This window comes from Hirundo rustica, chromosome 4, assembly GCF_015227805.2.
Source record: "Hirundo rustica isolate bHirRus1 chromosome 4, bHirRus1.pri.v3, whole genome shotgun sequence".
Lineage (NCBI taxonomy): Eukaryota > Metazoa > Chordata > Aves > Passeriformes > Hirundinidae > Hirundo > Hirundo rustica.
The window spans coordinates 69,241,999-69,385,792 of NC_053453.1; the positions used below are offsets into that span (position 1 = coordinate 69,241,999).

Below are 143,794 nucleotides of genomic sequence, written 5' to 3' on the forward strand. Positions count from 1 at the left end.
ATTACAGGTTAGCCAGAAGTTCTTCCTTGTGAGGTTACCCAGAGAAGCTGTGGCTGCCCAAACCCTGGAAGTGTCCAAGGCCAGGTTGGATGGGGTCTGGAGCAACCTGGGCTAGTGAAAGGTGTCCCTGTCCATGGCAGGGGGATGGAACAGGTTCATCTTTAAGGTCTCTTCCAACCCAAACCGTTCTGTGATTTGTGGTTTTAATGAAGCAGCTGTTCCCTGCCGGTGTCATTCCTAGGCAGGGCTCAGTAGGATTGCCTGACTTGGGATCTGAGTGGATCTGTTGTTTTACTGCAGTGTTAGCAACACTCCAGCTTGTCTGCAACTCAGGAGAATGTTCCTGCCTGCTAACCCTTGTCAGTCACTGAAGAAGTCTCACAGCTGTAATTTGTTGAGCACTGGCCAGCTTTGAGCTGAGCTAATTCACAGTTTTGCTCCCAGCACTTTAGCCTGGGTTTTAACTTGCAGAATGCTCACGGCTTCCTTTCTAAACTGTGATCTTACAGGAAGGTGCTGCTCAGCTGGGTTTTGCACCCTGACAGCAGCTGTATTTTATCAGTAAATCCCGTACTGGGATCATTGTTCATCTTCCTTTAAGAAATAATTGAAATCTTGTTAATGCTAAAAAAAAAGGGGGTCTGGAAAGATTTGGTTGAAAGACATTTTTCACATGTGAAGTATTTTTTATTTGTAATTATTATTTGAGTACCTTTTAATTGCTCTGTTTATTTCACGATGATGTGAAATCTCATCATTTAGGGAGTGCTTGGAAAGCTTCTGAGCTCTGGGAGGAGTGAGTGATGAGAAACCTAAAGGTAAACAGGCCTGGTGCAAAAGTGATCCACAGCTTCTCTCTTCCCTTTCTAAACAAAATCGAAACATTGGCATCTACTGATCACAGGATAAAATAACTTCTTTTGAAATCATCTTCCATGCCAAGCTCTTTTCTGATGTAGTACAAAAGCAGTGATACCCATAATGAGAAGTGCTGCACCTGGCAGGAAGACCTGAGCCTGAGCTTAAAGGCAGGAGAAATTTAATTTTGATACAGAGTGACCTTTCCAAGAATAGTGCTGGCTGAGGTAAATTGAGATGCCTAAACTGCATTGGTTAGAATCAGTCTGAAAGATTCATGATTTTTAAAAAAGAAAAGAAAGGGGGAAAAAAAGGAAGGCTGTCCCTGCCCCCTGCCATGATGGGTTTGAAACTAGATGATCTCTAAGGTCCCTTCCAACCCAAACAATTCTGTGATACCACTCAATAAGGCACTGGAAGGATTTTGAAACTTTTCTTTCTTGTTAGGACACCTACTGTGCTCAGGACAACTTGTCATCTGTTATAGCTTATTTTAAAACTACTGGATGAAGTTAAGGAGTTTCTTAAGTAGAAGTGCAGTAGAAGGAATTGAAATGTAAATACTCAGCTGGATTGAATTTTGAGGTGTGTGCTGTCAGTGGTGGGCAGGAACAAAGCTGTGGTAAGATAGAAATGCTGAATGTTTAGCTATGAAATGCTGTAAGTGCAGCACTGGTGATCATTTCTGCATTCCAGTCCACCTCTTCTTAGGCTTTGGCTTAATGACAAACCTTTGTGGAATACACAAAGATTTATACATCAAATGCACCATTCTCCACTTTTTTTTTTCCTCCATACAGTATGTGTCCCTTCTACAGTTAAAAAAAAATATTTGGGATTAGACTAGACTAAATGGCCTTGCAAAAAAAAAAAAAAAAAAGTTATGTCATCAAAATGCAAGCAGGTAGCTAAAGTGAAACAGATTATCATCAATCTGCCTTGTTGTATACACGTGGGCAAGAGAAAAGAACCTCAGGGCAAATGCTTTGAGTTTAATTCTGAAATCCTCAAATTAAACTTAGCAACAAGAAGTTTCTGGAACCTAAAAAACTTCCAGTATTTTGCCCCAAATGAATAGCTTGACCTGAAGCATTTCTCACAGAGCTTAAATACGAGCTTCTGAGAATCAAATCCTAGTGGGCATGCCAAAATATAACTTCAGGGTTCAAACTCTACTCTGCTATTGGTAAATATGCTGATAAGTGCCTGTAATATGCATTTCTCCCTTCTGTGGGGCTGCCAGTTCTCTCACAGTGTAACCAGGGAATGCGTGGAGTGGCCTATCCCATTTTTTTTTTTTCCTTTTTTTGCCCCAGGTACTGCCACACAGGAGTGATCCCCAAGCTCAGAGGGAATGAAGCATCTCTGCTGCAGCACACATGGATCTCAATTCCCAGCTGCTCTCGGTGCCAGGACACAAGCCTGGACAGGCTGGAAGTGAAGGGGTTAACACTAATGCCTTTGTCAGTCAGGTCAATCCTTTAATAGTCACTTCAGGCTTCATAAATTCAAATTCTCCTTTGTGCTGGGCCAAGGGGAAAAGACATGGTGATGCATCTTTAAGTAGTGAGGATGAGATCACCTCCTTTTTATAGAAGCTGAGATCATCCAAAAGCTGCACAGCAGCAGGCTGAGCACGTTCCCCAAGCTGCATAAAAACAGCACTATCTGGGAATTTCTTTCCAAATAAAAAGGGAGCACATACCCAGCCAGCTCTTATCTTGAAATATGGTTCTTAGACACTGCTTTTATTTCTTGGCGAGAATTGGGGGATTTGACTGGTTTGATGTTATTACTGCTCCAGTCATTTAACTCCATCTTTATGGTTGTGAAAGTGAAAACCAGATCCTTCATTTTTCCACTGGATATGATGAGAAATCATTATAGCACTTTGAATCTCATCTAGACAGGAACAATCTGATGCAGTGATAGAGCAATTAATATTTCTAAAGATAAGGCAATAAATCCCACATTAAAAAAATCCTCCTGTCCTAGTACGGTGCAGTATCACGCAGGCACTTAAGAGAAGGAGTGAATGTTGTTCATGAAATAGACCTTGCCCCTCATGCAAGCACACACACAAGCTCCTGCACACACCCAGACAGACATTCAGGCTGAATCTTTTGTGGGGTGAACACGGCCAGGCAGAGGCCGGAACCAGGATTCCTGCAGGAGTGATGACAAGATCACAGGGCATGTTTGCAGCCACAATTTCCCCCCCCCCCCCCCGTAAAAACCCCAAGAACGTGCTCTAAATTTAGAGCCCAGCAGGTACATCCACAGCTGAGTGCAGCGCCGACATTTAACCCCAGGCTGTGCAAGCTGAGTGACATCGCTTTGTCCTGACTGCTCTGTACCTTGCATTGCTCGCAGAAGTCACACTACAGCCAGTTCTTCTCGTGTTTCCTGCTTTTAGGAAAGGCTTCGTGGTTTCATGCAAGGGCTGGATCTGTTTTGGAGCTTGCCTTTGGCTGGTTTCACACGCTGCAGCTGAGGAGAAGCTCACAGAGCGTGGAATCAGGTGACCACGTTCCTTCAGGGTTGGCCAGAGTTCAGCTGAGCGCTCTGTTCGCTGGAGCCTTGCGCTCCTCATGCCAGTTCAAAGGACAGGGTTCAAAGAGGATTTTTACTCTCGGTGTAAGCAGGACTGAAGAGGAATGAGGAGTGGGGTGTGTTGAAGGTCTGAACGCTTTTACTCGTGGAGTAGAGGGGTGAGAAGATGAAGCACTGCTGTGGTGTTCAGTGCCTCGGGTCTGGACCCCATCTCCTCCAGCCACAGGCTTCCCAAACCACAAAGATCCTCATGAGGTGACAACTGTGAGGAAGCATTTCATGGTCATTAACTAACCAGGCCTAACAACAAGAGAGCACAGCACAAGGATACGTGCTGGGACCTTGCTCAGACAGAAGGAATCTGTGCAGCTCCCTGGTCACAAGTCACGTCGGGCCCAAACTGCTCAGAGGCCCCATTCCCGCGTCCGTTCCGCCGTGCCCTGGGAATGAAGAACTGGTGGGACAAGCTGCCCCTGACCTGGCTGTCCTGGGCCCTCTGCAGCAAGGCTGGCTCCACACCAGCATGGAGCACACAGCTCCCCACGCAGCCTGTGGGGAAGCAGAATGACACAGACCGCTTCTCCAACTGGAAACTGCCAGGTCCTGCATCACCTTTTGGGGAAAATGTAAAGCAAGGAAGTGGCTGAGAGGAGTGAGCTCACCTGGGTTTTGAAACCCCTATGTGTGTGTGTGTGTGCAGATGTGGACGCCACAGGTGAGGTTATTTTGATTTATCAAAGTGTTTGCTGAGTGTTACTGTGGTACAGGCAGACCCCTGCAGCGCCGTGCTGCAGTGCAGTGGGTCCTGCTAGGAGCGGCGTAGATCAGAGAAGCACAAAATGGAAAAGGTGATTACGACAGAATGAGAACTTCATTCCAGAAATAAAGTGTTGCTCTATAGCTGTCCTTTCGGGTTTCACTTTCAGCAGTGAGCCTCTTAGAAATGCGGCTGTGAAATTTCACTCCACTTTCATTAGAGGCCAAACCCCAAGTACACTGCATGCCGTGAAAAGCTGATAGTGTATGACTATCTAATATATCTATACAAGGTAGTTATATTAAAGATTTATGATATTTGCTAACACATGGCCATATCCTTAGCACTTTAGGCTTGCACAGCTCCGTTGGTACATGGCCAATACATCCCAGCTGGGAATGCAGCCTTCAAAACCTTTACTCTTTTTGATTGTTGAAAGGCTGAGGCACAGAAAGTTGCACAAAAAAAATTTACATTTGTCTGGAATATCTGCATAATAGAGCAAGAACTGTATATTTTTCACATCTATTATATTTTTTGTCATATTTCTGGGCTTGTTTCAGCTGAGTTTTTCTCCTGGAAGATATTTACTAGTTTCTAAACCAGAGATATTCTTTCAAATTAGTTCTCTACACAATCCTGAATCAGCTATATAAATACTTGAATAATAAAAAGGGATGAGCGTGCATGTAAATGTCTGAATATTTAGAAGATTTTTATATCTTTTCACTAACTTTTCCTAAAAACCAGTCACTCAACAAGTGCATTATAACTTCAAAGACATCATTTCAAAGACATGGTGGCATCACATTTTTTGCTGTCCAGCTAAGATATTGACTTAAAACCAAAGTCAATAAGGAGGTGTCCCAGCTGAAAAAAGTGTAATACGTCTAAAATTAAAAGCTCTGGCTTTTTTGTTAAGGTTTATTTTGTTGCACACACAGAAATGAAAAAGCACCACACAAAACCAAAGCCCAGCATGACTGCTTTTCTGCCTTAATTGTGGTAGGCCAGGGGTAGCTGAACTGCTGCAGAGCCATGTGCTGCAATTCCTTCCCAGGCATGCTTGGAGTGCCTGTCAGCAGGCACTCTGCTGCTCTGGCTGCTTATCAGAACAGGAATATCAGAGCAGGAAGAAGCATTTCCTGTGCTGCCCACAGGCTGGGCTTAGAATGCCCTGCAGGGATGTGAGGTAAGTGCTGAGCCATCCCTGGAAGGCAGCCACATCTGGAATAGTGAGGAGAGTGGAAGAGCTGGCATTCCCATTTCAGCATCAATACCAAGAGAGAGTGTTAACTTCAACTTGCTTTAACTTTCACAGGATAGAAAAAGATAAAAATTCTCCTTTTAAAATCTACCTGCCCACACAGTAACTTTGGCCAAGTCCCAATCTCAGTTCTTGGTGATTTTGTAAATTCTGGATTTATGAGCAGCTAATACGACAAAATGTGCAGAGCCATTATTCTCTTCAGCGAAATAAATACTGTCCGAGTCTGAGCAGGTCTCAGTTGCGCAGGTTGAGCTACATTTTCCAGTGGCACATGCAGAGCAGGTTCAGATGAGCTTGATAAGGTAGAGTGTCCTGTAGTGCCATCAAATCTGAACCAACTTACTTCGAGGTACCTGTGGTATTTCTGCCTATTATACACTGCAGACACAGGGAATTCTTATGCTGTTACTTGTCTAGTGCAACGTAAATATTGCAGCCATTTTTGGTTTTGTTGTTGTTTTCTGTCAGCCTTTTCTAACAAAAAACATGGACAGAGATGAAAAATTTAATTTATTTCACTTGTTTGGAAGCAACAAACTAGTATACATTTGTCTCTCAACACATAGGAAATTACTGTCTCCCAAACAGCCAAAATTCAGAGTTGTGGGTTTATTTCTATTTGACTCAAATACTGCTGTCATAAGGAATGTATATTTCTTTTAAGGAATTTTGTTTATTCATAAAAATGCATCTAATGGTCTGAAAGGAGCAATAGTTGACTTTTTCTGTGATCAAGAAGGACATCAAATGTGCCTCTCCATGTATCCTCATGCTCTTATCAATACTTCCCCAAGCTTCCTGCTGACTTTGATGGCTATTTTTTATAGACTCTGCTATAAAGTATCTTAGCATTTTCTACAATCCACTCATCTTCAGCAGAGCTTTTGCTACACACAACTGTCTACCATGAGGAAGGAAACATTTTTCTCCCACTTTGCCTCTTATTATATCCATTTTATTTTATTCATTTGCTATAATCTTCACATAAGATTCTCCTAATGGAAGCTATTAGCAATTCTCTGATTCATTTCATAATTCTAATGAAATACTTGAGTATTTACAGCATAGAGACTAAAAAAAAAAAAAACATATCTGCTGTACCATCCCACTGAAGAACTGAAAATCAATCACTTCATATTTTTGCACACAGGTTATTTACTTTTGTGCAGAAATGGTCTTATGTCTATGAATCAATAGAAGTCTCAGGCAGCCAAAAATTTAACCAGATTTTCAATAATGCCGAAGACCATTAAGCAATGAACAACATTTTTCAGAGTTCAGCAACCACAGCTAACATGATAATTAGCATAGTTTTTTTCCAAAGATACAATTTGAAAAGAAATATTTTTGAACCCTGACCTATCGGTGGGCATTGAATTATTTAAAGCATCCTGGCCAAACCATGCCATGGGGTTCTGCAGTGGAGTGAGCTTCATGTACAAGCCACAATAAGTCAGAGACTTGATTTTTATCTAAGTTTAGGAAGCTGATTGTCCTACCTAGTTCTTACTTCTCCTTCTTCACTTCATATTTCCACAGGAATATGCTGAACAGGAACAGAAATTCCATTTTGTACATAGAGAAATTAAAGGGAGAATAAGCTCTAAACTGTCATAGCCCAGATTCAGAATTTTGGATGTCTCTCCCAGGTGTTGAATCATCTTGACCAATCAAGTTTGCTTTTCTCCTTAAGTAGCTTTGGGCAACTTTTTATCACCCTGCTTAGAATAAGAAAATAAAAGAAGGAACCAAAGTCAAAACTTCAGACCTTCAGAGCTTAAGACAAGCATTTCATGGTAAGTTTCATTTTCTTGATGCAAACATTTGAATTGAGAAGCACAGGAGGATTTCTGCTCACCTTCAGGAGGCACCTTGTGCTATTTGGAGATGTCCTCTGGTCCTTTTCACAGGGAAACCAAGAAACCAGTGTCCCTAAAAAGCTCTGAAGTGCGTTTGCACAGAAGGGTTGTGCATAAGAGGCTCTATCAGCATCACTGACAAAAGGACTTTGGATGGGAACTGTGAAGGACACTTAAGGGACTGTTTTACTTTTCTTTGGTTAGAGCCAGGTGAAATGTAGTCGCTGCCATTTTTTCCTGTATCAGGTAAAAACAGTGACTGCTCTCCAAAGGAGTTTCTGCCACTTTTTTCCCCCAGTTACTGTCATCCTGTTGACAGGTTCAAATCACTCGAATTCTCTTGATTCCATATTCGCAAAGTCAACAAGATCTATCTCTTGAACTGTCAGGATTTTACCCATGTTCAATCCTGCATTTAAAACACTGAAGTATGTAATTGAAGACGCTGCAAAAACTGTTAAAGATCCATCAATCTACTTCAGCCAAGTTGATTTGATGACCATTTCTATCTACAGAACTTCAGGTGCTCAGGAGCCACATGAAATTCTGTTATTTAATCTTGCCTTTAAAAGTAATTCTATGACTGGTTTGGTTTCTTAACTATAGTAGATAAAATTAATTCCATCATCACACTGCTTCTTGAACATAACCACACTGGAATTATCAGTGCTTTCCCTTCTCTCAAGTATTAAAGTGCCAAGGAGTGGGCCAACACAGGAAACCTGACCAGTCATGTGTCTTGATTGCTCCTGAATACCTAAGACACTTCAATGCCATCACAAGTGCTGTGCTCATTTCCTCCACTTGTGAAGTCTTCCTCATTACAGCCATGGACACTAATGAACGATAAACAGCTCACAGCACTTCTATCAGCTGCTTTGGAAACATTAATGCAATCCATTCTTGGCTCTAGAAATGGAGCGAAACATTTGGATGGGGCTGCCAAATATTGTTAGTGTCACTCGTCTTTTTGACCAGAACATAAAGACCTAATGTAAGGTAAATCTACTTTTTATATCCTTCAAACAGTGCAGCTCCATTTCACATTCTTATTGGCAATGGAAGGAGCCAAGTTCTGCTCTACTCTGCTGCTGGACTGAGAATCCAGATTATTTTCTGTCACTGGATTTGTCCTTTTAAATCAAGATATATTAGAAGAATGAAAAAGCTGCAGGTCTCAGTATTAGGGCCAGATTAATTTATTATTTTACTGATGATCTGGATGCCTGGATGAAGTGCATCCTTAATAAGTTTGTGGACAACACCAAGTTAGGTGGGAGTGTAGATCTGCTGGAGGGCAGGAAGGCTCTGCAGAGGGACCTGGACAGGCTGGATCCATGGGCTGAGGAAAACGGACTGAGGGCCAACAGAGCCAAGTGCTGGGTCCTGCCCTTGGGTCAAAACAACCCCAGGCAATGCCACAGTTTGGGGCCAGTCTCAGGTGTACTTGGTGCTCGCAAAGATATGGTAAAAACATTTCAAAGGTCAGCAGCCTGAGCTGTAAACAGTGCTCCTTTCCCTCGTGGATTACAGGACTCATCTAGGTTTGACAGAAAGGTTGGAGGATGGGAAAAAATGGGAAAAAAGAAACAAAATAAGGAATGAGGCTCACAACCAGCTACATAGAAAATAGATTTTTATGCTGATGAAATGTCAGGCGACATCCAAATAAAAGACCTACAGTTTAGGATGGTTTTGTTATAACAATTTCTTAATCTGACTGCTGCCATGTGTGATTTTTGAAAGGCTTCTGACCTCTAATTTCAAAAGCATTGTTCATAAGCAATAATAACTAGTGTGTTTAATCTCTTTGAGATGAGAACTCTCTTCTTTTGTCCATGGTAATTAGACCTAGCATAATTTAGAGCCCCTCGATATTGTGTGTGTGGGATACTGCAGCATTCAAAGCCAAATGCATGACATTTTATCTTTAGTTTAATTTGAAATATTAGCCTTATTTTTTTCATACTGCCCAACAAAAGAGTAAGGTCTTTACTGATGGAATTGTCCCCCTCTACCCTCTGCAAAGCCTTCCACATGTACTTCCCCTGAGCACGCAGTACAAGCGAGCCTTTGGAACAAAGCATGACATCAAACTGGCTCATCAAGAGAAACTGGCAGCTGTCCATGACACTGTGAATGAAAGCACTTGTCAGGGCTAACACACAGCCAAGCATCCATGGACAGACAAGGAAGCCCTCACTAATTACTTCCCAAGTCCCCCTATCTCCTTGATTGTGCCTGGCTCAGAGCTCCAGCGTGGGGAACCCCTGCTCTGCACAGACTTGGCGCTTGCACGTAGAAACTTTAGCTCTTCTTCACAGGAGGCTGCTTTTCTCCCTTAATGTTTCCACAAAGAACTGGTAAGATGCAGGAGATAATTCTGAGAATTTGGCATCTGAGGTGCATAAAGCTTCAGCAGTCCCTGTAAGCAGGCAGGACTAGGTGTGTGTGTTGGTGTGCACTTCAGCTCGGAGCAGGCAGGGCAGCACAGCACCCCTTGGCACTCCTGACGTGCAACACTGGCCAGAGAAAGGATTCTCCTGATAACCACACTTCGGGTGGACTGACAGGGACAGCTGTGAAGGAGGAAGAGATGTCTGCAATACAGCGTTTCTTTTGGCCCTAGCGACCAAATTCTTGTTTCAAGAGTGAAAAGTTTCTGCCTAAATTCATGGAATCAAGTAATCCTCAGTGTTCTATAAGCCATTAGAACTGTGAAATTCAAATTGATGTTCTTTAGCTTATTTATCTTAAATATGCTAAGAACAGCCTTTCTTCAGTGGAAAGACACATCCCATCTTCTGAAGCTCTATAGCTGCCTCTTTGTCATTGAGTTGCTTGAGGAAAGGAGATCTCATAGCCTTCTGCCTGAAATAAGCACACAATAAGCTCCCTAAATCCAACAGATGTCTCCACCTTTGAAGCTGATCTGGAGAGCACTTTTTATAACCTATAATCTATAATATAGATTATAGACCATAATCCACAGTCTAAACTATTTGGCTAAGGAGGAACAGCACTACATGGAGGATTGCTGTACCTGGGGACACCCAGAAACTGACTGGCTTAAGACTCCATCTCCTCCTGCTCTGCCTGCACCAGTGTGATCAACATCCCCCAGGACAGTGGGAATGTGCAGCTGGCCAGGGAACTACCTGCCACTATCAGGAAGAGCACTGGGCACCCTTCAAATGTCTTATTTTTTTCCTCCTGGTGAGACACAAATGCCTTACAGCACAGAGTAAAATTGTCTACAAGCAGTACAGAAACTTTTACTTCTAACTTGCTCAGTCCCTCTAAAGTACTATTTAGGGAATTCTTTAGGCTTTGCTAAAGGATGCCATAAACCCAGTTATGATTTACACATACATAAATTGTCTTTAACAGGAGACAGTGTCACATTACAGGAAAACCCAACACGCTTCCAACACTTCTGGATAAATCTGGGCTTTACCAGGATTTAAGTCTGACTTATCTATTTCTTATGTTTCATCTTGTCAGGATGAACTTGCTCAGTTTTAGTAAATATATGTTCATTGTCAGAGGCACAGTTGATTCAGATACAAGACATATTTTCCAGCCATTGCTTTACATAAAACACTGTATAATGCACAAGAAAAGTGCAATGTGTGCCTGTCAAGGTACATGGTCTGACACTGAGGAGGTAATTGTTTGCAATTCAGCTGGATAAGGAAAGGGATTATTTGAAGTGATCATAAATTGTTGTGAACTCATTAGATGGGCATCTGTTTAATACATACAGGTATAATAATTTCTATCATTTTTTGCAAGAATAGCAGATCACACAACTTGTAAAAGCATTTGTTGAAAGTGTAATAATCACTCTGGGCACTAATAAATGCTTTACAAAACACAAAATATTTGAGACCGTTTTCACAGTTTAAGCTACCCTAGCTAGTTGCATTTACTCAGTTCACCACTGGTGGAAAAAGAAGGTCTCATGGAGACAACTGACTGGGCTTAATGCCTCAGCTAGTGTGCAGAAAATTGCATGTCATCACAACTCAGATCCTCCAAACCAACACAGTGTAAAATTTAAAGAACCATCTTCAGAATAAAATTCCTGTTTCACAGGTTTTCTTTCTCCCCACCTCTGACCAAATGAGATTACTGTGTTTTGACTTGAGAGAAAAAGGCAACATTTCATATAGGTTCATTTAAACATAAAGAGTACTTTATGCCTTCAGCTTCTTTTGTTTGTTTTACAACTTGAACACAACTCTTACAAAACTGTAGATTGAGCTTCTTGCACAAGCAAATGAGCTGATGTCTTTGTGAGATACATTTACTGTCTTTATTCTACAAAGGTAGAAAAAATACTGAGTTAATTAAAAAAAACCCCTTCATATGAACTCCTGACCTTATTGACACCCACTGACTGCTTCCTTTTACATGATTGAGTCAGTAAGGCAAAATTCCACTCAAAGTCATCCTGAATTTTTTTTTTTTTTTTTTTTTGATGTGGGAAAACATTTTTCTAATCAGAAACTGGATTTCCCTAACTCATGTGTTTATTATATATATTGGTATGAGCACCAAAGTATTTTGCAAAGGTGAAAAAGTATTTTTACTATACGAGGGATCATGTCAGAGCAGAGTTCAGGCAGGTAATGTTTAGAGAAAAATCTCAGAGGTAAATTGTTGAAGATCAGAGAATCACAGACTGGTTTGATTTGGAAGGACCTTAAAGCTCATCTTGTCTCAATCCCCTTCCACTAGACCAGGTTGCTCAGAGCTCCAAAGATTACCTGAGTTGTCTTGAGTGTAGTTGACCTACTGAATGTTTGCTCAAGTAAATATGAATCTAAAAAAACTACTGCACCAAGTTCTTTATCTGGAGCTGCTGCTTGAGTCATTTATTAGAGCAACCCAGTTTATGAAAGCAGATCTTCTGGAAAGTACAATTTCTTTTGCTCTCTGCTCACAGATTCTTTTGTATCTTGTCAAAATATTAACTGATGTTCATTAACACTGAAATGCTAACTCGACTATACAATATAGTGTAATTAATATAGCATTAAAACCACTGAAGTAAAATCACACTATTACCAAAATTGTAAACTTTTCAAACACCCTTTTGGTGAGATATTTCTAGAATACCTAGATAATTCTATTTTTTAGTCATTTCTAAAAAGAATAAAAAGACTACCTCATTACTAGTTGCATTCATAGAATTGTTACTCATACTCAGATTTGGTTTTGCCCTTATACTTCTAGAAGTGTACGCACTAATTCAGGAGTTAAAAAAACTCCGTTCCAAATTACAACATGGTTATTTAGAAACTAATTCTGAAACACCAGTTTATTTTTAGAAAGTAAACACTTTTCTTTTCCCCAAAGAAGTAAGGACTTAATCACTGCATTCTTTATAAACTTTGCACGATTTGACCCCTTCCCTGAAGAAGTGGTTTTTTTATACCCTCTGTTATGACCTGTTGTGATTTTTAGTGGATTTTTTAGACCCTTTGTTACTGCCTTTCTCTTGGAGGCAGGCTGAAACCTGTTCTTTGTGGTTACAAACAGGTCTGGCACAAGCTTTGAGCACCACCTGAAGTGGATGGCAGACACACACGTTCCTCGGTGTGGCACAAGGTCAGCTCCCAGCCCCGTGGTGTCCACACCCAATTCTCCTCCAGCAGATTTGTCCTCTCACAGGACACAGGTGATACTCAGGCACACTTACACATTCTCAGTTCTGAAATCCTCTGTCCAAGAGGGGGTGGACGTTTCTTTAGCAGCTGCTGCCTATGAACTCAAAGCGTGCAGAGGCTCCAGAGCACAGGCACATAAAGGTGAGACACAGATAAGGAAACATGTCAAGGAATTTAGCAATGTGCTGGCATCGAGTAAGGTTCCTGTGGAAAGCAGTGCTGTGTCGCTCCTGGGACAGACTTGTCAGGAGATATTTGGCCTGTGCAAAATCCTGATCACCACTGCTCTCTGAGGCAGCTTCCAGCCGGTTCAGTTTTTTCAGCAGAACCCCATGCCCTGAATGAAAAGCCCTACCTAGCCTGGCAGGGGCTTCTCTCCTGCAAGGAACTTGCCTTTGTCAAGGCACTGCCCCATTTCCTCTTACCCAGGAGCTTAGCTATGTGAAAAAATAGTTCCTACATGGATTTCAGACTTGCTGAGCTGGTGAAGAGCTTGGGATGGGTTCATAAGTGATGAAGTTTTCTGTGTACAAGTGCAGCTCAAGAGGAAGAATGAGAGTTGGCTTCTGTGCAAGTGGCTTATAAATCTCAGAAGTCTTTTATCACAAAGGCTATGGTTCATATGTCACTCCTGTTGAGATAATTATCCTCTCAGGAACAACACAGGAACAACCTGGGACAAAAGGCTCAGAGGCAGGAGGCTCAGAGGTGTTGGCTGAAGAGGAGAGGGATCAGTCTGGGCTGAAAGATCTACATACAAGTTCAGACGTGTTTCTACTCCTACAGTGCAAGGCTCAGCACTCCTGGCTTCCACTCAGTATGACCCATGGCAGTTAACAGATGAAAGTAGGAGCAGGGGTAACAAAATTGGTACAAAGAAAGGGGGAAAAGGAAAAGAAAACGGAACATGTAGAACACCTCTAACGTCAAAATTGCATGGCATGAAGTATTCTGCTGTGCATTCAGAGACCTAACTCCAAAGAATTATTTTAGCCAAAAAAAGATCTTGTAACGTTCTGTACATAAAACTTTCAGTAACTTGTATGTTTAATATTGGGAGCAAAATCAGGCCTGCGCTGAGCACGAGGAAGTTCTAGGAGTAACTTTGGGTTATTTTTCAAGCTGGCCAATTTAATTCCATTTATAATGGGAGTCCCCAAACTGCCATGTTCTAAGTCAGAATGTTTTGATGCAGTTAGGGAGGCAGTTAAGTAAAGATTGCAGAATTCCTTTTTGCGTATAAACTGTCTGGATGGCCACTGACCCACAGGCAAGCCCTCAGCAGAACAGCAGGCTGCCAAAGATGGCAATATCCCAATTCAAAACTAAAATAGGATTCGAATCTTTAAATTGCATAATCTCTTCCTCAAAAAACCTCCATTTCATGCCCTGTGTCTTCAAGCTAGATATAACATTCATTTGCTGCATAAAGCTGTTATTACTTTCTTATTATCAGCAAAGGAACGCATGAGAAAAATGGGGGTACTTCACATGTTTGTAGTGGGTTGAATAGAACCCCCAAAGCTTCAGAATTACAAAGTCTGTTCCTGCAGTGGTTTATGCACATAGAGAGCCTGAAGTGCTCGAGTAATGCTGGTCTTTGACAGGTTGTAAGCAGCCACACAGGTTTGACAGGGTCAGGACTGTCAGGTATGTGTAATCTAGGACTCAGCCATCAGACAAACACTCAAACACATTCAGTAAGCTCATATTTGCCAACTCATTTTCACCATTAGATATTCACACCCCTTGTGGTCTTATCAGCACACACTGCAGGCTATCACTATTAGCTGCTACTAAAATAAATAAAAAGAAATATAGAAAGAAAAATATAGCCTCATATGAATAACTTGCATGACTTTCACATAGCAAAGGTGACTGTTATGGGCTGGTGCAAGAGGCACACCCCACAACATTCAGCCAGTTAGGTATTTTTAATAAGCCTAAGACCTTTGTATTTACCTTTCTGCTGTATAAAACACACATCCTAAGGCATTCTAGGATTCTTACTGATCCTAAGGGTACTGTATCAATAGTTCCTTTAAGAAAACAAACTTTATTCCTGTGTGTTCTGATCAGGTGCTGTGATCTACTAGGAGGCACATTTGGCTAGGGAAGCTTACAAGGAGGAAAACGGCTGCATTTTTTGTCCACGGGTGTCTTTTGATAGAAGCCAGAGGCAGTAGAAGGTAGGGTGGGGAGCTAAGGTGGGGCAGGAATACCTTTTCATTTTATAAAAGGCCTGCACAGGGCAGCAGCAGGTTTCCTTGGCTGTTTGTTTCAAAGCAGGGTCGCTGGAACTTTACAGATAGTGCTCGGGGAAGAACAGAGATGCTGAAATCCTGGAGCCTCTGGTGAAACTGCTGCAAGGTTGGCTGCTGGCTGGTGATACAAGGGTTCCTGTGTGCCCCCAACACGACAGCACTGTTGGGATCCAGAAGCAATCTGCAGGGGAAAGGCATCCAATCCTCAGTGATGTGAGGGAAGTGACACTGTCACTCCTCTGGCAGCAGAGAGAGTTGCTCCTTCTGACAATATCAGGAACAGCTTGGAGGGTAGAAGTACAAGACAGTCTTCTGCTGCTCTTCCCCATGGGCTGAATAACTCTCATGAATGCATTTACAGGGTTGACGTGACTGCAAACTTCATTCTCTCCAAAAAAAAGAACCGTCAGATTTAACAAGGGAAGAGGCACTTAAGTCCTGAGATTGTATGTCCCTGTTTCTATTGCTTCCTGAAAGAACTAGATATTTTACTAGCAAAATCCTACATCAACTTCAAATTCTCTCCTCTTCAATTCAGCAGAAGGGCCCTCCACAGAAAATACTCATCTATATTGGTGTCACGGGAAATGAGTGCATGACCGTCAATTGCATTCAGGGGGTGTCTGACTGTTAACTTACTGGTGTCAAAAGCTGACATGAAACTGAAATTGGCAGCATGGGGTAAATGTATGCCATTGTGGAGAAGGGACATGCAGTATTTGAAAACTTTTCTTTCTTATAATGCTGTAGCAAAAAAGCCCAACTCCCAAAATGTTGTCAACTCACGTTTGGAGCCCTCTGACTTTCTGTTTCTCCCCACCACCACTTGCAAGGCCTGCCAACTTTCAAATGGGGCTTCAGAGAGAAGAGTCTGCCTAAGCTTCTATTGTACTTTTAGGAACTTAGGAGAAGCTAAAGAAATATTATAAATAAAAAGTGTCAAGCGAATTGTTTGCAGGACAACTGAGCAGGTGGTGGTATTGCTCACCAACTGTGGCTTAGAAAATCGTTAATTTCTGAGGAAGTTTTTGGAATCTGCTGTAGACACCCACCAGCAGCAGCAGCAGGATGCAGGATCCAATCTCTGCAGCACAACCTGAGTTATTCCCTGAGATCACCAATTCCTGATTTTCACAACAAGAGATGCTAACGCTAAGGAAGAGGTGACAGATCATGGCAGAGACTTCAGCAGACACCTCAGGCTGGGTTTTGTCCCTGCAGGGGACTTGTGGGAACAGGAGAGCAAGAAGGAAACAGCAGCTTGTCTGTGGCATCAGTGGGGTGGGCAGCAGAGATCTGCCTGCAGTGACAGTAGACAGATCTGTGGGACACAGCGAGAAGGATAGTGAAGAAGGTGTCCACAAAGCCTGACCAGAAACAGTCATTAGATGCCAGGGATGCAGGATGGATTGTCAGGCATGCAGGATGGGTTTCCAGGCTGATGTCAGGGACGCAGGACGGGCTTCCCAGGATGCAGGGTGGATTGTCAGGGATGCAGGGTGGATTGTCAGGGATGCAGGATGGATTGTTGGGGATGCAGGATGGATTGTTGGGGATGCAGGATGGATTGTTGGGGATGCAGGATGGGTTTCCTGGGATGCTGGCTGATGTCAGGGATGCAGGATGGGTTTCCAGGCTGACGTCAGGGATGCAGGGTGGATTGTCAGGGATGCTAGATGAGTTTCCAAGCTGATGTCAGGGATGAAGGACAGGTTTCCCGGGATGCTGGCTGATGTCAGGGATGCGGGATGTGTTTCCAGGCTGATGTCAGGGATGCAGGGTGGATTGTCGGGGATGCAGGATGGGTTTTCCGGGATGCGAGATGGGTTTCCTGGGATGCTGGCTGATGTCAGGGATGAAGGATGGATTGCTGGGGATGTAGGATGGGTTTCCAGGCTGATGTCAGGGATGCAGGGTAGATTGTTGGGGAAGCAGGATGGGTTTCCCAGAATGCTGGCTGATGTCAGGGATGCAGGGTAGATTGTCGGGGAAGCAGGATGGGTTTCCCAGGATGCTGGCTGATGTCAGGGATGCAGGGTCGATTGTTGGGGATGCAGGATGGGTTTCCCAGGATGCTGGCTGATGTCAGGGACGCAGGGTAGATTGTCGGGGAAGCAGGATGGGTTTCCCGGGATGCAAGATGGGTTTCCCGGGATGCCGGCTGATGTCAGGGATGCGGGATGTGTTTCCAGGCTGATGTCAGGGATGCAGGGTGGATTGCCGGGGAAGCAGGACGGGTTTCCCGGGACGCCGGCTGATGTCAGGGATGCAGGACGGCTCTCCCGGGATGACGGCCGCCGGCGGCTCCGCCCCGTGGGCGTGTCCGGGCGTGTCCCTGCCCGGGCCGTCCCGCCCGGCGGCCGCAGCGGCAGGAAGCGGCGGAGCGCGGCCGGGCAGCGCCGGCGGGAGCGGTCGCGGTGTCCCGGCAGGGGCCGGGGCGGCGTGCGGAGGGGGCAGCGGGGCCGGGAGGGCTCCCGGTCATTGCCGCGTGGGGAGCGCCGGGTGCCGCCTCCGCGGCGGCCTGACATGAGCTCATCGGCGGCGGCGGCAGCATGGCCTGTGCCCGGAGGGACGGCGAGGCGGACGGCGAGCCCGACCGCTCCCTGCGGCACATGCTGCGGGCGATAGCGGAGGAGCGGAGCCGCGCCGGCCTCCGGCACGACATCAGCGGCCTCGGTGAGTCGGGCGGGGCGGGCGGCGGGGCCGGGAGCCCCGGGGGGAGCGGGGCCCGGCCCGGCTCGCCGGCAGCACCTGTTGTGTTCGGCGGGCGAGGGCCCCGCCGCCTCGCCCAGCCCCCGGGCGCCCCTCGGGCTCGGCCCCTGCTCCATTGTCTGAAACGCCCTTGCGGGAAAATGGTCGGGCGGCGCGGCGCGCATCCCACCGCGATGCGCTTTTGGAGCGCGGGCTGCCTGCCGCGTGTTTCGGGGTGGAAAGGAACCGGTTTGGGGGTGCCTCTTGCATCTTGTGCGGCTCTCAGACGCTCTCTAGAGATTCTGAGCCCGACGCCTCCCTTCTCTGTTTAAATGACTTCACGCCCGCGGTCTAGGCAGCGCAGGATGTCGTGGCTCTTTGCCGGTCAGTTAATCTTTGAAACCGTGGAGGATTTCTTAAGCTTTCCGTCTTGTTTGTTTTCATCTCGGTTGATGCAGATTTCACGTGGCACGTCTTTATTTAGCTTTTGGCAGAGCTTCTGCGCTGTAAAACAGAAGTTTCGGGGTTGAAATTCGGTCGACTTTAGGCAGCAGAATGGTATGGCAGCTCCTTAGCCAAAATTATTCACACCAGGAAATTCTTCTGGCCGGGCTAATGGATAGAAATGACTAATTTTTATATGCAGCGGTAAAGATCATGGATCTTCACATCCCAAATTTCTGCCTACCTTATTCAAAGCTTTTGTATAGCCAGGGCTGGACCTGTATTCTGAGGGGCTGAATATCCAGAAGTTTTTGCAGGGGCAGTGCTTCAAATGATGAAAAGTGACGTACAACGGTTGTTTTTTCCATTTTTCCGTTTCCTTTATTAATGACTCCTCCCTCCTCAGCTCGCTTATAAGGCCCCAAAAGTCTCATCTGTTTCTGAGTCTTTGTTCAAAGCTCAGAACAAGTTCTTATTCAGGTTTTACAGGCTGCGAGGTTTGGGTTGACATGGGGAATCTCTGCCTCTGTGCATCACTTTGTCTGCCAGTGCTTGCTGTGGTCTCCCTGGGAAGGAATGGGCTCTCTGTCCTTTCCTTTTGCCTTGCCACAGAGTGAGATCTTGTATGAACAAAGAGAAATGGTTCTTGGTTCTTTCTGCCTTTTTCTAATAGAATTGGCTCTTGGGGCTTGAATATTGAAATGATTCAATGTTGAATATTGAAATGTTACGGGGCCTAATAAAGTAAATTGTTGTGGCAAATAAATTGTAAACAAAACAGGGAAAAGCCCACAGATTCTAAATCCCTGTGAGATTGCATTCATTGGAAATCTTCTGTCAGGTCCTGTTTGGCCATCTCTCGTTTGAATGTGAGATAAAGACTGCCAGGAAGAGAAATACCGCCATCACTTTCTTTTGCTGAAACTGGGAAAGGGAAACACTGTGGAAGCTGGTAGGACCATGCAGATACTTCCTCTCTGCTTGTCTTTGAGCACACACCCACGAGAGCCCGTCCAGGGAAGCTCTGCTGAGTGGCTTTGGGACAGTCACACAAGGAGTAGCACAGTGTGCATCTTTTCCAGCAGGTGAAGGCTTGGAAGGTAAACCTCAGGAGAGCTGCTTTTGGAGTAGCACAGTGTACATCTTTTCCAGCAGGTGAAGGCGTGGAAGGTAAACCTCAGGAGAGCTGCTTTTGGAGTAGCACAGTGTACATCTTTTCCAGCAGGTGAAGGCGTGGAAGGTAAACCTCAGGAGAGCTGCCTGGCTGGTGGCACTGCGGGGCTGCTCGTGGCTGTGGAGGTTTGCCCACGTGTGTCTCTCCCTGTGTGGAGATGTGCATTTTGCAGCACTCCCTGATCCATGACGTTGTCATTCCCAGTTAATGAGAGAGAGCTCGTTGCCCTATGCTGTGATTTGTCACCAGGTTGGTGAATGGTTTTAAACACCTCCCTTAGGAAAAACGCTGAGCTTTTGGAGTGGTGCTCGGTAGATGAGCCCAAGGTTTAATTCTGTGGCTTAAGCCTGTGCATGTCTGCTCTGGACTGCTGAGTGCTGTTGCAGGGCATGCAACACAGCTGGAGTAGCCTGGGCTGTTCTGGAGTATGCTGGGCTCTGGCAGCACAGCAGCTCTGAAGGATTTTCCTCAAGTCCAGAAGTCATGAAAGGAGTCACAGTCCTGTCTGGGATCGGGTGGTTAACGCAGAGATTTTGTCTGCCTTTTGTGCCCTGGTGGCACATCACCTGTGGGGCTACAGGACCTGCACACCCACACTGCTTTTGTATTCCTGCTGGGGTTTTTTGTAGTGGCCATTTCCTTCTGAGCTGTATCAGCAGGTGAAACCTGTAGTTTTCCAGTTCCCTTCAAATCAAGCTGGCAAAGACTCCAACAGTGGCTTTTCCCTGGGTGCTGCTAGTCCCTCAACAGTAAAGAGGGGCTCACTGGGTCATAACTTGGCCATCCTCTCCCATTTTGTGTATTTCCTAGAAGCGAGCCCAAGGAGGAGGAGATTGCATTTTTTTTTGCTGACACTGAGGTTTGGTGAGAGGAATTGCTTTGTTTCAAGAATGTCACGTAAGCATTTGGACAGGCTTTATTCAGAGACGTAAATCCCCTTGCGTGGTGGGATTTTCTGTAATATCCTGTTTGTGTAACGTACGGAATGTAGCACTTCACAATAATGACTCATGTTGTTATTTACCAAGCTGTTAAGGATGATGTCTCTCCGAGGGTTCTTGGCTGGATGTTCGTGTCACCCAGTTGGACAGCGCTGCTCTGGTGTTTTGGACTAAGGTCCCTCTCAAATGTTTGGTTGCAGCATTTCTGTGGCAAGATATTTCTCCTCCAAGGGAATGACAGATGTGCTGTGTGTCTCCTCAGCCAGGCTGCGTGTAAGGCTCTGAAGTTACCTTTTGGCCAAAGCCCTGAACTGGGGAATGTTTTATCTTTGGTGGTTCCTGATACTACTGTGTAACATTTTCAGATACTTAATTTCCTTGTCCTCCTGTCTTTCAGTGGCACTTTGCCTGGCTTTTGGAGTGGTAGAGTGAGTTTGGGCAGAGTGTGACTTCATTTGTACTGGAATTTAGAATGAAGTAAGAAAAAATGAATAGGTAGATTCGAACAATCTCTTGAACTGTGGCTGGTCCGTAATGAAGATGTGTGGTGGGTGAAAGATGGAGAAGTCACAGAGACCCTGAAAAGAAGGTGACTGCCCTGTGGAGTGCAGCACCCGGGGCTTTGAGAAGCAGCTGAAAGCTGAGGTGTGTAACAGGAAGCTGTTCCAGGTGCCAGCAGAGATGGTCTCGCCTGCCATGAGGAGTTTCTCGTGCTTGCTCTCCCGGTTGTGTTCTGGGACTTGAGCGGCCCTTGGGGAGAGGAGGGTGCGCTTGGCGCGGGGAGCAGGAATGTTCATCCTCAGAGCCACAGGGCTGCCTGGGCTGGTTCGTGCAGCAGCGCACAAACCTCGGGGCTCATCATGGGAGAAGAGGCTGTTGCATGATTCGGGGACCACATTGCCTTGATGAACAAGACCTGGAAAGAATTCTCCTGAGAGCAGGGGAGGTGAGGTGGCGCACAGTCAGTGCTGGTCCCCGTGATGGAAACACAGCGTGGGGAAAGGGATGAAGAGCAGGGGAAGAACTTTTTTGGAAAACAAAAGAGGTTAAAACAAAAAATTAAAAGGAGAGTTAATTTGGATTTGAAAGTACTAGATTCGGGCCTTATCTTTTTCATAGTGTAGTGACTTTTCATTTCATTATAATATTCAAGAAGGATATATTTGCATTTGTAACTTTGAAGAAAGTGTATCCACAAGTAGGTGGGAGTGTCAGCAGAGAGCTTCCTGCAGCACAGAACTGGTTTGACAGGAGTCACTTTCCAGCACACACAAAACATTTTTCATTCGTGGTTCTTCTTGGAGTTAGTTCAAGGAGTTGGGGAGTCAAGGGTGAGAAACTACAAAAGCTGCAGAGCTTTTTCTCCTTTTGATCTGTCAATAACAAGAAGGTATGAAAATCACATCTGTCCTAACAAAAACTTGAGGGATGCATGCAACCAAATTCACCAGCTATGTGCAATGTGGCCTATAATGAGTTTAATTTGGAACAGTTTGATTTCAGTTTAAAAATATATGTTTATATACTTTTACCTTGTTTTTACACAATTTCCTTTGCCTTATTTATAAAGTGTTTTGCTGTTAACGAATATGAAATGTTCACTAAAAATATATATAGTCAAATACTGAAGAGAAAAATAAGATACTAATGTAAGAAACTTAAAATAAAAAAGTGTTTATAGAGTAGCTTCCCAAAAATACACCCCCTGCCCCCCACCCAAATTCCAACCAGGAGAGGAATCTGTATTTCTTTTCAGGAAAAAAATCTAGAAAGTGCAAATACAATGCAAGATCAGAACAGATTATTTAAATCAGAGTTAAAGCAGATACTTTGAAGTCCAAATGATTTAACCAGTTTACCCTCAGGTAAATACCCTGAGGTATCGAACCTCTTACTTGTAGTTGGATAAAAGTGAGCAAATAGCAAAGAAATTCTAGTGTGAAAGATGATTTTAAAACATTTTTTTTTTATTTGATGTTATTTTATTTTTGCCTGGCACTGAAAAATGTCTGGAAGAGGTTTCTGCAATCAAATACAGGTGGGCATTTGAGGTGTAGTTGAGCACTAGGATGGGGTGGTGTGGGAGAAACCACAGGTGGAGCGAACTCTTCGATCCAGCGCCTTTGTCCAGGGGATGGGAATGTGTTTCTGCTTGTCCAAGGCTTTTGTGTCCTTGGGCTATCTGGGGCTAAACTCTAGGGCTGCAGCTCTCCAGGGTTAATACCTTTTTCTGTGAGGGTTTTGGGTTGTTTTGTTTGTCTTTTAAAGGTGATTGATTGAAAACTCTGTTTTAGCTGTTCCACAGAACCTTGCTCATGCTGATGTCACTGCTGGCCTGTGTTCAGGGATTTGTCATGTGGCTGTTGAAGGTTAGCTTCTGTCTGGAGTGTGACAGATATTCCATGCCACATCGATAATATAACAGACTCTCTTTTATTACAGCTTTCACATCTTCTCTTAACAGCTGGGTTATTCGTTTGTTCTTTCATTTTAATAGAGATGAAACCTTATGGGATTTTTTTCACGTCCTGCTCGGGAGTGTACATGCTCAAATTATCAAAGTCAGACTGGAGAGGCTGAAGTAAAGAGACAAGATTTTTTTAAAAAAACTAGGAAAAAACCCAGCACCACCACCCCCCAAAAAATATCCCCACAAAATACCTTCCAGAACGTTGTTGCCCTACCAAAATGAGCAGTTGATTCCCTAAGGCATGGCATGCTGCTGTTCACTTTTGGATGCTAGCAGAAGTTGCTGGATCCCACCCCCCCTTTTTTTTTTTTTTTTTTTTTTTTTTAATTATTATTATTGGTGTCCTTCTGGGCAGAATTATGAATCCATAAGCCTGATAATGGGAAGAGTCTGGGTATTTGAGAACACCCTTCTCTTATTTATGAAATACTGTAGCTTTAGTAACCTTAGCTGCTTAGTTTTGTTGTTCTAGTAGTGTGCTCTAAATGTTTAGTTGGGTACCAAGTCATAAATCCATATGGAAGTCTTGAGTTCTGTTTTGGAATTTAAGATGGATGGGAGGTTTGTCTTAGGGATCAGGACACATCTTACATATAGGGTTCAGGATGGAGCTTTTAAAGATTTAAACATTCTGTCTGTTTGGATTCTTTCCAAGGAATGAAAACTGGAATTTCCTGGAGAATGAAGTGTGATGATCTCCCCTCTGTTAGTGTTCAAGGTGCTGATCAACAGAAAAAGCTCAGAGGATGCAGATTTTTCAATAGCTGAAATACACAGTGTCTTATGTCCAGCTGCATTTCTGGAAAACCAAAACCCCGCAGTTAAATAGTTGGTAATGATGGTTGCACCTGCTTATCCAGCTCAGTAGGATCAGGTAGCAGCTCACTGACGTTTTAAATATTACTGGGGAGTGAACAATAAGGTAGAAGGAGAAAATCTGCACAAAATCAATGCATGGTGTCAGGAGCCCACTGAATAGTGAAGCTGCTTTCTACAGAGTCTTCAAAAGGGTGTGAAACAAGCTGGTTTTGGCGTGTCTGCAGTCCCTGGGGTTAGACAGGGTGAGTTTCAGGGAATCAAGCTTGCACTCTTTTTTGAGGGTGTGTGATCATAAAGAGGGTTTTGATTACCCTTCCCAATGCAGGAAATAAGATGCAGCCAGGATTCAGGAACAGCAGACAGAGACTCATGCTGCTGCTGCCGCTGCGGTGGAGTTGTCACCTGGGCACACTGCAGCAGTAGTTCTGTTGGCTGGAGTTAATCAGTTGTACCAACAGCCCTAAGTAATTTTTTCCCCCTGAATTCTTACTGTTTAAGGCACAAATTATATGTGTGAAGATTTATAGGGTTTTCTGCAATGTCAAGGCTTTAAAATCGAAGTTTTTGTCATTTTGGTTCACCTGGTATCTAGTATAGACAGCGTGCTACTATTATGCAGAAATTGAGCCATGAAAACAGTAATATTCCTTATCTTCCTACTTTGGGGGTTCCCTAGACGTATTTCCTTAGGGACCACAAATTAAATCCTTTCAGGTGAACATTGTGTCTTGCAGGCAGGTAATGTGATGTGAAGAGCAGTTCATTTTGGAGCCATATCTGTCCTGCCACAGCAGTGAGGAAACAGCCACTGGTGCTGGTATTGAGGCTGCATTTGGTGTTTCGGAATATTTTCTTGCATAATTTTCTTTCTTATGTCAGAAAGCAGAGCAGATGGCAGGCAATCATCAGCCCTTCACTTTTGAAGAGTTCTGGGTTGTTTCCAGGTACAACAGCGTGCTGCATGTGCAGAAGTGCATTTGAGGTGACCTGATCTGTTGAACTTTGTTGTGCTTTCCTCTGGGAAATGACATCATGGGGCTCTTTGCCCCTCCTTTTCAGGCAAGATGTGCTCAGGGAGTCAGGCTGAGGCTGCCCCTGGCTTTGCTGTTTGTGTTGGAAATCTTTATGGCTCAATAGTGACCCAGCTCTTCAGAGGCTCCCATGCAGAGGCCCCATGGCAGGAATTGCCCTGTCACTACACCCAGAGTGATTTCAGGTGGCAGCAATATTGTGTTAGGTGTTGCTCCCATTTAATCGATCTGCTGGTGCTGCATCTTGTTAGGTCTTCTGTAGGGATGTGTGTGAGCACTTGGGTTGGGTTTCTTTTGAGCACATGGAGGTGGAAGGTAGATCATCTGATAGATTACTTCAGATTACCTGTGTCTGGAAGTTACATAGGTGGTTTTAGCTCCAAACTCTGTTTGCATGTCTAACTGCCAAGCTTGGATAAAAGGCAGAAGTGTGTTGGGAGTTCTTGGTCCTGCCTTGCAGGGCTTGGTGCGATCAGCAGGAACTTGAGAAATTTACTGTCTGAAACCTGAGGTTGAGGGCACTTCCTAAAATTGACAGAAAACAAAAGGAGAGGGAGAAATTGGAGTTACAGTGATTGTATCTAAAGTCTTGGTGTGTCTCTTCAAATGCAGGATCAGTGCTTTAATGACTGAATAGAAGAATATTAAGATTTATATTCTTCTAGACTGTAGTAGCAACATCAAAAGGCAGTAAACTGTAATCAGAATTTCGGGGGAGGATGTTTGTCAGCCCAGTGGTGGGCAGAGGCAGTAAAAGACATTGCCTTGTGCCGAGGAATTTTCTAAGGAAGACCTTTCTTTTTCAGCTCACATGTTCCTGCTTGAGACCTTGTAACTGTCATGAGATAGGAGAAATGATTTCTTGGCAGATAAAGGTTGTGACTTTCTCTGGTTGTTTAGAAACCCTTTTTTGTAACTCTTTTTAGCCTGGAGAGAATGCCTGTCGAGGGTGATGTGGTGGGTGGGAGACCCAGGGGGGGAAGGAGGGCAGAAGAAGCAGAGCTGAAGTGCCAAACAATACTCATGTTGGAGGCAAAAAGCTCCAAAGTCCCTTAACTCTTAGCCAGTATTCTGTTCCCTTGGCCAGGCTGCTGTAACACACCCTTGTCCAAGCCTCCCAGGTCTGCAGGGATTTGTAGCTGTGCAAGTCTCCCCTTTGGAGGAGAAAGTGGGGCGGTGATGCTGGTTACCAGTGGAAAGGGATGGCATGTTTTCAGCAGCTGAAATACTCGTGGAAGACTAAACCTCTGATTATGGAACAGAACAGCAACTTTGCAGTAGTTGCTCTCCCTTGAGGAGTAGGGTGCTGGCTTTAGGGCAGTTTTTTGGGTTCTGTCTGACTGAAGGTAGTATGACACACCTACATCTGTTCATAAAATTCTCTCCTCATCAATAATGACCATTTCCACAGAGAGCGAGTTTTTTTCTTGTTTCCAGTTGTTTGGTTGTGAATTAAATTAAAGTCTTGGGACTGTCAAGAAACTATCCTTTTCCTCACATGCATGGGGTGCCTGCAGCGTGAAAACCCGGGGTGCTGATGGGCTCCAGCCCTGCACTGCCTGCAGGACAGCCTGGGCGTGCTTCCTTGGCAATTTGATGGTTTCACAGGGAAGTGATCAGCTCTTAGAGGAAACATTTTTCTTCCATGCATGACTGAGGTTTGTTTAAAGACAGTGGCCTGCGTTTGCCATAAGAGGAGATTTCACTGGGATGTAGGTGAGTGGGCAGGCAGTTCACTTTTATTTCTAGCTAAACAGCTGTATTTGTTGTCTTAGAAACCTGCAGGAACAGTAATGTCACTGCTAAAGAGAGTGCTGCCTAATTAGCTGAAATATCTAGGTGCTGGCAAAGACACTCACTTTGTTGGACAACCCAAAGCGTGATTTTTTTTTTTTTTTTTTTTTTTTTTTTTTAATAAATACAACAATTTTTAAAGTGTTTGTCTTATGTGTGCATGTCAGGTTGGACACCCAGCTGAGAGATGGCAGTGTCAAACAAGTTTTTTCTTTTAAAATCTTGGCTGCAAGATAGGTGAAAGTGTTGGTTGTCAGCTTCTAAAAGTGAGTGGGTTTGTGGTGTAGAAGGTAAGTGAGAATTATGGCTTCCACTGTAAAGTTGCCAAGTGCTCACTCAGAAAGATGCTGTCGACGTTTCCAACCAGAAAAGAAACTGAACTTGGAAAATACCAGCCTGTGATAGTAAGTATGGGTAGGAAATAACTCTGCTTCTCTGCAAACTGCTGTTGTGATAACTACTCCTTCCTTCTGCCTTGACAGCAAGTTGCTAACTACAGCCTGGGCAAAGATAAGGTACTGGGGGAGGGACATAAATGAAATTATCAGTAATAACCACAGTGTTGGTGGTTTTGTAAAGCTGGAATACTTCTAAAATACAATTTGCTGGTTTTACCTGATCTACCACAGTGGTCTCTCAGATGGGGCTTTGACGGTGGTGTTTATTAAGTGAGAAAATAGGGACCTTGAATGTCATCAATTTACAGAAGCAGTGGTCTTTGACTGGAGGGATTGCTTTGGCAGAGAACAAAACCAGCATGTATTTTAGCAGTGAAAACACACATCTGTATTGTTGCAGACAAATTTCTGTGCTCCAGTAGTGCCAGCATGCTCTGTAAGTTGCCAAGTGACCTTGCCAGGTTGGATCTAGGTCTTGGAAAGTTTGGGACTGCTGCTGGATAATCCTGGAAGCAGCAGTAGGAAATGTGTAAAAAATTGTCCCTCTTTCACTGGATTTAAAGCACCTGCATCCAGTGGGGTTGCCTCTGTTGAAGGAGAATGTTTACACCTGGACTGAATCCCCAGTTCGGCCAGCTCTGAAACACAGCAGCTTTTCTGCAGTAGTTTCTTGTGAAAGGCATAATGAGGTGATTCCTCTGGTGCTTCCCTAATGAGTAAATGAAATCTGTGGAAGTGATGCTTTGGGGAGTTGCACATGGTTTGGGAGTTTGGGTGCCGTTTCCAGGGAACTGAACTACCACATGCCTTGAGAGGCTGAAGTACAGCAAAGCAGCTGACAACTGTTGGATGAAAGTGGATTTATTATTTCTGTGCACTGCAGTTCAGTAGCAGGTATCCCTATCCTTTCAATTGTGCTGACCCTTCCTGGGATTAGCTATTCAAAGTAAACTGCCAGGTGCCTGTAAAATGCTGTCTTTATTTGGTGTTTCATACTGACCTGTCGTATGCGATGATTTCTCTCTGAGTTTGTCTTCTAGGGTTACTCTTGTTGGAAAATATTTCTCATGTTATTATGGTTCCATTTGGATTCTGCTTTTTCAAAGTGGAAATGTGTAGATGGTGCACAGTAGTTTATGCTTTTAAATTATGTGGGCTTTGAGTCAGTGTTGAGTGTTAAGTGGAAATGATGGTTTCCTCAGCATGTAATGTAATAGTGAGTAAAGAACAGACCTGCAGGAAGGTGTGTGGACTTTAGGGATACATTTTAATTTATTTTTTCTAGAGGAGATTGTGTTTGTCTTCTCAGCAGTGATGCTATGAAGCAACTTTCCGCTGTGGAAGAAGTGCAGGTAAAAGTGGAAATGTGGAATTGAAACAGATATGGATGGAAGAAAGTAATCTCTCTCCCACCTTCCGCTTCTGAGTAACACAGAAACCATCCCAAGGAGAATAAGAGAGGAAACTGCAATCCCCAGAGTCCAAAAAGTGAGACTCCTTAATGCTTTTGTGCAAGTGAGCACTTCTGTTCCTTCAATATTCTCACTACCTCCATGAAATGAAGTAACAAATAGGCAATACTGGTTTTTTCCCAGGATGTGAGGAATCAAAGGGTCCAAATTTGAGGAAGCTCTGAGACCCCAGCCAAACTTTGTGGCCAGTGTTTAACCTCAGTCCTGCTCAGTTATACCTTTCTCTGTCACTTTTAGTGGACTTTCAAAATACTACGCAAACATTTGTGTGCCCCTTGAATTTTGGCAGCCAGCATCGAGTGCATTCCAGTACTGTAATACATGACACTGCATGGCTGTTGTGTAAACCTTAGCATGAGTTGCAAGATCAGCTGAGATGTTCAAAAATAGCAGAAAAGAATTGTTTGGATTCAGAAAAGGCTGTACAAGATCTTAGGAGCAGGGGAGGCGACTGACAAACTTGTTGTGTTGGTTGATTGCTCTTCAGTGTCAAGGATATTCCTCAGGAGCTGTGTTCACTGCATTCAGGAAGAAAGAAACACTAAAAGATCATTGTGCAGTTGTAATTGTGGCCAGTGTGGGGTGAGAGTATGTGAGACAAACAGCTCTGGGGTAAACAACCTCTGGGCTTGACCCACTGTTCTTCCATGATGTTTTTGTATTCCTTGGAATTAGAAGGAAAGTGTTCTTCAAGGGATTTCCTCATCAGGAGTGCTCTGTAGCAGTGTTTCACTATGAGAGCTAATACGGACAGAATTTGAAATAGTTCTTCTTTAATTTTGTACTGTGCAGGTTTTCATTATCTGAATTTAGCTACTTTGTGGTATTTGTGCTGATCTTTTTTATGACTGTGGAGTTACTGGGTATATAACTTTGATTATGAAACCCACTGTAAGACATTGTGCTGCAGAATAATACCCTGCTGTTAATCCAAATAAGCTCATGAGAGACAAGAAAAATAAGCTCTTTGTGTCACTGTTTAATTAACCAAGGCAGATCAAAGTGCTGGCAGGGAGATGGTTTAGGAAGAGGTTAAACTGCAGTTCTGTGGCGTCCTGTCAGGACACTCCAAGTGGTAGTTCCAGACACTTGAGGATATAGATTCATAATCAGGGTCTAAATAGGTCCTTGGTATTTTTCCTGTGGTTCCATGGATGCTCTTAGGCTCATCTCTGCTTATGCTACTTTAAAGTCATAATCCAGGTATCTGAGAGCATTTTTGACAAAGAATAGCTTAAAGCATGTTTCTCATTAAGTACAAATGAAATATTTGGAAGGTATTTATTTATTAAACTGATCTGTCTCTGTGACAGGATGACAATATTGCCTTATCCTGACAGATGAAATAGTCAGGCAGGGCTGCTAAGTGAATCAAACCAAAAGAATTCATGATGGGGGCAGACAACCCTCTTCTGGTGGTTTTTTGACTTGAATTTTCATGCTTTCTGTACAACCTGGATCATTTGTGAATGCTTCTTGAATTCAGTGTCTAAATATGTGAAAGAGCTCCTTCAGAATGGGAGGCACTATGGTTAGAGCAGTCTGACTCTGCTCTCACTGTTTTATCTCCTTCTGATTAGACTCTCCTTGTCTGATGATTTAAGTGTGCAGAAGTGTTGTGCCTCACACCCCTTGCCTCCCTCCCCCAACTCCCCTTTGTTGCTGAGGAAGTGAATAAACTTTTGGGCCCTAAAATGAATATTGAAGAAGACCCTTCAGGTGATGAGTTGTTGAGCCCTACTCTCTCTGCTTTGTCCTCTACTTTGTGTTCTCCAGCTGGGGTTTGCAAGGCCAGAACCTCTTTGGCTGCTTTTTTCTTCCTAAAGGCCTTTCCTAGCTGAGCTAGAGCCATCTCTTACACCTTTTGTTTTCTATCCCAAAGTACTGTACTTTCTTTTGCAAACTAGATGAGACCTTCCCTTTCCTAAACTTTTCCTGCAAGTTGTAGAATGGGTAGTTGTGTTTGAGGATCCTCTTCACCCTGAGCCCTCCTCTCCCCATTCCAAAATATACAAAATATTCCAAATATAATTCCAGAATACCACTGAGGCCAAGTTAAGTCCTTAAATACACGAGACACTCGTTAAGTGTTTGTAACTTTGCCTGGCAAAGCTGTCTGTGCTCTTAGGCACAGCAGTAATGACCAGCACCTGAAAGGACTGCATGGTATTATATTCATTAATCTGGCTTTAATTCGGGGTAAATGCAGAGAGGAGAGGCAGTTTCTGTCAGGAGGGGGAGAGGTTAAAACAAGGTCTGGCCAGATGTGTCTTTTCAGTCACCACACTGCAGGGGAGGTGGCAGCACCTGAGCAGAAGGCAGAGCAGAACTTTTCCAGGTGCCTCTTGGGGAAGGAGCTGGGAGAAGCAACTGGTGGGACCAAGCCCAGCCTGGATTTGAAGGGAGATGCCTGTAAAAATGAGTCCTGAGAAGATCTGGTCTTGCTGGTGGCATTTCAGCCCCTGTCACATTGAAGAGCACTTTTTGGGGCATCCCCTGGGGTTCAGGGTGTTACCAAGGGGCAGCTTTGGGCAGCGCGCTAGACCCTGGCTGGGGGCAGTGGAGAATTAGCTACTGGAGGAGGAAAGGAGTCAGGGAAGGGCAAAGAGCAGCAGCTGGGGGCTGTTCCAGTGAGCTTGGGGGTTCCTGTGGCTCTTTTGGAGTTTTTTCCAGAGCACTGGGGTGTTTCTCCCATCGGGGGCTCTGCCAGGTGCTGGGAGCAGCCAGTGATGGAGCTGGAAGAGCTGTCAGTGGCATCGTGTGGCACTGTGCCATTCCTGTCAGGTGAGGCAGAGCACTGTGGTGGATCTGAAATGAGGTGCCTGTGGAGCTCTGGGAGCCTGGAGGGACCTGGCAGGGCTTCTTATCTCGGGAAGATGGAGATGGGGGGAGGTGGAGGTTGTGTGCGTATTGAAAATCACTTGAAGGTTGAAGAAAAGATGATCAATACCTGTCTTTGTTGACAGGGTTTCTTCTTTTTCAGTCAGTTTGGGGGTTTTTTCTGCTGCTGGATGGAGCAGCATCAGAAACCCTTTAGGTTCTTCATTGTCTGCTTCTCTGCGGTGGTGCTTTCTGCTGTTCTCCTCTCTGCTCAGCTTAATGGGTTTCTTCAGCCTCTGAAGCTGGAGAGAAAAGAGGGAAGCAGCTCCTTTTCCCATACTCAAGTGGAGGAAGGGAGGCTGAGTGCTTCCTCAGTTTAGCTAGGAGACGAAAGAGAGCTTCTTCCAGTCTGGTTATCTCCAGACCATTGGATTGCATCCTGCCAAAAGGTTGGTGAGATGGCACAGGCACTGCGAGACTTCCTGAGGCTGTAGCTGCACAGCTGGGGAGCCCAGTGTGTGCAGGTGTGCATTTCCTTGAAATCCTCCCTGGAACCTCCAGCCAGGTTCCACACTCTTTTATGGATTCCTCGGCTCATCTCCAGCTGTTTTCTAAATAAACATATAAACTAGAGATCTCAAGTTTTTTCTGACTGGGATAATACTGAGTCTTCCTGGTCTTGGATTAATAGGTGTGTGCATGCCACACTTGGTGGGGTAGAGCAGTTAACTCTGCTTTAGGGTAAGGAGGAGGGTTGTGTCTGTGGCACCTGGCTTGCCCCTGTTGCTGCTGTTACCATGATGCCTTCCTTTTATAGCCAAAGTTCTGCCAGTAAAATTTATTCCTTCTGTGTCACCTGCCTTCCAACTATTGCTTGCCGCTGAACTTCTGGAAGTTCGCTGGAGTCCTGGTTTAATAAGGTCAAGCTGAAGGGATTAAGTGGTGTCCCTGTCATGGGAAGGAGCCTGAACTTGGGATTTCTGATGATCTGGTTAGCTGGCAACTATCTCTAGAGAGGGAACATCCATTCTGATTTCATGCAGTCGAAACAGCAACCCTGTAACATCTAAGGCAGCTATATGAAGAATATATGAAGCATTTCTTATATTGCCATTGCAGAATACTTGGCTCAACCCAGAACAAAAATTAAGTACAGTGTGAATTGCTTAGAACTCTCATTTCGTCACCATGCTGGGGTTGTGAAGATCTTCATTAGTGTTTAATTAACCCCTAAACATCTAAGGATGGTTATTTTACAGATGATAACTGTGGCAGCGTTGGATGAAATGAGTTTTACAATGTTTCACAGTGAGGAATATCTCCTGGCAGACTAAAGGAATAAAAGCATAGGACAAAAAAACTGTCTAGCTGAAATTATTCTTCTAAGCTCTGAGTTTTACATGCTGAAAAAAATATTATCCACTGAATGGGAAGTCTTTTCTTCTGTTCCTTTGAAGCAAAATAATAACCTGACACTTTCCTTTATCCAATGATTTTTTGGAAAGCATTAAAAAAAATAAATTCACGATTTCCTATGTGGTTATGAAGTCAGTTCCCTGAAATGAATGTTCAGTGTAAAATAATAGGTAAGAAGAAAGACATTTATTACATAGCAGTTGGCATAAATTTTGCTTCTAATGAGGATAAAATACATGTAAATGAATAATTACAGTAATTGTTGTAGTTAGGATTTGTTCATAACAAAGGTCTCATAATTATATAGCCAGCTTTGAGTTTATTAAGATTTATAGTGTGAACTCTTAATTCCAAATCCTTTAGAAGCAGGATTTGCTGGGGGAGGAGCGTTTTCAGGAAGCTGACTTGCTACATGCTCTCAACTGTAGATGTTTCCAGCTTTCTTCTTGGCAAAGCTGGAAGGCTTCCAGTGAGATGCTGTAAATGACCAAAATTACTGTCATGTGGGGATCTAATAGTTGATTAGATCATTCCTAAGTGGACATACTGGATCTGACGGTTTCTGGCTTTAAATTGCAATAGATTCTTCTCTCTCTCAAGTTTTAAGAAGTTCTGGTTACAAATAAAAATGTTGTTGTCTCCTTTGCAAGTTAATGCAATTTAATAGTAGATTTTAAGAGGCTATTTATTTCTTGTGTGCTGTTGCACATCCTCTCTGCTTCTACTAGAACAGAATAGGAGCAGCTGTTTTGCTGTGGTTTGGCTCTTTTTGGCTTCAAGATGAGTCCTTTAGCCACTGCAGTCACAACAGTCACAGCATCCTTAGGCTGGTTTTAATTACAGCAGAATCTGCAAACATCCCTGACGCATGGAGAGGAGTTTTACATCTCCTCAGCTGCGGGTGGGATTGGAATTGACAGGGAGCCAGTGTGGCTCTAAGGGTTTCCAGGGTTTTTCCCCTGCATTGTGCTGCAGTGCTGAAGAAGGTTCAGTGCCGCAGCGCTTTTGTTCCCAGGTTTTCTGTTCAGACTAAGGTTGAATCCCTGGAATCAGTTTGTCCTGTGTTCTCCAGCAAGGGTGAAAGCACACACAAAGTCCTGCTATCCTACCCAGTTCTGTTGTTCTCCTGCAGGTATAACCATCCAGAAATATATATGCTCTCTCTCTCTATATATATATGCTAAATATATATGCTATAGCCACCCCTAAATACTTAGGTGAGCATAGTATTAATTACTGTGGTTTATAGCCTAAAATACACCTGATGGTGTCAGCAGCTCATGGGCAGTTTCTCAGAGTTCTGCATGTACTGTTAGAATCTAGAAGTGATTAATAAACCCTTTTTTATAATGTTGGGTTTGGATAACTTGATTTCGCATTATAAATTTAGGAGTGCCTTGCCTGGAGTTATTTTGTTTCCTTGTCTATGGAACAAATTAAAGCAATGTATTTCTGAACACTAGAGCACTTTCAGAGATGGATCTTACAGAACCTACATTCATTTTTAGTTTTTCCTTTGTCTTAGAACTTCAGAGGAACTCGGGGCCATCCTCTTTCCCTCTTTCCCTCTTTCCTGCTCCCTCCCCATCTAATTAAGGCTGGGAATTCAGGTACTTCAACCCCATGAGATTTAATAAGTGTCTTTGAAACTATGAGTTTGATCACGATGAATGTGTGCCATTTTCTGCTCTTTGCTAAATATAGAGGCAGGACTGGGTCACGGTGTCCTCGGCTGTCACGGGAACCACAGGAACTTTCTTAACCAAGCTGAGCTCTGTCTTAGCTGCAGGGATTTTTGCCTTCACTATTCCAGCTGAGAGGGCTGCTCCTGAACTTAGGAGTCAGCTTTGAATTTCCAGCTGCATATGTGTCAGTGGGTAATTTAGAGCCATTTGTCCTTGTGTCATCAACGTTTGTCCTTAAACCTGAACAGATCTTTTTCTCTTCTTGATGTTCCTGGGTGAATATGCAGACCAGTGATAACCCTGTCCTTTTTCAGACTGGTTTTGTGAGTCTGAGCACACTGGAATCCACTCTTGCATGCTATGCTCTCAGGTGTAACTGTTTGCTATACACAGTCCTGTTCCTCTGTGCCCCGAGGAGACATTCCCATGATGAGGATGCCCAGGATCCTGTATCTGATCTCTCCAGGCTTGATTCCATTTATCCACTGGAAAAAATGGATAGTCCTTAACTACTCAAGTGTTTAGTGCAGATTTTATTCAGGATTACGCAATATGTTCCATGCCTCCTTAAGTAATTGAAACTACTTCAGTGCAGTCAGTGCAAATAAAATAATTGCAGTGTGGCCTGGAATTAACCTGCACTGGGAACTAACTACCTTGGCCTTTTTCTGTTCTCCCTCAGCCTTTCAGGTTTTTTTTTTTAATCAGCTGTATACATATTTTCAAATACTGTCCTGCTTGATGTTGATTAGCATCTTCTGTGCATGGTCCATCAGGGGATTTTTATTGTGGTTTCAATATTACTTTTTTCTTTAGTTTGGAGGCACTTAATGTTTTCCTTTCAGTCACACAATCTGTCTCCTAAAATTTTGAAAGTCTAATCTCCTGCCCACCCCAGTAATTAAAGATTGGAAGAAAGATTTGTCTGGCAAATTCTGCACATGGAGTGAAGTGGGAAAATGTGCTGGGGATGTCTTGTAGAGGGTAGATGTTCTGGAGGAGGGGTTGGCAGTTGCACATGTGTACATACACCTCCACCTGTCTTGCTGTCTTGTACATAATACCCATCCATTATCCCCATTATCCATTTTAGGGTTTTGTTGTTTGCCAGCAATATAATAATTAGTTTGTTTTGGTTTGTTTTTTTTTTAGTGTTTCCTTCCTCACATGTTTAAAACAGCTTGATTGTAACAGCCAATTACCTCTCGGTAGGGCTTTGGGGAGGGGAAGCAATCACTCCATGAAGCAGTAATCAGCTCCCCTTTCACCAGCCACAGTACTGCTTTCTCTTCTTATCTCTAGCAGTACAAAAGGTGCAGCACCCTTTGCTGTTTTATTACAGCTAAGTGCTTTGAAGAGTTTCACAAAATGAGATGTCACCTCTACTGTGACTCCTTTTCTTGGGGAGAGGCCCAACTGCAGTGCTATTGCTGATGCTGATGTCATTTGTCTCCTTGAATGAGACTCCGTGGCATCTTCCTCTTCCCGTTTTTGCCCTTTTCCTCCCACTTTTTATTGTGTCATTGGGATTCAAGGCTTGTGAACTCATCGTTTCCTCGAGTTGGATTTTGTTCCTTTGTCAGAGAGAGGGTGGATTACAGTTATCCCTGTGTTCTTCTTCCTGCGTATTCGTTTGAGGGAGGCATCAGCTGGCGATTCCTGAAGGATTGGCTCGAATCCCCCAAGACCCCATAAAAAAACCCCGTTGGCACCTTGTGGCTTCAGGTCATTAACTGGAGCCTGTGCTGGCCCCACATGTCCTTCGAAGAGTGTGGCTTTGATGTGCTCTCCGTGGAGCATTGGCCCAGCTGCACTTCTTCATGGCCCGGGCAGATCCAGGGGCCGCTCCCAGGCCCTGCCCTGTGCTTGTGGGGCAGAGGGGCAGGTTGGCTGCTGGGATGTGCTTGGCAGTGGCCCAGGGTTGGCTCTGGGCTCGGGCCAGGTGACAGCGCGGTCTGGGCACCATGGGAGGACGCGGAGCTCCAGTCCTGGTGTCGTGTTAAGCACAAGCAGAAGCGACATCCTCGTTCACAACCCTTCCTTCCCCTTTCCTTTATGCCCCTCTAGGGTGTTTCAAAGATGACCGTATCGTGTTCTGGACTTGGATGTTCTCCACGTATTTCATGGAGAAGTGGGCTCCCCGGCAGGACGACATGCTCTTCTACGTCCGACGGAAACTGTCCTACGTCAGCGGGGAGAGCACCGAGGGTAAAAAGGTGAGCTGGGGTGTGTTTTAACTTGGGAGGGTTAAGGTAACGTGGGATTTGGTGTCGCAGAGTACCTGACACGTCTGAAGGATTGCAAACCAAGGATAAGGAATTTCCAGCTCTGCTCACCACAAGCTGCTATACGGAATTGATCCATAAGGAAATGCCACGGTTAAGGTTGTGGACGCCAGTGGCCCTGCTTTGGCAAGGGGGTTGGACTGGGTGATCTCCAGAGGTTTCTTCCAACCCTAATGATTCTGTAACATCAGCAGCAGGGTAAATGAAGTGCACTATCATAGACTCGAGAAAATCAGAAAGCTTGCCTGCCTTTTTGGAAAGCTGATTTTCGGTTTGCTTTTCAGTGATGATACTTTATAAACTCAAAGCATAAGTCCTTACGAAGGGAGAAAAAAAGGAGAAGGAAGATGGTCATACTGGTGTTTCTAGAAGAAAACTGGCTGAGATTACCAGAGCATCACCTGTTGGGTGTACTCAGCTGCAGAATATAAGCAGCCTTTTGGAGTGGGATACAGCAATGACAAAGAGCAGAGAAACTACTGTGTTCTCATTGTCTATATTTAAGACAAAATGCCCCTCATAAAGAACTATTGTTCCTTGCAAACATAGTCAGGTGTCCTAGTGCTGCTGCACATTTCCCCGTTAGAGATCTGAGGAACTTCTTAGCATTCCACGGCAGTTTTAATCTTAGGTGAGGGAAACATAAGCAAGAGGTAGGATGGCTTTATTGGGATTTAAGGTTGTAGACTGCAGGAAGGTAAATGTAGGAGGAAAAGATGGGGATTAATTTCCTGACACGTGTAAATAATTTACACTCTTGTTGAATCACAGGTATTTGTGCATGGTGTTTGTAGCCAGCTATACAAGAGTTCTCTGGTTTCAAATGTGGTGGTGTACAGAACCACAGTTGTCAGCCTCCCTTGAGAAAAAGATTCCAGAAGGTTTTCCCATGCTTTTGATGAAGATACAGAAAATGGACAGCATTATCTTCTCTTTTCTCCCTGGCCCTCCAATTTGAGTCATGACAACCACTAAGGAGAAGATGGCAAAAATATGTTTCTTTCTCTATCAGATGAGTGGTTTAGTCTTCAGCTAGTGTACTTGGAGCTTTAAGGCTTGTGGGGGAAACTTCCATCCTGGTTGTTGTTTAAGTGACTATAAAAGCATCCCTTTTTCACATCAAATGATACTATGGCTTTGTTCAGCCTGGTAAAAGCATGGGTTGTTTAACCTCTTGTCCTTCTCAACAAGGATAGTGTTGAGAGACAGCCTAGTTGCTCAAATCCATTCACAGACCCCTGATCACTCTGTTGAGCTGATTCATTAGCTTGAAGTGCTTGCGCCTCTTGTGGATAGGCAGCAGTGACATAAACCCTTGCATTTGCTCTCAGAGCATTATTTAAGCTTTCTAAAAGCACCATAAATAATTTTTATTTGTGAGCAGGTTGCGTAAGTGGTGGTTGCTACAAAATCAGCATCAGTTAATCATGTGTGGTAACAGCTGGGACGGGGAATGGGCCTTAAAGCAAAAGCAGCATTTTGTAACTCTCCCGTGGCCGGCTGTATATTGCATGGCTTCTGAGAATTGAACCTTTCCTGTGACTTTGAAGTATTTCAATTGCTTTGTGAAACTTCATGGTTGGTGATTCGTTGGTACTTGTTCAACTGCCCTCCTGTGTGATTTCACTTGACTGCTTTGTAGTTCCAACTATTTTATCTGATTTTTGAATCTGTCCAGTGCAGTGAGACACCAAACAACTACTCCTACGCTTTGAATTATGACTACAGGGGTTTTCAATTTACTTTGTAGTTTTGGACATTCTTTCTTGAATAATGATGCCAAAATGCCAAAGCCATACTGTTAAAGGGGAGGGAGATGGAGGCTGGTATCTGTAGAAGATGGAAAGAAGTGCATCCCACCAAACTGTGCTCTCATTTAGATTTCCAGGAGTAGACTGAAAAGGCAAATGAAGGGGAGAATTCAGAGTCGTTTTGGGGACATTTAGGACTAGAAGTGGAGCTGTGCTGCTGGCTCCTGCTTTATGACAGGCTGAGCTGAATGGTCTGGTGATGATTCCTTCATGGACTGCATTGAGCATGACTTTGTATTCTTCGTAGTGAAGCAATTTCATTGAAGTTCTTCCACAAACACCACTACATATGTGCTCTGTGCTTCGCTGGCTGCTGCAGGTTTTGGCTGAAGAGTGCTGGCAGAGGTGACTCGTTGTCCCGTGTCAGCTCGGAACGTTAGTTTATGTTCGTGAAAATGAGATCTGTGCAGCTTTGAGGATAGCAACCATCATACTGATGACAAGGACAGAAGGGGTTGGGTGGGGACAGGCTGTTTGTTTGTTTGTTTGAATGCTGACCATGGTGGTGTTTGTTTGTGTCATTTCCATGCCCTGGTGTGATGGTATGTATGAAACAAGTGTCAATGGATCCAGTGGTTCCCAGGCTTTGGTGCCTGTCCTGTGTGCTTGTGGGTTTGGGTTTTTCTGTGCTTACTGGAGCTGAAGAGTGTTGGCAATAACATTTGATTTTAAATTGAAGTGTAACAGAGGGTAAGCAGAAAAAACCTGATAGGATTGAGATGAGATGTTCTGCTCAGTTTTAAGACTGAACGAGAAGGGCTTTGGATGCAGCTTAGCCACGACAGCTTGAAGCAGCAAATTGTACCATTTGGTATGTCCAGTAGATGCTGGTGGTAAACTTCTGTACCATCATGAATTTTATTTTAAAAAGCCTTTTATATTATCTGCTTTGCACTCTGCCTGGTCTAAGTGACTTTCCATTTGCTTTTCTTTTCCTTCCCACCAGTTTCTAAACTGGGCATAGATGGGTGAAACAGCAATTAAGCTCCTAATATGTGAATGCCAGGGCAGAACTGCCATATTGAATTCTGGGCTGTATCCACTACACAGACTTGGATCCCAGAGAAGTACTTTTAATTCTGTCTTTCCTTGGCACATCACAGTAACGCTCTTGCAGTTTTTCTTGCCGAGTTTTGAAGATACGTCTTCTCTTGGTGTCTTTAAGCAAAACCACAGACCCCCTGTGTTGTGTTCTTTGCAGACCAAGGCACTGTGTAGCTTTTCCCGAGGTTAAGGAATTTAGCAGGGTTCTGTAAAGTGAAATCCCTTTGACCTGTCACTCTTTATTAAGTCAAGACTCAAAAACCGCTTTGCTGCTGCCTCTCATGCCAGCTGATGTGACCTACTGGAAGATGTAAGCCCCCATCCTCACTTCCAGAGGGTCTTGGACATCGCAGGTTTGAAAGGTTAACATGGTTGGACTTGGGATTATGATTTTAAAATGCTGTCAGGTCAAGATTGAGTATCTCTGATCTTTCTGTAGAGAGCAGCTTTACTTTCTCCTGGGAATCCAGAAGGTGCAAGTATAGAGTGTTACACAACTGGGAAACAAAGATAAAACTTCATCAAGTTGTGTTCTGCTTTTCGTCATGCCTTGTCACCTGAAAAGGTGCCATATCTATAGGGCAAAGCATTAAAAAAGATATATGTAAGATACCCTGGGCATATGTCCTGAGCTTGCCTGAATATTGGAGTAGTTCCTATTTTCTTCAGCATCCTATGAATGTGGAGGAGCAGAGTTGCTGCCAAATGGACAGGACAGTCATTAGGATTAAGTTTCCAAAAAGCTTAAGCTACTGATGTTGTGACTGCAGCTTCAGAAACGGAACTGAACAGAGCCATGGTTCTCATGTTTGTGTGCATCTGGACCTGTGACTCAACAAATACTGCTTGTGGTGTGACCAGTCAGTTTCCAAACCTGAATTCCTTCAAGCACATGACTGGCACAGAAGATCACAAGATTTTCCTGACTGAATCTGTAATTCACTGTCACCGTCTGGCTGCTTGGAGGATTCATCAACCTCAACTCAGCATCTAATAAAAATACAAGTTTCAAGGATGTTTCATTGCTGGCTCTGTTCCAGTGTTGGGGTTTTTCTCAGCACAGGAAGCAAACAGGATGCCTCCAGAAGAACTCTATACTTCGTGGCAGTCCTGTGCCACCACCCAAATGCTGAAGAGAAACAAATGGCCAAAAATTGCATTTTTTGCTGAAAAAGTTTTCTCCTTGTTCATGGGTAGTATGTGGGAACAAACAATGATTCCAACACATCCAAGTTGATACTTGGCTCTTGTGCCTCAGCTCTTCCATTGTGCTGAACTTGTAGAGGTGTTGCAGTAAGCAGGAACATTGGCTCCCGCAGAATTCAGCCCTGGTGCTTTCATTTTGAAATATGAAAAAGGAACCCTGATGTCCTCAGGTTGATACTCTGATTTTTTTGTAAGGAGCTCAACATCTTCAGTCTAAAGGCCTTTCTTTTGTAGTTCCCCTTACCAGAAATCCCTGTGCCTTCTCGTGCTACTTTGATTGTCTAAATGTGTGAGCATAGAGGAGCATAGCTACCTGAGAGCCTCTATTCTTGATGCACTTATAAAATCATCCAGGCTGGAAAAGACTTTTAAGGTCATCAAAGCCATCTCCATTTCTTCTGTGTACTGTAGCAAAATGCTTGGAAAAAAAGCCAGGGGAAGAAAACTCCATGATGAGTGTGACAGAAACATCTTTTCCAACAGAATGATCCAGGCTGTCTGTGACCTGCACTATGCTTGTGTCACACGTGGCAGGCATACACCAGTCAGAGTGGTAATGCTCTCATCTTCTGCCCCATTTCCAGAGTAAATTCCAGTCTGAGACAAAGCAAGTATACAGCTGAAATACTTTCACAGTATCACAGTTGCAACATTCCAGACTCAGGAAGGGATGTGGGCTGCAGGGGCATTTTTAATGAATTGGTGTACATTGCTTCCAGTCGCTGAAGAACTCTTCTGAAGCAGTAACATAGGGTGACAAGAAAGCCAGAATCAGATGTGATTTTAATATGAATGGCACTGAAACGTGGCAGCCAAGAACAATGCTCTGTTCTCTGCTACAGAGAGCAACTTCATTGGGAAGGGAAGAAGCCCAGACCCAGTTTTCCTATCTGATGAATTGTGCTGAATAATTCAGTATCAGAAATGCATCATATCTGTCTGAGTCACTGGGGAGTGGAGGGACAGAAGAGCACTGCTAGGCTGGGCTTGCATCCTGGAAAAGCTAAAAGTGTCTCCTTAGAACTAGATTTTTGAGGTCCTTTTCCCTTTAGTAATTTCAGTTATGGTTGGTTGAAGTCAACTTTTGATTCTGTGAGTCCTGTTAGCGTCTCTCAGTTTTGTAATTTGCTTATTCTTATCACTTCAGAATCTTTTTCATATACAACGTGCAAATACTGAAAGCAGATGTGTAGGCTTGTTAAATCCTTTGTTTTCTGTGGTTGTGACTTGCCAATCAGAAGGAATGTCTTTTGCTTCTTGAAAAGAAGAATACTTTTGTAAGAGCTGTAATTAACTTTAAGGTGATTTATTTAATATTGAGATATAAACTTCCGTAACAATAAGAAGAAAGCGAGAATTCAGTGAGAAAACGCAATCTCAAGGCAGTTACAGGATCTAAAAAAGGTGGTTGGTGTTGTGCCCTCAGATGAGGAGGGTGAGCAGGTTTTTTTCTAGAGTGATGAAGGGCAAAGGTTATAGGAGAATTTTCTGTCTTTGAAGATGGAGGGAGCTGCTGTTTCTAGCTGCCTTGCCCTCCATGCCTTTTACTCTTGTTCTCATTAAGAGCTAAGTGGAATCTGACTTTTGAACTTCACCATTCAGTTCAGAGCTACTCGTAGACCAGTGTCTGCTCTTCCCCCAAAAGGACACTTGGGTGGGAGGAGAGGTCACCAAGAAATCAAAGCTGGGAGATGTTTGCAGTGATACCTCACCTTCTCTAAAAGTTAGGATAACGAGCAGTGTAATTAACCCTAAATTCCAGGGGCTGGACTTGACAAATCAGAGCAGTTCTCATTCTAAGGTAAACTAAATTGTTAACTCCAGGGCAGTCTAAGGTCATTAAGTCACTGCCTGCAACCAGATCCATAAATGACTGGAGAAAAGATTAGGTTGTAAGGAATTAGAGGAATTACAGCAGCGCTAAAACCCATGTGAATTGTAGGAATAGCTTTGCAGGACTGAATATCAAGAGGAGTAAAGGCTACACGTGAGTTGACTTTGTTGTTTCAAGCTGAGACTGCAACTGCAGTTGTTTGGTGGAGTCAGTAAGGGATCCAGTGTGTGTGTGCAGCTCCTTCTGAGAGCCCCAGGCTGCGTCCCATCAGTACCTAGAAGGTACCAGGGTGAGATAATAAAGTGGTGGAAGATCAAAATTTTAGCGTATCTTACCCAGAGTTTTGTTCCAGGAAGAAAGCTCAGCTTTGCTCTCCTTCACAACTGTGTGAGGCTTTCTCCCTAAGAGCCTTTGGCTAGTTGCTCTGGGGTGGTTTTCTGTTCCCTGATTGTCTGCTCTGTGCCCAGAAATGGGTGCTGTAGCTTTATGGTGGGGACAGGGGATCCTTGGGGCTCTTGCATGGGCTTTTTTCAAAGCCTCACTCCCAGGTGGCAGCGTTACTTTGTTCCTTAGCTAGCTTGGGTTTTTATTAGCTTAGGCAAGAAGGTTTTTTTTTCCTTATCCCTGGCCTTGGAGACTGCGACAGTAATCCTTCAGAGACCTTTGTTTTTTTTTCTGAACTGTTTGGTTTGGTTTTAGTCCGAGATCAGAGAATCTCAGGAGATGAATCAGCCAGGGGATGGGCAGGAAGCTGAGGGGCTGCTCCATCTCAGCCCCTGATCTCAGAACAGCCAAGCCAGCAAAAGAAAGGGTATGGGAAATCATGCTCTGAAAGCCAGTGTTGACAGAGGAGACAGAGCAGTCCTGCAACTTTATTTGAATAAAGGGAGAGAGTCCACCGGAGCACATCCCCGTGGGGTTTTCTCTCACGAGGTTTTGGAGGATGCAGCCTCCTTTCATCCTGAATTCCCAGCTGCATGTTGCCCTCTTTCCTTCCCCGTTGGCTGAGGTCCTAGGAAGGTACAGCCTTCCCAAACCACCTACCCCATATCCCCCCTTGAACCTGGCATTTTACCCCAACGTTCAGAAGTTCAGGCTTGTGCAGACCCACTTGCCTGTTTCAGGAATCAGACTGTCTGGGTTCTGCAACAAACCTGCTGCTTGAAGTTAACAGAGGCATTAAACCCATTTCAAAGATGGTAACACCCATACCTTCACCCATCAGGTAGTTTGTAAAGACATTTCCCTATCAAAAGGACCCTAAATCCAGCAGCTTCATCTGCTGTGAAGAGGAGACCAACATCAGACATTCACCAGGTTCCCATTTGGTTTTGCCCCAGCTGCTGTGTGCACCCTTTGGTTCTTTTTCCCTCCCTGAGACAAAAGCCAATGGCACTTTCTTCTTCCTCCCCACCATGCTGTGGCTGTTGTGGTTTTTTTGTTCTGGTGGGGGGCAAGGTTTGCCAGTTCAGTATCTAACATTTATTCAGCATTTTTCCCGTGCTGTGTTGACACTGTTTGTCAACAAACAGTTGGGTTTTTTCACTTTCATCCACTAATGTTAATCTCTCCTTGGCAGAAAGGGATTGTTGGAACCCCTTTTTTGTTAGAGGAAACACTCATTCCAGAGTGTTCTTCTCCTAGACTTTTCTCTTAAACGAGACACTAGCACAAGGAAAACTTCCCAAGGTTTGTGATCACTTGGTTGTACATAGGGGTTGTGGGCACAGAATTCAAGTAATGGACACAGAAGCGATTTTTTCGAAATGGGTGGTTTGTCTGTAGCTGAACTTTGCTTCTTGCACAGTTTGCAGTTCCTTTAATGCAGTGGGCTTTCCTTCAGCTTTATAGCTATGGTGGGTGTGGAGTTGCCATGGTTACTGGGCATTATGCTACCTTTATGTGGGCTCCAGAGTGTGTTTTGGAAGGATCAGGTGCAACTTCGCAATAATTGATAATATCCAGAAAAAGGGAATAGAAATTTTGTCTTGGAGGGTGTTCTTTACACTGTCCTCTGCTGTTAGCACCAGTGGAAATTTCAGTAGCCATAATTCTAAGAAAGCTTCTCCATATAACATCTGAAAGAATCTTTCTTTTTCATTTAGGACATTTAGGCTTCTCTGCATGCTCCAGAAAACAGCAGGCTCCTTTGATTTCCTTCCCATTTAGCAGAGACAGGGATGTCACTGGCGAGCAGATGCATGAGCAGATGGGTTTTCATGGCCAACTGGCCAGCCCAGCTTGTGTCCTGTTGAGTATCTGTTCTCCAGCACTGCTGGGCACTGAAAGTGGCTCTGCACGTCTGGGGCTCCCCAGCTTGTTAAAACACAGGAAGCACAGCTCCTGGGATATTAGACCAACAACCCCCATGCTGTTTGTGGGGGTTGTTTGGTCTGAGAAAATGCCCTTTTCCAGTGGCAAAGGGTCCAGGCAACTCATGAAATAGTATTTTTTTTTTTTCCTGAGTGGAATCATGCTGTTGATGTGTATAGAGAAGGAAGCCAGGAGTGACTGGTGTCTCCATATCTGGAGGTGGGGTGTTTTGCCAAAAGAGCTTGGTGCTGCAGGGAAGGTTTGGATGTGTTTTGGTGACTTTTGGTAGGTCACTGTCTGTGTAACCAACCTTGCTGAAGCTGGAGGAAGTGCTAACAGCTAGAGAGAGACATTGCAAAGATTGCAGTGTTTGGCACACAGACCTGCATTGCTTCTGGTTTCAGGCACTTTTATGTGCAGTGTTTCCTTTTTTTAGTGAATTACCTGCACCTTCTCCTGCAGAGCCAGATGAGCAGGAATCACTGCACACAAACCCATCCAAAGCTGGGCAGCTTTGGCTCACACTGAATCTACCTTCTGCTAATCTCAAACTGGGCATCTGCTGGTAAAAACACCATGAAATGTTCAACCTAGGAAGAGTGCTCTGCATTAAATCAGGGTATCATGGCTTACTAATTTTTTTCAATTTATTTTTTTTTAATTGGAGAAATCAATATAATCCATCCTTTCCCCATTACTAGTGTACTAAATTAGCTTAGAACATTTGTGAGGCTGAGTCGAACCTTAAAGTCTCCACATCTTTATCTAAAATAATACTTTTAAAGTTATGAGGGTATATATATGTATTTTATTCTTTTAGTTTACTTCATTAGGAGCAAGCCTACTTGGGTTTGAAGTGTTCAGGAGCTATGGTGAAAGTAAAGAAACTGAAGGTCCTTTATCATTTGCATTCCAACGGAGGTACACTGCTATCTGAGGTTATCACACCCTTTTTTAGGACTCCTCTAAGCATTCCAGTAACTTATTATAGCTTGAAGCATCTCCAAAGCACATTCTATCAGTGATAGTCTCGGTGATGCTGCAGAAATCCATGAGTTTTGAGACTCCATTGGAGATACTGCATTATAAGGGTACTGGGGAGCTGAGGTTTGGGTTGAGAGTTGATGTCTTTGTGTACATTGGGGAAAAAATAGATTAAGTTTTGTTGCAGAAGGAGCCAAATATGACTACTTATGTCCCAAAGTTTGTTCTTGCTGTCTAACCGGGCGATTTTAATAAAAAGCTTCTTTAGTCACAAATTCTCTCTTTCACATCCATAAACTCCCTTACTACAGTAGTACCTCTGGTGCTGTGTAAAGCGGTTCAGGTTACTTGAAATGTAACTTGAAGTGTACTTCTTTGTTGTACTTGGCATATTTTTTAGGATTTTTTTCTTTTAAGACATCTTTCATTCCCAGGCTCATGCTGTGGTAATCCATAGGTCCTGGTATCAAAGGGATCTGTTTTCCTGCTGCTGTAAGTTGAGTTGCTGGAGTGAGGAGAAAGGATGGCACAAAGAAATCCCAGCTGTGTGATGAGGTGCTTAAATAAGTGTCTGTGGAGCTACAAATATTGGCTATCCAAGAGAAGTGTTGTCTGGAAATGGAGATTGTGCTCTGCAGTGGTAATACCAGTAAGCTCAGGTAATGTCTACCGAGGTTATACCATTTAAAGTATTTAGTAGGAAGAGAGATTTTTGAAGTGCAAGGAAGTAAAACAAGTGGCTGATGGTTAATGCACAAGAAAAGAGCAGAAGAATCTAGGGCTGCTTGGGGGTGGGTCTGAAGCATGGAAGAAAAAGTCTTTTGTTCCTTTGGTCGATGAATTTAGAAGAAGCATTTAATTTGGTTTGAATTCAAGACATCATTTTGAAATGACACCTTTCTGCTCCAGAAAAGAGAGGTAAAAGGAAGTACCTGGATAAATGTGAGAAAGATGCTTCTAATGTTGAAGTCAAGAGAGCTGGACATGCTCTGTGATGAGACTTTTCAAACCTGAGCAGATGCTGGGGCATCATCCTGATTTCATAGCAGATGGATCCATTTGAAAAAAGCTTTTTACTTTTGTCATTTTTTTCCTGGTGTTTTGAAGCAAACCTGTCATTGTAAGATCCTAGAAATCAAATTTTGGTGTCTGTATTGCAGCTGGCTCTGGGGATAGTGGAAGTATTTTCTTGTTGTACTTGTGTTTGTGGAAAAAGTCTTGAATTTTGTTCCCTGTGTCTTTTTCCTCTCCCTTTTCATTTTCAACCCTCTCCCTTTTGCTCCTTTTTAGTGAATGTGGTCTGAAAAAAAACCTGGAAAATTGTTCTACTTATAAACAGACCATTAGACTTCTATTTAGAAGAAAACCAAAATCTGAGGTTTTTTGTCTGGCTTCTTACTGCCAACAAAATACTGTTTGTACCCCATCGCAAAGAGTTTAAACCTGGACTGGAGTCTTAAATTGATTTTTCCGTGTTTTATGATGAAAATGTTCCAGCTATCTGAAAGTGGCTAACTTAAGATGTGCATTATGTAACACCAAGAGGGTGACAAAGGAGCACAGGTTCTGAGGTGGTGCCTAATGAGAGGCTCAGAGGTCTCCTAAAAGTATTTCTTCTGGTTTATGTAAAAGATTAGCAAAGACTAACACATGACAAAAAAAAAAAAAAATCAAAACAAACAAACAAAACTGAGTATTCAAGATATTCTTCATATATATATATATATATAAATTGGCATGACAAGATCCAGAGGCTGGCAAAAGGAAAGCAGCTGAATTGAATGAAGCTGCGCACTTGGAGCCAAGAGGATGATTAATCATTGGTATGAGTTTTCAAAGCAAGGGATTTTCCCAGGTACTGTCTAGTCAAAGGCCATTCAACCTTTGGGGTTTGTGAGGAAGTAACATGGTAAAATGTCCATGGCATGCAGGAGGTCAGCCTGGCTGAAGTCCTTCTCCTGTACAGCTGTAGCTCAGGAACCCTGTGAAAACTTGATCCAAAGGTGACATTATGGATTTCAGCTCCAGAAGCTGACTTGAATCAGCAAATATCTAGCTTGGCTTTTGGATTTCACTGGGAATAAATAATTAGTACTTACATAGTTGTTTCTATTAATAACTTCACATGCTTGCAGGAGGGCACATCTGATCTAGAGCCAGGTAAACAAGCACAAAGTGGCCAAGTGAGTCAGCAGCAGACCTGGAAGAGACCCAGTGTCTCCTGGATGCCAGGCTGGGACAGATTTGTTTTCCTGGGAGGACTCAGCTGTCTGAAATCCAGCATGTTCTCTAGTCCATGGAGAGCTGTGATTCACGGAGATCCACTCTGTCCTGACCCACAGGTTGTGCACAGGGAAAAAAATGGTTAATGAAAGCCCTTTTCCTGTCAGTATCTGTGATAGACTTGCAAGGCATTCCATGAAAGAGCTGTTGAGCACTGGCACTGTAATTGCTGGGGAGAAGTTGTTCATGTGTGGATGAATTTCACCAGGAGAAAGAATTAGTGGCTGACTTCTGCAGAGAGAGGTTTAAACTTCAGGGTTAGGAGGTGATTAACTACTACTTGGCTTAAAATAAAAGCTCCGTGGATACAGAGGCAGGAGACACTGCAACAGTGTCTGCTGTGCACGTGGTTTTGCTTTCCCTGGGGTTACTTAGAGCTGGAGTTTTACCCTGCCTTCACCCTCTTTCCTCACTGCTTCTTTTCTTCAGAGACAGGATGGCTATTATTTCAGAAATATCACAGGATATTTCTGGAATTTTGTTCATGTCATGTTTCTGTGCTTTTAGGCTCCTTTATTTGGAGATTAAACTAAATTAGATTGTTTTCCTCATCTGCCCATATCTTTAGTTTTTTGCAGTGACTGTCATTAGTTTGTGTAATTACACTGCTAATAAAAAATCACGGATGGGAACGCTGGAAGAAATAAAAACAAACCAAAAGAAGAATGATGTCTCTATACTTTTTAAAAAATATATATTTTTAAGTTTAAAAATTAATGGTTAAGACCAGCATGTTCAGCTTTCATGGTATCTGATAATAGTGGCAATCCTGAGATTTTACTGTTTCTCTGATCATCACTATGCTTTGCTATTCTAGCTTTTTTTTTTTTTTATTGTAGTTTGTATTGGAAGTGTCAAACTACATTCACCTCAGTGTACTGCTTCATCATTTTATATTTGTCTCAACTGCTTCTGTTTGTCAGGATGGGTAGAGTTGTTCCCGTGTTCTGAGATTATTTGTGGGTTTTCATTTGCTTGGTTTTTAGTACAGCTGAAAATCTTACATGTAGTTGTGTCTAATCAGTAGTTCCAGAGTGAATCCTTTAGAAGAATTTGCAGGATGTTGATGCTGGCAGGTGCCCACTGGCTCTGCTCCATCACTGGGCAGGGCAGAGAAAATACAGCTAAAGGCTGGTGGGTCAGGATAAGGGCAGGGAGAGATTCCTCACTGGTTACTGTCACAGGCGAAACAGACTTAACTTAGGGAATTGAATTTATTGGCAATGAAAAATAAAACTAAATCTTAAAAACACCTTCTCCCCACCCCTCCCTTCTTCCTGGCCTTCTTTCCTGGTTTTTTCTACCTCTTCACCCCTCCGGCAGCACAGGGTCATGGAGACTGGAGGTTCTGGTAAGTTCCTCACGCATTGCCTCCACGTTTTTGTCCTTAGTACGTGGGCTCATCACACTCTTTCCCTGATTTAGGGTGGGATGCCTCCCATGGGAGAGTCCTTCAGGGTCTGCTCCAGTGTGGATCCATTCCACAGGGTCCGTCCTCCAGGCACAGGCTGTTCCAGTTTTGGTTCCCCACAGGGTCACGAATCCTGCCAGCAAACCTGCTCCAGCCTGGGCTCCTCTCTCTCAGATACTGCCAGGAACCTGCTCCATTGTGGATTTTCCAGCCTCTCTCAGGCATCTACCTCCCCTTTCTAAACCTGTTATTCCTGAGGTGCTGCCGCTCTCATGGACAGGCTCAGCCTTGGCCATCCTGGAGCTGCCTGGCATTGGCTCTGCTGCAAACAGGGGAAGCTTCTGGCAGCTGCTCACAGGAGTCACCTCTGTAGCTCCCTTGCTACCAAAACCTGGCCATGTAAGCCCAGTACAAAGGGGTTTCCAAAGTATCCTCTGTGGAGCACACATCCCCAAGGGACACATGATGTGATTCTTGGGTATGGTCCTGTACAAGAGTTGGACTGGATGATCTTTGTAGCTCTCTCCCAAGTGATTTAATTTTTGGACTTTGTCTTCCCAGATACTCTCATGCCAATGGAAAATAAGCTATAGCTCTGGGCTGGATTGTGTTGAGCATTAGTGTAGTGACATGCTTGATTCCAAGGGGTTGTGTTAAGAGAAGTATGTATGTGTGTGAATCCCTGATTTTATTAATTTCATTTTTGCTGAAACATACCTGTTACAAAAAATAACTCCTGTCCAAAACTGAGATTCTCCTGCACAGAGAGGTTTTCCTGCCTTTCTTCCTTGTTTGCTTATACATCCCATGTTTCCCTAGTTCATTTGCACTCAAAGCCTTGCATCGTCAGCAAAATCTGACCCTGACAGAAAACTAGGATGCTACGTGATGTGCAGCTTCTGATACCACTTTTATGTTTGGAAATAGGTAGCTCTAAGTAATAGTTTTCAAAGAGGTGTGGTATTTTTTTAGCAGGTTGAAGTTGAAGTTTACCGAAGAGATTCTAAGAAGCTTCCTGGCCTGGGAGACCCTGACATTGACTGGGAAGAGAGTGTCTACTTGAACCTCATCCTGCAGAAGGTAACAGTGATACTTATCTAACTTTCACTATTCAGTTTTGCCTTTCAGAATCTAAATGAACATAAACTGAGTTGTTTAGTATTTTTCAACAGAGTCCTAATAGCTTTCTACAAGAAACTTTAACTGCAGTGAAGCGAGGCTGAGTTTTATGCTCTGTAACAAAGTTTTACAAAAGGAAGGCTTCATCCAGTTTAATGGTTTTCGAGAATGAATGGGACTTAGAAAAGCAGCATTTCCATTAGAGTCTACTGTACTGGTGCAGCTGAGAGAGAAGAGTGTAAATGCAGTGTCATAAATTATGCTGAGGGGTTACTGCTCTTGACAATAGAACTTTAATAAAACATTTGGTGGTAGGAACATGAAGCCGGAGCTAATTACTTCTTTAATTGACTCATAGGTTGTTTGGCTATTGTGTGTGTTACATTGGTGCTTAGGAAAGCTGAATATTACTGTAATCATTTGAGATCCCTTAAAAGTTTTGCTCGTTATGATCTCAGAGTGGGAAACTGTTGGCTCAGGCACATGTCCTGGAAAGTAAATGGTTTTCATTCTCCCTCCTTCCTCCCAGAAGTCTCTTCCTAGAATTTCTCTGCAGAGAGCAGGTTTTGCCTTTATTTGATGCTCAATAAAACCAGGATACATTTACCACAGTCAGAATTCAGAGATGTTATTACAGCTGGGTATTGCTGTCCATAGATATTGCACTTGCTCTTTATAATTTTTTTCAGGTTATTAGGAAGGCTGTGCTAGTGTTTTCTGACCTCTCTAACATGTCACTGGTGTTCATTAGTGTCTTTTTTTTCCTGTTCAAAGGGAGGAAATCTTTTCCATTTCTATCCTAAAGTGTGCTATGGGGGATGTGGGGGACGGTTATGTGTGTGCTGCTTATTTCCCCAGCTGAAATTAAACTTGTGTTAAAAAACATTGGCAGGAATTTCCTTACCCATTGGTTAACACCTCAACAAGCAGCTGTAGAAGAGAATTCAGTGTCACCGAGTTAATGATCAAACATTAAAAATTGTAGGCAGTTCAGGATAGTAAAGAAGGTAAAGAAAATGGCAGCACCAAAATACCTTACTTTTTAGACAGCTAAAAAAAAATTAGATAGAATATGTTCTGCTTAATGCACATGAATGTTTTGTTTTCCCAACTCTAAATGTTCATTTCTCTGGTGCCCTGTTCCAGCTGGATTATGTGGTGACCTGTGCTGTGTGTACACGCTCCGATGGAGGAGATATTCATATTCACAAAAAGAAATCTCAGGTGAGCTTCCCTTTTTAGTGCTTTGGATCAGAGGTTGGTATCCAGTATTACCTAATCCTAAAAACTGCTCCAAAATTGCTGCAGCGATTCTCAGGCTGTGTTCTGATGGATTCATCCTCTTGAAGCATCTCAAGTCTTTGTATAATGATGTTTCTTGCCAGTTATTTAAATGTGAGATCTAAATGTCCTTTATAGCCCCTCTGAAAGAATTGTGAAGACCCCTGCATGCTTCAGGGTGTGTATCTTTGCCTGCTGGATTAGGGGAGAGAGGGAAGGTGCCAGAGGGAGGAAGGAATATGATGTCCAGCTGTTCCCCAGTCCGAGACTAAACCTGAAATTGTATGAGATCTGGATTATGAGGAGCCTTCAGGGTAAATTTTTAATGTAGAGTTGCTAAATGGCAGACAATGTACTGATTATGAATTTATATTTTTATTATTTTACAAGATTCTTAATCTCTTAAACTGCTCATTCCTTTCATGTCCACACCGTTGGCTTTTCTCTTTTGTGTGCAGTTAATCCAGGGTTTAGCATAGTGGAAGAGACTGAATAATAAGCACAAAGGCGATAGGAACAAGAAATCCGAGGCTTCCCCACTCAATTTCAATTTGCAATGTCGATCTTTCAACAGCTTCTGCTAGTTAGCAGAAATTCTTCCTTTGAAAGGCTCCTGTTGCATTTAAATGGCTGTTTCTTAGTTCATGCAGCTGCTTGCCCGGCTTTACTTAAATTAACCAATGCTCTGTAGTTTTTAATTATGTTTAACCACTTTAAAATAATTTTTGCTTTGCCTACAAACAGAACTAGCAATGCTGATTATTGTCTCTATGATTTACATTGATTAAGCACAAAATTTTTTCTTTAGGTGCTGTTGAGATGCCACATTACACTGCTGATTTAAGCCTGTTATTTCTCATTGCTTTTTTCTCTTTTGGCTAGTCCAAATTTCACCCCAAGTTAACTTCTGCAAATGTTTCTGAGAAAAATCTGTAAGTATTATTTGCAGATTTGAAAACTAAGAAGGAGAAGATGAGGGATATGCCCGTACTGCGTGTGAGCAGTATTTAGAATGAGGAGGAAGTTTTTTGTTCCTCTTTTCTAGAGGATCCTACTGTGGAACTGTTTATAAATTGTTGTCTTCCCTTTCCCACATTAAGCTTACCAGTACATACCAGTAACATTTCAGCATCATCATGTTGATCTATAGAGAGAGCAAAGGCAATTCCATATGCTGTGAAAGCATGTTTGCAGTTGGGCATTTCATTGTCACATCCACTATTGAGGCTGTTGGTCTTAAATTAGGAAAATCCAGCTGGTTTGGACCTGCATTTCTCCTCTGATAGTTCTTGCTTTAAAAAAATGTCTTCTCCTGCCCACGTGAGCCAGATGTTGATGGCCTAAGATTTGCTGTCTTGCTCAAGAACTATGACAAATCTACTCTGCTCACACAAGTGACTGCCTAAGGCCTGAAGCCAGTATGAAAAAGGCTGACTTTATTTTGGAAACTGCTGGCTTGCCAATAAGATCTCCACAAGCTGTATTTTCCTCAGGTGTGCCTGACTGGAGGTGAATTTGGGAGCATGTTTTTTTGTTCATTGACTGGTGCGAGGACGAGAGTGCCTGGAAGAGGTCCTTGTTTCAGGCACTGGTGCAAGTAGCATTTCTGAGGAGTCTGATTGCTTTCTAATAAAGTTTCTGGTCTTGAAGCAATCTTTCTTTTTAATTCTATTCAATGTGCATAAAGGCTGCATTAAGTCTAAACAAGGAAAAGCAACCCTCTCATGAATATCTAAAATCCTATCCTTAATTATATTCTGTGTTGAATGGTTTGTAGCAACAATATGTCACAACCTTACCAGCCTGGTCAAATCCCTAGGTTTTTTCAGCATGTTCACAGTGGGCTAAGATTTAACAGGTTTCTTTAATTCAAGGCTTTGTTTGTAAACAAATGCAGAAGCAAAGAGAGCTGCTTGGTATGAATCCCTTCTCCCTCCTTACTACTCATTCATCTTTCTGGAATGAGAAAATCTACAAGCTTTTAGCTATTTAAACAAAGGACCCTAAAGGAGTTCAGGAACCACTTGGGAGGGAGAAATGTGCAAGAGGAAGCATCGTGATAGGGAAAGAAACAGAAGCACAGGGTATGGATGAGAAACCAAGTGCTTGTCCTCCTGTGAGCCATTGTTTTGGTTTTGTCACCGAAACTGTGGGAAAAGCAAAAACTCTTCAAAAACCTTTTTAGTGTTAGAGAATCAAAGCATTATTTTTTTCTGGCCAGGATGTTGTTCTGGCCATGTTGTGCAACAGAAAGCATTTCACCCACACATTGCCTGAGTTGTGCAGAGAAAATCAATCCATCACACAATTTTTACTGGATTTTTCACATACTTATATGGTCAAAACCCATAGAAATTCATTGCTTCAATGTTCATTGGTCACACATTACACAGCTCTTAGTATTTGGTTCCCTATTGGTTATCAATCTCTTTGCCTTAGATGTTAATTAGGTTCTCATTCTTCATTCTCTTATCTCTCTTTTCCCAGACCAGGTTTGTCCTTCCAGGGGTGATGTTTGGAGTTGATGTTCGTTAATGGTTGTTACCTTTTGTGTATCTTCTGAGCTACTCCCAGTCTGTTGACATGTTGAGCTCATGAGGCCCTGAGTGATGAAACAGTCCCCTGAAAAGAAACTTCAACTCCCTTCCTCCCGGGGCCGAGGCAAACAAAACACCTGACTAAAGCTATATAAAAAAAAAAAAAAATTAAAAAAAAAAAATTAAAACTTGGTATCATTTCCAACAGTTTGAGACAGTCTAAAGGTTACTCTGAAATAAGTAACCACCCCTTGGTTCCAACCAATCCCTTTCCCCAATAATGGATGAAATAAGAGTAGATTTAAGTGAAAAAAATGACATTTTATTATCAAACAGGCACCAGCACTCAGGGGGAAAAACTAAATAACTGCTAGATACTGAACTGTAGATATTGCTTCACTGCAGACTCCAGGACAGTGCCGATGAATGTAGATGAGAGATCTCTGAAGTTGGGTTTTAGGAGACGAGGTTTATTGTAAAGGATGTGAGGCCTTGCTTAGAGTTGCCAAGCGCAGCTCGTGGCAAGGCCTAGGGAGTGGGGGAAGGGAGATGTAGGGAGAGGAAATTCCAAGAGGAAAATCCTCGGGGAAGGGTGCCAGGCAAAGGGGGAGAGGGGTAAGAGGGGAAAGAGAGAGAGAGCTAAGAGACCAACGCACCCTCGCAGGCCCCTGATAAGGGCGCTTCAAGGTGGGCTGGAGCAGGACTTGTGCCAATGGGGTTACAGATACCTGATACTTCAGGGGAGGGTTACAGGTGTGGGGTGAACCATTGGGGGGTGAGACAGAACATTCCATTTGACCTTTGGACCTATCTGTAGGCAACCTTCAGCTGGTCACATAACTGTTTTGCCAGACAGCCAGTAGCTAGGACATCTCAAACATCAAAACTTGCTTTCAATTCTATCTCACTTATCGGTTTCACGTTCTCAGAATCTAAGCAATCATATTCATAGGGCTTGCTGGCTTCATCCTCCCCAACACTGAACAATTTTAACTCAAAAACCCCCTGGGAGCAAAGAGAGACCCGAAAAGCCACAAGCAGCTGTTCCCAAAATGGCGCCCGCGGGAGGCAGCCGCGCGGCCGAGGGGCAAAGGCAAGATGGCGTCACGCTCTTCCCTTCCGAGATGGCGCCTCCCGGGTGACCCCCTGTCGCCAGGAACAAAGTGACAAGATGGTGGCAAGCCCTGCCAGGAAGGCAGGAGCCCACAGAGCCGTTCTAGAGGCAGAGGGAAACTCGCCGGCCTGTGTGGGGTCTGCGCCGCTGCAGCCGCTCCCTCCTGCCCTTCCTGGGCTGCTGCCGCCGGGGCTGAGGGGACAGGAGCGGCCTGGGAGCGCCGCCGCAGCGTGGCCTGGCCGCAGCAGCTCGCTGGCTTTTTGTCCTGGCTGTTTGCAAAGTTCACTTTGAAACAGTTTTTAGTTGCAAAATGCAGCTTCTACAAGTAGCTACAGTTGTGAACCCGAAGCTGCCCTGAGGGAAAGACTCTCCGTAGTTCCAGACTTTTCCTTGCACGCCTTGGACTGGAGCGAGGGCTGCTACAAGTGAGTTTGTAGAGTTTGCCCTCAGGCAGCCCAAAATCGTGAACTGTAGTCTCCCCTAGACAAGAAAAAAAAAAAAAAAGAAACAAACCCCAACCCCCTCCTCCCCCCAAAAAAACAACCCCAAAATTAAGAGAGAACGAAAAATGGGAAGGAAAGTCTTTGCCTGAACAAAGAGCAAGTAGCCAGCAAAGTGAATAGTACACAGCCAAGAGCCCAGGAACTGCCTCCGCACTGATTTCAAAAATCAATTTCAAAAATGCCATAGCACCCCACACACACAAGGTCTGTGGCTGTAGGGCCGTAAAGATACAGTTTTGGGGTGCAGGTAGATACCGAATAAAATAACATTATGAATCACACCAGGACAGACATGGCTGTCCTCCCTGAGGGAGGTTGATCTCAGTGTGGTACTGAGTAAAGAACAACAAATTAAAGTGAAGGTGTTGAGTCAGCTGCTTCATGGTAACTTTCTCGCACTGTGGCATTTTACTTTGCAGTGCATTGCAGCAACTTATAGGCACCTGAAAGCGGTGATGAAAAAGTATGATGGTGTGCTGTAGCATGGTGAGAGGTCAGGTACACACAGTGACATTTACCCTGAAGCAATGAGGTTTTGATTACTTGCATGTGAAAACCAAGGATTGCTCAAGTGCCTTTATTGCAAATGTGACTTTAGTCAGAAAGCAGCTCAGCTGTGCTCGCAGGGTGTCCAGCATCTCTAATGTAAGTGCCAGCCTGAGGTGTTTTGTAATTACTTGCCTTGTTTGGTGTGTCTGTTCCCAAGCTCATTTCACTGAGAAGCGCTATCTTTGTTTGCACCTTTCTCAGCAAGTGTTTGCATCTCCGAGCAAACACCCGATGGACAGTAAAGGAGAGGAGTCAAAGATCAGCTACCCCAATATATTCTTCATGATTGACAGTTTTGAGGAGGTGAGTTCCTTGTTGCAGCAGTGACGTTTTGTCTTATTCTAGTCTTATGTCCTGATTAGCTGTTTTCTTGTACCTTTTGAACTGATGTTCTTGGCCAGTTGAGTGTTATCTTCTTCTAGAACTTACTTTATTTTATCTCAACAAGTGATTTGCAGTGTGCACTGCCTGGAGTCTGCTTTTTTGAAAGGCTGGGGTGGAACATTCTGCTCCCTTTCAATTTATATGGAAACTTCTTTGGATTTAGAAGAACAGCTATGGGAATCTAAATGTATTTTGACTTAACTTTGCATCAAAGTGTTTCATCTTGCATCTTTGGCAGGTTTTCAGTGACATGACTGTGGGAGAAGGAGAAATGGTCTGTGTGGAGCTAGTGGCCAGTGATAAAAGCAACACCTTCCAGGGGGTGATTTTCCAAGGGTCCATCCGCTATGAAGCACTCAAGAAGGTCTATGACAACAGGGTAAGGAGCTTCTGAAAGACAATGTCCTTTGTAGCAGTGGTGCTCTGACTAGATTCTCTTTGTGGCTGGGGCTGTCCTAGCCTGGGGGATTTTTGGCTTTGAAGGTTAGCTGAAAGCAGCTGTTTTTTGGCTCAAATAACTGAGGGTATTCAGACTGGGATATAATCCTCTGCTGTTTGCCAGAAGGAGGGAAGGTAGGGATACATAGTCAAGAGCATGACACGGGAATGGACCTGGACAACAATTCTTGGAGCCCCTTAATTTTCTTGAAAAGTCATAGATATTTCTGTATTCAGAGAAGGTATGATTTCATGGGAGATTTTAAACTCTGGTAACTACCTTATGGTGAAGTGTGTTTTTCTTCATTATATTTTGCACTCATGGCTGTTTTCAAAAGACCCCTGTAGTCACACTGCTGCTGAGAGAAGCTTTTTAAACTTTCTACAGAAATATGAAATACCAGCACTTTCACCTTTAAATTCAGTGCTGAAATCAAGAGTCAATAAACTTCTCAAATGTTTTATTACGAAGACAATCCTGAGAGGTTTTTAGAAACAGTCAGAAGAAATTCTCACAATAGCTACTGTGTCTTTGAATTTCTCTTTGTTTCTGCCCTTGTCAGAAGAGCTCCTGAATAATTTCCCTTCTCCCTGATTTAAATGTGAGTCATTACACTCTTCCAGCAGGTTTCTGAGAGAACATGAAACCAAAGTTGTTTCTCTCCCACCATTATCTTGTGGCCTTACGCTGTCAGCAGCTGGGTCATTAAAATAAGTGGGAATGCCGAATCACTGAAGACAACATAAAAAGAAAGCCCTGCGGTGAAAAGATAATAATTGATGTGGTAAAGTCACCTCATAGCCTGGGAATGTCTTGATTGACCACACAGCTACTTGACGTTATTTTGTTAGATGAAGTGAAATTCTTAACTCTTCAAATATTTCATTATGGCCAGAGGCAAAACTTGAAATTTCACCATTCTTTTTACAGAACAGGAGCAATCACTTCTGAAGATTACTTGATTTCAGTTGTTTCAGGGAAGGTTTAGATTGAACACTAGGAAAAATTCCTTTATTGGAAGAGCTGTCAAGCACTGGAAGAGGCTGCCCAGGGAAGTGGTGGAGTTCTCAGCCCTTGAGATATTTAACAGATATGTAGATGTGACACTTAAGGACATGATTTAGTGGTGGGCTTGTCAGTGTTTGGTTAATGATTGGACTTAATGATCTTAGAGGTTGTTTCTAACCTAAATTATTCTAGGTTTTTGTAATTCTCAGTATACTACAAGCTGATGAGCATCTTGGCCTTTGCATAAACTGATGAAAATTGCAATAAATCACTTAAACTTATGGATAAAAGCTGAAAACTTAAGGCATCATTTTCACTTAGCAAAACCTTGACTGTTTTCATATTGGTCTGTTCCTTTTTTCAGTTCACAGTTCAATTTTCAGTTCAGTTGTGCTCACTGGAAATTGAGCCCCTGTGCCTGTTGAGGGGATTAAAACTCTCAGGGTGTCTTGGTGAGCCATGCAGTGCAGGTTAGTTGTGCAAGAGGCTGGTTCCTTGTATTTTGGCCTTGACAGTGTGGACATAAAAATGTCAGAAATTACTTGGCACAAAGTAGTAGTGGCCCAGTTGTGGGGTGTGCTTTGCTGGTGTGAGGCATCCTGTGTGTGTCTATTGCTTTTTGGGTTCAAATGAGTGCCCCAGCACAGGCTGCAGTGAGTTGTGCATGTGCCTTCCTGTGCTCTCACGTGCCACAGCGTCTGGGCCTGGATAAAAACCTTTGGTTTTCTCAGTGTGCCACTGCTAACTCTGCCTTTTGGATGGCTGAAGGAGTTGGTTCTTCTCAGAACCTGTTTTTGTTTCTGCAAAATTACTTTCTCTTTGGAGATCGCTTCAGATTTTGGCTTAAAATATTTCTTAGGAATCATTATCTCAATCATTATGGTTCTGACTTCTTAGAAACTGCTTTCAGAGGATGTTATTTTCACGTTTTAGAGCTGTTATTACATGTTCTTCTCTCCTGTCTCGATGCATTGCAGGTGAGTGTTGCAGCTAAGATGGCTCAAAGAATGTCTTTTGGCTTTTATAAATACAACAACATGGAGTTTGTCCGAATGAAGGGACCACAGGGAAAAGGACATGCAGAGATGGCAGTGAGCAGAGTTTCCACTGGTGACACTTCACCGTATGGGACCGAAGAAGATTCCAATCCAGACTCCCCAGTGCATGAGAGAGTAAGTAGCAGACAGAAATACTCTCTTAAGGGGAAGCATGAACATGCTTTGTTCCAAAAAACTCCCATCGAGGTTCTGCACTTAGCTTTGCCTGGGTGTAGTTTGGCTGTACTCAGTACGTGAGATGGATCCTGTGACACAGTTTCCCCCTGAGCAAACACTGAACACAGAGATGGCTGGATGATTCATGCTTCTGGAGGAGTGTTTTGTTGAAACAACTGCAATCTTGATGTCAGGGAAACGGAGGATTCTGCCTGTTTTCTATAAAAAAAGTGGATTCCACTTCTGTGCGAAATGGGACTTACCTAGAAATGTGGAATTTGTGAATTACATAGGTTGCTTACTAAACCTCACAGGGAGTGGTGCTTTTAGGTTTTGCCACTGAGGCATGCTGCCAACACAAAGCCTGTGTAATGCTGATGCAAAGATCACAGATCCAGATCCAGCATTGTGTTCATACATATGCTTAATTTTAATGCAAGTGCAGTAAAATGCCGATAGAATCAAACCACAGATGCTGATTTGGGCTTTATTCAATCCTAGCCTTATTTTCCATTAAGATATTTTACCTGCTTGATGGTGATTAGGCCACATGTCTTCAAAATACCTGCACAGACCTGGGCTGGGTCAGTATCTTATGGAGTCTAACATGGTTTTCTGTGTAGTGCAGCTAACCTGTATCATTTAAAGATCTGCAGGATGGCTTCTAAAGGTCTCCATGTGTGGAGTTTTTTCCACCCAGTGTGGGGTTTTTTCTGTCTTGGTAAAAGGCAACACGGGCTACCAGCACAGAACTCATTACCTGGATGTTGCTCTCTACCACAGAAACACAGCCTGAAGAAATCAGGCCTGGAGGGGCAACCCGATCTTTTGTCTCCAAGGCTTCCAGTGTCAGCTGGAAAATGTCAAATTAGATTTGATAATGGGTTGCCACTGCTTTTTGCTAATGGTTTTAATACTGATATGTCTGTTTCTGGTTCCCTCCACAGTACGATATGAAATTACTCCCAAATTAAAAACAGAGACACGCACAAATTAGAAATAAAGTATGCTGGGAAGAGGATCAGTTGGGTGTTACAATGCCCTTCTTTTTTTTTTAACAGTAGGGATAGAGGGACAGCATGGAGTGCTTCTGCACTCAACATGGCTTGACTGCCACCATCACTCCATGTCACCTCCCTCTGCATTTCTTTGGACAGATATGAGCAGTGTCATGTGCCAGCTCAGGGAGAGTTATGGGATTGTTAAATTGACTGTGTCAAGAAGGAAGGACAAAATAAAAGTTACGTTAGCAAAGTATTTATCCCTGTTTTCTTCCCTTTGCAATGAAACTATTAAAATACTGCAATCAAAGCCATCGGCACTATGTTTCAATTCTCTCCAAAAGAGGTGTACTTGGCTTTAATTGTAGTTTACTCAATGGCAACTACTGCTCTGAAGGAAGGGTGTCTCCATAGTTTTGTCCCTAACTTGAGTTTCACCACAGACAGTTCCATCCCTGTATTTGTCATCACTTGGACTAACCAAATCTTCAGAGGCACCACAGCTTCATTTTCTCCTTCCAGTATTGAAACATGACACACACAGAGGAGAACATTGATTTCACTTCTGCCTTAGTGTGCTGGGCTCAGGAATTTGTGACCCTGCTCCCCAGGAACATTGACCTTCCGCAGGAATCCCATGGCACAGCCTTCCCAGTCGGGAAACTGCTGCCTTGTGCACGCCAGAGAGATGAAGATGCACATTTTGAGTGCGTTCAATACAGTACATTCTTAGCACATATTAAGTCTCCTGCATCTCAACATGCAAAAATAAGATTGACATTCTTGGTGCTTAAATTTACTAATTTTGTGCCGTTATAACTGTAAATCCTTGTTAAAAGTGATCATCTGAGGAGAGGAGTTTTTCATTATTCATGTTACATTTGAGGGTTGTGATATATCAAAATATTTTCCCCTCGACGAGATGATTGTTCAGTTTAAATTCTCCAGCTGGATACCAGTCACCGTTTGGACTTTTGCACATGTGATTGCCTTGTGGCACATGAAGGGAAAACCAAGACTTTCTCCAACATTTCTTGTATTTCCCTTCCAGGTTACTTCTTTCAGCACACCACCGACCCCAGAACGTAACAACCGCCCGTCCTTCTTCTCCCCATCCCTCAAGAGAAAAGTGCCCCGAAATCGAATTGCTGAGATGAAAAAGTCCCATTCAGCAAACGACAGCGAGGAGTTCTTCAGAGATGACGACGGTGGAGGTGAGAGAAGTATTGGCAGCCAAACAGACTTGTCTGGAGAGGGCACAGAGCTGTGGAAAGGGATCCCAGTGCAGGGTTTTCCAGAAGGTTTGCAGGGTGGAAAAACAAGGGCTCCACATAAAGCCAGTGCCTCACTGAAAATGAGATTTTTCACAGGCTTAAGCATCTCTTTTAAGACTGGAGCCCCAAACTCCTGAATATTAAATATTAAAACTTATTTCTTTCATATGGACCCCTTTGAGAGAAACTGGAGCAGGTGAGATCCTCCCCCTTTCCCAGATGCCACAGCCTCTGAGGGCATTTCTCCAGGTATAGTCGGGTAGGGCATGTTCTCAGCAACGAGTTCTTTGAATTCTGATTTGATCCAGAGTTGCCTAAAGCTGTTGAAAAGGCATTTACTTCAACTGGCTTTGAATCAGTTCTGAACTTTACAACAGAAAACCTAACGAGTTTGTCTGTATTGCACATCAAAAAACAAACTGAAGTGACGATGTTCAATGCAAATCCTGTGGCAGCTTAAACTGATGGTTGCTAATTCAGGGTTCTATCAATAAAAACCTTTGCTCATCTCTTTTTCCTTAATTTGCCTAATCAGAACATATGTTGTTTCAAATGAGATGTGTTTTAGTATGTTTTACTAGGCACAAGATAGTGTGGGGAGAAGGGCAGCTTTCCCCACATGTAGTTCTGGTTTTGGTATCTTTATTTTGGAGGTTGCCCAGGACAGAACAGAGTTCAAGATGTTTCTCTGGCAGCCCTCATGGGTGGGTTGTGCAGTGCCTGCTCAGGGTTGTCTTGCAGGCTTTGATCCTAGAGTATTTAATGATAATGATGAACATTCTTTTTATTTTCATATCCTTTTCCTTCTAATATATTTATGGAAGTAAACAAATTCTAGGTTTTTCAGATATTTTATAGCATTCATAAAAAATACCAAGAAATGGTTTCTAAGGGTTTTGACCTTATTATTCCTCATCTGAAAAATAAAAGGAGGAATATTTTAATAGCTTATGCTAGGAAGCCTAATTTATTCAAAGATTATTTTCTACAAGGAATAGTAACTAAATTGCAATTTTTTTTTACAAATTTCAGAAACCTGAGTGTCCTACCAGTGCTCCTCAGGAGCTGCAGTGGTGAAACTCTCTTATTTTGGTATGAAAAAGCCAGTTGCAGCAGATGCAGAGATAGGAGCAGAGACTTGGGTGCATCTTGGCTTTGTGTGTGGAGGAAAAGATGTGGATTGTGTAAACATCATCAGTGTCCCTGGTACAGCCAGTGCTGCTGCAGTTGCCCCAGTGCAGGCAGACCCGTGGTGAGCAGGAGCAGCCCATCAAGGCCCTCTTCAGTGGCTTTGCTGTGTGCAAGCACGATGCACCAGGAGAGCTGTGCTTATTGCAGCTTCCAGAGTCAGCTCCTTCTGCCCAGTGCCTGTGGCACAGTGGTCATGCACGGGAAGAGGCAATAGACAGCTTGGCTATACAAATGTATAGGGAAGGAGGGAAGGATTTTTCAGTATTTTTATTTTTCCTCCCACGTTACGTGTCGTTCTAGAGTAGCTGCCACCGTGTATTTTCCTCTTTGGATCAGGATCTGCTTTCAGACCCAGAGCTTGGATCATTCTGGTTCAGAATCAGTGTGTTGACTTCAACATCTGATTTTAGCACTGTGGGACAGGGCTGAATTGTACAGGGCAATAGAAGAAAGATTTAAAAACACTCCAAAAATGCAGCATGTGGCTGTGGGAGAGACCTGCACCTATAGAAAACTCCTCTGGCCTACAGGGGACTCAGTATCTTTTTGTTTTAAGAGTTACTTGAGGACATCTAAACTAATTCTGAGCTCAGCTGAAGGGTCCTAGGTGTGGCTCAGTGTGTGCATAGAGATATGCCGGAAATGGAGGTATTAGTGTTGAATCTCCCCATGTCTGCTAGATGGCAATTTTCTTCAAAAGAAACAATTTCTATTGTGTTACCCTGGAATTTCTGCGTAAGTGCTTAATTTCAGGGCTATTCTATGATTTTGTGTATGAGGGAAGGCTGAGTTAGTGTTCTGCTGGTGCAGTATGGTAACACAAGCCCTCTCCTGTCTGTCTGTTGTTCTCAGCTGCTGCTGCTACCATTTATTAGCTTCAGCGTAAATGGTGAACTCTGTGCTCAGCAAGGTCTGGCTGGTTTTAAAAAAATCAGTTATGACAGTGTCCTGCATGTGATTTGTCTCTAAACAACGAATAGGGGGCTTTCCTCTTTTTTTTTTTTTGGAGTTTCAGAAATGTTCCAGTAAAGTACAATCCCTTGAGGCTCGCTGTCTCTCCCTGCCTTTACAGATCTGCACAACGCGACGAATCTCCGGTCGCGCTCCCTGTCTGGAACAGGACGCTCGCTGGTGGGCTCGTGGCTGAAGCTGAACAGAACAGATGAAAACTTTCTACTCTATGCACACTTAACATACATCACTTTGCCATTGCATCGAATTTTAACAGGTGAATTTTGACATGCATGGTGCACAGCCTACCACGTTGGGGGATTCTGCTGTTAAGACAGAGGAGCAAGTGTTTCTCTGGAATGCTGTTGTAAATAGGAATTGATTTCAATTTGGAAGAAGTTACAGATTCCAGTTAAAAATCGGTCATTTGTAAATAAGGGTGGACTTTGAACAATGTTTCAGCAAAATACATAATTGTTCCTTATGATCGTTGTGTTGATAGTCTTGCAACAAGTTAGCTGGAGTTACCAAGCTTGCTCACTCTCTCACCACAGGCATTTTGGAATTCACAGAAGATGTATTGTTTCTGCTGGCATTTAATACTGCCTCTGCTCAAGAGGGTGGCACAAATGCCTCCATGCTCAAATACTGGCTTTGAGCTCGAGCATCCTTTCTGAGACTTAATTTGTTGAACATATGGTTGTAGGAATTGGGGTATATATTGAGATATGCAGAAATAGGGCAGGAAATTTCTGGGATGTAAGGCAGAATTTTCATTTTCCATTTTTCCCTACCCACATTTGTTTTAGCTTGACATGTTGTGTAGGCCCTGTTTCCAGGGCCTTTTTGTAATCGATGTATTTGTGCCAGTGGCAGCTTTCCAGGTAGCAGGAGCATTACACGTGGGGTGGGGTGAAGTGGGAAAAGGTGCTCATTTCTCTTGGGTAGTTCAGGAAACCTGTACTAAGATATTAAAATCCCAGTGGTAGTGATCACAGTACTTTTTAAAGTGTCTGGAGTTTATTGATAAGACTTCACTCTGACCCTTCTGTCCATGTTGGATAATCACACTTCTGCCACCTTCTCCTCATAGGTCAGATGATCCAGTTCCTTAATCATCTCTGTGGCCCTTCACTGGGTTCCCTCCACCGTGTTTAGTTATTTACAGGTGTGGCTGGAGCCCTCTGGAGCTGGGGATCAATTTTTGCTCATATCCTCCTCTTTGTGCGGTTGTGTTTGATCAGCCTTTTAATTGTGTGCTCGCTTTTCCATCTTCCTTGTTCTTTGTGTAGCCTTGAAAAGGACATCACAGCCCAATTTCCAGATATTTCTTGCATAGTGCCCCTGCCATGTTGGTTTTACTGCCTATATTTAAAAAGATGCTCATGATTACAACAGAGGTTTTAAGGTTCAAATTCTGTCCCACTTGGACAATATGGAATTGAGGAGCCAAAAAGGTGAATGTTTCTTTGTGGCAGCTTTTTGAGTGCAGAAATGTAGGCTTTGGGCTGCAGAGTGAATGAGAGTTGAATTATTTGCACCCACAAAAGTCTCCCTAAGGGACTTGGGGATGTCGCATTTATCCTTCAAGAATGGGAAACACCTTGACATCTCTGGTTAGTGGCACTTACACTTGTTTCCCTGGAAAATATTGCCACTCCCTGTCTAACATATGTTGCTTCATCCCAGTATAAATGATAGCAGACCAGCTGTCCTCTCCACATGATGGGATATATTTCCAGTTTGTCATCTTTCAGTTCCTCCCCTCTGCATCCTGGTTAACTCAGATTTTCACGGGCAAAGCCGTGTACCCATCACGTTTTAGGTTCCTGGCGGGCTGTGCCACAGTCCACGCTTTTGTCTTCATTTCTTCATGCTTTCTGGTGCTGCTTTCGAGAGCCTCTTAAGTTGGCTGTGTCTCTTTGTTTGTCTCCCATGCCCAGATATCCTGGAAGTGCGGCAGAAACCAATCCTGATGACATAGCAGAGAGCGGGCACTGCCTTGGAGCCTTGTTGCCAAGTGCCTATCCACAGCGGTTTTCCGTGCTAACACTACCATCTAGTGTCAGGAACAGAGACCTCCGCGGGAAACAGGGACGTCCAGGAATACCAGCCGATCAAAAGTGCCTCTTTCTTCCTTCCTCTGCTGTCACACACCGAATGCCCACATCACTGGAGTGTTTCTGACTGGAAGAGGGCTTTCAGCAAGATAAAATGAGAAGGGGCTGCGTTTAAACTGAGTCAACGCTTTACGGACAGTTTGCTACTGTGTTTACTTTATAACTAAGAAGCCAACAACGTGTACAGAATGTGTTAAACTTTATATTCTTCGGGAGAAACGTTCTAAGAATTTCATAATGATGTGCTCTAGGACATTTGCTCCATAGACTCTGGCCATTCCCTCTCCTCGTCTGATCGGCCGTGTGCGAGCGCGTGTGCGTGTGTGTGTACGTGTGCGTGGGGAGAGAGCAGCTTCCTGCCAAGGGAAGAGAAGGGAAAAGATACATTGCTGTTTTGGTATGTGCAGCAGGTCAGGTCAGAGCTTAAAAGAGGCTGAAGATGTTCCCATTTTTCGTGTGTCAGTGTTAGGACAGGTGAACTCTGCTGACAGATTTCCGTATCTACCAAAGAACAGCAACATTTTCATCCTCAAGAGCTGGCTAAGGAAATGAGCCAGTGAAAAGAAGGCTAAAATGTGCTGCTATAGTAAAGCTGAGGTTCATCTCCAGTACTAATGCTGCTTGTCTTTCTCTCAGCTGAGTCAATACCAGTTTGAGTCTGAAGTGAAAAAAACAGGAGACTGTAATTGGTCTCCAGAGGCCTAAAACCTTACCAGTAACCCATCCTCCTGCAAGCGCTGGATTTGAGGGTTTGTAGTTGCCCTTGCAGTACCCTTTGTGGCCAAGGAGGGCATGGGAGCTGCTTTGTGGTCAGGCAGCTTGCCCGGATTTTCCATCTTTGGTTGTTACATGCTGAAGCACAGAGAGCTTTCTTGAAATGCAAAAGGTGGAAACACAATTCTTTTCTGAAAAGTGAGTAAAAATTGCATAGCGGGAGGTCTGGAAATGGTGTGTCAGGAGCTCTCAGGAAAACAGCCTTATGTTTACACATGAAGTTCGGATCTCTCTAAACAGCAAAACTGCTGTCCTTGACATTTGAAAACAAAATGATTGAATGCTGAGGTTACTGTGCTTTGGCTGACTATTTGGATGAGAGCCAGTACATACTTGGGTTTATTCAGGAGCGCACAGCCGTGGGAGGGGTGGCGTCCCTTGAGACTCCAGTGCACGCACGCAGGGAGAGCGAAGATGCCATTTTTGTCACTTTGCAGACTTTGAGCACCTAAACCCCATGCTGTGGCACGTGCTCTGAGCCTGGACCTTTGTCTCCCTCATACCTGGTCTTTCCCAAGTGCTTTGTTGTTACTCTCGCAGTAGCATCTGATGACTTAACCTCTCAAATAGGACTTTCTGCTTTTTTTCCTCAGGCTAGATTCCATGGAAATAGCTTCACTTCAGCATAAAGGCAGACCAAATTTGCCCTTCAGCCCAACCTGATGACTCCAGCATGGTAAGGAGGCCTGTCTGTATTGAGGCCAGGCCTGGAAGCTGTCACTTTAGCACAACATGGCAGCCTTTCTTACACTGACAGCGTGAGTGTACGACAGGGACAGCTGGCCAGTCTTCAGTTGGCTTCAAATGCGTTGCAAGGCGTTAGAAAAATGTTCCCTTTGTCATTACCAGCGCACCCACTTCTCATGCTGCAGCTTTGGAATGTTGCCTGCGGTCTGTGTGGATGTGAGGGTGTTTCCACCATCTAACCTGGTTGTCCCAGGCTTTCCCCCTGAGCCTGGGGAGAGGTGGAATCCTCACTCAGCAGCTGAAGTGCCCTCTTAAGGAACTTGCCAGGCAGCCTGGGTGGGTACCTGAGATCCCCCAGGTGCTGTTCCTGGCATCAGTCAGTACAAATATTCTCTCTTTGCCCATGCTGAGAATTAAACCACTCCTCAGCTAGAAAACAAGCCTCTCAATGTGCTCCTTACTCTGCACTTTCATACTGCTGGACTGGGCAAATCAGTGCTTGGTTTTCCTTCAAATGTTCACTGCAGAGGGAAGGGAGGGAGGGTTCACATTTGTACTAATCATGACAATTGATACCTTTCGGTCAGGCAGCCAGAGGAACAATGTAAAAAGGAAGTATATCCAGATAGGACCCTCAGTGGTAGGTGCCTGAACACTTCTCAGTGGACAGGAATTTGTAATGCTCCCTCGGTGTTGTGTGTTATGTTTTAGGTGGCTTAACTTTGTGTGCTTTGAAAGACTGAGAAAATCTTGCTGTGTAAGATTTCAAAGCAAATGAGGAATGATTCTAAGCTAGTGCATTAGTTTAAAAGCAGTGCTATGGAAGGTACAGTTTAGATCCTGTGTTTGTGTTTCAGGAGGTATCATCTGCTTTGTTACATGTATGTGGTCGGATTTTGATGTCTAGTGTTTGAAAGGTTGTAATGTCCTGAAAAAAGTAAATTTATTTCTTGTATCTTGCTAGTGGGATATGCTATAGGTACATTAAAGACTCTCCTTTTCTAGTAGAAAAGGACTACAAGTATGCCCTCATGGACATCCATGGAAAGTAGAGGTCAAAAAGTCTACTGAATGTCAATAGTGCTTTTTGGAAGCGAAGATGTGCCAGATTCTCAGTTATTCCTTCTTTAAACAACTGTCTTGGACTTCTTATGTATAGCCAGTGCTTCCCACTTTTTGTTATCAAATTCCACATTTTGTTCTGCTTTTAAACAAACCCTGAAAATTATAATTGGTTGTCCTTGTGTGAACAGATTTACAGGGAATTTGATCAAAAGGGTTTTTTGGGTCAGGATGACACAGCTCAACCCTTAGCATGCTATTGCACTACATCCAAAAAGAAAAGTGAACGTTAGTGAGAACCTCTCAACCCTATTAATTTGGAGGAGGTTTAATTCTGTAGCTCCTAAGCAGTAAACTGGGCCCTGTTGGGCATTGGAGTAATTTCTGCAGATGGAGCTGGTGTGTCCTGCAGTGTCACGAAGGCTGTTGGGCTGTCAGTGGAGGTTGGAGCACAGTGGGTTTCATCAGTTATGCTGATGTTTGAAGATGCAGCTCAGTTAACAAGTTTGGGAAGGTTTGCAGAACAGCTTTCTTTCTTTTTGGAGTTCTGCCATACCTCATTGCTCAGTTAAGTCCTTCCACCCTTCTGCCCATTCACTCCCTCTGGAGATCAAGGTTTACCACTTGAGCTCTTCACAGATGTTGTATAGTGATAGATGTCAGATACAAGGATGTGAATCTTTTCACCCATAACAAAATTTTCATTCTATCGATTTAACCAGTATAGAAAGCTTCTTTTTTTTTTTTTCTTTTTTTTTTAAGAAAGCTCTTAAATCAATTATTTTGTCTTAGCTGATTATTGCTCTGCCTTAGAGACCACCATGTATGTGAAATTATGTTCTTCTCTTACTGCCAGCCAGGACAAGGCAGATTCCAAATCTCCTTTTAAAAGAAGATGCTTTTATAAATTCGATGAGTCTTTCAGCTGTCTTGGCTAATCCAGTTTGTGTGGCTCCCTGTTCCTTTTCTTTTTATTCTCTTGGTCTTCATTGTTTACAAGGCTTGGGCATGTTAGGCTCTGGATTGCTGTTACTGTTTTTATAGTTTTCTATTTTGGGGCATGATGTGCTTTCCAGAAAAGAGAATTGTTTGCACAGGTGGGTTTCACAGTAATGTGTTTTTCCCAAATTATGTTCGTTATTTAGATGGTGAAGTCCTTGGCTCTGCAGACAGATTTCTTCCAGCAGACCCTCATGTACAGAATCCCATCTGGTCACGGAAGTTCTGTATGAATGTGGAATCCAGGGAAATAGACTACTCTTAGACTATTGACCTGCTTCTTGCCAGTCATTAATTTCTTCCTTTTTGAGGTGATTGCTTGTCCTGTATTTTGTAGTCTGAAGCTTCCATATTAAAGACAGATGTAAGATAAAAACTTCAGAAGTGCCTAAGCCCCGTTGCTACCCAGTGGGGTTTAAGAACAAATTTTTATTTAGGAAAATAATTTATGAGTCTTAAATTCTATCTGTGTTGTATGTAGCAGCGTCAAGAAATGACAAGTTTATTGTTCTTGGATGAACAGTGTCTCTCATATGAGCTCACCCTTTGTGTCTGAAAGACTCTCATGGTTTCCAAGGTCATGGCTGAAAGCTCTGGAAAGTGGATTTCCTGTGGTCACAGCAATCAGATGCCTGCAAATGCCTTACACATTCTGCAAGGTACGACTGCGAGTGTGTGGTGCTGGTGTGTAGAAATTCTGTGTCAAAGCTAGGTACGGTAGAATCCAGTTAAAGGCATTGTGAAGGAAGTGACTTTTACACCAAACCTTAAACAAAAGAGTATTTTACACCAGAATGTAGCTGTTTGGATACTTGGTCAAGATAATACAAGTCTGCAAGCAGGTTGCAACGTTGAACGTTCTCTGTGTAAATATATAAATATTCTCAGCCTAATTTTATCGGCCTAACACATGTTGCATGGTTTGGGTTTTATTTGCCTCATCGATCATTGGTGTTGCTTAAAAGGTGATGGGTTGAAAATTGTGCTGGCCCTGTACTGAGCCATTTGAACAAAGAAAAGGAGAAGGTTGTGCACCAAAAATAAAGTTGACTGTGCTTATGGCAGCGGTGAAGAAAGTGTTGGACCCTGCAGCAAATAAACAGACCTCTTTAACGACCATGAACTCTGTTAGTGGTGTTTTCTCTCTCCTGTGCCTGGTGGTGTTGGAGTTTGGATGTATTTCTTCCCGGTGGCAGGCTCCAGTGGTGGAACAGTGCTCTGTGGCACTTGTGTAGGCGTTGCCAGATGGATACTCACGTGGCAGAGTGGCCTCATTGCTCTTTGTTCTGATTGCACTTGGAGCAAAGCCCAACTTCTGACTCTGCTATGGAATCTCTGGAGTTATCAGTCCCTGATGATGTTGGATAAGGGGGAAGAAGGTAAAAGTCAGTGTAGTCCTGAATTTGCTTACAGGTTTTTGTTCTTGCCTTTAGAACAGCCCTTCTAAACTGACCTGTGATTGGTTCTAAATTTCATTATGCAGTCATGAATATTTATGTTTGTGCAGTGTATAGTAGTGAGGACTGATGGCTGTAATGGTTTCTTCCTGATTAATCCAGGAAGAGCTTCAGTGTGGGTTTGTGCTGTGTCACAAAAATGAGATTGCATTTAGATCTGTGCTGCTGCTTAACACTGCCTTGAATTGTGTGTAGTGGCAAGGATCTGCCTTGGTTTAAAGACATGCAAGGCTCTGAATCTTCCCTCTCTGCTTGATTTTTGTGACTGGCAGTTCACAGTAGAAGAAACCTTTGGGGGATTTTTCTGTCTAAATTAAACACTCCTTGAACAAATGTTACCAACTATGTCCGTGAGCTGATGTGCTGATGATTTAATTTCAAAGAATCCCAGACCAGGATGTTTTATGAATCCATGTGGTAGGTAACAACATTTATCCTAAGCCATGTGTGATAGCTTGGAGACATGTGGCATATTAGGGAGAATTAGAACACAGAGCTTAAGAAGAACAGGGTGTCTCAGTTCTTTACATGGACATTTGAGCAGATTGTTGGCAGTGTTGTTTTGTGACTGCTCATGCAACTGGGTAGGAATCTTAGCTGGCTGGGAAATACTAAAATATGGCTTTGAAACAAACTGTGATATTTTTTTTTTTCCTTGAATGCTTTAAGTTGAAAAATTTCATAAGCAGCCGTAATGGAGATGTATTATTTAAATCAGTACAAATGGTAAAGGGCAGCAGAACCTCAGGAGGGGTGGTAATAAACCTCCCCTGCTTGGTTAGTCATTCAGGAGTTTGGACAGGAAAAGGTTTGCTAGTTTTGGGTCTATTTTTTAATCCAATTACTTAAGAGAAAAGAAGATTGCCATGTACATATTTGAAAAGCTTTCCCAGCTTTACTGAATTAATTTCTTGAATATACTAAAAGACAAATATGGGACTAACAGCGTGGCAGTACTTTTTGCTCTATGGTGTCCCTGCTTTGGGCAGCCAAGTTAACTCAAGTTCTTTTTTCCTGGAGTGCTGTGTCCTGCCTGGCTATCTATACCTGGAGAGATCCTCCCAAGAACTACCCTAATATTGCTTGGCACTCAAGTTTTTCATCAAGGTCTGATTATATATGGTAAAATTACACTTTGGAGATTAAAGGAAAAGTAGGCATCTATGTCAGCAGTTACTTGTGTACTCTTCTCTGAAATGTGTTGTTCCTGAAACTTGTTAATGAAACTTTGCAGAAAGCAAAGGAGTAAAATGAAGGAAGAAGGAAGCTTGGTTTCTCACAGAAGTAAGTTTGAGATCCAGTGATTACATTGTTGGAAATAAGTAATTTATGCTTGGTTATGCCAGGAAACTCTTCCCCAAGACAAGCTAGTTGGCTTTTCCTAGTCGGGTTAATGTTTATTGGGGTGGTGGCATGAAAACCAAGGTAGATGATGCACTCTCCTGTTCAGGCAAGACAGAAGGGTTTGTGTGCACAAACAGGATTTACTTTTGTGAGACACATGCCCTTCCACTGCAGAAGGTAAAGTTGACCAGCTTTTTCTGCTGGAATAATATTACTGTGGAGATTCATAAGCAGTTTACAAGTCTAGAGATTTTTTTCAAGTCCCGCGCTCAACCTTTAATTCTGATGCAATCATTGTGTTCATCTAAACCCTACTGGAAATAGTGAATGCCTGCACTGAGTCTGGATGCTTTTCTTTGCTCCTGAAGGACAAGAGAGCTGCCAGAACCAATTCTTTCATCACTGCAAGTGTCAGACTAAGTTTTCCTTTAAAAAAATAGAGTGATAGATGGAACATCAAGGAGCAAGAAGAGTTGTTATTATTCAAGCTTGCTTTTCAGCAAGAGGTGGGAATGCCATGCTTCCTGCTGTGGGTGTCTGTGGTTACCCTGCCCAGCTCAGGTGTCATTTCTGACTTCACTGTAAAGGTAAGGAAACACGGATTTCATAAACTGCCAGAGTAAGTAAGTTTGGTTTGTGAACCACCATTTTCTTTTCAGTGTTAGAAATTTCTTTTTACAGTGAACCATCTGCAAGCTTTTCCCTGGAATTGCTCTATTTGCAGGTAGAAGAATGCCCCTAAGTGCCCACCAGTGCAGGTAGGGCTCCAGAGAGCATCAACCATAGTTCAGACAAAAATTTTTGTAGTGTATTATGTCATCCATGCTATAAGGTGGTAAACTAAAGTCACACTTTTTTCCCTCAGTGGTACTACCTGAACAAGAAAATTCTGTTCATATCTTTGAAACCTTTGTGGACTTCCAGAGGTTATAAATTTCTTTGCTGCCTCTCAGTAAATGTTATGATGTCCCTAACAGTAATACCCACTAAAGAGATGATTTTGGGTATTTATTTTGATTATAATCCATTTTGATTGTAATCAAAATAAATATTCATATGCAGGATGCTCATATGCAAATAAGAATTTCTAAACAAGCGTGATGCCTGAAAAAATGAGCAGCACACAAACCTAACAGAAACTGGGATAAGTATATTGACTACTTCAAACAGTGTAAATTCTGCTGCTGCTTCTTTATTCACCTTGTACAGCCTTTCATTCCTTGGAGCAACTGCTGTATTTCATGCAACTCAGCTTCATGTGCTCACAGTAATATACTGTAGTTTGTGCAGAGGTTTGCCTTCCAGGCATCATCTCCTGAAAATTTCAGATTGCTTTTCTCCACCTCAACTTTAGTTGTCTTGTCTTTCTTACAAACATCCTGTGAAGCAAGTATTTTACCAAAGCTGTTGCCCAAACTTTGAACTTGTTCACACCTTCACATGTCCTGCCTGGTGCAAAGATGGCACCCAGGGTTACTTGGCTGGTTTTTGCTCTGCATTTGCCTTTCAGTTTTGTCTTTAGCTTGAGGTTTATTATGGCAGGTAACTTGTCTGTTGAGGCATTGTTTGGATCATGATTAAAGTGTGCTTCTTACCCTCAGTATTTACTAGCCAGTCACACACACAGCCTTCTCCTGGTTTAGCCCCAGCTCAGCCCTTCACTCCTCCCCCTGGTGAGATGGGAAGGGGGTTGGAAGGATGAGAATGGGAAAACTGGTGAGTTGAGATAAAGGCAGTTTGATAGAAATGCAAAAGCCATGCACACAATCAAAACAGGATTAATTCCCCACTTCCCATGGGCAGGCAGATGTTCAGCCATCCTCCATGACACACCACGGTGACTTGAGAAGATAAACACAATCACTCCAGGTGTCCAGCCTTCCTCCATCTCCCTCCAGCTCTGTAAAGCTGAGCATGGCACCATATGGGATGTCCCTGTGGCCAGCTGGGAAAAGCTGTCCCAGCCATGTCCCCTCCCAACTCCTTGTGCCCCCCAGATCTATCACTGGTGGGGTGGGAGAGGAGCAGAAGAGGCCTTGGCTCCGTGCATGCCTAAACTAAATAATAACTAAAACATCCCTGTGTTATCAGCACTGTTCCAGCACAAACCCAAAACACAACCACTACCAGCTACTGGGAAAATTGTTATCCCAGCCCAAACCAGCACACCTGAAGCTCTTGTTGTGCTCTTCACATGAATGGTTCCAACTGCTGCATGCTGTGGTTGCTGGGACCTGCAAAGGCATTTGCCTGCTGGATGAGGAAAGAGCCTGATTTTGATTAACACACTCCATTTTCTTAGTCTTAGATTAGATGTCTTCTGCATGGTTGCTTTTGTCCCTTCCTCTTATGCAAGTGATAAAATCTTTGGTGATTAGCAAAGCATTAGGTATCAGGTTCCAGGTCTAGGTTCTAGATCATCCCAGCCCAAAAAGAAAAATAATTCTGCCCTTGCGAGCTGTTATTTTACTTTACGGCTGCCAAACATTTGGGAGACTGTAAACGGTGATGACAGTCTTTTTAAGTAGAAGGAAGTATCCAAATTGTGGAATAATGCCAGCACACATCCCAGCTGCATGAAGTTGAACTATACTTGGCATGACAAATCTGTGGCAATTTCGTTCAGTGAGGGTTTTGGGTTTGGGATTTTTTTTCTTGTGTTTGCAAACTGTCACAAACCAGTGAAGAAAAGAATCACTTTGTCCTGACTTTAGGTTAGTGCCTCTAGGCAAGATCTAAAATAAGTTCAGCAAGGGTCATCAGGTAACCCTAGATTATGTGGCTTCTAAACCTTTAATATTCATGTGGAGGGTTCAGAGGTGAGTCTCTACCAGTCACTACCAGTACGTGGGCACAGGTGTTCCCTCTGTCCTCCAAGGCTGCCCCAGCTCCCAGGAAGCATTTTGCCGAACTAGCTCCAGGTTTCCAAGTCAGGAATGGGCAGAGCAGGACATTCCTTCTTTTAGTAGCAGAATTTTCCAGGCAGGAGTTTGCCTGCAAGCAACTGGTTGTACCATTCATTTTATTAATGGGATGTTATACACTCAAAGTGATTCACACAAGACAAATGAATCTTCCATTCATTTATTCACATTTTCCATGGATTTTTGTACACGTCCTCAGTGTATCAGAACTAATGAAAACATTAACATACATGTTATGTAAAACTTAAGTATCCACTGAAAAATTCAGAGCCTTTTGAAATCTACTAACAACAAACAAATCATCACATTCAGCATCTTCATTGGATTTAGACTAGCTCATGCCACTTTCAATTGTTTAATGTCACTAACTTCTGCACACACGCACCAGCTACAAAATTTTATCAAATGCAAATAAGTTAAGGCATCAGAAAGAAAGTCTTTAACGACAGTTTAAATGTTATAGTGCTGCAAAGGGAGCTGAACTTCAGTTTTAAAAGCAAAGTAAACCTCCTGATTGGTTTATGTTCCACAGTATGTTCATTTGAACTGTAATTTTAACTTTCACATCCATCAACCAAAAGGGATTAAAGGAGCACTCCTTTGCCCTCCCAAACAGATAATTTGGAATACATTACAAAAAAAAACCCACCCAAACAAAAACCAAAAGAACCCCCAAAAAACCTAAACCTTGCATATTGGAATTTAATATTTTAAAATAAAAATTCAAGCCAACTGTAATAATCTCTTAGAAATTATTCTGAGAATTCAAAGAAGCAGAGATATTTGTTTTCCTGCTGAAACTTCAAAATTCGAGGAGGAAGAATGGATAAGACACTCCCAACATCTACATGCAGCTGAACAGTGAAGGCATTAATGCAAATTGGGGCAGAAACTTGCATCTTTACTATCAGGTGTCTGATATCCAGCTGTTAAATCCATTACCAATCAAGACACAGGAATGCCTCCTTGAGCTGGAATTCTGATCAAAACTCTCTCCTTGGATAGCATGTGCCAGTTTGCTACGAAGGCAGCAGTACACTGATGTCTGTGCTCTCCATGAAATTTGCTTTTTCATTTAAGGCCTTTATTTCTCTGTAACAATCTCTGGCCTTTTACAGCATTTCTATATTTTAGTATTTCTTAAATAGAAACCAAAGCATCATCAAATATTTCTAACAGTGCTGGAAAAGGGCTGTGCTTTATACCTGAGCACCAAGTTTGTCAGTGTGTGACTGACTTTTCCTGCTTCATAGTCCACATAATGGTACAGTCACCATGAATTGATGTTGATTAAAATCTGCTTTGCAGGGAAATTCTTCCCTGTTCTTTTAGAGGCAATTTTTCCTGTGTAAAATGTTCAAAATTTTATGTTTATGCATATATTTGACATTCTAATCAAGGTGACATGCCAATTTTTGACATTCCCCTGGCTTTATTGATTAAATACATGCACAGAAAAATTCAGGTGTTACTTGCTATGTTGGCTAGGGTAAGGTTGAATTCTTTCCAACACAATTTATTATTTTTCTACTTATTTTTTCCTTTCACTCTGTGCCCTCTGCTTGGAAACAGGCCAGAGATGTACTGTCAGAATGGGGCCACACCCATGTGTGCAAAACCCCACAGCTGGCCCTCCTCAGAGGCAAAGCCCAAGGAAAGAAGTGTTAAGTTCAGTTTGTTGGTCCACATTTCTAAGGATGAAGGAACAGTTCCAAGTCCATGAGCTTTTGGAAGTAAGCAAAGACAAGGCCAAGCTTTTATAGACAGAGCTGTTCCTTATGGGATGTACAACCAGAGCTCTGTCTATAAACCTTTCTGTACAGAGACAGGGTTAAGACACTACAGTCAAAAGACAAATGCAAAATTAACTGAGCCCTTGGACCAGAGCCTGGACTAAAACTGTTAGGCAACGTTCTGCTTTTCAGTCATACACATTTAGACACACCCTGTCAGCTTTGGGCCTCCAATTTAGGTAGCAGCAAGACTTTTTAAAAAAAGCCTTATTTTGAGGAAAGCAATGTCACTGACTTTTAATGGTTTAAGTACTTAGCCAGATGCAAAAAGAAATCCCAAAAGGCACCAGTTTATTTTTCAAATATCTCAAATGGCATCTAAGCTCCCTTCGCACTCCAGTGTTTAAAATGCAATTCTTGTACAATAAGCGTGGCTGACGTGTGAGCAAAGGCCTTTGTTTTGGAACTTTGGTAAACAGGGCTATAGATAAAATTAAGATTTTCCTCCTTTTAATGAAGAGGGGGAAAAAAAGGCCATAACCTGAATTGTGCAGTGAATTAGGCCTAGAGGCAGCCATTTGCTCCACCCCCCAGAGCAGGGGTGCAGTTGGGATGTGCTGCACCTCATCAAATGGTGTTATTCTTTGTTCCCTGCCCACAGGATGCCACTCTGCTGGCTTTCCAGGTCCCCTGTATGAATTGTGTCACACTGATTTTTTTTTTTTTTAAGGAAAGGGTTTTTTTCCTCTGTGTCAAATTAGCCAGAGGCAAACCAACATGTTTGTTCCACCTTGCCAGAGCGACACATCTGAGAGCAGTTCAAGTTTCATATTAACATCAAGCTATTGGAGAAGTCCCAGAGTTGGAAGCAAAGTAGAAAAAGTTACTAGGGAAGGAGTTTCCAGCAAACATTTGAAAAAAGGAAAAGGATTAAACCAGCAAACAGTCCAACAAAGTTGAGAGGGAAACCAAGACCAGAATGAATGTTCTGATCCCCAAATTATTGCCACCTGATTAATTTTATCACAGCTGAAAACTATGTTTACAAATTACCCCATGCTCCCCACATGCAACAGAAAGCTTCTGCCAAAGCTGCAACTCTGCTGCTTAATGCTTGATTATCACATGGAAAAAATACATCCTGACACACACCCTTGTGCATGTGCCTCCTGGCAATGGCCACAGGCAACAGAAAGGTCTTCCAAAGTCCTGAAGTTTGTTGGTGGGAGGAGCTCTCTTCAGCAAAGTACCAGCAGCAGGACCAATGCAGCACGTCCAGCTGTGCCTTGGCTTTGGAACTAGGGACAAACACCTGGGAAGGACCACGTGGAAGTGCAACCCTTTGCCTCTGACCTGTCAGAAGCCAGGGGATGCCAGTGTGCCCAAGAGAAAACTCTTCCAGTTGTCTGCTTGCACTATATTGCACATCATTGGCTTGTTGCTACAGTAAGAACAGAAGTGACAGCTCCTCTGGAGGAACCGCTACTGCCAACAAGACTACACAAGCAAATTCTGTTTTAAATAGCTGCAGTCTCTGAGTCCTGAAAGCACGTGGGACTCCAGCACAATGGAGATCATCACTGGTGGGGTGCAGGACTGTCACTGAGTCTACAAAGTCAGTCTCACCAGAATACAACAGAGCCATTAAAATTCTGCAGTCTACAAACAGTTGCAACAGGTAAACTTGAACATCCTCCCTTCCCAAAACAGGAGATGGTTGCATTATATTACAGTCTGTGAGGAAGCTCTGGTACCATGTTTCTGTACTCAATTTCTGTCCATTTGGTCGACTGGCGCTAAGAACAAACGCTTGGATTTACATCCGTGTGCTTTATCCAGAAGAGGTCCTGTGTTTAGATACTGAAAATGAGGGAGCACAATCCAACACTTGTGTTCTATTAAAGCTTTTATTAGCTAGTTTAGCTTTTCCTCACATCGTTTTTCCAGAATTCCTATAACAGTTCTTAATATCAGAGTAAAGAATTAAATGTTCAAGTGAAGTTAGGGAAGAAAAAAAAGAGCAGCAGCAGTTTGGCAATAATTCCTCAAATTACGGACTGCAACTCATTTAAGCCTCCTTTTTCTCCAGTAGGATTTTGTGCAACTCATCTGCATCCTCGCTTGTTTTCACTCTTATGAGCATAGTGACAGGAACAGCTGGATTCTTCTCATCGATCGGTGGATTAGGAACACAAACTATAAGAACATTGTTTTTTCCGGTTCTTGTACATGGCATCTTAGGTGGAATTAGAACATTCAACAGTATATTTCCTGCATTTGAGGAGGGGAAAAAATTATGATTAGCCATTTTCTAGCTTTTACTGTAATGCAGTGTTAGGACAGGTACTAACTAGAGATTTAGGGGGGTGTTTAGAAGGAAGGTGATTCACAAACATCAAGTATATTTGTCTTCTCCTTCCCTAAGCATCTGTTCATGGCCATGGTTCTCAGATTTCTGTCCTCACTAGAAATGAGAAAAATCTCTGCAAATACTGCTTCCTCCTTTTCTAAATGGAGGAACCTGAGTATCAAATGATAGTAGGGACACAAAGGAGAAAGGAAAGGGGACAAGGGAGAAGCAGCAAATGAGAAATCCATTCATGGTGCTTAGTTTATATCCATGGTAATTTGGATAAACCAGGGTAAAACAGGTACTTTGTATCCCCAAACATAACATTATAATTTTTTACTTCTTGCACTGCTTCATGTGCTCGCTCTTGTAATGATCACTAGAGGGATCCAAGTGTTTGTAAGTATTCTAAATGATTTAGGGGAAAAAAAAAACCCACAAAACCCCACCAGTAGAAAGGTTTTCACTAATTGTATCTGTTAATGCTGTGTAAAAAAAGATTAAAAAACACCCCAATGCTTAGCAAGGAAGCATCAAGACTTGTTACTAGGATAAATGTACTTACCTAAATTGGTATCTGCTCGTACTAAGAGTTGAGTTTTTTCATTTCCTGCAGGTTTTAAATGTAATGTTCCTACACCTTTTTCTTTAAATTCATTATCCTTTTTGTAGAACAGTTTGCACCTGTGGAGAAAAAAATAAACCCCAAATCCTTGTTTGTGCGTCATGTAGAGATGAAATACAAAGGTATCTCTCAGATACACACATCCATCTGACTCACAGTAACAGTAATCAGGATTTAACATGCTGTGAGTAACCTAAATCTTTATTATTCCTGACCTTATTCCATGTGCTAATGGACAGCACTTGCAGATCAAAGAGAATTATTTCTTTCAGTAATGAAATGATAAATGTATTACATTCAGGGAAAAGTAAAAGGCACAGCAACCTGTACTCAGGGTCTGTGAGGAACAATAAATGCAGGCTACTTTTAAAATACACTAATTAGAAAGTCATAAGAACTTGCTGTATCGTTTTGCAGTTATAATAGGACTTCAATGTACAATTTATAAACATTTTTAAGTGAAGCTCTAATAAACCTAAAAAGCCATTTTAATGAAGTAGCACACACCTTCTTTCAGATAGAGCTAATGGCTTTTTGTAGCAGGACAATTTCTGTGCTGAGCATCGAGCAGACACGCAGTTACTTGGACTACTGAACAAGCCTTGAAAAACTTCTGCTTCCAGCAGAGCTAGTTTCATTTTGAGCTTAAAAGCACAACTTGTTCACTCCTTTATATAATAATAATAATCAGTCTTTTCCAACTGAAGAGTTTTATTTTAGGCTATGCAAATCTGGTGGATTTTCCAGCAGTACTGTGTATGATTTCTGCGGTAAAGGGTCGAGGTGCTGCAGTTTAACTGTACAAAACCTGATGAAGGCAGAAACATCTTCACTTGTAAAAAAGCTGATCACATGTACAACACAAACTATTCGAGCTGTGTCCAAGATACAGAAGAATTTTAGTAAGATCTTACACACTCCTGCCTGTAATTTTTTTTTTTTTACAAGTTCATATTCTATGTGGATCCCTAACAAGCTTTATTAATTAGGAAGTCAGGAACATGTCATTAATTATGCACTACAGTGATGAAGAATAGCCATATTCAGGTATTAATTTTATTTTCCAAGTTAAGGTCACTTACTTCTTTGAGTAGAAAGCATCATCTTCTTTTACTTCATTAACAATGACTTTTGGTGGCTCTTCTTCCTCCTCTTCCCCTCCTTTAAACAGAAAGTTTTAATATATTAATGGTGTGAGCACAGATTTTGGCACTGTGTTGGAAGTCCCTTATGCCCACCATGCTTGACATGGACACATGTGGCCAGTCAGTGACAGCCAGAACAACTTTCAGTCCACTCTGCAGCAGGTTCAGAAAAAAAAGTGTTACTTGCTTTTCATTCAGCTCTTAAAGCAACTTCCTCCTCACCTTCAGTCGAAGTGGATGAAAATACCCAATCCAAACCAAATAATCAAACCCCGACAATATAAAGCTTACTAAGTCAAAATCTTCTGTTTGAACAGAAAGAGTTTTCACATTTCAAAGAGTATGCTCCACAAATGGGTTCAAGTAAAGCACAATAAATACTTCCAAGAGCCAGGTTTAATTTGGGGGAAGGGAATTAGTTGCAGAGTGACAGAAAAGAGAGAGTGGCAGATGATGCCTTTCCAGCCCCTCAGCTACTGGGATTTCTATCAGCCTGTTGTACCCAGCACAGGCAAAGAGCAAAGCTGTCAGGTGCTAACTGTGTAACTTTCCCGGCCTTACAATCCTTCCTTTAAGTAAAATGGACTAAATTGTTCTGTATCTCAAGCTTTTTACAGCAGGGATCTCTTGATAAACCTATTAGGAAAAGCTGTGGGATTGAGAAGTCCATCAGGCTGCTTTATATTTCATCAATTCAAGTCCTGTCCTCAGATAAAAGATTATATGTTATATTATATTAAATAAAGTATAAATCTGACAGAAGTATGTAAGTCTTGATAAGCACATATTTTGGTGTTGCTTACATAAGGCTGGGTTCTCTTGATTAGGGGTATAATTCTGCACTTTCAAATTCAAGGATGATGATGATCACAGAATGTAGAATATCCCGAGCTGGAAAGGACCCACCAGGATCATCGAGTCCAGCTCCTGGCCCTGCACAGACACCCCTCAATCCACCCTGTGCATCCCTGACAGCGTTGTCCAAACTCTTCTGGAGCTCTGGCAGCCTTGGGGCCGTGCCCATTCCCTGGGGAGCCTGACCAGAGCCCGACACCCTCTGGGGGAAGAACCTTTCCCTGATATCCAGCCTGACCTTCTTCTGACACTACATCATCTCAATGAACTCAATATTGCATCTTTTTTAGTATTCTTAAGTCACATACACTCACAGCTGACCATTAAAATAACTATGAATAGAAACACACAGAATTTACCTTTGTCATCGCTATTGCCACTGTCTGTCTGAGTTTCCAATAAACTGGTGGATGCCGCAGCGACAGACTTAGCCTGGTTCGCATCTTTTCCAAACAAACCTGAACTCCCAGGAGCAAACGAGAAACTGCTAAGCGTTCCTGAACCAAGGGAACCCATAACGGGACTGTCGACGCTCTTGCCAAAATTAAACGACACAGTCGACGTAGCCCCTAACAACGCGTCTCTTTTTTCCGCCGCAGCCTCAGGTTTTTTGTCCGAGCTCTCCTCAGTTTTGTTGTTAAACAAAAAGGCGGAGCCTTGCTGGAGCTTTGAACCCCCAAACACGGGAAGAGCCCGCGGGCCAGGGGTCTTGCCGCTCTCGTTCTCGGAGCCGCTGTCGCTGCTGCCTCCGTGCTGCTGCTCGATGCTCGCCAAGTACTGCTCGTAGTCCCTGAAGATGGGGCTCAGGTCGCACAGGGGGTTGGAGTTCACGTGCTTCACTATCCAGTCACGGACGGAGCAGTTGAGAGCAGCCAGCTGTTTGTGGTAGGAGCCGTGCGCCGCGCCTGGGGCGCCGCCGGACGAGCAGGGCTGGCTGCCGCCGTTGGCTCTGGGGCTCGCCGCCGCCTTCTCCGCAAACACGGCGATGCTGGGACCGTTGGACACTGGGGATCCTGTTACAAGGAAAAGCACTGAATTACAGAGGATCCTCAGCTGGGAGGGACCCACCAGGATCATCCAGTCCAGCCCCTGGCCCTGCACAGACACCCCTCAATCCCACCCTGTGCATCCCTGACAGCGTTGTCCAAACTCTCTCGCAGCTCTGGCAGCCTTGGGGCCGTGCCCATTCCCTGGGGAGCCTGTTCAGAGCCCGACACCCTCTGGGGGAAGAACCTTTCCCTGATACCCAGCCTATCTCTTGTTCTATTAACAAGCTCTTCTTCTTTAAAAATAACACAACAACACAGATGCTTTGCTGACCTAGTGAGAAACGTGGCTTAGAATCTTTTCTTTTCCCCAGAAAGCACAGCTCTCTTAAAAGCCTGACTAACATGCTCAGTATGAATTCACTGATCTTTACTCAGCTGAGCTCCCTCTTTTGGGTCATCACACTGTGCCCCAGGTACTGCCATGCCAGTGAGCAGACCCAAGTTTTAATTTAGACAAGTAAGTCAGGGATAGACAAAGTAGATGGAGCACACTGGTATATTAAAAAAAAAAAAAAAAAAAAAAAAATCAAAAAACATCTTGTACAGAACATTATGTTCTGTACAAAACGTACATGTTTTATATATTGCCAAAACCTTCAAAATCTTGCAAAAATCTTAACTTCAGCAAGCTGTAGTACTTATTAAATCAAAATACTCAATTTATCTCATGCCATTATGTGCTTCAAACCATCCTGAGCGCACTAGCCCATAATTTTACAAGCTTTTGAGCACTTCTGTATAAAAAAACCTAAGAAGCAAACGAGAAAAATTCTCATTGCATATTTCAGTTTCCCTTAATCTATTCAAAGTCACTGAAAACAAAGTTACTCTAAACTTCAAACTCTACCATTTCTATTCTATGACAAGGTGACTCCAAAATTCAGTGGTGGCAGGGCTAACATTTCTGCATCTCCAGCACAAAGGGACAGAACTAATATTCCTCTGGGAATTCCAAAGCATGAGAGCTCTACTTGCCAAAGTACTTCAAATGTCTTAAAATGTAGGGGTAACTGTAACAGATAAAATTCTAGTAAGACTGTCTGCAACATCAGACGTACAAGGAAAAAAGATGAAGACTTTAGCAACATGTATTTTTTTATTTAAATTCAAAGAATTGGGACATGTTACCAGATGCTTTATACCTTTTACAGATTGCCTTATGCCAGTGCCTTCCATTTCCATCTGTGCCTAAAAACCTTTTACCTTCAGTATTAGAAATAGGAATTTAGTTGCCACCTCTTTAAATTGCATGCTTGTGAAAACTTGTCCCTCCAGCACTATAAAGTATTAGGAAATCTTACAAAGAAGTATAAATTCTCAAAACCTTAAAACACAATTATAAGATGGTCTAAATTTGTTTTTTTCACTAAAATAACCCTACGGATTTTATGACTGAAGGTGTTGAGAAATACATACGCTTACTTAAAACTTACCAAATGCTGACTGTGCTTCAGAGGTGCTCTTCAAACTGCTGAAAGGAGGAGTACTAGAGACACTACTGCTTCCATTAGACAGCCCTTCCAAAGGTTTTACTCCTGCACCATTCCCGAATCCACTGAAGCCACCTCCGCCTTTTCCAGAAGGCAATATAAAGCCTTTAAAGCCTTTAAAAGCTCCTCCACTTTCAGACTGGCGAGAGAAAAAAAGAGAAACAGCCAGTTACATACACCTTCTCCACACAACTCCTATCCCCACTTAATATTCCTGATATCCTGGGTTTATTTTTCCTTAGGTCAGCCTGTCATTCCATGCATTACTATGTCAGCTATGCAAACCAAATTAACAGCTTCCTTATGACACACACTGCTGCTGTTTTTAAAAGACTCAGATGTTTGGTATGAAAATCAACTGGGTCTAGGATGTGGATACATGGAAGTTGTTCAGAGCTGTGGATGTGTTTGACTACCTATTAGACATTCACAGCACCTTGTTTTCTTTAAGCAATTACACGGGATTATATAATCTCAGGTTTATTTTCAACAACTTTTAGCATTTACAGTGGCAATCAAGAGCCCAATACTTTAATCCACTCATCACTCTGGAGTCACCTATGAAACCTCTTGTGCTTTACCCTAAATATTCCAATGTGACTGATGCAAGATGCACAGAGACTGTACTTGACCACAAAACATCTATCTCTGCAACTTTTTCATTACCCACTTCTGATAGCTGTCTCTGCAACCGCATTATTTTATGGTACAGGTTTTTTACAGGTTTCTAGAAGTATGATTAACATGCAAATAAAGCACTGCAACTTTTAGGTCTTTGGAAGTAATGAACTTTTACTACTGGAAGTGAACTTTCAGTGTCTCTGGAAAACCATCAGAGAACTACTTCCGAGTATTATCTGCTTTTGCCATTGAAGAAATGGCAAAGCTTGTTAATTTTAGGCTGTATTCCAGTATCTGCCCTTGTGGTTATGGATCTCTGCTTCCTTTTGTGCTGTTTTTTCCTACGCAGTCCTCTGCTTCTCACTCCTAGGTAGGCATTTTTATTGTGTTTCTCTCTGATCAGTCTCACCTTTGTCTCTGGACATTCCAGTTAAACTGCTGCCATCTTTCACTGCAGCATTCTGCTTGCTCCACGTAGGAACATCAGTAAGTTTCAAGTTTACCTTTTTGTAAATATTTCACAGGTTTCTTATGCAACCTCAGCTGTTCTCTCATCTCTTCTGCATTTTAGACTTTGTCCAGCCTGTTGTCCTGGTTTTGGCTGGGATAGAGATAATTTCCTCCCTAGTAGCTGGTACAGTGGTGTGGTTTGGATTCAGGGTGAGAAGAACGTTGATAACACAAAGATGTTTTACTTGGCAGTGAGCAGTGCTCACTGCAATCAAGGACTTCTCAGTGTCTCATGCTCTGCCAGGGAGCAGGGCACAAGGAGCTGGGATGGAGCAGGGCCGGGACAGTGACCTGAACACAGAATGTCATGGCCAGCATGGAAACTGGGAGCCGGGACTGGCTGAGAGCAGCTAATTGGTGCTTGGGGATGGGATGAGGTCAGTGGGTAGTGAGCAACTGTCCTATGCATCACGGATTTTTCTTGGGGTTTCTTTCTTTCTCTTTTTGTTGGCTCCCTTATCATCATCATTAAACTGTTCTTATCTCAACCCAGCGGTATTTATCTTTTTTTCCAATTCTCCTCCTCCTCTCACTAGGAGGAAGAGTGAGAAGCTGCATGGTCCTTAGCTGTCAGCTGGGGTTAAAGTACACCAACCCTTCTATGAGCTCTAAAAGCCTGCTCCCAGTCTCCTGACTACTTCTACAACCCATCTGGTTCCCCTTCTCTTTCTGTTCCATCTGTCCCTGAATCTCTCCTCCTCAAGTCGTAGTTTCTGTTCTGTGTCACCTCTTTCCACAACAATCCTTTATTTAACTCTTATCCTCTACCACATTTGTGGCTAAAACTACTCAAGGCGTTAGTGGGCTAAGACAGCTTCCTCCTTTACAGTGCTTGGACTGCAGAAGGAAAATCAGAAGCACAGGAGAAGGCTCTCGAGCTCCCAACTGTGCTTAGTCCCATCCAGTCCTGAAGCGATCTGTGTAACAGGTAAAGCTCCAGGCCTATTTCTAACATGATGCATGCCCGGGAAAAATAAATAAACAACAAAATGTTTGTCAAGGATTTCTGAAAGGACAAAAGTTTGGCTGGACTGTGTTAATGCTTTCACAGGGACTAACCCTGTAACAAAGGCCAACCTCCTTTCAATTTTCAATTTGTTACTTTTGCAAAGAGTAGACGGCACTAAAGCTCTTGACAGGGAGGGAGAAAAAAAAAAAAAAAAGTAGCAGCACTCTTAAAAAAAAGACATGGTTTTCATTCTCAGAGCAGCTTAGTATTTTGGGTGTTTTCTAACATAGCTTCCCGCAGCCCTCCAGTATGGATAACTAGTAAATCTGCATTTCCATACTGCTATCTCTGCAAAAACTGGAAGTTTTACCCATTTGCAAACGACACTGTTTCTGAAACACTCTATTTTTACTTCAAAAATATGCAAGAACACCCTCCTCACCCAACCAAACTAGGATTACCCTTTTTTTTTTGCCTTAGCCTTATTCTTACCATGGAACAGCAAAGCCAAAGCTCATGTGCCCATATGAGCTGGTGACTGAAATGATGACTTTATTCAGCATCACTTACAAACCCAAGGAGTGAAAACCTGAGCATGATGGAGTAAAACTCCAGCACTCATGTTCAGTGACTACCTTACCTCTGACCCAACATTTCGGCGCTTTGCTTTTTTAATCGCTCTGTTCTTCAGGACCTCCTCACTTGCCACAGAGAATGTTCCCACCTGGAAGAAGAAGTTATGGGATCATTAGTGGAATGCTCAGAATGCACAGCATGAAGGGATGGCCGAGGTGAGGTTCTGAACACAACTCTAACACTGGTACCAAACAAACAAGGGAAGGAGTTAAAAACCCACCCACTCCCAAAACACAGCACTGTCATTAGCTTGTCAGCTACCTGAACTTGAGCTGATACTTGGACAACTCTTCCTGGTTCTGCACTACATTTCTCTTTGTTCTATCTCCATTTTTTTACAAAAAATACTGTAAGTTTTGCTTTGCTTTTTTAAAACACAGCTCTAAGCTCCCTCTGCAGAAGGGAATCTGTCAGTAATCCACAGTTTGGAGCAGGTATGTGGAAATGTGGGCTCTAAGACAACATGCAGCAGCCTGCTGTAGTTCAAACACTAGCAAAGACAGCTAATGGCTCAGTACTACCCTGCAATGAATGAGGAAATTAAGTTTCCTTATATTCAGATTCCTGGAAGAGTCAGTTTTCTTTCTTACATTTACAGACCTAAGCATTTAATACTTTCAGTCGGACAAAAACTAAACCAGTTTGTTTAAACATGAGCCATAAGGAAGTGTGAGACATTAGAGGTGAAAATCTCTTTTTACAATCAGGTGAAACACACCACTTGAATTATTTGCTTAATTTCTCTGGCTGTGTGGGGACATTCAGCTAAAATTAACATAGTTCTGAAATTAACTATCACTGACCCTCAAAAAAAAAAAAAATACAGGAGGCATACAGAGCATGTATCTCCAGAAATCAAATCTGCTTTTTCTGTCTTTTCAATAAATACCTATCACGCATTTCAGGAGTCCAAAAGCATTTTAACAAGCCTGCGGTTCCCACTAGAAACATGAAGTTCTTTTCCCTAGAACCACTGATGTAATTTTAACTCTTAGAAGCTGCTTTGCTATATGGTCCGCATTATTGGAAACTTTATAAAAATTTTTTTTAAATCCACTTCTATGAAATTATCTTTAATTGCTACACTTTTAACCGGTTCAAGATACACAGCATATGTAAACAGCTACTCTACTACCTGCAGGGGTGTGTAGGGGTGGAACTAATGTGTATTTTTTACCTCTTCAGCTTCATCCTCCTGGTCCCAGTTTCTGTCAGTCAGTTCCTTCTCTGCATTTCTCTTTGCCATTTTTCCACACCTGCGTGGAAGAAACAAAAAAAAACCTAGAAAGAATTGCACAGAAATTGAATTCTAAGTACCTGTGATCTTCAATTTGTATCCTTAGAACAACAACAACAAAAAAAACAAAACAGGAATTGCAGTTCATGTAGAAGCAGGCCAAGATTGGAATGACAACTGAAAACTCAGTGTTGTGGCAAAAAACAATCAGCAGCACTTGAGATTAAAGTTGTGGTGATCAGCCATATTCAATCATAAATTAAAGTAACAACAGAAATGTACGGTTCAGTTATGGGATAAATTTTCTTTAGCAGCTGGAAAAATTCCTTTCAGAACTGTAACTCATATGCTCTCTTTCTGAAGGGCTACAAAAACCCCAAAGCTGTGGTTAGAAATTCCATATTACACTCCACATTGCCGCCTCAGGACACCCATGTAAGCAGCAAGGAAAAACAAAGTTGCTTCATAACATCTTAAAATAAATACTAATGAGGACCCACTGAATCAACTGAGCAGAGAGCTTGGTTAAGACTGAAGACAAGGCTCTCCTTTAAAAAAAATGGATTTGTAGGCCATTACTAATTTGAAAAAAAAATTACAAATAAATGAGATTAGCTTTCCTACAAAGGACACAAAAGGCGTGTGTGGATTTTAGAGCAGCTACTGTAAGCAGACAAATCATCATTTTTCTGGTTATCTCTGTGATGTAAAGCAAAATCAGCTTTGCAGAAGGAATGTCTGTAACTGTTCTGAGTCCAATTTACTAAAGTACAACTTATGAGCTGTGTACAAAACCAAAGAAAGAACACGTGGTAGCTGGATTCAATCTAAAAAACCTGGCAAGCAATCACACTACTGGAAGTTTATGTGAAAAAAATAGGGTTTTTACTAACTATGGTTATATCTTCTGATACTAAACATGAAAGCTTTCCAAGGGAAATATGTTAAATCTCAAGCAAGCATAAAAATTAAAACTCTTCCAAAAATCCCCTTGGGTTTGTGATGATGACCTGCCCAGAAAAAAAAGAAGAAAAAAAATAGCTAAATTTCAGAGCCAGAAATTGTAACACTATGTTGTTACAGGGTATCTTGTTTATATATTGAAATATTTTAGAACAGTAAATCCAGCAGCACAGGCAGTCTCGGAGATCACACATGCAAGTCCTGAATTTTGCCTGACACAGATCACAAATAAGGTCAAGTTAGAGCTTCTGCAAGTAGAGGGACAAAGATTGGCCTGTGTATACATATTTAAATCAACACTGTTCTGAAAGCAGACGTCATTGCTTGATCCCTGGGAGACTATTCCAGTCTAACCCATTAAAAAGCTAAAAAATAAGTTATTTTAAAGTCACCTTTATTTAAACTATTGTCTCATTGCTTTATTTTTTTATATAGAATGTACTGCGTTGTATTATATTATGTAATACATTTTAATTTTAGTTTTTAATAATAAAAGCATTCTGTATATATTCTGCATATATTCACGTTATGTATATAATATACTGTAATATTATTTAAATGCATTCATTTGATTATTACATTAAGTATTTGAATTATTGGAAGAGGACATTAACTACAAAGGCTGTCCCCCACCAAAAGAGGGGAAAACCTTGACATCCTGAGCACCAGGTTCTGTGTTTACACAGTTTCTCTTCAAAAGCACTGTAGAGGATCTAACACGAATCGAACAGAGAACCTGAAGTGTATTCTATCCCATGAAACAAGAACCAGCACAAACCTACATCTGGTTGGTGTTCCCAAACTTCACGAAGTTTTAGGAGCACATGTTCTGAACAGGCTGATATAGAAGCATTTTGAGAAACATCCCAAAGGATCACAGAATATGCTCAGGTAGAAGGGACCCGCAGGGACCATCGAGTCCAGCCCTGGCCCTGCACAGACACCCCTCAATGCCACCCTGTGCATCCCTGACAGCGTTGTCCAAACTCTCCCGGAGCTCTGGCAGCCTTGGGGTCGTGCCCATTCCCTGGGGAGCCTGTTCAGTGCCCAGCACCCTCTGCGGGAAGAACCTTCCCCTGATACCCAGCCTATCTCTTGCTCCATTAACAAGCTCTTCTTTAAAAATAACACGACGCCGATGCTTTGCGGACCTACAGATCCGCCCAGGAGCTTCACTGCCCTATTTAACGCGGCCGTTCTCAAGCGAGGCTCAGCCGGAGCTTTTCGGGGGGCAGCATCAGCAGGGTACCGATGGGCCGGAACCCCGCGGTGCCGGGCCCCGCCGGTGTCGCTGCGGTGTCGCCGCGGGTCCCGGCGGGAGGAAGCGGAAGCCGGATGCCGCCGGGGCCGCCCCGCGCCCGCGGAGCTGCCGTTCCGCATTGACTCCCGGTCCCGGTCCCGGTGACGCCGCGCGTTCCCCGCACACCTCACGGACCCATCCGCGCGTTGCGCACCCCGCGAACCCGCACCGGAGCGATCCCCTCCAGCCCCCGCCGCCCCGCTCCCTCCATCCCCACCCCGCACCGCCGTGCGCGGGTCCCGCTCCTGCCCGGCCGCCCCTCGCGGCCCCCGCGTGTGGGACTCACTCGCTCGGGCGGGCGGTTCTCTCCGCGGTTCTTCCCGACGCTGCGGCGGGCGGGAGGAGGGCTCTCCTCACAGGCTGCGCGGCCCCGGGGCGCGTTCAGCATCCCCCGCTGCGCCCCCGCGATCCGCGATGCCGCCCGGCCCGGCCGCCCCCTCTGCGTCCGCGGGGAGAACGGGGCTCGGCGCGGCCCAAGCCGGGAACGCCGCGTCCGCCGCCGTCCCGCGCCCGCCCGCACCGCGCGTGCGCCCGGCGGGGGCAGCGGGGCGGGGCCGGGGGTGCGGCACCGGGGGTTGCGGTAAGGGGGGGGTGCAGTACCGCCGGCGGCCGCTGGGGGCGCCTCAAAGGCGACGGCGAGGGAAGGCGGGCCCCGCTCGCGTGGCGGCTCACGTGACTTCCGGCGCCGGCCGCGGTCTCGCCGAACTCTCCCGAAATCGTCGGGAAAAATAAACCCGTGACGTCGGCGTTGCTTTATCCTTGGCCGGGAGCCTTCTGTGGGTGCCCGACGAGATTTCCGCCCTCCACACAGAAGCTGATAAAAAAAAAAAAAAAAACACGACTTTCTGTCACTTGATACGTTTTAATCAAGTTAATGTTCACCGGTTCTAAATTACATAATTCGTTTCCAACGCGAGAAGCGCCTCAAGGCGGCTGAGGGACGGCCGTGCCCCGGGTTGTCCTGAGCTGCTCAGCCCTGCTTCCTCGCCCCTGCCGTTGGTTCACTTTTCTCGTCAATTTCTAATGAATTAATACTAATCAGGATATTAATTACTTAGCAGCGTGCTAGTGCGTGCACTAGACGTGTAGGAAAGCGTGCTAAGTGGTGGCTTGTTCCGATGATCGTCGGAAATACCCCCGCGACAGGGCGAAAGTCACCCGGAGACAGGGGGTTCCATCCAGCTCTCTTGGGCCGGAATGCTGAAAATAAAGCGGGTGATTTTGTCCCCGTGGGGGGCAGAGAACAGCGAAGAGAGGCTGAAAGAAGAATCCAGTGTTGCCCTGCCAAGACACACTCGATTTGAGCTGAAAAGGTCACTGCCCATGTGATTGCATCACCACGGCCGCTGGAGGTATGAGGCTGTGACGGGCTGGCTGATTTTACCAAGGCTGAGGCGTTTCAAGTGTGGTTTGCTGAAAAGAACGGAGAAAGTCGAATACAGACATGTAAGAAGCAGAAAAATCAAAAGGTCCTTTTTTTTTTTTTTTTTTTTTAACTAAGCATTTTCTCCCTTGTTTGCACATTTTGTTATTCCAGAAGTGTCGCTTTTTAAATTGCTTTATCTGTGAACTCTTATTTATTGTGAGTAAGGCATTCACAGTCCTGAAGGGAAAGTCCATTTGTAAAATGCTCTTTCAATAAGGAGTTTTCCAGGGTCACTTAATAGGATTCCAGGCCCACTGATACTTTTTATGTTTGTGCAGTTGCTTGGAAGAGGAATTCCTGCCAAGTATTTTAACTGGAAGCATGGCTGTTCTGTTGTATAAGGAATCCTGATCCACACTACGCAAAAGAACTCGATGATTTGAAATATAATATATAATAATATGCAACCCTGCATGGTAAGATGGGGTAGGCACCTATTTCTGTTGGCTGGTGCCAGGTGACAAACTCAGTGTTGATCTAGGGTTCGAGTTTTGTTAGAGGTTTTCCTTTTCTCATTGTCTCTGGTTTGCGGTATTTACTTAGCAACTGTTAAAAACCCAAGTGCCTCAAAAGAACTATATTTAAAAGGCTTTGTTTCCCTGGCTTTTTGAGTCTTGCCCTAAAATTACAAAAGAAAGAATTAATATTTCCCAGCAGGGAATCGGACTTGCTAAAATGTCACCACCAATCTCTTAATTAGCCACTCGAAATACCATGTTCTCTCTTGGTCCTCGGTGGGAAAGAATATGAGTTGAAATGAAATGGAGTTTTTTTCTTAAATAGCAAAACAATATAAGTCCTAGACAACAAAAAATCACAATTGCAAGGTCAGAGGTCGTGTGGGCTTAAGAAAAGCTTTTAGAAAAGCTGCACTTTTGAAATATCAATTGACTTAAAAATTTGAAAGTTGATGAAAATAGTATTAAATACGGTTCTTAGAAGAAGATCAATATTTGCATTAAAAATAAACTTTTTGATTAATATGGGTAAAAAAGGGAAAAAATTATCCTAGTGTTCTATAAGATCTGTTGACTCCAGTTGTTAATCTATTAATTTATGTAAAGTTAGGCCTGAAACCTCTTTCCTGTATTTTCAATTTATTTTCTCCAATTCTGCTAAAATCAACGTGCCTCGAACAGTGCTGTTCTCCCCAGTGAGGAAGATGTTGGAAAACATTTCAGAACTCCCATTTTTTAATACTCATTGAAGCAACAAGCACAATTGTCATTTTTGTTGTCTCTTAATAGGATTGTCCTTGCCATTAACTATTGCTGATGCGTTGTGCTCATCCCCAGCACAACAACGGCCAAAGGTGTCTGATGTAATTAGAACATTCATAGAGGATTTGCAGGTATGATGCATAAGGAAAGTTCTCCAGGCATCAAAGAGCTCTGGAAGATGTATACCCAATTTCCCTGAGGAGACAGATCTCCACAACATCTTATAGAAGGTCAGTAGAGTCGAGGATCTATGCGAATTGTTAACGGTTTCTTCCCTAAACTATTCTGAAAATGAAAATTTCATGCTAACTTCAAAAGCTTTTGTTGGCAAAGGAAGGCAAAAGTTACGAATTGAGGACAAATTTACAAGCTTTGTCCAAAATTAAGCTAAATGTTTCCATTCATATTTTTTGTGGGGGTGTTTCAATTCTTCTTTTAGAAAATTGGGACAAAAGAAAGGAAAATGTAGCATTTTTCTGCATTCTTCCCTATATTGAGGAGGGGGTAAAATTTCAGTAAAACATTCCTTAACTAATATATAATCACTAAATAGAGATCGCAGATTTGTCCAAAGAAGCCACAGTTCCAAGTTAAAATTCCAAGTCAGGGATATATCTGTTCAGTTTGGTTTCTGCTTGGTCAATTGGAAAAATGTCTGTGGACAGAGATTTCTTTGATGCCATTTTCAAGATTCTTGTATAGATTATTAGAACTCTACTTTATCGTCATTGTAATAGTAATTACTCACTACAAAGTGGGGTCATTAGCCCTAACTCATATTTACAAATACACCAAATACACATACAAATACAGTTTAGAGGTGAAACTTCTTCTGAAGGAGTGGAATATTTTGTCATAGTAACATGTCTCAGCAGTCCAAAAGTGCTTACAGCACCATTCCACTCAGTCTTAGTGGCAAAATAGGTCATAACTGTGAGTTTTTCTCATGCCCTGACTGTAATATAAATTCTGCTCTCACAGACTTCAAGCAAAAGATGAGTTTGTACTGAGTTTTCTGCTCCTTCCAGCAGTAACCATCTTAATTTAAAAAATACTAATTACATGAACTGTTTTTCACATGTAAGCTTTTCCTCATCACAGAAACAGATGCCATCATTTTGCCTGTGTCTCCATAAACTTTTAGGAAGCCATCAGGTTTATGAACATGTTCTAGAAAACTATTTCTTCATGAATATCGGGTTATGTTGTAATCTACAGCTGATAGATGGTAGAAATACAGCGCCTGATTCTCCCACGGTGCAACTGTGGGCACATTGCAAGAGCCTCTGTGAAGTGGAGCTTCAGATCTGCCTTTCAGCAGCCAGATGGCCAGAATGTTTGTGTGGGTTTGTTGGTTTGGGGTTTTTTTAATTTGTTTTGTTTTGTTTTGTTTTTTTGTTGCTTTCCATCATCTCTTTTGGAAATAGAAGAGTTGTTATCCTGAGCCTATGGTCTTTGTGAGAAAACTGAAATTCCATCTGCTGTTGACTGAAGGAAGCTGGGGGGAAATCAAAAGAAACCAACATTTTCTAGGCAGCATTTTCTGTCAGTTCTGAGCCAAAAAACTCAAGCCACTGTGCCTGAAGTGCTCTGGATAGCTGTTGATTTAACCTGGTGGCCAAGGCACCCAGCTTTCAAAATGTTGTAACACTTCCAAGGTTATTTTTTTATAATGTTTCCTCATTGTACTGATTCAAAATACTGCTAGTCCAAGGGTGCTGGGTAAAGAAAGACAAGTTATAATGCAAGTCAGTTATAGAAATAATTGATTCTGATGTATCTCTTAATTTTGACATTTTTCTTTTTCCCAGAAATCAAGGGTTGGCATAATGGTATTTTTCCCTAAGGAATTGTATTTTTGCTTTTGGTAGATTATAAAAGAACCAGTTGAAAAGTTGAAGCATTTGAGGTAATATATAGGGAAAGTGAATAACTGAGTTTAAGGGATATCTAAGAAATTAATTGGAGATTTTCAGTCAGTATTAAGGAAAACCTCTTCCAAAGCTGTGACAGCAAGAATAAATAGATTTTTAAAAGGTAACAAGCTTTTAAAAGAATCAAAGTGTTAAGCTTTTTACAAATTAATGTTTATTTTTGTCCTCATTTAACTTTGCAGAAATTGTGACATATATTTACTAAGGTGTTTTGGGTATCTCTAAGCCTTAAAACTCAAGTTCTACATAGTAGTCAATATTTTCTCTGTTGTCTGAGAATAATGTATTTTCCCACAGTAACCTACTTACACATCCACAGAATCAGCCCCAGAGTCATCCACCCAAATATCTTTTAGCCTCACTTATTACTGGGATAGAGGGAGCAAATGGAACATTTTTCTGGGAAAAAAATATCACTGAAAGTGCTACTGAAAGATTGGAGAGTTTGAGGAGTCTAGAGCTAATTCTTGGAGCACTTGGAGGTTCTCAGTGACCATGGGTATATCTGTGGGCTTTGTGTTGCTGGATTTATCCATGGGAGGTTAATCCATTGGAATGATCCAAGTTTCTGGATAATTTGTGCTGGAGATGTGCAACACTCATGCTTACAAGACATATTGCATCTGAAAGCAATATATTTTCTTTTTTGTTGTTGCTGCAGCTTTTGTGCTTGTCTCCTACTGTACTTATCTGTCAGCTAACCTGTGTTTTTTTTTCTCCCCTGGGCCAGGCTGTGCTGTCTAATGACCAGTTTTCTTCGTGAGTTAAGGAACATAGAGCTTGAAGGGAGAAAAAGAAAAGTGGTTTGATGAAGGAGACATCTCTTAGCATGTTTTTGCTGTTACTGTTTTTTGTTTGAGGTTTTTTGACCAATGGGTATTATTCAGTTACTTCATATATTTAGGGACAGCAATAATTGATTTAATTTACGGCCTTGAGTGTTTGAGATCTCTGCAAATTGTAATCCATGATCACTATTAGTGATCACTTGTAAAAAAATCTGTACTTTGAGTAAGATTTTTCCAGTGTTCAAGTAGATTTAAAGCCACAATGTTCTTCATACACAAACTTTCATGCTAAGTCCTTTAGTGATACTTCAGATGCACAGAAATTGCAGTTCCCTAGAAATACCTAACAGAAAGCTGCAGAAGGCAGGCTGTGCAGTTTAGCACCACTGTCTTAGATTACAGTGTAACATGTAACCAAATGCATTCTGTTAAAATATCTGTTAAAACCAGGTGAGGCAGTGTTCTTTATCTCTTCCATGGCTCATCCCTGATAACTCTCTCTAGAGAGATATCTTCTGTTAACGGGCTATCAAGCCTCACTGCATGATTCGTAAAATTAAATCATCCCATTGTGAGGTGCTCTGCCCAGGGGCAGGAACCAAGCATTCCTCCCTGGATGTAATCTGAGCTTTGGAACACCAGGAGCAGCCTTATCTACTGGACAGAGGACAAGAGCTACGTAACCACCACTGGACCTTCAGAGGAAGACCAGACCCTTCTACAGGATCACTGCTTCAACAGAACCATGTCCATCCCTTCGAGAGGATTGCAGACACCATTTAATCGATCTGCTGCCACCACCCTGACCAACTGGCTGTCAGTGTACTCTGGCTCCATCAGCATTCCTGTACTATTGCATTTATTTTAATTTTCCAGTTAAATTGTAGCTCTAACTTTGAATCTCTCACGGGTTTGCTTTCAAACTAGTACACACTACCCAGAGGAAAGCTGGTGCACAAATGGTACTCAGTGCTGACATTCCCTCTCTCAGTTTAGCTCATTTCTGCTTAACTTAACAGTTAAAATCTGGGGATTCTTGTGATCTGAGGTCTTCAGCTGCCATCGTGATCTGAGGTCTTCAGCTGCCATCAGCACCACACTTTTACTATGCTAGTTAAGAACAGATTAGGTACTCAAGAGAGGCACATGAGATTTTGTTTTGATGAGAAACATTAGGACAGTGGAAAATATAAATTGCAAGGAGAAAATATTGATTTTTGAAGCAGGATTTGAATAGGGTGCAGTAAGAAAGACTGGAGACTCTCCTAGAGTGAGGAGACAGCCGTGTGTGCTCAATGGCATGGGGTTTTTTTGATAAAAAATTCTGCCAAATATAAGGGAAGTGTTTTTCACAGCGGTGTGTGGTGTCCTTGGGATGCAGCACCTGTCCTGTGGCAGCCACTTTCCTTGAGGCAGAAATTTGGAGGACACTGGGAGGACACCACAGGTTTTTGTGGTTGGTGTCTGCTGTGGTATAGACACAATGGTGTGGACATGTCCTTTCAGCTCCAAAAAACTCTCCGTTGAGTAATATATTATAAAATATTTATATGTCCTGTTTTTTTGATGATAGTACTGTGTCTGCCATCCAAGGGGAGAAGTTTTCAATTCTGTTTTCTAGAGAAATTACTTACATTTCTCTTTATTTTTTTCAGCCAATGTTGCACGCTTCCATGCTTATTTTTTTGCGGGGGCTTTTAATATTATGTTTACATATAGAATAATGTTTATTCTGTTTTTTGTAGTGAAGGCTGTTTTGTTATGATGAAATAGACTTTTTTTTATACCTAGAAATAATGGTGCATCTACAATGTAGGCAGCCTAAGATTTATTGGGTCTTTAAATACTCATTTTCTTGTTTTTAAGTACCTGGCTTTTAAAATGAGGTGATAAATAAATTTGTTGTTTACCCAGTTATCAGCGAAAGGATTCAGACCATTGCTTTGCTTTTCAGTATAGTTTTTATCTGCCTTTCACCTGACTGGCAATATCTCCATGCATTTGAAAAAGGTATGGTTGTGCTATTAGCTTGTTTTATGATGTACCTGTATAAAGGCAGGAATTTCATGTACGTGTAAATACATCACACTATATACTAGCTCCCTGGATTTGGCTTCAATGGATAATGCCTTTTTGGCTTTGTCATTTTTTGGGTAGGAAACTGAGGGGAAGAAGTTTCATTTACCAAATGGGGGAAATTTTATATGTTGTTTGTTGGTTTTTTTTAAAGTAAATTAATATTATTTATAAGCTTGTAATGGAAATACTTTCTAATAATTTTCAAAATACAGAAAGTATTTAAAAACATTTTTATCCATGCTTGGGAAGCTTGCTCCTCTAGGCATCATTATTGGGATACAGTCCTGTTCTATAGTATGATATGCTATGATAACAATGAATAGGCAGAAGAGCAGAGCAACAGATTAATAAAGGAAGAGGACTTTTAATGAACTTTAACCTTAGGAAGATATTAAATTTTTACAACACCCTGCAGGTGTCATGGTACTGAAGATACGTGCTGGGTGTTTGTTAAATCCCTTGAGATACCCATATGATCTCTGTAGTATTTCCCCTTACATGATAAATAATGGAAAAAACCTTTCACCTGTGGAACTGGAAGTCCCATTTTTTGAAAAATACTTGTTTGTTTGTTTTTTCCCTCAGAGAGCAAGAGAAAATGTGTCTCTTTAGTCATAAAGTAAATCAATCATTTTGTGTTTAAATTGTTGCACTTCCTGGAGAGCAACTTTACACACAATTAGGGGTAAATCTTACCTAATGATGGGAGACTGCCCCACACCCGTGCAGTATTCATTGGTCTAAGTGCTCCTCATTTACACTTGAGGATCTTGCAGTTTCACACAATTCTCCTTTAAAAGAAAACACTGATAAAACTGATAGATTGTCCTTCTATCACTCTGAGTTGAACTGAGTCTCCAAAAAGTCTGCAGAATATCCTTAACATGTTTTGTTTAAGTGTTTTGTGCTGTCTTCAAATGTAGCAGACAGGTGCAATTTTAAGGAGATGAGGTTAAGGTGGGATGGGGGAAAGCTGAAAGGGTCATTAAGGGGTTGTTTCTAAATTGATGGGAAACTTTGGACAACATTATAAACTTAAAACAAGTGTAGGTATTTGTGAGGTCCGTTCAATGACTCAGTAGTGAGGTTTCACTGCTTATCTCCCCACAGCTCGGGTAGTTTTCTTTCCTTGCTTCTTTCAGTCTGAGGAGGCAAGGAGTTCAGAAGGGAAGTTTGTAGCAGAATTTTCCATTCTCAGTTGTACCCTCTGTAACACCAGTTGTACCCTGTGTAACACTTCAGTCTCTTCGACTGAGTCATGGTTTAGCCCCTCGTTGCATCACATCATTGTGATGTGGGAAAAGCGGGAGCAAGGCAGCATTTCCTGGCAGGATTTGAAAAGATTACAATGAAGCAAGGAATGAATGTTTCCACAGGAAAGCTCTGCACAAAGCAAACCTTTGTGGCCGCAGCAGTGAGGTGACACGGCTGTGACCATGGCCTTGGCAGGAAAAGGAACTAGAGAGCGGCTCGTGGCACTCGCTGATACCGGGCTCCCAACATGTGAGAGGGCAGCAGGGAGCTCGGTTGTTGAAGGTCTTCACTGCCTTCCTTGTGGCGCTTGGGGACGGGTGTAAAGGTCCTGGAGCTTGTCAGTGGCTGCTGATATGAAGGGAATGTAAAGTTATGTGAAAACTACAGAAACGCTTTGAATTGCATTGTAAGAATATAGATAGCATTGTGAGGGAGATACAGAAAAAATTGCAAAGGTGAGTGTTTGGTTCTGGTTCAGTTTTCTTAACTGAATCCATTTTCAAAGCAACGGAATAGGTGTTTAATATTTATTTAGCAACCTCTAGGCTGTCTCACATTTCCTGCTTTAGAGAAGCTGGAAGATTTTGAACTGTGTTGTCAATATTTTTTTTTTACCTTCCTATGCTCGAACGAGTGTCCTTGTAAGGGCAGCAGCTTTGGATTGGCTGGTTGTCATGTAGACAAGGATGTTTTCAAAATAAAGGCACACAATCCATTTGTAAGTCTTCCAGAATATATGAAAGTCTAATCAGACTGACTCAGACAGCCAAACTGTCGTGTATCTCATTGGAATTCTCTCTTCCCCCAGGCCTTGTCTACAAGAAATATGCAGACATTGTATTGGAAGTAGAAAGCATGAATGATAACAATACTCAGTTCTGATGCACTCCTGAATGTACTTTAGTTTTGCATTTCCCTTTTTCATATACTGGCTATAGCTGCACCAGCAGCTATATACAATAGCTATACAGTACCTACTTTTGTCACCAACAATATAGTCCAGGAGCAACACAAACTTGCACTGCCCCACTTTTCCTTACTGTTAGCACTTGATGCTATTTTCTGCAGTAAGTTACATGGTTATTGATTTTGTAGACAAACAGGGATCTTGGACAATCTCCTTCTTGAAGGAATACATTTGTACTTTTAAGTACAGATTTTCTGATTGTGTGGGGTTAGTGAAGCTTCTCTCCATTCTGGGTGTTCTTCTGTTTTCTTCAAATGATAATTTGCTGACTTTTAAGTATACTGAGCTGCTGTCTGGTTTTGATTTTCAGTGTTACCTTTTATATACATAAAACAGTATTCACATATATACTATATATATACAATACAATATTAATATGTGTATTCATACATATATGTAAACATGATACTTCTCCCATCACTGAAATTTCTTCAAGACTGTTGCTCTTACAGCTCCTGTTTGAAATGTCGTCCTTCTCAATAACAGGCATTTGAGGAAAAACATTGCTACACATGTCAGCAGTAAATTCAGTGTTTCTCAGCAGTGTAGGTAAAATGAAGTTCTATCACCCTTAGGGTAAGGGCCAAAGTTGGCTGTGTGATCCCATTGCTGGCAGCAGCAAAGGGCATTCTGTAGTCACAGCTTGGTGGGAATAATAGTGATGCCATTTGGGTTTTGCCTTTTTTTTCTTTTATATGTTCTCTGTATTCTTCACACATATATTTGTAGCTCTGTGCCTGTTGTATTAGTAGCTAGTTTTCCCAGTACTTTTCCATGGCCTTTCCCTAGGCAGAAAGACAAAACAGATTCCGGAGCTCCAAGCCCCAGGAGATACAAGGCCCCTCTACTGTCTTGGTTCTTCCTGGGAACTGAGGCCAAGAACAACTCTTTGAGATACATTTTCATGGACAAAGTACAGCCAGTGCCAAGGAGGGGACTCCAGAGAAGGGGCTTGACCTGAGGGGGGGGGGAATTGCATCTCTACTTGTCTTCCTAGTTGGTAGTTTTTATCAATTATACTAATTTCCTAAAACCTATAAAAATGTGCTCACCCCTGTGTGGAGGTGTCTTTTGTGGACATCTTTCCGTAACTGCTCCTGAAGGCCTTCAAATAAAGATCTTCTTTTATATTACCTCCTTACTAAAATTATCTCAAGTTTCATTTCCAGGTTGGGAAAAAGGCAGCAATAGGAAGGCCTGAAGTAGATTGCTAGGGCTGTGGATAAGAGGGAAATATGATCCTAGGAGGGCTATGAAAGTCTGTAGAAGAGAAGTTTCTTTCTTCCGTTATAGTGTGAGGGGTGCAGCCATTTCCTCCAGGGACTTACATTGGCCACCTTTATACTTCTTTGATCCATTGGTTGTATAAGAACCGTATTTTACTCACTTGTCTCGGTTTGGAGACAAATTCTAGGAGAAAAACACTCTAAAATGAGTGTTTTTCTTTAGAGAGAGGGGGCTTCAATAACTCCGTTTTCTCCTGCCAGTGAGAGAAATGGATACCAGGGGATGAGCGGGAAAATGGTTTGACCCACAGGCTGCAGAGGAATCCCAGCTCCAGTGCCTGGGACACCTCCTCCCCCTCCATCTTCTTTGACCTTGGTGTCTGCAGAGTTGTTTGTCTCACATACTCTCACCCTGCTCTGGCCGCAATTACAACTGTGCAATGACCTTTTAGTTTGTCTTTCTTCTCAAATATGTTACTGTTAGCATTAAAACACATAATCACAGGATGATTATATGCGGGTGCTTTTATTGAAGAGCTCTGGGTGTCAGGGGTACAGACCCAAATCTGACTCTGACATAAATTCGAGATGGACATGCTTTTATACCCTTTTAGTTATATACCTATATATTAATTATTAAACCCATATTGTTCTATTGTATACATCGATCTTATCCAAGTATGAATTCTTATAATTTTCATCAGGACCCCCAAACATCCTTTCTCATGATTCTTGTTATGATTACATGTAGTTTCTCATGATTCTTATTACAATTAAACAATAACCATATTCACTTGCCAAACAATCATTACATTTAACAATCATATCATTTATCATATGATGATTATGCAGGTGCCGTTTCACATGATCTAATAAAGACAAAGCTCAACATTCGTTTCCAGGGCCTAGTTCCCTTTCCCAGGCCTGCCAGACCCAACCTTTCTTTCCACCCCCCTGAGTCTATAGTATACAATTCCCATGATTTTAGAAACATTTTAACCCTATGCTATCATTACCACGGAGGCTTCACCACCGTTTCTAATTGTCCCAGCCCTCACCAGTGGCCTGTCCATCCTTGGAGCTGCCAGGGATTGGCTCTGCCAGACACGGAGGGAGCTTCCAAGCAGCTTCTCACAGCAGCCACCCCTGCAATCCCCCTGCTAGCAAAACCAGGCCATGCAAACCCAAGAGGGGGCCCTGCTTTGGGGCTCCCAGACCCCATGCACCTGTTTGAACTATTTATTAAAGGCAAAACACAGCACTGGCAGTGCTGTCACAGTTCCTCAGGGACCAGAAGAGGGCAAAACTGTAAGTGGACAGGCTCAGGTCTTCATCACTTGCTATGTATATGGAGTGGCCATTTCTGCTATCTTTTGTCTTGTTCAAGGAGCAAGTTTCAGTATACAAAGTATTGAACTGGGTCCTGGCCATTTAATCATCTGAAATTGTGGTGGTAATTTTTTTACGCTAGGAAATAAAGGATGAGATGGCCATCTGTGTACCTATGCAGAGATTAAGTTATGATATAATCATGACATAAAATGTATGAAATGCTGCTTTCTTTCAGTTTTTCCTGTTCTGAAAGGTTTAAAGACAAGATTTTCAGTGTATGATGGCCAATTTTCTACATACATCTTTGACAGAAAGTATCTGCAACCTAGATCACAGATGAGCCCTTTGCCCATAAAGCGAAGAGATTTATGGATTACATTTTGTTGTCTCATAGCAAAGCAAATTTTCCCTTGTCTGAAAACCAAGTACATTTATTTTTGGAACCCCAGTCTCTCTCTTCATATCCTCAGTGTAACAGTGCTGTAACTGCCCTTGTGAAATAATACAAAAGGAATTTCCCAAGGAAACTTGTAATTTCATTAATTAACCAATGAAAAGCAAATTCACTGGTTGAAGAACAGCCATTTTCTGCAGCTTTTCACACAACTGCTCTGGGAACAGATGTAAAGGATGATTCAAATATCCCATGACTGATACAATCTTTTTCTATTGTTTACCACTTTTCTGTAATGCTGTGTAATACTGTGATATTCATGTTACTTTGAGAGAGGTTTGGTTTATTTCTTTCAAAAAGTTGGTAAGATATCTAGAGTAAATCAGTTTTGTGATGTTGGCACTTGGGTGGAAGGAGTTTTTATAACAAACACCTCTTATGGCAACTCCTGTACCACAGCATGAGGTAGGTGGGCTCATTTCTGAAATACAAACCTTGTCCTTCAAGAAGCCAGACAGCAATGCATGAAAGAGACCTTTTTCATCCTTGCAGTGGAATGGTGAAAAGGTAAATTACAAGCCCATTTCTTTTAGCATTTGCACTTCTAGAATAAGGGGAAGCACCAAAAGTAGATTGCAAGTTGGAGTCTGCTGGACAGTTGTGATGCACCTTCCAGAGGGCCCCCATGTTCCTCTGTTCAAGCCAAAAATTCTCATATGGCTGAAATTCTTGTAATTCTGTTCAGCCAGAAATTCCCTTCTGGGTGAAATTCTCATTATTGTCTTCAGCCAGAATTTTTCAAGGAGTTTATATTGTATCCCAACCTGTGCATTCATGGCACACAAATAATTTTCACAAGACTGGGACTGCAGGCTTTGCATGGATCCTAGCCACTGTCAGTTGGAGTATTAAAGCTCTAAATTCTATCAAATCTTCGATACAATTCTGACCATAACAATACAGGCTACCAAATCCTATTCATAAGAAATTCGAAGTGCTGTGAAACCTACAGGTTCCTCAGGCACAGGCAGGAGAGGATTGTATGTAGTTTTTGCCAAAATAACTTGTGTTCAGCTGCGTATGGAAAGACTGCAAGTGGCCCTTCTGCCAAAGATGACTTGGAAGCCTGCTGATCCATAAATGGTGCTCAGGTAAACACTCCAACCTAGTCATTTATTCCTTTCACATGCTGACAGCAAGGAATGTTCTAATAATCACTCAGTTGTAGCCTCCAGAAAAGAAAACAATGGGCTATAAACATAGTTGAATTTGCCTTTTACGGCTATTTAGATGTTTTTTTAGGGAACAGCAAGTTGGGTGAGGCATTGGGTTTGTTTAAAGACTATGTATGAGTAAGGCTTTATTTCTGCTTGTTCTCTAACGCCTCCTGGAAAACTGGTGTGGAGTACAAGGGGTGTTAAATCATTACATCTATTTCTAAACAGTTTACACCTATTTCTGTAAGCTTTCCTCAGTTCCTGTTTGTTTGCTTGTTTTTAATTTCAGTCCAATTTGAGCTCTGGAATTTAATTTCTGGATCTCAGTTTCCTTCAGCAAATAAGGTACTGAAGCCATGCTGGGAAATGTGCTGCAGTTTGATCAAAGCAATTTTCTCTAACCCTAGATGAACTAGAGTTTTGAAAAATAACTTCCAGCAAGTAATTTACCTGTTTTATGTTAGAATTTTACTTTTTCAAAAATATGTTATGGTACTTCTGCCTATTTGTCACCCAAAATTGTTGGAGTCCTTTTTCCAAATGCATGTCGAATCAAGGGTCACTGGAAAGTTGCATCCTTGATTGCCTACCTTGATGTGTATTAAGAAGCCCAGTCTGTGTTGCATTACTTTTGCTGTCCCAGTGGGCTATTGAAACTTTCATGGAAGAGTGGAAGAAAATGGGATTTCAATGGAACAAAGTGAATTCTGATTTTGGTATGTATTCCTGAAATACTTTTGATATTAGTTCACAACTTGCTGATAATAAACACTACTAGTACAATCACTCCTGGCAGATGAAAGATAGAAAGGAAATTCAAAGTTTTAATCCAAACACATATAAATATAAATTCAGTCTAGCCAATGTCAGTTATTGCTTGATAATCTTTGTCCAGGCTGATATGACCACGGGATATAGTTATATGATATAGTTATTTAAGCCTTATTTCTTTCCTTTAATCAGATATAAGTATTGTGAAGAATGTGTTACAGAAAAGTGTAATTTCTTTTTAGTAGACACTTACTGAAAAATAAAAGGTGTATGAATATGGCCAAGGATATTTATTCTGAAAATCAGTATTTTGACATGGCCAATACACATTTAGAATGATAAACTTTTAAATACGCAACAGTGAGACAGCCATTAATTTTCAGATAAATGCAATTCCCATTGATGGCAGTGGTAATCTTTGCATTTATTTCAATATTCAGTAAGTTCAATCTCCTAAGCAGCAGTACCTTTTTGACTCATAAAACTGGCCAGACACATTGTTCGTGTCCAGATTTCCTGCTGTCTTTGAAGTATTATAGTTATGCAGACTTGGAATTGTGTTTCAAATTCTGCTGATGGGTTTTGGGTTTTGCTTTTGGGGAGGGGGTTTTGTTTGTTTTGATCTTGTTATACTTCTGTGTATTGTTTTAGTCCTCATTGATAAACTCATTTATTTCAAAAGTTTAAATGTTTTTGGAGTCTCTAGCTTTTACATTTATCATATGCATAAAGACAAGAGTTGGTCTGAATCACTGAATACTGAAAAGGGTTTTAAAGGCAATGGAGGGGGCAGCGGAGAATGCTGAACACTTCTCATGAGGGAAATCAAGGACCCTGTGTGCAGGCTCAGGGGTGGATTTTGTGCTGGGAGCGGAGAGACAAATATGCATTCCATGTATGAGAATACATGGAGAACGCTTGGCTCTAATGTGCAAAAGAAACCTGCACCCTTGGAGTACCTCCACAGAAGTTGTTTCAGGGTTGATTTATTGAGCATTTGTTTGTATTAAAATAAATTGTCACCTCTCAAATAAGGCTTATTCTTTGGGGTAGGTCAGTAGTACCTAGGAGAAGATATGATGGTGTTAGAGTAACTGTATATAAGGTAGGGGAACACCTTTTAATCTAATCCCTGCAATAAATTCAGATACCCATATCAAGGCTGTAAGTGTTTATATACATATATGTAGGCCATATCTTTATGTATGTGTGTGTTTACCAATGTAAGTTTTTAGTTTCTTGTGGTTTACCAGACATGTTGTAATGTCTCAGAAGTTACTGTTATGGTATACGTCATGTAAAAAAAAAAAAAAAAAAAAAAGGACAGCAAATTTTTAAAATATATTTCCCAATACATTGAGAGGTCTTCTAAAGACCAATGACACTCCACTGCATACATGTGGGTTTCAATAGTTAATGAAAATGGATGATTTACTGAATGGAAAAAATATGTGTAATATCTCTGCTACTGGTCAGAGTTGGACTTGATGATCTTTGTGGATCCCTTCCAGTGCAGAATGTCTATAATAACGCTTCTATTGTTCTGGTCTTCTGCATGCTGGATTGCTAGCACATGAAATATGAAAAATGAGGTGTGATAAAACAGAACTCTGCCCCTACACTCCACCTTTTAGCTTATACTATAATACTATGAAATATTTTGAAATCAGTAATTGTTTTGCATTCCCTCTTTTCAAATGCTGACCCTCTTGGTAGGACGAGGTTAACTAACTCGTGGTGGTGTCACTGATGTGTGAGAAACTTCTGGATGGAAAGCACTGTGTATTTGTGTTCTCTTCTGGGAAGCACTGTGTATTTGTGTCCCACTCCATGGCACCATGGAGGGCTTGTCCTAAAAGGACAAGCAATGTCTTATAAAAGAAAAAGGCACTGTGGTGGAAAAACAGCAAGACCAATTTCTGAGAATTAAGCAGCATATAAAAAACAAATAGCTCTTGGCTTAAATTTTTAGTTCTGTCTTATATTCCTCAGAGCAGTTCAGGAGGGAGCCATTTCCTCCTTGTTTTCTTAGTCTGAGCCCCTGAAGATTGAGTAATGGATGAGAATAAAAACATTTTGATGGCAAGAGGTTTACAATGGGATCATTGTCAGATCGGTACCTCAAGGGCTCTACCGGGGGCCATTGTCATGCGTGTTTCCTTTCTGCTAATGAGTGGATCCAGCTCTCACTGAGGTACAGGAGAGATCAGTGTAACAACCCAAGAGCTCACAGTGGCTCATCTTTCTTGTCAGCCTCCCATACTCGCTGTGACAAAGTGAAAGGCCTTGGAAAAACCAGACTCATTCAATGTAATTGAACTAAATGGATAATAGGACACTTATTAGGCATTAAATAGAATACTCTTTGCTGGATTTTGCAAAGACTACAGCTCTTTGTCATTTGATAATAGACATTCACTTAGGAGTCTATTCTTTTTGTGTGTGTGCGTTGGGATTTTAAAGATATTTTACTCACATCAATATTAATGGGAATTGTGCAAGTAAACCCTGGGAATTCAGAAAAATAAAACCCGAGACCTTTGTGTTTCTAGCAACCAAAAGCCTTGAATAACTGAGAATCTGTAATTGGTTCTATTATGGGACAATCTTGGATGGGAAGAAGAGCTCCAAGTATAAGTCACCCACTTAAGGACAAATTCCACAGTCCCAGCTTCGCCTGGAGAGTAAGTTGCTCATCAGATAATTGAATTCTGTCCAGTTATCCCAGCTTTTTGTGGAGTTAAAGGAAACTCAGAATAAAGCAGTATGAACCTCTGCATGACTCTGCAGACTGCTTTCCAGTCTGAAACCTTCATGTATGTTTCCTGTATAAGGTTATCCTCTTGCTCTGTTGATGTCATTCAGAAATACAGTTTTCTACATGAGGAATCATGTTGAAATGATGAATTTTATTTCAGTGTTTAATTTCAATGATCTGAAAGTACTGGAAAGACTGGTATTTTCACCATTCTAGTTCAGCTCTGCATAGATTTAATAACACTCATTTTGCAGTTTATCGGTACCTTTTATCCTCAAAAGGCTTTTCAAATATTCAGCCATATTTTCTTGTCATTTAATGCTTTGCATAACCCAGACCTAGTTGTGAAACCATCAGAGTTCACAGTGCTAGTAAAATGGACAAAGCTACAAAGAGGTGATTACTTGTTAGTGTTTATCTTATTAAAAAGTATTTCAGCAGGACAATACTGCTAATGTCAAAATTTACATGATGAGACCAACCTTGCAGTAAAAGAATTCCAAATTCTAGTGTTTTTTAATCCTGCTGTTTCTTTTTTTAAAAGTGGAAAAACTGTGGGAGGAGCATGGCTGTAACTTGCTCTAGTTTGAAAAGTGAGTGGAAGTAGGAGCAGAATTAACATTCAGTTACCATTGTTGCCCTTCAATAAAGCATCTTGCCATCCTTCAGGGTAACTTGTTTCTTGTGAACCCAGCTGGCAATTAAAATGGAAGTACTGGAGTGAAGAAAGAACCAGGGAAAAGGACGTGTAGTGTAGATCTGCATTCTTGTTTTATTAGTATGTGGGGGAAAAAAGAGATATTTGCCTGGTATACAGTGTGACCTGACTCTGTTTTGTCTCCTCACTTAGTTATTGCAGTTAGCTAAAGAAATTGTTCCTCACGCTTTCCTTATTAATTTGGTTTAGTATTTGTGCATTTCCTTTGCCCTTCTAAGAGAGTAGGGATTTTCCTGAATGGGTCAGTGCACACCTACTCACAGCTGCAGGGAAATTTCAGTCCTTTGGGGCCACCTGTGGCTGTGCTAATTGTAGGAACAAACCCAGGATTCATCTTGCACTGAGTTAGTTTTTCTATTAGTTGTTTACACTTATCTCAAATAGACAGTCTCCAGGTCTGAAAAAAAAGATTGCTTAGGAAAGCGGCTCAATATACACAAAATATGCCCCGTTCCCACCTCATTTACTTACATGTAATCAGAAACAAGCTCATTAATGCAACAGAGTTATGTCAAAGAGGAGCCAAGCTGATAGGAGAAACCAGCCTATTTGATGTTATCTTTTTTTAAAGAGAGGAGTTTGCCCAATAAAATTGCTACTGTGTAACTGAAAATGATGCTTTAGGAAGGCTTTCAGCAAGGCCGCTGCCTGTTTGATTTTTATTTGTGCTGAGATCTTCTGAATACCTGCAATAACCCTCTCTTCATTTTCCCCTGATTGGGAACATTCTGGTTGTGTTCCACTAGATGGCTGCAGGAAAAGCAGTTTTGCAGGGAGCAGACACATGCAGCTCTTGGTATCCAGGGAAAACCTGTCTGGGATTTTTGTCTTTTATTAACAAGTTCACTCTCTGACTTGAAGCTGAGCTTCTCAAGCCGAAAAGTCATGTTCAGCGAGGTTGGAGAACTGTCTAACTGGAGATTGCAGCAAATCCAACATGATGATCCATTTGATCCTGGTTTCATTGAGTGACATTGCAAGTGCCAAGACTGGAGGCTTATCCTCAGTCTTGTGGGCAGTGGAGCTTATCATGGGCCCCTGTAACATGCAGATATCAAATCAGGTGTGGCCTTGCAAAGGTTACACTACACAGGGTGCTTGACAATAGTGCTATAGGAGCTAAAACTGAGTCTGTGCCTGTCTTAATCACCTACAGCACCACTAAGGTCCAGAGGATGTGCAAGCTCCTAAACAAATATCACTTTGTTACCGTCAGATTAGCCAGAGCACCTAATTCCAGTTTTGCCCCAGCTGCAGGAGGTCAGAGAATACTTGCTGTAGAATAAAAACATGCCTGGAGTGCACTCTGTTGCCAAGTGCTTCCTGAACATATGCAAAATCAGAGTGAATTTACACTAGGGCAGCATTTTGAGTTATATGGCAGTGGTGGTTTGATCTTGGTGTAGAAGACCGAAGTCACTGCCTTGCTGCTTTTTCGTTTTTCAGGACCAGCATAACTCTAAGTGCATGGATATTGGAGAATCTTAACTGGGACCAGTGAGATGCAGCCAGTAAGATTTTCTGATGCTTCTTTTAGCCAACAGCTGTGCATAGAAAATTTCTTCTAATTGTAACAACTGGTTGGGCTTTTATTGTGGCTTTTCCTACAGGACTCCAGCACATGAAGGAAGTATCATTATTTGCATCCAGTAAATTAGGAGAAGTATTTCCCAGTGATGGGGCTTCCTCAAAGTCTTCCTGCCTATCTGTGACAGGTCTGTGAAAAAATAAAGATAAAAATCCCATGAATCCCAAAAAAGATAGTGAAATGGGGAGACCCAGCTGCCATGTCTCTGGGATTTTGGTATGTGGCTTTGGCTGGAGGCAGTACTTTAACTACTGTAAGTGGAATAATTCCCACTATCTCCTTTACTGGCTTTACATATGCAGCGCAGGATGCAAAAATGCAACTGAGAGAGAGCCCTAGAGAAGGCTCTTTTTTGAAGACCCTTTTTTACCTAAACATCATAATGAATCTGGAATTTTCTCTCCAAAAAGTGAAGAATGCAAATAGTAACCCAAAAATATTCTGAAATTGGTGTTGTACAGTAAACAAAAAAAGCCCACAGTGAAATGATGAAAAAATCCTGCGTAATCTTTATCACCAATGTTTTCTACATTTCATATAATATTTTTAAACAAGACAATCATATATAAAACTGTAACGAAAGTTATACTTGCATATCAGTCTTAATTCTGATTTATGTTAACCAAGATTTGGCCATATCATGGAGTGTTGCTCTCTTTTTTCCATGCCCCTTTCTAGCTGCAACAACAGAAGTGAAACTCCCCTCACAAAGTCAATTTTTAGTCAGTTTTATGAATTTATTCCTTCTCCCCCAATGTATCTTCCCACTTTGCACTTTCTGCATCTCTGATTATTACGATTTCTATTGTGTTTTAGGTAGAGTCTTAGTCAGGATACAACCCTCTGTCTTCCTTTACTATAAATTAGTGCAGTATTTTGTGTGGGAAAGCTTGGTGCTCTGGTAGTGGTTTTTCTGTTGCCTGTATTTTTCCCTTGTGGAGCACAGGGAACTGCTGTGGAAGAGTTGGGAATGCAATCAGAAGCTGCACAACGTGTATCACGGAATACTGCCAGGGCAGCCAGTTTTCTTTTCACTTGTTGCAGCTCTGTGAGTGGAATCATGGTCTCTGTGTATATGTGGGGGAAACAAAACAAAACAAAACAAAACAAAAAAAACCCAAACAAAAAAAAAAAAAAAAAAAAAAAAAAAAAACCAAAAAAAAACAAAACAAAAAAAAAAACACCACAACCCTGTGATAAAACAAAGGAGTTTACACAAGGCAGAAAATTCAGAGCTCATATTGGCAACCCTGCACTCCCTGTGCAGCTCAGAGAGCCAGACTAGCTCAGCTAGTGCTGGGGGATTTGATTTCAGCCATACAAGGAAGCTCAAATGCTCCCTCAGGAGATGCCTGCTGTTTGGAGAATCCCCACCCAAACGCTTCACTGAGTAGTGAAATTTCACAAGCAGCTTTCATTCCTATTTCTGTGTTGTTCTTCATCAGCTCAGTGTATATCCCTCTTGTTACTCTACTGTCATGTTTTGATAACTTCATTTCTTTAGCCTGCCTGTCCCCTTGTTCTGCTTCCAAGCGCTCTGTTTCCCAAATTCCTTCTCATTTGTAGCATTAGAAATGCTTTAATTTCCATAGGACTCTGCTGCTCTCTGCTCACCAAAGAGCATCTGAGCAGATTCTCTCTTGTATCAGCTGCTGGAGTTTGTTTTTTCTGCACCCTGGAGAGGTGAAAACAGAAATGAGTAGGATTTTCCACATCTTCTGAAAAAGTTTGGTTTGAATATCAATCTCATGCAATTTTGTCCTAATTTATCTGAGGCCCTAAGTCCCACTTTTGCTTCTTTCTGATGTTACTAATTCTCAACATGGGCTGCCGTAAGACTGATAGTGTAGGAACCTGAATTCTCTACAGTTAAATTTGTAGCTTATCATATTCAATAACAAGAAAGTAAGTTGCATAGTTTAAACAATTTCTCTAAACTCATAGTGAAATAAAGCTATGGTAGAAGACCATAAAACACATAAAGATAATACAGTATTTAATATCTCCCATCCTACTAAATTTATTCATGAAGTTTAGATCGAAATGCCATCCTGTCTCAGGTGGGAAAAGTCACCTCTTTTCCTATGACACAATATATATAATGATGGAAGAATCTTTCTGATCTAAATGAACTTGAAGCTTAGCAAGAACATAATTGCCATGTACCCAGACATGTGCATTCCTGTGATTTGCTCCAAGATCAATTTCCCAGAATAGCTGAAAATTCTTGGATTAACACACAGACATGTAGACACACACACATGCTACCATGGCTAGATCTCTGCAAATAACTTGTTTCCTTCTCCAAGTGCAAACAAGCTATAAAAAAAGAATAGTTTGGAGTCAAAGAAATCAAACAATGTTAATGCTAATATGGCACTAAAAAGAGATACTTTAGTTAAAACAATAGAAAACATTTCTATGTGACTTCATGTCTTCATGATTAAATTTGCTTCCAGCAAAACTCTTAAGACCAGTCTGAACTGATTGAAGGAAGTTCTGTTTGGGATTTCTTCTGACCAAAACAACTTAATTGTAATCAGCATTTCAGTCAATGTGAACTTCTGTTTCTTGAATGGAGAATTAATAAAAATAATCTACTCTGTTCGTGTTGCAATCAAATGGCAAAACATGAGCAAATTTCACCCACACATAAAGGAGGGCAAGGAAAACTTCTGAGTGTTCCAACCAGAAGAGTTTAATGTAGAGTTTTGGGAAATGAAAGTACTGATAATCACCTCAAAATTGTAAATAACTTCCTTGAAAGCAGATGTCAGTTAAGCAGAGACTGTTGATCTAATCAGAAAAAAATAATTGTTACTTTAAAGGCATTTTTGTGGTTAAACAGAAGGAGAAAAAAAGCAAATAAGTAAATTATACTTGAAAACAAGTTTCTTGTTGAAAACTTGCTTTATTTTTTTTTTTTTTTTTTCTTAAGAGTTCCTAGCTTCTTTGGTAGAAATAGCTATATTCAAAATATATGAGACAGTAAAAAACCCCAAAATTTTGACAACATAAAAAATACTAAAAGATGTTGATTTGCAAAAAGCTGTATAAAATCCTCTTCCTTTGAAAAATGATGGCCAGCTGTATTTAGTATGCCTTAATTATGCATTTGATCCAGAATGTCATTCATCCTGCTTTCCCCAGCTGATTTCTGACTGAGCCTCTCAATGGTAACTGGGTCAGCTGTATTTTTGGTGTGAATTGGAAGAGAGAATAAGATTTGATCCCTAAGGAAAATTTGGAATGTATTTGGTTTTGGCTTTGAGAAGAAGTTCGAGGTGAAGGAATCAAGCATGCAAACATATAAAAATTCATTTGCAGTGGAAGAATTTATATAGGACAAGACAAAATGATTTGCATTGCTGCAGTTTCTCTGCATGTCAATGCTCCTTGCTTTGAGGAACCATCTTGTTGTTAGCAGCTCTTGGGAACATATTCCAATACATGGGCAGCATTCAGAGAAAATTCCATGCAAAAAAATTGATGTCACAAACTACTGGTTACTGCTTTGAAATTCCCTCTCCCATGCCCAAGATTTGAAAACTTTCACAGCAGAGCCTTGCCTGCATTAGTGAGGAGGAAAATCCCTCTCCAAGACATGGTTATTTCTTCCCACACTAAGCCAGAGGATAACAAGACAAAGTAATGGAGCTGAGCATGCCTCCAGCAAGACAAACAGAAAAGCAAAAGTCAGGGATGTCTAATCACACTGTTATTTTGGATGGACTATTTATTTATTCTTTCATTATAATCCTTGCCTGTTTGGGAACCAGAACAATTTAAAATAAGGAAGCACTTAAAACATACAACGTTAAGAGATTTCCTCTTTTTTCTTTTCCCTTATATCCTCAAATTATTTCCACTGGAGTGTGCACCTGTGCACTGTCAAGTGGCAGGGCTCCAGGCATTATTCTGGGGAGCACTTTTGTTAGAAGAATGAAGTTTTATTACCTGAACTGTCAACTCAAGTAAGCTCTGGTTCTCACTTGGGTGGGCATTAAGTGTGAGCTGGATAAGTTCAATCTTTTCTTCAGCCCTCTTGAGGAGTTTGTAGCCCCCCAGAGCTGTGAGATTCTCCTGCAGCCCATGGGATGCTTTGGGGAGAGGTTTCTGTGCTGCTGGTGCTGTGGTGATCACACACAGGTTCATCTCACCACAGGAGAACTTTCTCTTTTGTGATTATCTTTGTCTTTATCAGTTCAGGCTTATTAAGTTTATTCTGGCTTGTGAGTGTTCATTAAGCGTTAGCTGGCTGCTTTGAGAGGTATTGTTATTTCTCACGCAGAAAAGGACTCTTAATTGTGAGGTCATTCTGCTCCTCCTGGCCCCTCAAGATTTCTCAGATGGTCACTTTGGCCCTTTCAAAACAGAGACCTGAGCATGGCACTGTAAGATAATTCACACCTCTTCTTGCAATTCACCGAAACTAAACAAGAAAATGTAACAAATCCATGTAAACTGTGAGGAAAGAGGGAAATGTCTGAGTGACATTGGCCCCAGAAGGGCCTTTTTTTGGAAATTTCTGATTCTGCCATTTCTGCCCGCTTACATAAGCTGGGTGACACTGCTGCAGAACAGACAAAGCATCTGTCTTGGATATTTTTAAAAATGACAGTTTTGGAAAAGTGTGATTAATTGTTTATGGTTTTTTGTAAGTAGAAAGGCTGGATGTGAGTCACTGGCTGGGCTGTCCCAATCCTGCAGGTGTTTGGGAACAGACAGGATGTTTTCCATCTCTGCTGCTGATTGTGGGGTGCTGAGGGATGACTTTGCTGAAGGAGTCTCTACAAGTGCTGTCTCCTGGGATGGGTTTGCTCTGGGGCCCTGTGTTAACAGCAGGATTGCACTTGTCCTTGTGCCTGTCATGGCAGCATGGATGTGATGCCAACTGGGCGGTGAAAAACGTCTCCATGAAGTTCAACCTCTCCCTGTTTCCTTAGCAGGGCAGCACAGCATCTCAGCTGGGAGTGCAGTTCCTCCTCTAACATCCCTACTCCCCTCATGTGTGCATCCTTGTGCAGCCATGGAGCTGCCGGGTATTAGATTAAATAACTGCTCATGCATGAAATCTGATGGCAGAAACTGCAACTTTTATCTACAAATAGATAACGACGCTTGTGCCACCCTGCATTCATTCTCACCCTGGTGCCTTCTGAGAGGGGTTAACAACTTGGATTTCTTCTGGAGCTTGGAGGGTGAATGCCTCTATAGCAGCCTGGGAAGGACAGACCTGCCTCTGCAAAGAGTGTGATGATAATGCTGGGGCCATTGCACTTGTTGAGTGCAAGTTTCCTAAGGGATCAAAATGACTTTAAGACAATAGTTAAAATGGGCCCGTATTTTCTGACCTAACAGAGGCTCTAGAAGTGGCTCATTTGACTTTGTCCCAACTAATACTTTTGTTTGCAAAAGCGTGTCTGTGTTTGACTTTTGTGTCACTCCACTTCCACAACACTTTTGTGGCTTTTGTTTCGCTGCAGAAGTTGAGCAATTGCTTTATCAGTCTAAATCAATGAGTTTTCAACATTTTCCAGTTGGCGACCTCTAAATATTTTCCAGTGGTGGTGCAGCCAGTTATTGAGTGGATTTAGGTGTATAGGCAAGAGGATTGCTCCAGTGCCACAACCCCCTTGGAGGCTATTTTTACTCTGTGGGAATGTTTCCAGTGAAGGATAAAAATTGCAGGTCTGGATGGTTTCAGCTTTTCCTATATTTAGTCACTCAGCTTTGCAGAGCTCAATGGAAAAATGTGAAAGAATATTGAAGTTTAGAGAAGTGTCCCGATATGTGAATGCTGTTCTGACTGCCTTGAAGCTGCTTGCTGGGGAAGCTTTTCATATTATCCCAGACTTTTCTTTTTGGGCTCTTTCCAACTCTTGCTTGATCCCCATGGGATGATAGCAAGACTTTTCTAACATGTTGGGGAGTGTAATTCCAAATTTCCCATTTTACAATTCTACAATGTATGTTTACTTTTCTGATAGGAAAAAAAAAAAAAAATTAAATCAGGTTGAAAATTTCTGCGTGCTGACATCAAAGCACAATTTTTGCTAGCTTTTATTAGTTTTTAATTAAAATACTTATTCCCAGGGGAAAAAAGTACAAAACTATTCTTTTCATGAAGGCTACTAAAGAGTTGGAACATCTTTCTTCTCTTCTTGCTAGGCCCTGGTTCCCAGGTTACTAGGTGAGGAATTCGTTCATACTGGGTTAAATTTGGGGGTGAGTTGTGAACTATTTGCAGTTGAACCTCTGATACTGTGAGAGCTTGTTCTGTAACTTCCAGGTTTCCCTTGAGTGCTGAGATCTGGAAACTTGTCTGATAACCATGGTTACTACTTCCAGTTGATGGACTTGTGCATCAACAACTGCTGCCAGCTCTTGTAAAAATGTTAGTGGTTGGTTTGCTTGTTTTAAAACAAGCATGAATGCAGAGTTTGTGTCCATTGTTGAACATGGGTGATCCCACATGTGAATGATTGTGGAGCTCTTCTTTGCACTGGCAAAATACCTTCTATGCAGTAAGGACTCAGCAAGCATCCACCTTCTGCTTTGTCCCCACTCTTACCATAAAGTAAATGATTCCACTCTGATCTCTCATCCAGCTGATGAGACCAGAGGTGGTAGTCGATAAACTGTGAGGCATCAGTGGAATTAAGTCAAAAGACTGGAGACAAAAGAGCTCTGAACCCCCTCCTTGCTGGCAGATCAGAGAAGGATTTAACAGCTTGGGCAGAAATGGCTCCAGTGAAAGAGAGGCGGTGTGGTTACATTGATGCTTAAATGTCCTGTGAGCCTTAATGATTTCCCTTCCCTTCCCTTCCCTTCCCTTCCCTTCCCTTCCCTTCCCTTCCCTTCCCTTCCCTTCCCTTCCCTTCCCTTCCCTTCCCTTCCCTTCCCTTCCTTCCCTTCCCTTCCCTTTCCCTTCCCTTCCCTTCCTTCCCTTCCCTTCCTTCCCTCCCCTCCCTCCCTCCCCTTCCCTCCCCTCCCCTCCCCTCCCCTCCCCTCCCCTCCCCTCCCCTCCCCTCCCCTCCCCTCCCCTCCCCTCCCCTCCCCTCCCCTCCCCTCCCCTCCCCTTCCCCTTCCCCTTCCCATTCCCTTCCCTTCCCTTCCCTTCCCTTCCCTTCCCTTCCCTTCCCTTCCCTTCCCTTCCCTTCCCTTCCCTTCCCTTCCCTTCCCTTCCCTTCCCTCCCACACCATGGAGTATACTATTTGTCAGAGAAAAAAATGGTGGTTTTGTGTGTAAATCCTCCACCTGTAACAGTTCTGTCACTTCAGGATTATTCAAATCTGGCTATTTGGGATTGCTGTATGGAGCCCTCTGAGGGGACTTGCTCAGCACTCTGTACCTGTCACTGGTGTGCAGGACACCAGTCTGCAGTCAGGAGGAATTTCTTTACTTCCCTCAGAGCCTCCTACAGTGGGTCAGGGTAGTCACACTCCACACACAGACCTCTGCAGATATACCTGATACGTATTTTTTTGAAATATTTTGTTAGCACTTGTAATTTAAAGGGATCAGAGCTGAGCTATGCAGAAGCTCAAAGGAGCAGCTACATCATGCATATGCCAACTTTAAACCAGCTAGAAGTGATTAAACTTGCAGGAATGGGTTCAGAGCAGGCTGTGAAAATCCAGCTGGACCTTAAATGCCTATGTACACTATGAGCTTGTGATAGGGACCCTGTGTGTGACCTGCATGACTGTACATGGAACTGGCTGGCCAGCCCAATAGCTCTTCAAGCAGCTTAAAATATGCCATGGGCAGGAAAGACAACTCTCTGTGTAATCACGTGGGTTTAAATAATGTAGTTAGAGCACAGATTTTTGAATCCATGTCTCTGGGATGAGGTCCCAGCTCAAGCTCCCCTTGTACCAGTAGGTTTGGTCAGGGTGGCAGGTGTGTTAAGGCTGTGTTTCCCAGGTCACAAAACACACAGGTTTAACACTGAGAGCGTTAATATGAATTTGACTTGGAAGTAGATGTATAACCTGAACTATTTGTGGATATGAGACTTCTCACCTTTATTTCCAAACCTCTTTGACAAGAGTGAGACAGATTCTGATCCTGTCCATTTGCTGTGAGGCTTTCAGGTGAAAATAAATAATAACTTACAACTGTAGGCTCTCTTTGGACTGATTAGTGTAAGGGCACACTTAGAATAAATGGAGGTTGTCCTATGACAATGGAAATTATCAAAGAAGTTCCAAAAGAAAAGCCTGAGGATGTAGGAATGCAGTATCTCAAAATGCCAGGTAGGCAACAAATTCTTGCTGCATCCAGGTCAATAAACTGAGATAAGATGGGGAACTCCTACCAATTTTTTCCAAACTTGTATATAGTTATCTTCAGCCAGAAACAAACACAATTTTAGGAGCACTTGAAATTAAATGATTAGTTTAGATTGTGTTGTGTTAAAAAAAAAAACAACAAAATCTGCTTTTTGCTTGTATCAAATTTGAAGCTTCTGGAACTTACTCATAGCAATGGTATAGGAAAAATGTGAATTTTAGATAGGAAATGAAAGCTGTGAATCTTTCATAATCATCTGATTCCAGCAACTGAGGCTCCAACCACCAAAATGCTCAGGTTGTATCTCATCTAAAATTTTGTATGGGCAATGAAAACCCCCACAGCATTCTTTGTCTTTAAGGCTTTACTTTTAGGGGACAATTGAAAATATTTGATATTAAAATTTGATAGTAAAATTCTGATACTGACTTTTTTCTTTGAGTTAGAAGCCACATTTTGCCCTGCAATCTCATGACCATGAAGCAGATTAATGGTGGTGGCCTTGGATGTGGCACCCTGTTAACAAGCATTGCTGAAGCTGAGAGGGGTGGAGGGGCACCAGTGACTGAGGTCCCATATTGGAGGGTGATAAGTGAAGAAATACTGTGGTAGAAAAGATGTAAGGTGTGAACTCCATGGGCAAATGAGCCCTTGTAGAACTGGAGGAAACTGAACAGGATTTTGAATTTATCTTGTAGTTACCATGAAAGTTCTGGAAAGAGGGTGAGTTGATAAACTTTAACCACCATGCTGACTATCTGAGGAAACATTGGAAAAGATAGCGGCTCACAAACCATATTATAGCATTAATTTCTTTTGAAGTTCTCAACTGACTTCTATTTTAAAATGAATGCTGTGGTAAGACCTAAAGACAGGAGAGAAGCTGACAATCTAAGAAAATATTTCTCCAAGTACCTTTGTGAGGTCAGCTTCATGTTCCACAATGGTGTCAAAATCATTCAAATGAAACAACAGAAAAAAGCTCTCTTCTAAAAGGAAAGGTTTTGTTCATATTGGCATCTTCATTATAAGTACACATTGACTAGAAGTAACAGCTTCAGCTGGGAGAAATGAAAACAACCTTGTTTCCAAAACAGGATAAATGAAGTGTATGCACTTAATCACAGTTACAAGATAATGTTTTCACTTTTAATAGTGTTTCAGCAATGGTTGGAGTCTGTACCCAAGTCAGCAGCTCTGCCTCCAGCCTGGCTGTGGCTCTTTCACCCATTGGACTGATTCATGCACCAACCCCACACTCTCAATCCCTTACATGGAAGCTCCTCTATGGCAGAATAGTTATTTAGTTTTACTTCCTTTGCTAAATTATACATGCTTTAGCAGGCACCCCTTTCCAGGACTGGAGGATGTTTCCCTCATTGGAGATGTGCCCTGTTGGCTCTTGGTGCTGGTTTCATTTTGTTGTACAACAGCTTTTATAAACAGTAATGCTTCTTCTGTTAATTGGAGTTCTGTGATGGAAGGTTTTGTGTTTACTGATGTAGCATTTAAACCTTTTGATATGGCTTTATGCTGGTGTTGGTTAAACCTGGATCTGGGATCCTGGATGCAACCAAGCACATGTTTTTCTTTGGTTAATCTGGTGCATTAGTATTTTTGGGGAGCTACATTTATCGTAATGGAGGATTTCACAGTTTTTTTTTTTTTTCATGAGGAACATGAACACTGCATTTTCTCTCAGTAGAAGAAATTTAGCTCTTATGTTGAGTGTCGATGTGAGGTATATACACTGGTCTGTCCTGTGGTTAGTGGCACGGAGAAGCTGCAGGAACAAGCAGACCTGGAGCGATGTGCCATTTCCTAAATCCACATAAATTCAACCTAAAGTGTCTATTGATCTCAGTGGTTTTAGAAGAGACTCTGGTTTCAGCTGAAAGACAAGATTCTAACTAAAAGCACTTTTTCACAACAGTTACCTGATATTTGTTTTTTCCCCACGTGATTAAATTATGTCACTGAAGTCAGATAGTTGTAGCCACACATCTGTGATTTGTCCAGTCTGATTTTACAGGCTGTTTGTTGTAAAGGAGGTAGAGCTGGTTAGAGAAGAGATATTGAATGCTGATGGAATATGGCCTGGTTTAAGACCCAGGTTATTACTACATTAGTCTGGCTGACAGGAGAGTGTAAAAGTATTTCTGGGCTGAGTGGAGGGGATTTTTAAAATAAGCACCTGGGAAGCACTCACTTCCATGCAGGTCCCTAAAGGAAGACAAATAAGGTTCTCTGAAACTTCAGGGTGATGTTTTCTAGAGAGAAGGTGGTTAAAATGTTGGGGGTTTTTTTGTTTGTTTTTTTTTGGTTTTTTTTTTCCTGTGTTAAGGCCAAAATCATCACGTGAAAAATAAAGGTGGGAAAAAGCATCCAGGAGAAGGAGGAGGTGAGGTTTGCCAGACAAAGCCATCTAGTGGTAACTGCTCGCTGCTTTCTCTGCTCAGGGACTCAGAGCTCTCGGTCACCAGGGGGTTCGGTGCCTGCCGTGGGATCTGATCGGCTCACTGGGCTGTGTCTGCTCCCTCCTGAGCAGAGAGGGAAAGGGCTGGTTGCTGTTGGGTCAGAGAAGCAAAGGGAATGGTCCCCTCCAACAGAAGGAAAGTCAGGTTGCCCGTGACAAAATTGTGTTGTTGAACAGCGGAGGCCAGCAAAGGCGGTGGCGGGTCTGGAAAAAGCACTGCCAGGAGCAGTGACCCAAGAATAAAGTGTGTGAGCCCTACCAAGGGGCTGAGAGCACGGTGACCCTGGCTGTGCCTGGGGTGCACAAAGGACAGCCAAGAAACAGCTCCCAGCTGCTGCATGCGTGCTGCACTTGTGAGGAGATGTGAACTCTTTCAAAGCAAAATGCTCTGTGGATTAGCACTGAATTTATTAAATTGTTTTATCCTCAAAAAAAAAAAAAATCAATTTAAAATCCAAAAAGTTTTGTTTTGACACATTCTAAATGTTTTGACACATGTAATTTTAAAAGCTGAAAGCCATAAAGTTTGGACAGCAGCTTTCACTTGATCACCATATGCAGTTTCTCTACTTCCCCTTTAAAAAAACCAATTGATCAACAAAAAATGTTTCATGTGAACCTAAAATACTCTCTTCCCTGCATTCCCTGATTTGGTAAATGAACAGAAATCATTATTATTTCAATTGTGAGACCTTACTTCAAAGCCCATTTTCCTCTTAAAGATGATACCTTTGAACTTTGTCATCTGCTGTGCTCAGAGAGCTGGCATTATAAACTTTTCAGAAGGTATTACAGAATCCACACTGGAGGCACATATTTATTAGGAAAACAGCTACCTTGTCAACATGATGTGACCGTGCAGGAAATTTATATTGTGAGGAAGGCCAAAGACCCTTGAGAAGGCTGAGGAAGTGAATGTGTGTGCTGAGTATTTTAATGTGGGTAGAGGTGAACAGTCAATGTTGGTGAAGAAATGTGACAAAGCAGATAAGCCCAGTGGAGAGTTCTCCTGCTGTTGTACAATTAACAGGGAGAGGAGACAAAGGATTAAACAAATCTTTACTTTGATAGCTGAGCCTAATTTCACAGCTTCTAAAATACCTTCATAGTGCATGTACTGTGTGTTCAGCCACAAGTGCAATCCTGTTATGGAAATACAGCTCCAATGCACCTGGCACTTACAGGGCTGCGGTGCTCACTATTTCTGAAACTCTGTAGGGCACTTCTGATGTTGGGTTTTTGGGTTTTTTTCCCTTAAGGATTTTAAAAAGATTCCAAGGAATGCTGAGTTTATCAAAAGCTGGTGGGATTTTTGGGTTCTCACCAAAGTGCTTGCTGAAAGTTTGTTCCTTGCCAACATCCAAACTCCAGGACATGAGAAGTGAGCCCAAAGTCAGTAATGAAGAGGTAGAGAAAATGAATGTGCATTTGATCACTTTTTTGCTACCCCTTTCTTTCATCCTGCCCTTGGTAAACCATTTTGGGTTCTTGTGTGATCCAGTTAATGAATTTGTACATTTGGAGTTTGCAGTGTTGCGCCTTCAATTGCTGTAGAACAAGTTGAGTTCTTCGGGTGTGAAGCTGAAGGGAGTAAGGGAGCAAATGGGGTGTGTGCCTCAGAAGCAAGCAGTCAAGTCCAGCTTCTCTTCAGAAAAACAAAAACTGGGCAGGTTTTTTTCTTCCACATTCCATCCTTTTATTTTTTTGTTTGCCTGTTTCTTTGGAAGAGCAGAAGCACAAGACAGGATATGGGGTCAGAAAAGATAATTTTCTCTTTTAGCTGATATAGAAGACTGGGTGACACCTTCTCTTTGCCAACACCATGTAAGCAAGTAACACTAACAGACTCAGCAGGCCACATTTCCCCATTTTCAGTGTAACTGCTCATTTTAGCTTGTTGCTTTAATAAGCAGATGGATTTTTCATAACGCTTAAAAGGAGTTAAAGCATGAAGGCACTTAAAGAAATCAGATGTCAAGTCTTTAACTAATGGGATTATAAAGTAGAGACCCTTTAAAGATGGCTTGGTCATCCAGCAGCCATAAAGACCTTATTATGGGTCAACAGTTTATTTTGTGAACAATAGTGCCTTTTGAAGACCCTCACACAATCAAAATTTAGATTTGTGCAAAGTGCTTCATTTTACTGAAGTGTCAAAATATAAATGCATGAGCTTCTCTGAGCCAGCTGTGTGTGCCTATGTTGGTACTTTTCTACAATGCAGGCTCTTTTGCATCTTTAATAAATGACGAATTCTGTGGATTTCCTTGTTCCAAAAGAGCATTCTTATAATTTTTGTGATCCAACAAATGTCATCCTTTGAGGTCTGTTTTTGCAGGAGCAAGAGAAAAGGGGGAAAAGGTCACCACAATTAAAAAAACCTTGTGCTTTAGTACTTAATAATGCTGTAGTGTTTCTTTAAAAGCAACTCAGATTCAGCCATGGGCCAAGGGCCATTTCTGTTATGTGAGACTGTTAAAGGCAGGGTTTCTGTAAAGATTTGAGCATTTGAAAACATAAGGTTTTATAGAAAACACTGCATCTTTGCAGCCTTCAGTGCTGGTGGAAGTCTGGTTGCCTCATGGGAAACATAAGGAGTTGCTGAGGGGATGTGAATATTCTTCTAAATACCCTAAGGTCAAATTTCACCTGTGAATTCTCCATTAACACTTAAAGGATCTTCCTCTGTGGTGTCTAGGGCCTGATCCAAACGTATTCAAATAAATTGGGATTCTTGCATTGATTTCCAAAAGCTTTGAATCACATCCCAAGTGCTTTACTCTGTAACACGTCTGATTTTCATCGATTTCTTACTGAAATCAATGGGGACTTTCCCAGGCTTGTGAGAACTTTCCCTTGTACCTCCTGAGAGTGTTCCAGATACCTTTGGAAGCTCTGCTTTTGTTGTCCGTGCTTTTGAGCCAAGTCCCACCCCCAGTGCCCTGCACTTGACCCAGTTAATGCTGATTTTGGGCTTTGGGCATGAGGTGCAGGTGGTGCAGGGGTGGCACCCATCCCTTGGCTCTGGGGCTCCTGGGCAGTTCCCACAGTGATCCCACGCTGCTGACACCACATCCCAGCCAGCAGGAGTGCGTGGGCACATGGTCCTTCCTCACTCTTGAAGGGCACAAGCTGTCAGAAGCTGAAGGGAGCAAGAGGCACACTTCAGTTGCATTGACTGCCTTTTTTGGGTCAGAGCCTGAAATGCCCTTCACATGGTCCTTGAAGGGACCAGTCCTCTCACAGAAAGATGTTCTGCCAGCTGGGAAACACCCGACTTTCTGTGAAACCGGACAAATGTGGAGTGAAAATGGCAGGTGTATCTAATATATTTTGAAAAGGCTTGTGCTTCCACCTGGCTGTGCTGCAGTGCTCCATGGCCAGTCTTGGGCCTCTCTTTGCCTGGTGTGGTGCCCAAAGGTGGAGGGAGCAGGTTCCTTCTGTCCCTGCCAGTCTGACCACAGTGGGCAGCGTTGTCTCAAACCGACATACAGGAAAGCTTTTGTCATCCTCCTGCCTGTTCCAGTGATGCAGAAACCTGTGAGAGTCAGCCTAACAGAGGCACAGGGCCAGCCAGGTCTCACCCCTGACAAGCCAGACCTTGGCTTCAAGCCCTGGGAAGCGTTAGTCCAGCTCAAGATGAGCCAGAGATATCTTCCCAAGAGCCTTTGAGGTTATTATGTTAATGAATCTCAGTTCAGTTCCCCTAGTGGTTACTTGTGTTCCGTATTTGGTAATGTTTCCAGAATGATCTAGCCCTAAGTCTCTACATTGTTGCTTCTCCTTTGTTTTTGGTCTTTGGAGTTTGTCTCTGTACTGTGCTTGGCTTTTGGGCATCATCCCTATTTTATTTCTCATTAAAGTGATTTTTTTTCTTTTCGGGCACTCCGTCATACCCACTCCTTTCTCTGCGCTGCATCTGCCCTGAAGTCAGGGAACTCAAAAGATTAGTGGCAGCCACCCTCACTGTGACAGAAACCAAAGTAAGATGTCCTTGGTAGGAGATTATGATATTCTGAGGAGAAGGTTTGAGAATTTCTCACTTGTTGGGGGTCAGGGATGCAGCATCCTCTGGGAATAATCAACTGGCAGGAAATGCTCACTCATCTCTGCAAAGAAAATGAATAAGAGAAAGGGTTTGTATACTCCTAGTTTGGGGTTCTTTTCCTATTTTTATTTTATGTTAAAGATGGCCTGTTCCAGAGAAAATAAACTCTTTATGTTTCTCCATTCCTAGTCTGTCAGTGTGATATAAATAGCAGCCCACAATTTAGCATTGTTAATTAATATATACTTTCCATTACCTTCCTTTTGGAGAGCTCATTTTCTTGAGGAATGTAGCTTTTCATTCAAATATTTCGTTTTGTAGCAGGAGAAAGAGGCACGGAAGAACTACTCTAACTGGATTGTGTAACAACGGCTGGGGTAATAATTGTCTGGGAGAATTATATGGAGGTAACAAAAGGACTCACAAAATGAATACATTGCAAAGACTCTTTTATGACTGAAAAATACTGATGTATTTAATAGAGAGAGAAGTAGGAGTTGGATGATTTTTTTTTAAAAAATGCAAAGATTACACTTTGAAGTTTGTCTTGGCATAGGGAAGATATTTTCTTAGGGCTGCAGGAGGAAAGCTTACGCTTCATTCCATTGTTCCCTCACCCCTGTTTCCACAGCACGTGTTCCTTGTCCTGCCCTAGTAGCAGTGAGAGGCTGGTCAGCCTGGCCAGGGCTCCGACAATTCTGCTGCCACCAAGCGCTCAGCGAGCAGAGCAGCTCTGTGAGTGCCTTGGCTGCTGTGCCAGTCTGGTTTATCTCTGCACGGACAGCTCACACCCAGTTAATTTCGGCAGTCCAGGCTCGCTGCCAGTGTGTCACCCTTTAGGATCCAGTTGTGCAGGCAGGGTAATCCAGGATGGGGTCAATAAGTGGGAGATTAGGAGGAAGGCAGAGAGGCAGAGGGGGTAACAAGTTATTCTGGGCATCCATTACCATGACAGCTACCTATTTCTAGATCTGTTATACACACAGTTATTTCCAGAGCATGCAGGGGACTGGTCTACTGGGTAAAAGATGGGGGGTTGCCCCTTAAAAAACGCGAGAGACTCTTGGACCCACTTGACAAGTGAATTCAATCGTGTTAGTTTTCTCTTAACTCTGTTATAATCATGAGAAGTCTGTTTTTCATATCACTTATTTCAGCTAAGAGGTTCCACTTGCTGCCACCATTTGGAACGCTGTAGATGTTTGTACTGAACACTGTTCAGAAATTTTTATTTTTGTCATGAAAGTACAGCTGTATCTTGAAGGTGGTACAGAATTAGAACAAGGTATAATGAGGTACTGTGGGTTGCTAATACACATTACACTCAGCAGCACCTTGGCATGTGGAAATGTGCAACTTTACACATCTGGATGACAGGAACCAACAAAAAAGATATTTAAATTATTTTAGTGTTAACAGGGGAAATGTCACCCTCAATGAAATGGGTAATTTCTTACTGTAGTTGGTGACTCCCCAGATGGCCACCTTTCCATGGCTAGTGTTGATGTTAAGCACTTCAAAGGCATGGGAATGTGGGAGAGGAAAAAAATTTGTGTTAAAAAGCAATTAATATTTTGAGGGGATAGTTGTCAGCTGGATCTGTTCCTGACTTGGCTGGACACGTAACTGTGAGTGCCACTGCTGGTGGTGGAGAACAGGGCTGTGAAGGGAAGCAGGAGGAAAAGCGGAGCATGGAAGTTCCAGCATCATCCCTGTGGTGGAGGGGGCTCCCTGATGTGAAGTGCAGCCATTCCTCATTTATTCAGGCCCAGTATGGAGGGGAAATTTCATCTTTTTATGCACAATGCTGGGTTAACAAACTGTCATGGTTTGACACTGGCCAAAGGCACCCATGAAAGCTGCTCACTCACCCTTCCCTGCTACAGCTGTACAAAGGAGAGAAAAATTTATGGAAAGTTTCATGAGTTAAGGACCGGGAAAAAACACTCCAAGGGCAAAATGGGCTCAACTTGAAATATTAAGTGAATTTATCATTAACAAAATTGGAGGAGGATAATGAGAAGTAAAATAAGCCCTTAAAAACACTTTATCTTCCTCCAACTCCTCCCTTCTTCCCACAGACAGCACAAGGATTCAGGGCATGGAGATTTTGGTCAGTTCATTGTCCAGGTTCTTCTTCCTCTGCTCAGGAAGAGGAGTCCTTCCCCTGTGAGACCGTGGGGTCCCTTCCCACAGGAGACAGTTCTCTGTGAACTTCTCCAGCGTGGTTCCACTCTCACCAGCAGCAGTCCTCCCAAACCTGCTGCAGTGTGGGTCACTGTTCCACGGGGTGCAGCCCCCCAAGGACAGGCTGCTCCAGCCTGGAAGCAGGAACCCTCTCTCCACAGGGTCTCCCACTGGATCACAGCCTCCTCCAGGCATCCACCTGCTCCAGCATGGGCACCTTCCCCACGGGCTGTGGGTGGATCCCTGCATCCCCATGGATCCCCCTGGGCTGTGGGTGGATCTCTGCATCCCCATGGATCCCCACGGGCTGTGGGTGGATCTCTGCATCCCCATGGATCCCCGTGGGCTGTGGGTGGATCTCTGCATCCCCATGGGCTATGGGTGGATCTCTCCATCCCTGTGGATCCCCCTGGGCTGTGGGTGGATCTCTGCATCCCTGTGGATCCCCAGGGGCTGCAGGGTCTCAGCTGCTTCACCACGGTCTCACCACAGCTACAGAGGAATCTCAGCTCCAGCACCTGAAGTGCCTCCTGCCCCTCCTCCTGCACTGACCTTGGGGTCTCCATGTTGTTTCCCTCACATGTTTTTAACTCCTTCTCTTCTCTATCCAGAATTGAAATTGCCCCACTATCTTTGTTTTGATTTTCTTCTTAAATCTGTTATCCCAGAGGTGTTACCATCATCTCTCACTGGCCCAGCTTGGTCCATCCTCAGAGCCATCAGGGCTTGGCTCTGCTGGATGTGGTGGAAGCTTCCAGCAGCTTCTCACAGAAGCCACCTCTGTGACCCCCTGCTACCAAAAACCAGGCAGTGCAGAACCAACACACAAAAGTTAAAGAACCGCCAGCAAGCAGAGCAGTCTACTGAAGGTTAACAAGAAGTTCTGAGTAGAAAGGCTCTTCAGGACATCTCAGGCAGCATTAAGGACCCTTTAGACTTCAATTTAGAAGTGTCCTGTGCAGGCAGACATCCAGAGTCTCTCTTTGACAAAACTGTGGATGGTAGAAATACTGAAGTTCCATTTCTCAATGGATTTTGAGGACCATCCTCTCCCGCAATCCCACTCCAATGACCCTCAGTTTCTGTTGTTTCCCTGCAACATGGATTTCATCCCCTAGGGAGATGATTTGCCAGCTGTGTGTTCAGTGCTTCCCCTCACTGCAGTCTGGTTGGAGCTGTGTGGTCACTGCCACGTCCCTGTACTCCACAGACAGACCCTGGCTTTGGTGTGTGACTGATTGGAACTGAGTTGCTGAAGTTGGCTGGGAAAGAGAAGGAAGACTAGGAATCATACAAATTATCACTGAATTATTTAGGTTGGAAAAAACCTCTAAGATTAGAGTGTAACCTGTGGCCAGTCACCAGCTTGTCAACCAGACCAGAGCACTGAGTGCCACTTCCAAGTTGTTCCTTGGATGCCCCCAGGGGTGGGCACTCCACCACCTCCCCTTCCAAAGCCTGATAACCCTTTCCATGAAGAAATTCCTCCTGATGTCCAGGATGAACCTTCCCTGGCAAAACTTGAGGTGCCATTTCTTTTTTTGCCCTGGGAGCAGAGCCCCACCTGGCTGCACCCTCATGTCAGGGAGTTGTAGAGAGGGAAAAGGTCTCCTGAGCCACCTTTTCTCCAGGCTGAGCCACCCCAGCTCATATGCCTTACTCTCTAGACTCTTCTTCAGCTTTGTTGCCCTGCAGGCAGTTTAACAACAGGAATAAAAGTCTAAGAAAGCATTTCAAACGCCCGCAGCGGTTTTTACAGTGTGTGTGAAATTGAGCAGTCCCGCTCCTAATCTCGCTTGGACCACGAGGTTCGTAATTCCTGTAGAGACCGGGCAGACCTGGAACGGGGGCAGGTGGTGGTCCCACACACCCAGGGCAGGCTGCTGGGAGCTGAGCGGGGTTCTGGGGCACAAAGCCGGTGGGATTCCTCACGGCTCCGTCCGAGCAGGAGCCCCGGAGCCTAGCGCTGGGGTTGCGGGCTGAGCTGCAGGCGATGCTTGTTCAGCTCCCATTGAGGGTGCACAGGGCACAGCCGCTTTTCCAGGGCAGCCTGTTCAGCTCGGCTCCTTCCTTAACCCTTCCCCTTTCTCCCTGCCCTCCCTCCAAAGAGATTCTTTCCCCGGGCAGAGCCGGTTTTGCCCAGGCAGTCATTAAATCAGGCGGATGGGGCTCCCTTCCCCCGCCCGATACGGGTGGCGAGGAGCGCCTGATGATCAGTCCTTACACGTAATCTCTGTCCGTCGCTGCTTCGGGTACTAAAAATATATATATATAAAAAAAAGAAAGAAGAACCCTCCCTCAAACCCAGCAGTGGCTGTCCCGCGTTCCTTGCGGTTCGCGGCCTCAGCAGAGCCCGGGAAAGATGGAGAGAGACGGAGAGGCGAGCGGTGTGCGGGATTCCTGCGGAGCTGGGAGGAGGCTGAGCTTGCTTTTCTCCGCTTTCTTTGAGCCGCATGGCTCCTGAGCGAGCCCAGGGCTGAGGTGCCGGTGCATAAAGGGGGCTGAACTTGGGTGTAATTTTTCGGGTGTAAGGCGAAGCCCCGTCCTGCTCCCCCGTCTCGCAGCACGGCAAGGAGAGAAGCTGGAGCATCCCCCGCCTTCCTCCGGCTCCTCTCCTGGCATCCTCCTCTGGCTGGACACACTGGGTGCCCTTCCTCCTCCTCTTCTTCCTCCTACTCTCACCCCGCTAAAACACGCACTCCCAGCGGCTTTAATGTGAGCAAAGAGGAGGTCTTGAGGAAAGCCAAAAGCATGTGGGGAAGAAAACAGATCGGACATGTAAAGAGAAAAACAGCTCGAGAGTTTCAGCAGTGAGCCATGAAATGAGAGGTAACAGCTGGTGTACTGGAGTCGTCACCGGGAGCTGTGGATCTACGGATCCAAGGTTAACGGTGCGAGAGGGGAGAGCTGGAACTTTAAATACCCAGGCAAAGGACGGAGCGAAAGAAGGAGATCCAGGCTATTGCCTTGTGTTGCAATAGTTTGGAAAGAATCACCAGGAAAACCTGCGAACATTAGCAAAAGCGTTTGTGTGGTCGAGAGCCACTTCATCTCTCCTTTTAGAAGTACTAAATTTAGAAGAGGCTGGCCACCTGACTTACTTTAAAAAAAACCAAAACAAACCCAGAGGACTTCCAAGAATTTGCATTTTCTATTCCCACGATTGCTTGCCCAGGAGGCTGAAAGGAAGAAAGGAAGAAACAATTTAACTTTTTTTTTTTCTTTTTTTTTCTTTTTTTTTTTCCTAGTTAGAATATAAATACAGAAATAAAGAGCTAAGGCGTGGCAGTAGAGGTGTAGATGGTAATTGTGCATAGGGGTGTAGGTTAAAAATGCCTACACCACTGGGAAAAGGACACCCCTTAATTTTTCATTTAGAAATATTAAAATGAATGTGTTAGATGTTGAGAAGAATGCTGTGTTGTCCTCGTGAGTTGTGATGTTGAACCATATCAAATCCAAGGAATGATTTTTCCTGCTCCCGTTTCACAACCTCATAGACAAAGCAGGGCAGAAGTTTTCCAGCTTGGCTGGAGAGGCTCAGGAGCCACAATTCCCATTGCCTGAGCCCTAATGGACAGAAGGGGGTGACATGTCCTCTCCCTGTCCCAGTCCATCCCACAGCACCTCCCAAGCAGACAAAGTTTTTCCGCGAGAATTCCCAATGCCCAAGAGCAGTGAAGCCAAGGGGATTTGCGGGAGCGAGCTCTGCTGTGGGATCCTCTTTCTCCCCCAGCCACATCCCTTGCCATGTGTTACCCTGGTTTTTCTGAGCCTTTTGATTTTCTTAAATGGAGTCAGATCTTTTTAGCTATTGTACAATATTAAGAGCAGTTTTCTACCTTTTCCCACACATGTAACATAAACAAATCCTTTGTTTTTCATTCTCTGTCCTTTGTTTGCATATTTCTAACCTGAAAACAATTGTAACTGACAATTGGTCTGGCCACTGAGGCTGAGGGGTGGAAAACCCAAAAAGTCAATCTTCTGCTAGACCCACAAATGTATAAAAAGTAAAAAATAAACAAAGGGGTCTCTTCTCTCGGCTCTCTCAGCTGGGAGCTGGTTCGGAAGGACCTCTGCCTTGCGAAATCTCTTGTCTGCGTGTGACTGCTTTGTGTGTCTCGGTGACAGCCATGATGCCCTTGGAAGCTGCCCTTGGCCAGCTGCCCTGCACAGGTTACCCAGGCAGGGTCTCACTGCTGTGGGTCCTTCCTGCAGCTCCCGCGCTCCTTTGTTCCACGGCAGTTGTGGCTTGACTACATCTCCCAGCAGGCTGCACTGGGCACGGGGGAGAGAAAGGCTTTTCTACCCTCTTTTCATTGCATTCCTCCTCAGTGAGATGGAAAATCCCATACTCACTTTGCTGACACATCGTGTGCTTTGAGAAGACAAGAGGCGCAAGGCTGCCAGAAGTCAGTTAAATCCTGAAGTAGGAAGGATGCAGCCTTGAGCTTTGAAATCTTAATAAACACACAGAGGAGAGATTTTTATTCTTTTTTTGTGTGTGTGTGCAGGACTGATGGCTGCCTGTCTCTCTGGATATACAACTTATGCAACTGTTTCTCCATCACAAACTAAAGCACATGCATGCCTTGCATAATCTTGTTTGCCACCATACAAATATTTCTTTTCTGGCCCCTCTAGGGGCTACAGATTGCTTTGCTGATCTTCTGCATCAGATGGCTTTATCCTTCTGGAAGTGCATATATGCAGATCCGAGGTCTATGTAAATATGTATAAACAAAATGCATGTTTTGTATCAGATTTATTTTTAGTCCCTATGTTTTTATGCTTGGGATGAAGAAGTTTGTTTAACTGATATCACTGGTATAAAAGTGATTAATGCTAACAGTGGAAGTTTTTAGAATTAGAACTGCTGGTTGTAAGTGGTCTCCCTATAAACGGTGTTTTCTTAGTTACTCTTTTGATTTCAGCAAAACAATGCTTGTTTAAATTAAGAGATATCAGTCTCAGGTTTCTAAAGAATCCTGGCAACAGGGTTTCTGTTCAAGAAGAGCTTGGAAGTGATGATTATAATGAACTCTGGGAGCAGCGTGCCCAGCCTCTGCTCCTCGGAGAGATGGTTTCACGTTTGAATGACTAAAGCAAGCTGAGGAGCAGACTTTGCACTCAAACATGTGGGTTTGGGCATACATCATCTAGGTATTTCTGTATGTATGTAGGCATAATTAGCTTTATAAATACTGCATATCCACTGTGTAACAATTGTCTCTGTGATATCATGTCAATATACACAATTGTCTGTGTGGTAAGAGACAAATAGAATGCCAATATATAGGACTGAATTTTATTTTAAATTGGATTAACTTCTCTGGCTGGTTTGGCAGAGTGAATTGTTATTGTTCCACTGCAGACTTCATCACAATGATTGTCCTTGGTGTCCTAGGATACCTTGCCATGATCATTTTATTTTAAAGATCTTTCCATGTTTATATTAAAAAAATATTCACCTGTGCTGTTGGTAGTATAACCATTCTGGAGAGAGTAGTTTTAAACCTGTAAGTTTTACATTAATTGTTTTCTGTTCCTGTCTGAATTGTATCAAAGATAACCGTCCAAGCTCTTCTACCCCATTATACCATTACTCTCATCTCTGAAGTCTGGGCTTTCTGAGAATTGCTGAAATCTGTTGACAACCAGTGTTGTTTTCACTGAAATTAAAAATGGTATCAATGTGATAGTTTTGTATCAACTCAGTAGGGCTTAGATGATTGTTATATTTCTATTACACATTGTATAACAGAGTTTTGAGCCAATTTGTGACTTCAAGCCCTAGTCATAAGGAAGACATGGTAAGGAGGCACTAAGACTCATATGGGCCTCTCTTGGAGTCACATTTTCTTCCAAGATTCATTTTGTTCCTAAGAACAAGTATTCATTTACTCCCAACAACATTTTGCTACCTCCTTCCTTTTCCAAACATCTCCTGGTACCTTCCATTGAGTGGTGGAGGGGTGGTAGCAGGTTGTATCAATCCTCACCTTTCCACCTGTTTCAGTGAAGAAATTCCTGGTCTTCCTGTTTCCTTTTTGAATTCCAAGCTCTGGTGTGTTTTGAGTGTGTGCCTTGAGTTTTCTCAAATTTCTGTGGCTGAGCTGTCGTATCAGCCACAGTCTGGTCATCTAAACAAAGCTCTGTCAGGACATTTGCTGGCACAGTGGCTCTTTATACTCCATTTTTAAAATCCATCTGGATGCTGGCATTAAATACACCTTTGCTCTTCAACAGGCTCAAGGGCTTCTTCAGCTCTGGGAGAGGAGCTATGGATTAGAGCCAGACAAAGAATATTTTTCAGCAGTTCCTAGATGCTGAAGATCTTCCTGCCCACAGCAAGGGGATTGGACTAGATGACCTTGAAAGGTCCCTTTCAACCCAAACCATTCTATGATTCTGTAGATAGGCAGAAATTTAGTTGCCTTCAGATTATGTGTAAGCAGGAAGGAAGAGATATTTTCTAAACCATTTGTTGATCTGAATGAATACAAATTTATAATACTTCAACTTCCCAAAGCTGAGTGCAGAACAAAGCAGAAGTTGAGTTTCCCTGCTGTGCAAGCTTCTATATTGCAAGAATTAGTGAACTTGGTTTGAACAGTTTCTTTTGTGGCCTCCTGTAGCACCTTTGCCACATATGATTTTTCTGCAATTCTATATATCTGCAGCCTGTCAAGACAACTGTTCTGTATTTGTGCTCACTGACTTCCTCCCAAGCTCAGTGAGAATATGATATTTCTATGATGTTGAAGGCTGGGCTGAAACATATTTTTTTAAAACATGAGGCTAGTGAAAGCATTCCTCTTCCTACCCTGTCCTTATTGAATTTCTCTCTACTTCTGCAAGCATTTTATTAACATTTTTTGTCATTATATAGAATCATCAGAGAATCCAGGAATGGTTTGGGTTGGAAAGGACCTTAAAGCTCTTCTCATCTCACCCCCTGCCATGTGCAGAGACACCTTCTAGACCAGGTTGCTCCAAGCCCTGCCCAGCTTGGCCTTGGACACTTCCAGGGATGGGGCAGCCACAGCTTCTCTGTGCAGCCTGTGCCAGGGCCTCTCTGGCCTCACAGGGAATATGTAAACTAACCCTTCTCTCTCTCTCAGTATTAAGTCATTTTTCCTTATCCTGTCACTCCAGGCCCTTGTACATAGTGTCTCTCCATCTTTCTTGTTCACTGCAGAATCCTGTTTCAAAACTGATTGTATTTCACGCTGTAAAACAGATGCCCAGACCTGAAGCAAGATCTCTGGTTGCTATTCTGCTGATGATTACTGCTGGATTCCTGTTAGTGTTTTAAGTATCACATTTGAACCAATGACTCAGGATGTTTTACATCAGGTAGATACAAAAATATTGTTAATGGCAAATACATTTTGTAATTTCCTGTGGCATTTGAACAAAGGAGCGTGGAATGCTTTCAGCAAAGTCAGTCATGTTTCAGAGCCTAACATAAAAAAGCAAAGAGAAAAAAGATTAACCCAAAGCATTGTATCACTGACATCCAACAACAGATTGACAAAAATTAAGAAATAGGAGGGAAAGACCCATGGGTTCCCCTCCAGTCCTGTAGAATCAAGGAAGGGAAAACTTGGATCTCAATAAAACTTGTCAGCTTGTTTAACTTGGTTGCTGCAAAGTGATCCTAAAGGGACTCATCACTGAGGGAAAGTGAGGACAGAAAGTTGCTGGACCAGCCCTTTTAATAAGATCACATTTATTTTTGTGATATGTTTTTAGAGTATATATTTGCAACTGGGAATTTGAAGGAAAACCTTTAGGACCAAAAGCCACGGGCAGTACAGGAGACACTTTTCCAAGCCATGTTATTTAGGTCCAAGTTATTTTTAATTAATGTTCACCTTTAACTTTTGTAACCATGTATTTCCCCGGCAATGCAAATCAGCCAAGGGTGAGATGAAGAAGCATGAGGACTAGAGGACACAGATGTTCCAGCAGCCAACTCAGGATTGCTGAGCCAGGGCACTCAAATGTCATGAGTCAGCCTTTTCCTGGCTAGTCATGAGACTGAATTAAAAAAAAAAAATCATGAGCTGTTCTCAGAGCAAATTTGGGCTTCCTTTTGCTCGCCCTTGGATTCTGGTTTTGTCCTGTGCCAGGAATATGTTTGCAAGTTTTTCCCCATAGATAAAAGGACTAGAAAGGGATTGAAGTCCCAAGAAAAGGGCATTTGAAAAGCAAGCCAAATGCTAGTCTTGCAAGAATGGGCCAATGTGTAAAAAAGGTTTCTGCAGGGACACAAAGAGAGTAAAACAGGCATCACGGAACATAGCAGGATGAATTGCTTGGCGTCCTTACACAACTCACCTAGTATTTAACTGGGGCAAGGACGGGAAGGCTGATGTTTAGCCCAGAAAAAGACAGGGAAAGCATTTAGGCTGGGAATTTAGTGTGGAAAATTGGAAGTATCAGGACATCAGCGGCCTTTTTAGGCTAAATTGCATGAGTTGTAGCTTAGAGATTTGTGTCCATTTTTGGGCTGTGTGTCATTCAATCTGCTTGTTCTGACCGAGGCAGTGTGGCCGTGGCTAGGGCACAGGAACTCCCATGGGAGATGCCACTACACCTGAGGAGTTTTTGTGTTTACCTGGGGAAGGAGCACGAGCACAGTGTTTGTATACCCAGTCTCCATCTCCCTCCTTTATTTTGACAGCCCTGTCAACTTCTGGAAAGTACTCAGAAGCCTTTTGTTTTACCATCTTTTGGGAGAGAGATCACGAGCGAAGTGAGAACACTTTAATGCCTTACTAGAACTAGTTGGTGGTCAGGAGAGAAAGCCTCACTCATGCAAGGGTTTAATCTATTTTTTTCTGATGGCCTGTTGTGTTTTGTCTCTGCACATCTTTTGTTGCACTTAGGCTTAGTGCAGAGAGGACCACTTAAAGAACTTCACTATGTTTATCTAAAGAAGAGGAACAACCTGTGAGAACTCAGAATGTGCTTTTTAATGTTCTTTGGAGCTGTTTCCCATGATTACGTGTTAAGTAAGACACAACCAATAATTGCATTGAACATGGAGACTTTCTATCCTAAGTACTTCATTTCATTTCATTTCATTTCATTTCATTTCATTTCATTTCATTTCGATTTAATTCTTTGAACCTCAGCTTGCACAGCCCCTAGCACAGCTGTCATACTGGGGAGCCTGTGTGTATGCTGCTGCAATAGCAGCAGATAATTAGTGTACCCTTCTCCAAAGAATGAGTGCACGGACTGCATGAACAATATCCTGTTGCTCAACACTTCTCATTCGACTTTCTCAGGTCCCCTATTTCGAAGATGATATTCCCACAGCCTCACTCTGTGGTGCTCTGCAATGTTGCTTTCCAGTGATATTAACAGGAATGGTATTGATCTCAGTATATTCCCAGAGAGATCCTTGGAGCGAAATCTGTTGAACGAGTGTTATGTACAAATTCGCCTCAATGTACAAAAGAAATTCAATTCTTTTCTTCAAAGCAGATTGATAAAAAGTATTCTGGGGACTGGTTCAGCCTTGCAAGACAGTGAGGCTGGAAATGAAGGACAGCAGCAGCAACAACAAAATTGAAAAAGAGGATAGGGGTGAAGAGAGAAAAGAAATACCGTATCTAGGTGTTTTCTGTAATTAAAACCATATTAAATATCTGTGCTCTGCGAATGATACAAATTGATATAGTTTCAAAAGGCCATTACTGGGACTCCACTACGGGAGTTCAATATATTTTCTGCCCCAGGGGTTTGTTCAGCAGAAATGTTAAGCAGACTTCTGTGTGCAGGAGCCTGCTGAATACGGTGAAATGGGCTGCTTCATCTTTTCATCTCATTCAGCAGAAATTTAACTGTCCTGTGAAAATATGTCTCAGTACTGCTGGGAACTTTTGCATAGAGGCAAAGAGAGGTGAAGGCTTCATTGTAATATTCCTCTTGCTCCCTGCTGGGTCACTGTCTGTTCATTGCACTACAAAGCCCTGTTGCTTTCTGCCACAGAAATTAATTTAATATTTTCCTTTGGAGCAAGAATGGGTTTGGGTTAGATCCTGCGTGGGAGAACAAAACCTTGGGAACAGATGTGCATGGACTTTGTGTAAGAGCAAAATGTGGCATGAGGCAGCTGAGTCAATTGTGATGAATCCAAGGGGACAGGTGTCACTGCTTCTTCTTCACTTGACCGTAAGGAGATGTGACAGAGAACAGAAAGTTTGTGGCCTCTGCCAGAGCCAGGCCTGGTTTTAGAGCAGTAGGACAAACACAGATTTCCTCCATGACAGGTGACTTACTTGGTGAAGACATTACTGGCACCTCTTCCATAACAGTGTGGTTGAATTATGAATCAGGCTTGGGCTGATAAGTGCTTATTCTTTCCTACCTTTCCTTACTAAAAAGCTTAAATAAAGTGTTTTCCAAATTGTTAAAGAGATTCAAATTCATAACTCTTTTTTGAAAGAAGCTTCTAAATCTCCTTGGCAGCTTGGGAAACCTTTGTCCTAACATGAGGCATTTTTTCTATTACTACGGCTTTCAACCAGGTTGGTCCATCAATCTGCCGATGTTTTCCCAGGTGCCACAGGAAGATGAAACTCTTCAGAAAGCATTCTGTAGAGACAGCTGGCTCCTTGCCTCCTGCCTGAAAAGGAGGTGAAGGCATGCTCTGGAAAGTGATGCTGGAAGGGATGGACTGCTCTTCTCTGAGGAAGGAGTCAGATAAGGAGAAAGCATCCTATGAGCTTCAATACCCTGTTAAATTCTTCATTAACATGAAATGCCTGGGAATAAGTGATGTTCAGATGAGACAGGATTCTTTTCTCAAAGGAGATGAGCAGCCCAGTTTCATGGATTCAGTGGACCTCTAGTGTGAGTGCACAGGTCCTGGAATCACAGAATCACAGAATTTTTAGGTTGGAAGAGACCTTCAAGATCATCGAGTCCAACCCATCTCTAATACCTCAACTAGACCATGACACCAAGTGCCACATCCAGTCTTTTTTAAAACACTTCTAGGGATGGTGACTCCACCACCTCCCCAGGCAAGCCATTCCAGTACTTTATCACTCTTTCAGTGAAAAACTTTTTCCTAATATCCAGCCTAGATCTCCCTTGTTGCAGCTTGAGACTGTGAAGGGTCAAAGCATTGCAAATCCAAGTGAGTGATTTGCTTGGAGGGTAAGTGTTTCTTTTCTGAACCTTTTACAACTTGACATAATGTTATGCTGTATTACTACATACCCCTGTTCTAAACTTCTACCCTAAATTAAAAAAAGGAAGAAAAGGAAGAAGAAGGAAGGAAGGAAGGAAGGAAGGAAGGAAGGAAGGAAGGAAGGAAGGAAGGAACAAGGAAGGAAGGAAGGAAGGAAGGAGGAAGGAAGGAAGGAAAGGAAGGAAGGGGAAGGAAGGAAGGAAGGACGGAAGGAAGAAGGAAAAGGAAGGAAATGAGAGGAGGAAGAAGGAAGGAAGGAAGGAAGGAAGGTTAGTTTTCTTACTCTTTGTTTTCATGTGTGTAATTCACATCTCAAATTGACTTGATTTTCCAGGAAAAAAAAAAAAAAAAAAGTTAGTACCCTTTCCAACGTGAGAAGAGAAACATCCAGAATTTACTGATCAAATTTAACAATATTCCTTGAGCATCAAGGTCATTGGAGGGATTTTCAGAAGCGTTCAGCATTATTGTATCTCATTTGAATTTTACTCCTTACTTCAAAATTAGTGATGCTAGCCCAGCGTGAGAGCTTTAGGAAATCACACTGCATTGATTTAGATCTCACAGGTGGTGATTGCCCTGTAGTGACATCAGATGTGAATCAGCGCTGGGTTACACTCTCAGGATTTGCTTCAACAAGAAAGAACCATTTTCTTGAGGAACTTTTCCCAAATATCCAGGACCATGTGGAGTTGAGCTCCTTTCCCCTACAAGCAGCTCTGTCATATGGGGACCATACTAGAATTTGGGTTTTTCACAGCACTACACCTTGCATGTCATTTACTTGGATTTAAGAGTGCATTTAGAAAGATTCAAAATGCTTTTAAAAACAAAAGGAATTGACTCAGAAGAAAACTCTTTTGTTTTAACTCTTCCCAGGGAAAATAAACACAAAAATCCCATGTAGTGCATCATTCTTCCAAAAAGCAGCTCATTCACTTTACCAGACACTGTGGAGTAGGTGATACGTGAGCAGCAGCACACACCCCCTAATTTTGGTGTGTAGAGTAAAAATAAATTGGGTAGGGAATGGAGGTGACTTTACTTACTTGCCCCCAAATAAGGTCTGTGTACCTAGCATTTGGGTATAGGGGGATGAGTAAAAGAACTTCAGTCAATCCTTCACGTTCACCCTTGACTAGAGTGGAATGAGTTTTGTGTCCCTTTTACCTGAAGTTCTATGTTATACATACTGATGCAGCTGTTTTTTCAAAAAGCCAGCATGGGGGCAGCGCTGCTGGGCTCGTGAATGTGCCAAAATGTTTGATATGAGCAGATTTTTCTTCCTTGCATTGGTATGTCTGCATTTTTCAGAAGTCCTTTTACCTGTGGGTATGACAACACAGGGAGGGATTTTTCAAAGTCTAAAAATGAAAGCCAAAGCCCAGCTGACGGTTTACACTGGCACATAACCCACTGGAAGTTTGTCAAATGCATAAAAATGCTGGTAGTATTTTGCATTTAAAGGGCCAAATCTTTTCAGCAGATGGAATCAGGCATTCCCCACTGAAGTCAGTAAGGGTTGTTAATACACAGAATAGAATTTTGTCCGTCTTGAGATTCAGAGTCTGCTTGGGGGGATCTGATTCTGTGATTCAGCCAGAAGGCTAAAATGAGATAGCTGGGAAAAATCAGGGGAAATAGAGAGATGAAAGGACAGGATGAAAGGCAGCACAGGAAAGTTCTTACCACACAATGAGAGAACAAGGGAGATGGTTATAATTAGAGAAATGCTCAGAGCTGGCAATGGAAAGGAAACCATTTAACTGCAGACAATGGACTTGAGACCACAAGAAGAGCTCCTACCTCAAGAGAAAAGCCAGAATGTAAGCCTGCATAGGCACCTAACACCTCCTGAAATTAAAAAAAAAATTAAAAAATGATGCTTTGGAGGACAAGTCAGATCTCTAAAATTGCTTGGGATCCAGTCAGAGTGATAAATATTTTTGCAAGTTTAGTCCTAAGGCTCTCAGATCTTCACTGCTGAGGAAACCTGTGTTCCAGAACAGGGCTGCAGCTGATATAAGTGAATGTAGAATGACACAAAAGTCCCATGAGTAAAATCCTGAATGCCTTGCTAGAACAGAGAAAGAAAATTGACTTTAATAATGGTAGGATGAAGACTGCAGAAAAGCCTCAACGTGTTCTGTTATAAATGCCAGTTTTGCAAAAGTAAGTTCTAGAGCCAGGATGAAGTGTGTCTTTTGATTGCACTCTAAAATTTGTACCTGCTTTTACATCATGGCAATATCCTAGAACAGCATCCTGGCTCCTGTTAGATTGGTACTGCAGCTTCTACAGTTTTCAGTGTAATCCTTTTCCCATAAAGAAAGTCGGGATAGTGTGTTTACATCTCTCTAGAGTCTTCAAGTTAGGAAGGATTTGTGCTTGTCCTGACTGATACTAAGAGTATTTCTGATAGGTCAGTATCTGTGAATCATTTTGGTGGATGTGGAAGAAGTAAAGCAAGAAGATTAGCACGTTCAGGAAAGTCTTAATACTTCTTTAAAGCCTAGCAGTACCTTAAATTTTTAAAGTTGGTTTACACTTGGAAGTTAATTGTGCTTAAGGAATAGTAGTTTAAAGAACTCCAGTTCAGAGGGGATTTCCAAAATTCAGCAGAGATTTTTTTTTCATGGTTGAAAGGATAGGCTTTCTTTTCCCACACTGAATTTCCAAAGGAATTGCAATGCAGTCTGTTTTTGTTTTTCCTAGCAATGTGTCATTAATAGCTGGGGTCCTCTCAGCGTTCATGTGCACAACGCAGAATCAATCCAAGGAGGATAAATTCTGCTTCTGTGACCCTGATTTTACTCCAGTAAAGGAGGGGAAAGAGCATAATGCCTCTTGCAACTGCATGCAAGACCTACCTTATAAACCCATGAAGAATAACTGGTTCACAGTTCTGGTGAAGGAGTTGTGGGAATATGGACACTCATGGTAATGAGATAGTGAAGATGTCAAAGACTTGGAAAAGAACCCAGAGGGTCAGATCTCTAGACAAATGCCTCAGCCTCCTGCATACCTTAGACTTCAGCATTTCATTGCTCTTCATCTCTCTTCTCTCTGATTATCACAGGGAATTAATGAATTTCCTGACTCTTTTTGCCTCTCAAAGGTTTTTCCACCAGAGCTGGCTACATCAGTGTCACTGAGATGATTAACCATTGTCTCTAATCTTTTGAGAAGAGGAAAAAGTTACTTCCATAAAATAATTCCTGTTCTCTAAAGCATCTTCTCAGTTAAGGTGGAGAGATGATCCCGAAAGGGAAAGAAATATATTGCAGGATGGAGGTATCCAGAAAATAAAGGGCAAACCACATCTTGGACAGATTGGATAGCCTTAAGCCCCTCAGTGGGGCTTCAAGCTCTGCCCTAGTTTTCTTCTTACCTTGCTTATTCTGAAGTTTTATTACCACTGGATTCCACTTGTAGAAAGAGCCCCTGCTCTTGCAGAAATGTTGACAGTGCCGTGTACGAAGACAGGGTTCTGTGGTATGCTGCTAGTCACTTCAAGGACTTTCTCAGGGCAGCCTGTATCAAGCAGATATTCCCTTCTTTCTCAGCTCCTCACGATCTTACCATTTTCAGACCCTTTTCCTTGCCAGTTTGGGAAAAGGATTTGAAGTCCACGGAATTTGCAATGTCATTAATTCATTTGTTGCCTTTTGGTACTTAATGCCTCCGTGTCTTTGTAGCACTTCCAGTACGAAAGTGAGGATGCTGCGCAATGGTATGTGGGAATGTGAATTTCCAAGTTAACTGTGATGAAAAACAGTATCACCAAAAAGCATTTAGTGCCTCTCCTCTGTAAATTTGCAAGTCTTGTTCTGAATCAGTTATAGTATCTCGTCAGGGAGGAACATCATCAGCTCTTGTGGGGACTTGAAATGTGAGATTTCACTCCCAGATGTTGGATTCCTGGCTACCTGTAATTAGATGCTTGGGAAGAAAAAGGTTTGGGGTGTCTTGTGTTCTTGATACAGCAATTGTTCCTGAGTCTCTGTATGCAGGAAATACTGTTACAGGTGTTATTAATTGGTCTTCTATTGATACTGTATTGTGCCTTTTTAGGTAATCTCATCAGACAGATCAATCTGTCAATACATTTCTGCAATAACTTTTAGCAGATAAAGGTTCTGATTTAAAAATATTTGTGCACATAAGTAACTTTATTATCAAGGGCTGTGAAAGTGATTTACGTACATTAAACTTTACGTGAGTGCAAGTGCTTGTAAAATTGGCCTCTTTGTTCTCATCGGAACAATGTCATGCAGAAACTAAAATACCTTCTGGCAACAAAACAGCTATGTCCATATTTTGCTATAGAGCACACATCTTTTCTCCAGCACTGCAGAGTAGTTTTGTTTGTAAAAGTACCTTTAGAGGCTCTGTATCTCTCCATCACCCTAGGAGAAAGAAAGGGTGCAGTTTCTTCTGGAAGACCTCTGGAATCCCACAGGTTTGAAGAGCGAGGATAATCTTTTCAGGAGATGATGAAAAATGTGTTTACTCACATGACATATGACATTTCATTCAAAATTATATATTTTTTGTTTGTTTAGCACTGACCATAAATTTCTATGCTGAAGCAAACCCACCTGCAACAGTGCCAGCCATCCTACTCACCCCTGATTCACTTTGCATTTCCCAGCTAGACTGTAGCTGTTCCTTATGCAGAGGAATAGATGGAAGTCCGGTGAGCTCTTGCCAGCAGGATAATTTTTGCCATCATAATCCTCAAGTAAATTGCATAAAGCTGTTAACATTTTCCTAGGTGAGTACATAATGTTATCACATAAATGTATTTGTCAGATTAATGTATTTTACACAACCTCTCTGGAAAACAATATCCACAGCATCAATAAATGAAAAGCAATGCACTTCATTATGGGATATAATTTATACCTGATAATTTATATTTATATTAACATTTG

At 42.6% G+C, this 143,794-nt stretch overlaps 2 protein-coding genes across 3 annotated transcripts; one reads left to right on the top strand and one right to left on the bottom strand.

Moving 5' to 3' along the window:
* Positions 1-17,788: 17,788 nt before the first annotated feature.
* Positions 17,789-70,888, top strand: KIAA0930 (KIAA0930 ortholog). 2 transcript variants are annotated; one of them, XM_040062419.2, is made up of 10 exons: positions 17,789-17,912; positions 36,459-36,607; positions 50,535-50,642; positions 51,828-51,905; positions 56,867-56,968; positions 57,288-57,428; positions 59,474-59,668; positions 61,763-61,925; positions 64,249-64,404; positions 66,071-70,888. In XM_040062419.2, the coding sequence occupies exons 1-10, from the start codon at positions 17,789-17,791 to the stop codon at positions 66,109-66,111; spliced, it is 1,257 nt and encodes a 418-aa protein (XP_039918353.1). In that variant the 3' UTR covers positions 66,112-70,888. The 2 variants fall into 2 exon arrangements, with proteins under 2 accessions (XP_039918353.1, XP_039918354.1); XM_040062420.2 differs by having other exon boundaries at positions 17,793-17,912; positions 50,538-50,642.
* Positions 70,889-75,638: 4,750 nt separating this feature from the next.
* NUP50 (nucleoporin 50) lies at positions 75,639-91,389 on the bottom strand. The gene is made up of 8 exons (XM_040062603.1): positions 91,244-91,389; positions 88,635-88,713; positions 87,462-87,545; positions 84,685-84,880; positions 82,562-83,215; positions 81,285-81,363; positions 80,143-80,261; positions 75,639-79,498 (listed from the first exon to the last, which is right to left on the bottom strand). Exons 2-8 carry the CDS (start codon positions 88,701-88,703, stop codon positions 79,296-79,298), a joined length of 1,404 nt encoding a protein of 467 aa, XP_039918537.1. The 5' UTR covers positions 88,704-88,713; positions 91,244-91,389; the 3' UTR covers positions 75,639-79,295.
* Positions 91,390-143,794: the final 52,405 nt, after the last annotated feature.

Bases quoted from the DNA above. Each gene is read 5' to 3' on its own strand.
- KIAA0930 (XM_040062419.2), top strand. From the start codon at position 17,789: ATGGCCTGTGCCCGGAGGGACGGCGAGGCGGACGGCGAGCCCGACCGC. The intron at 17,913-36,458 runs GTGAGTCGGGCG...ATGCCCCTCTAG, and splicing joins GCACGACATCAGCGGCCTCG to GGTGTTTCAAAGATGACCGT. The intron at 56,969-57,287 runs GTGAGTTCCTTG...CATCTTTGGCAG, and splicing joins TGATTGACAGTTTTGAGGAG to GTTTTCAGTGACATGACTGT.
- NUP50 (XM_040062603.1), bottom strand. From the start codon at position 88,703: ATGGCAAAGAGAAATGCAGAGAAGGAACTGACTGACAGAAACTGGGAC. The intron at 83,216-84,684 runs GTAAGTTTTAAG...TCCTTGTAACAG, and splicing joins TGAAGCACAGTCAGCATTTG to GATCCCCAGTGTCCAACGGT. The intron at 80,262-81,284 runs GTAAGTGACCTT...TTTTCTCCACAG, and splicing joins GATGCTTTCTACTCAAAGAA to GTGCAAACTGTTCTACAAAA.